This window comes from Phocoena sinus, chromosome 11 (assembly GCF_008692025.1).
Source record: "Phocoena sinus isolate mPhoSin1 chromosome 11, mPhoSin1.pri, whole genome shotgun sequence".
In the NCBI taxonomy this organism is placed as follows: Eukaryota; Metazoa; Chordata; class Mammalia; order Artiodactyla; family Phocoenidae; genus Phocoena; species Phocoena sinus.
Genome location: NC_045773.1, coordinates 15,229,840 through 15,374,018, shown reverse-complemented (window position 1 = coordinate 15,374,018; position 144,179 = coordinate 15,229,840). Strand labels below are relative to the sequence as shown.

At 37.9% G+C, this 144,179-nt stretch overlaps 1 protein-coding gene and 2 long non-coding RNA genes across 5 annotated transcripts; 1 reads left to right on the top strand and 2 right to left on the bottom strand.

Moving 5' to 3' along the window:
- Positions 1 to 28,415: 28,415 nt before the first annotated feature.
- On the top strand, positions 28,416 to 108,502 carry CHL1 (cell adhesion molecule L1 like). Of its 3 annotated transcripts, XM_032648987.1 has the most exons (26): positions 28,416 to 28,506; positions 34,332 to 34,437; positions 37,368 to 37,555; positions 48,539 to 48,661; positions 49,711 to 49,881; positions 50,835 to 50,882; positions 52,692 to 52,812; positions 57,352 to 57,536; positions 64,401 to 64,532; positions 71,079 to 71,219; positions 71,538 to 71,649; positions 73,038 to 73,204; positions 77,582 to 77,747; positions 83,890 to 84,014; positions 87,671 to 87,772; positions 87,956 to 88,153; positions 89,681 to 89,751; positions 94,534 to 94,756; positions 95,992 to 96,107; positions 96,243 to 96,447; positions 96,691 to 96,813; positions 99,422 to 99,601; positions 103,135 to 103,296; positions 103,937 to 104,068; positions 105,707 to 105,779; positions 108,159 to 108,502. In XM_032648987.1, the coding sequence occupies exons 1-26, from the start codon at positions 28,416 to 28,418 to the stop codon at positions 108,373 to 108,375; spliced, it is 3,678 nt and encodes a 1,225-aa protein (XP_032504878.1). In that variant the 3' UTR covers positions 108,376 to 108,502. The 3 variants fall into 3 exon arrangements, with proteins under 3 accessions (XP_032504878.1, XP_032504879.1, XP_032504880.1); XM_032648988.1 differs by lacking the exon at positions 50,835 to 50,882; XM_032648989.1 differs by lacking the exon at positions 103,135 to 103,296.
- LOC116762230 lies at positions 87,533 to 108,168 on the bottom strand. The gene is made up of 4 exons (XR_004352226.1): positions 108,030 to 108,168; positions 106,482 to 106,789; positions 90,529 to 90,747; positions 87,533 to 87,703 (listed from the first exon to the last, which is right to left on the bottom strand). It is a non-coding gene; the product is annotated as an uncharacterized LOC116762230 (long non-coding RNA).
- LOC116762229 lies at positions 108,473 to 112,650 on the bottom strand. The gene is made up of 4 exons (XR_004352225.1): positions 112,480 to 112,650; positions 110,276 to 110,396; positions 108,641 to 108,786; positions 108,473 to 108,534 (listed from the first exon to the last, which is right to left on the bottom strand). It is a non-coding gene; the product is annotated as an uncharacterized LOC116762229 (long non-coding RNA).
- Between the last annotated feature and the right edge of the window lie 31,529 nt (positions 112,651 to 144,179).

The following is a 144,179-nucleotide window of genomic DNA, read 5'->3' as shown; positions in this document are numbered from 1 at the left end:
AAGTGATACACAGTTTAACACATTAATATAGGTCATTTTTGTGATAAAATAGAGATTGCCTGTTTAATATGTATGTTTAAATATAATAATTAACTAGTAGCTCCCTTAATGCAAGGGCAGGAGGAAAGATTGGTTAACAAAAGGTTAATTTTGCAGTTCATAAAGAGGAAGGACTTTCAAATCTTTTGTCCTCTGAAAACACAAATGTAAATTTATAATAGTATCATACATATCAGCCTAACTCTGTTTCACTATTTTTATAAATATATTCTACCTGCATCTTTTTATTATTGAGGTTCCTTGCAAAACAAGTTGAATAAATAAACTATATAATTTTCTTCGTGTTGAATTTGGTTGAATTAAATATTCCAGCAGTGGAAAGATGGCCTAATCACTCTGGCCATCCCCTTGGCTTTCTTATAACAGTGTTTAAGGCCGCTGATAAAAACTTACAAAATAAGTAATTGGTTTACTTAAGCAGTCAAGTATGAAATTTTTTAGAATATTGATATTTTCAATTAACCATTCTTCAAATTAGAGACTTTTTTTTTTTTTTTTTTTGCGGTACGCGGGCCTCTCACTGTTGTGGCCTCTCCCGTTGTGGAGCACAGGCTCCGGATGCGCAGGCTCAGGGGCCACGGCTCACAGACCCAGCCGCTCCGCGGCATGTGGGATCTTCCCGGACTGGGGCACGAACTCGTGTCCGCTTCATCGGCAGGCGGACTCTGAACCACTGTGCCACCAGGGAAGCCCCAAATTAGAGACTTTTAAAGGACACCTTTTGATTCTTTTTTGAAATGATGACTGGCTGCCTTAGAAGTGTTAGACCTATGCCTTTTCAAAATGATTGTCAGCAAACATAATGAGCCTTGGATCAGTCCAGTAGCTTAGGTAACATATGTTTGCGGAAGGATTCTTAACATCCTGCTGACTGTGCTGGTCCTGTAGAGCCTCACAGCAGGGAAATTCTCTTGCAGTTCAGCTTATGAAACCTTTGCATGTTTGGAAATACTCCTGAGGCAGGATTTATACTTACCTTTGAATCCACGTTCTTATTTTGATAGCAGTGTTAAACAGGAGAAAGAAAGGCTCACAATGATTCATCTTGCATTTTTCATAAATGTTAAAACTATTATTTGTGTGTCACTCTTTATTGCATTTTCTGCTATGTACAAGCTCTGGAAATGATAAAGGTGTTTCTTACGAATTCACAATCCAGCAATGCTGACTCCATACGTTAAGTCCTATAAACTTATCTAAATGACAGACGCACCATTTTCATCAAAGATGCTTTAAGTCAGGACTGTAAAAGCTTGTGTTGTTACTGCAAACAGGGAAAATGTTGCTTGAATGAGTCCTAATCCTTTGTGATATGTGCACATATCTAATGACAAAGTTTTGCTTGCCTCTACCGTATACTTATTTATTGCTATTTTACTTACGGAAATAAAGAGTCATCTTTTTAAGTCATTCATTCAGTACATCCTTTTAAAGTAATTCTTTTCTAAGTATAAAATTTTTATATTAGAAACGTTGTCTACAGCACTAGAGTAGAAATTAATACAGCCAACATAATTAGTAAGTTTGATTCACCGCGCCCCAGGAGATAAATCTTGTTGGGGGGAACATTGATATTCTTGCATAAATAAAGTACCAATGCTTTTTAATGATTTTTATCAACCTGACTTATGGTTTATGGGAAGACCCAATAAATGTTTATTGATTGTTTGGATGTAAGTATATAGATACAGCATAATGCTTTAGGTTAGTTTATAAGACATTATCTTTCCTTTAAATAATGAACTGTTGATGCATTATTAAAATTTAGAAATGCTGAGGTAGAAAATGTAAATGGAAACTTTTTAGCTGGAAAAGAAATAGATTGGATATCTAAACTAGCTGGATCTTTCCCAGTTTTCCTGGAAGAAAAAAAAAGCAAATGTAAAACAAACAGAAGCCAATAATATGGAATATTTGTTGAGAAATCAAAGGTCAGGCAGGATATGTTCTAATGTTTGAGATACTGGCTATTCCTCTTCATCTTTCACCTCTGTGCTCCTCTCAAAGGTTCCAAATGATTATTCTCAACCCCTCTGACTTGAAGATATCATTGAATTCAAGTTTGTGTGTTACATTGTGCTTTGTAACATGGATACGAGGAAAGGCTGTACAAGATTTTTAACAATAAATGTTAGAATCAAGGAGGTTATTTTTGAGTCCATTGACTTAAGTAGAAAAAGAGGGAATTCCTTGGCGGTCCAGTGGACTCTGTGCTTCCAGTGCAGGGTGCACAGGTTTGATCCCTGGCCTGGGAAATAAGATCCTGCAAGCCATGCAATGAGGCCAAAACAATAAAATTAATAAAAAAGAAATGATCAGAACTCATATTACCCATGTAATATTATTTAGCTACATATGCTTAGAAAAGCAAAGTAGGATTGTAGTTTGTGAGTGTTACTCTAAAAACAATGACAAAAACCAAATTATACCAAGATTCTTCATGATATATTAGGCATCTAAGAGAAACCCGTCCATTTTCTTTCTTTTTTTTTCACATCACTGTTGTTACTGTATTTTGAAAGGTAGCCATTCATTAAATCCTTAAAAATAATTCTTATTTTAAAATTTTTTCAATTTATTGAAACTTTAAAGAAAACCCAGTTGACCCATTTCTCTATATTCTCCATATCTATATCTATGAGCTTGCTGTTTTTAAGATTCCACATATAAGAGAGATCATACAGTATTTATCTTTCTGTCTGAATTATTTTATTTAGGATTATGCTGTTGAGGTCCATCTATGTCGTCACGGAAGGCAAGATTTCATTCTTTTTTGTGGCTGAATAATACTCCATTGTGTATATATACATACTTCTTTATCCGTTCATCCATTGATAGACGTTTAGGTTGTTTCCATATCTTGGCTATTGTAAATAATGCTGCAGTGAACATGGGGAGGGTGCACATTTTTTTTTTCTGAATATGAAATTAATATGTTAATAACAGTACACCAAGTAGGAACTAATAATTAAATCAACATAGTTAATAAATTCAATTCACCACATTGCAGGACAGAACACATTTTGACCTTTAGAAGTGAAGCTGACCAGAATTCACCTTTCAAACTACTCACTGTGACAATGCATGACAATATATGTCTAAATGGTAGGGAGTCAATGTCATTGATTTATTCTCTTTTATTTATATAATAGACATTTATGGGATGCTTACTGTGTGCCAGACACTGTAATGCTGTTCTAAGATATTTTAGATTGCTATTGTAATCCTACTTACTAAAATGATAATTTATAGATAGATGAAATTTTGACTTTTTTTTCCTTCCTTCCTTTTTAACTTCACAATTCAACTGAGTACATTTTAAAGATCTAATTGGCTTTAATGAAAGATTCATGAATCAGGCAGCATCCCATCTAGTGAGTAGAGAAGAGCTCCATGCTACAGAAAGGGAAAGGATTTTAAAGGCAAGACAAGGAAGTCATAAACAAAAAAGATGATTTCAGGCTTAGGTAACCTACCTATAGGGGAAGCAGTCTGTGTGGCAGATTTTGTCACCTTCCTTTGGGGGTTGGAGATTGTCCTCTGACAGATTACCTCACTGATGCTAACCAGAAAGTTCTTGATTGACCAGTTAGGACTACATTTTTGGGGGAGGTCTCAGCTTCAGTTAGGTTAGGTATTAAGCTCTAGTTAGGTAGCGTGGCCTAGCATAAGTGACTCCATGTTGGGCCTGTGTTTGTTGGTTTTTAACACTTTCTTTTTTGGGTGTTACAGCCATAAATATGATTCCACCAAGTCATTTCTGTTTGTAAGCACACTCTTCCTTCTAATCCACGTCCCAACAGTTTGGAGATCCCAAGGGTTTAGAGAGACAGCTGGATTTCACATTTCTTGAGAGGGCCCATAAGAGTGATAAGGAGCTAAAGGTCCATACAGAATCACCGTCCTTCCATGAATGGTTACCATTTCAAAGAAGCTAGGGAAGAAGTCAAAGAGCACACAGTGTTTGATTGCAAGAGTTATTAGTGCCCCAGAGCCACAAAAGGAACAGCTGCTTGAACATTACTTGCCTTTTGACTAATGGGCAAAAGCATTGCATGGGACTTACATGTGTAAGTCTTAAAACAAAAATAATACCACCAACAAAAAGTATATTAAAAAGTAGCATTAAGTCATGAGAAGAGAGGGGTCATGGATGCAGAGTTATCACGTTTTGTTCTTTGAAAGTGTGTGAGGGGGAAAATGATTTTTCCCTCTAGTTTCTTGGCTGAGACCCCCCTGTAATAAAAAAAAAAAAAGGAGAAAAATCAACATGTGGGAAAAGAAACAGAAGTTTAATAATGTATATATCTCCTGTATATATAGAAGATATCCAGGAAAACTGAGTAACTCTCCAAAATGGCCCAAGTGATAACCTTAAACCGTCTTCAGCAAAGATAAAAGGAAGATATTTAGAGGTAGGAGAGGAAGCCAGTTAAGTGAGTTTATGAGGAAAAAGTACAGTGAACAAGGGTAAGTTTATCGTGTCCATTTAAGTCATTGCTCTCTCCATGAATAGGAGTTTCTAGAGTTTTACAGTCATTCTTCTCTTCCTGGTACAGAGAGGGAGACACCCTAGAAATGAGGAGATTACCTTCATAAGTGGAAATAGTGTAACTATCTCTCAGTTCTAAAAAACTTCTCAGTTTTTAGAACTTATCCTGTGTTTGCTGTTTCTTAAAATAATCAGCCTAAAATGATCCGTATGCCAAAGAGGCATATTTGGGCCTGGTAAGTTCTGTTCCCCTTAAAAAGGAAGGCTTTTTTCTGTTCTGAATCATCCATCTCTACCAGAGTCCTTAAAAACATAAAGGAAAATGTTAGCCCTATTCTAAGAGAATGAAAAAATCAGTTCTCTACCTCTAGGTAATGTAGTTGAATTTGGAAGTATTACCAAGTGAAACGCAATTTGCTAAGCACATGAGAAGGACCCATGAAGCAAAGCAATGGCGGTGGCTTTTCTTTTGCACTTCCTTTACTATTTGCCCTTTACCGAATGGCAGTCTGCTTGTCTAGTGAAGAGGTATGCTCTGTTCCCTTGTTCCAGGCTTAGGTGACCATAAGTAGATTTGTACAATCATCTGCCGACTCTTAACTCTCCCTCATTTGATTTGAGTTTAGAAGATGGAGCCATAGCATGCCTCCTACCTGGGGGAGGATGGGAGTTGGAATCACTGCACAAGTCTCTCTAAAGAAATACTCGTCTAATCTTCATCCAGCTTACCATCTTTTTATGTCTTTGATGTGGTGAGGAGGTTAGGACCCTTCTTGGTGAACGCTATGATTTATCCATCATATTCTTTGGAAGGTATTTCTTGAGCGTCTTGGTGTCTCAGCTGAAATTCTATTTTAGCAACCCATTATACACTGAATTCCTTACTTGATAAATGTTTTGGTTTTTCTCCAAATTGAAAACTACACCTGCCTGTCATCGAGTTCAGATCTGTACTCCAATATATAGATTTTTATATTTTTACAGATAAATTGCAAGTGATGAAAACTGAGCTCACATTAGTTAATGTCAAATATGGAATTTATTATTTCATATAAGAAAACTGTGAAAATATGGATGGATCTGGCCTTACAGATACTGATACGAGGACTCAGATGCTTTCACCTCTCATATCTGTCTCTCCTTCTATTTGTGTGTATGTTTCACTTTCTCTTTAAATTGACTTATCCATGAATTTAGAACCATGATCACTGGCAGTTTTTGATCCATGCTTTCATAAATTCATGACCACAGGGGAGAAGAGGCTTTGGGAATTCTCAGGGTATCGTTTTCATTACTCACACTTGGGCCACACATTCATATATCACAATGACCTGGAGAAGTCAGGGGTTGTGGATGCCCCACCTTAGACCATGAGGCCATACCTGGAACAAAATGCGTGGGAAGTTATTTAAAAAAAAAAAAAAAAGGGATTATAGACACATAATAGCTGTTCATCATATCATGACAAAAGCACTGTAAGGGGGGAAATATAGACTTAAATCAGAGCAGAATAGTTAAAGCAATGTACATATGATTTTTTTAGGTTTGTCGAAGTATATACGCATATAATGACGCCACTTAGAGTGCATAGTGAAGTCGGGGCGACAGGGTGAACGATAGCAAGTGTGGAGGGGAGAATATGTGCATTGGGAAGAACAGAAAGAGGTGTTGGGAATTCTGAAGTTAGTGAGAGGGGCATAGGTGGGAGAGGTACCAAGCAAAAGGACTAGAACGGAGACATGGTTAGAGGATGGGGAGATAAATATGAGGGCGAGAGCCAAAGATAATGAGAGAAAAGGACCAGAGATTGACACAGGGGAAGACAAGAGATCAAAAAAGTGTCCTTTGTTGTAAGAAAATTAAAGTGATATTATTGGTATCTTCATCATCGTCTTTGCATTTGCTCTTCTTTAGCAAATAGAACATTTTGGCATTATTAGGAGGTATAATATACTTCGGGGATTGTGGGTGACATTGATTTCATACTTACAAAATGCCTTTCAATATGGTATGAACCAGTGTAGTAATAGCAGTTCTTAAGTAGTGCTATTTTTAATCAATGGGAGATAGAACGTCATATATTTTAAAACCCTACAATACTTCAGACACTGAAGAGAGAACAAAACTGTATCCAGTCGTGCCTGAATGCTGTGTATTATAGCAGTACCCCTTCTGATAGAACGCTTGAAATATCATTCGGCTGTTACTTCTCCCTGGGTTTGCTTTGTATCCCATGGAGATGATCTGACCTTAAGCTTTTGTTAGCTTCAAAGAGAGCTCCATTCTTGCCTCATCTCTGTGGGACTGAAGAAACAGACCCTCGCTTAACAACAGGAGACCAAATTGATTTTAATATTGTGATTTCTTTACTCTGATGCAGGAAATGTCTCGGCCATCTCAGTGGGCTAGTGATTATAGAGCTGAATTAGACTTCAAAATACAAACTAACTCTGTAGGTCTGTTATAGCTCTGAGGTCCAGAGGTAGCGTGTATTAGGTGGCCCACTTGATAATCATCTGTGATTATGTTAATGGACTCCCAAGTGGACTTGTTACTTCCATCGGAGGGTATACAACCGAACTTCTTCACTGTTTTCAGTGGTTATGAGTCCCAGAAAGAAACAGTGTATCAGCCTGTGAATGTTGGTTGGATATATCCAATGAGATCTCCCTCAGAATTTCCGCCCGGTATGCTAAATAGGCATAAAAATGTGTTCTTTTAGGAAATATTTATTGGAGGTTGAGATAATATAGTGGGTTGAATTGTTAAAAACAGAATCTTGTGAATCACAGATCTGACCCAAATGTATCTTGACTAATAATTTTTTTTAACATTTGTATATATTTACTTCTTGAAAGAGAAAACAGCTTTATTGAGATATAATTCACACACCATGCAATTTACTCTTTGAAGTGTACAATTACGTGGTTTTTAATACGTTTGCAGAGTTGTGCGACTATCAACACTAATTGCAGAACATTTTCAGCTCCACAAAAAGAAACTTTGTACTTGTTAGCATCACTCCCTATCCCCCTCCCCATTCCCGGCCCCGGGCAACCATTAATCTACTTCCTGTCTCTGTGGATTAAAATATTCTGGACATATCATATAAGTGGAATTGTACAATAACCAAACAATATATGGACTTTTGTGTTCCACTGTTTTCAATTAGCATGACTTTTTCAAGGCTTATCCACATTGTAGCATGTTTCAGGACTTCTTTCTTTTAACTAATAATTTTAAGGGTACATGTAAGGTGAAGCCCTGTGTAAAACTGGGCCCCTTGCATGCGCTCATGCAGCAAGAAAGAACGTGGGAACTTCACTGGAGGTTGGGGACTTCTTCCTGCTTCCTGTGCCTTGTGATTACCTGATAGGAGAAGTACTTGACTTCCGGTGAAGTTCCCGCGTCCTTTCTTGCTGCCTCAGAGCATGCATGCTGCCCAGTTTCACACAGGAGGTCTCTAAGTGATGTGTGCCATTCTCATTACTTGTACAAAGGAGCATTTTGATCATAAAAATCTCCATTTTATGTTCAGATAATAACACCACTTTTTTCAATAGACTATGCCCCACTAACCTTAACATCCCGGGTCGTTTACCATAGGCAGTGTTAGACAGTCAACATTTCATAGATAAGGACTCTCTCACTAGTCAGTGCCATTAACTTACTTGCAAGGAAATCTGTCAATATCTCTATTAGCTGGAGATTGGACTGGGCCACCTCATTTATTTCTGAGAGGTGTTCTCTTGGTGAAGGGAGATATTGAATGGCAGACCTGCTGTTTAACCATTTTCTTCCTAAATTTTTTCCTCAGTGATGTGGTTACAGAGATGAATGAAACAGCCCCTGCTCTCAAATATTTTTACAATCTAATGAGGGGAACACAAAACTAACATCACAGATAAGGAATCTAAAACCCCAAACATGGTATGTGGCACAGAACAAGTCTTTCAACAGATAGCGATTTTTTAAAGTAGTATGAACAGTGCAATGGTGAAGTGCTATAACATGGTTAAATACTGTGAGAAGGATAAGGTTTTTAGTGGATAATGCAATTGGTACATGTTTCAAGTTTACTCATTCCGCTGACATTTATTGAATAATTTCCCATGTGCCAGACACTATAGGAGGATAGATGAGACAGAATTCCTGCTTCCCATGAGCTTTCAGTCTTGGAGGGAACATAGCCAGGTAAATAAATAACACATTGTGGCATTACACTAAGTGAAGTACGTCAAAGACAAATACTGTTCTTACTTGATTGTGTATATTCTCACTTATCTTTGGAACCTAAAGAAGTTGAACTCACAGAAATGGAGAGTAGAAGGGGGGCTGAGGTGTGGGTGCTATGGGGAGATGTTGGTCAAAGGGTACAAACTTATAGTTAAAAGGTGAATAAGCTCTGGGGATCTAATGTAAAACAGGGTGATTATAATTAGCAATACTGTATTATATATGTGCAAGTTAAGAGACTAGATCTTAAATGTTAACACCCCACAAAAAATGGGTCATTATGTGAGGTGATGGAAGTGTTTTAAAAAAAAACACATTATGATAAGGGTGCTTTGAAAAATTTATTGGTTATCTTTCAGAAGAGCCGCACAGTTGATCTCCAGAAATGCAGAATCAAGGTACAGGTTAAATCTTGAGGGATGGATCAGCACTTGCTGGGGTAAAGCAGGAAGATAAAATGCCTTCAGCGGGTTGGGGGAGGAGAAGGGGAGTGAGATGGGCAAAGTATAAGGGAACGCAGTGGGCCCAAGGAATTGTAAATATTTACCATTGGTTCCATTTTGGGTGATAAGGAGAGAAAATGGTGGGTAAGTAGATTAGGCCAGGTGATAAATAATGTCGATAGGAATAAATTATAATAAAAATGTCCAATATTGCTACCAATTTTTGAGAACTTGCTGTGTTCCAGCTACAATATTAGGTAGAAATGGTGCAGCACTGAATGCTCATAGCATATTTGGAGGACACAGTATCTTTTTATAAATGACAATCTAGTCCAACAGCTAATTAGAACTGTGTTGCTGAAAGCCCATTCTCTTTCAATGAGTTTGCACATGGTGAGAGAATGGGTTTATATGTTACGCTCCCATAGGCTTGGAGGTTGCACATTGTGCTAACCTGATGGGGAAGCAGTGAAACTACATCAGCAATGAGGGGTGGCTTCAGGACGACAATTAGTCCCTGTCTATAGGTTGCATCTGTGTGCCTCTGCGAACAGCCATGGTAACACAGAAACCTACAAATAGTGAGCTTGCTTGGAAATACGATATTAAAAAAAGTCCACTTCCCTTTGCCTTCCATCCAGGTTGCAGCACCTGGTCCCACTTTAAAATGTTTAACCTCATCTACCTAGAAGATTTCAGTAGGGGAATGACAAGATCACTACTGGGTTTCAGAAAGACAAACTGGTCAAGAATTTGAAGGGAAAAAGTGGGAAACTTAGAGAACATGGAGTTAGAGAAAACTGTTAGAAGCCTGCCATAATGGACAGCAATAAGGTAGTAAGAGTGAGAGTTGCCTCTCTAGAGAGGCAACCATAGATCAACTGACAGAAACGAAAACTAATAAGATCTGTGGAGGACACTGAGGGGACTCAAGCTTTTAGCTCTGATAGTGGCAGGCTTGGTGGGGGGTGATGGTGCTGAGATATAAACTGCCATGAGAGGAAAATAAATGCACCTCTGGATTTGCTGAGTTTGAGGAATCTAAAGGTTGAGGTTTGGGTTTTTCAGGTGGAGATAGCTTATAGCCAGGCAGGAATTTGATCTGAAGCAGAGTCACTGGGGAGAAGACATGGATTTCAGTGACGTGGTTCAGTTGTCTTTGCGGGAGTGAAGGGGAAAGCACATTCAATGAGAAGGACTGAATGATTCTTGCTCTCGTGAGTTTATAGTCTAGTGAGAGATAAATATCATCAGATATCATGCCAGTGAATGTGTAGTTACAAATTTGTGTACATGTTCTGCTTCTAGCGGGGGGAGAAACACCAGTGTAACTGAAGCCTGTGATAGTGAAAGGCCTTCTAAGTAAGTAAAGGCGGGTTGGGAAATGAAAGATAAGGAGTTGTCTCTGCAAAAAGGTGATGGAAGTGAAGAGTGATCCAGACTGAGGCAGAGGCTTGTGGCAAGAGATAGTTTGGAGTGTTTGGGAAGTTAGGAGCGAAAGAGAGAGCAGTGAGAGACGTGTGCAGGATCTAGACCATTCTGAACTTGTGGAACTGTTGCAGGAAGGCGGGGGACCCCTTCCAGGGCCCAAGAGTGGGCTGTTGTCTGACACTCAGAATGAATTGTCCAAAGAGACACACGTGCTGACAAAACAAAAGACTTTATTGGGAAGGGGCTCCCCGGTGGGGAAAGGCAAGCCAGGAGAACTGCTCTGTCACGTGGCTTGCAGTCTCAGGTTTTATGGTAATGGGATTAGTTTCCTGGTTGTCTCTCGCCAGTCATCTTGCTTGGCCCGTATTTGTTCTGTCTCAGCGTCCTTCTTGGTGGTGTGTGCATCTCTCAGCCAAGACGGATTCCAGCGAGAGCGTTTCTGGGAGGTGGCAGGGTGTATTGTCTCCTGTCTCCTCCTTTTGGCCCCTCCTGAACTCTCCCGCTTAGTTTTTGGTGGCAGCACCTTGTTCCTTATTGGGACCTCTTGTTGCAAGACAACTCATGCAATTTGTTACCATTGTGTCTGGCCAAGGCGGGCGGTTTCCGTCAACCGTTTCCTGAGAGAACAAGGTAAGACTTGTATATGTTTCCTAAGAGTGAGATACCAAATTAGGTTTTCCTATCTAAACAACTGTTAACCTTCATCTTCTTTACCTGGATAATACAGCCCAGGTAGGGAGTGCTGTGGAACCAGAGCAAAATAGAAGGAAATCATCATCTCCCCAGAGGGTCTGCATTAGGAGAGGGGGGAGTCTCATAAAGCTTTCGCCACAGCTTTCTCTGCGTGCACGAATAGGCATGGCCGGCTTAGTCCACAGACCACGTTTCTGTGTCACCTAGTGCTTCAAATGGCAAATGACACATCTCTGGAGAAACTAGATTGTTCCAGCTATACATCGCCGCCCCCCAAAAAATAAGGAGAATGCAAAAGAACACTTTTTGCTGCTTCAGAGAATTGATTGCCAGCCTCTAGTGGCAACTGTAACCCAAGAAATAAGCAAAAGTGACTTGTCAGAGTCAGCAGTTATCTTCTGAGTACCATTATCCTCTGTTGAATGATTCAATACATAATGGAGGTGATTTCTGGTTGCTCAGAGAATGGATTTCTTTGCAATTGCCTAGCTCTTTGCAGAGACTCAGCATTGTCTAGTTAAAAGTGTAACCAGCAAAATGCAGAAATCATGCTGTGAAAATCACTTGTAAAAAGATGCATCATTGCCATACAGTAGTTACCCTTGTTGTGTGATTACTATATGGAAATTGCCTCCTTGCCTGGGGATCTTCTTGCACAAACAAGTCCCTCTTCGGGTGGTTGGATGGCAGCTTTATCAGTTACTCTCTGATAAATTACACGGTAGTTATACCTGATCATGGATAAATGTTACTTCCTTTTTGACTCTTTTAGATCTGTTGAATTCAGGTTGTATGACAAACCACAACATTAATGAAAGAAGCATACTTCCAGCGTATCAGTTATTAAGGCTAATGGTATGTTCGTAGCAAAGGATGATAGTTTGAGATCTCTCATTCAAGGGAAAGATCTCTAACAAGGAAGATATTATCATGGCTAAAAGTCACTTTTAGTTCATATCAAGTTTCATCAAAACATTTACGAGACACCTTCTTGGTCACTGTCATCTGAGAGTGACGCAGGATATTCCAATCGTTGACTGAAAAAAATGCACAATGTAAGAGTTGTGAGTTAAGTTTTATTGGAGGCAAAATGAGGACCATAGCCCAGGAGACAGCATTTCAGATATCTCTGAGAAACTGCTTCAAAGAGGAGGGGAGATCAGCGCCTACGCGATTTTGGTGAAGAGGGGATACATGCAGTCAAGCACACATTTTTGCAGAAGGTTATTGCTAGTCACGAGGAGCAGATGTCGACGTTTATGATTTTAGTACCTTTCTAGATAAGAGAGGATGAAGAATTGGGCTCATAAAATCGTCTACCGAAAATATCTAACTATCCAAAGTCCTGTTCTGCCAGTTCTTCCCAAAGCACCGAGTGCCTCGTTCCTGATCTCCACCCTGCAGTCACAAGGAAGCTTGTGATTTAATCCTTGTAGAGGCAGATGGCAAGTGCCAATTTTTAGTTGGCACAATGCATATAGTATTGTCTTTGGAGTCACAAAATGTAATACTAAAGAAAATTTTCTATAGTAGACAGAATGTTCTTTGTACTTAGAGAGAATGTTCTTTGTACTTAGAAATATCCAACGAATGAATTAATGTTGGGAATGTTGATGAACTTAAAAACTTTCATAATACTGGCAGCAACGTATGTCCTCATTATAATTTATAGCCAGAGAAGTTTAAAATGTTTGCTTTTCCTTCAGTCATTCTTTTTCTAAACTGAAATGAGAAGAAATGACTTTCCCAGGAAGAGCCCCATGGTCTTCAGTTGTTTAGTTCTATAAATATCATTCTATAATTTTGTTGACTTAAAGAAAGACACACAACATAAGAGTTGTGGATTTAAGTTTTATTCAGGGACCTTACTGGTGACTATAACCTGGGAGGCAGCCACTCAGCTGTGAGAAAGCTGCTCTGAAGCAGTAGAAGAGAAGCCTCTCTCTCTCTCTCTCTCTCTCTCTCTCTATATATATATATATGTATATGTGTGTATATATATATATACACATGTATATATATGTGTGTGTGTATATATATACACACACATGTATATGTATGTACGTATGTATTTTTTTGGCTAGGAAATAAATGGAGTCAAGAATACATCTTGGTAAATGATTACTGCTAATCACAAAGAACAGATATCTCAAGTTAATGATTTTAGTGCCTTTCTATTTATGGGGAGATGCAAGAATCTGGGGTCATTAAACTTCTTCCTGAGAGATGCATCTAACTATCTAAGGGCCTGTATATCCAAAGCACAGAGAGCCCCATCCTGTTCTTCATCCTGAATTTCTTTCAGGTGACACAGTGGGTGGGCAAAGACAGTGGGTTATGACTTAACCCTTGTGGAACTGAGTGGTAGACCAACATTCTTTTGTTCTTCTTTGTTCACAGCTTGCCTTTTTCACTTAACAGAATATCCTAGATATATGATAGCATTTATGTAACAACAGATAAATTATATCCTTATAGTATATATGTTCCCATAGAAAAATGTCTGGAAGTGGTCATACCTTAATTGTTGGCTGGGTGGGGTGGAGGGAGAAGGGAGGTATGTAATCTTTTAATCTAATTATAATTAAATATTAATCTAATTGTTACTTTAATATTATATATTAATATATTTAATTATTTTCTGTTAGAATTTCACAGGGTTATGTTTTTGTTATAAAATAGGTAAACAACAAAACATTTAAAATGGTATGTGATAATACCGAGTACAATTTTAAAAGTATTATTAGTGTTAGAATCAAAAGACATAAGATTGTTTCATATTGTTAACATATGTATTAAGAAAGCTGTATAACTCTACCACAGAAAGTCATATCTAACTGGTTACTGTACAAATAAAACGAGGTAATCAGTTCAGAACGACATATAAGGTGATATTGCTTTCTTGTTCTTATTGCTTATTCATGGAAAGTGAGTCCAAGATATAAAGGGTTTAGAGATCTAGGTCATGGGCCCAGGATTCTGCATTAATTCTTCTCATAAAAGTACAAAGAATGATGAATGAACTTTGTTAGCTCTAATGCCATCATTGCTTTGTGACCACCTAGAGGGGTGGGATAGGGAGGGTGACAGGGAGACGCAAGAGGGAGGAGATATGGGGACATATGTATATGTATAGCTGATTCACTTTGTTATAAAGCAGAAACTAACACACCATTGGAAAGCAATTATACTCCAATAAAGATGTTAAAAAATTAAAAATAAAATAGCTAACTTTTGGGTGAAGGAAAAAAAAGTAATGATGAGCCAAAGGAAATTATAACCTATTTATAAATTTCTCTTAAGTACCTAGAAATCATCCTTTGAATTGTATGACTTGAATTGAATAGGATTGCTTTTTAGGACTTGTTTGGTGACAAGCTTAAATTTTCTAGCATAACTAGGCATTCACACATCGATCAGACTATTTGCAAAAAAAATACACCTTTTTATAAATATAAATAAAGAAATCCCATTTTGACAACCCACAGACTGAGATAATGCATAAACATTATTTCTTTAATATGCCCCAGATCCCATTAATCACAGTTGATTTGCTTCACTATATTCCACCTAAAAGTTTTGAATTGACAAGAGGGATATTTTTATGAGCTACAAATCTAGAGAGAAAATAAGTCGAAAGTTTTAGTATTACTATATGGCCGTTAGCATTTTTAACCAATAAATTGCCTCGGATGCTTTTGCCTCAGAAAATGGGAAAAGAAATGGGACAAAACAGAAAAAATGAAAAAATTAACAAGTGCTTGTGAGATAGTATAGACAGAAAATCAGAAGCAAGGTACCCCAAATCATGGACCTGTTACCTTCATCATCCAGCCTTGTCCTCCCTGTTCCTGTGCTTAATAGTCACTAGAAGTTGATAACAATGATGACCCTCCCAGTCAGTATAAGATTCTTAAGTGCCTTTCGAAGATTAGAGAAAAATAAGACCACACTCAAGTACCAATTGTTGGAATTTATTCCTTAAAGAGTTTGAAATAGAATAAGGTTAAGGGTAATGGTGTATAACTTCTTCAGATTTATAAGTATCTTTGTTGAAAGTGCCTCCTTATAGAAAGTTTACAGCATATAATAATTTCTTGATGTTAGCATCTTGACCTAATCCAATTCATTTTTTCCATCATTAGTTTTTTTTTTCTAGATACTGCTAGTTTCCAGGACTTAGAGGAAGAAGAGGGTTTTTGTCCTCTCTCGTAACCTGGCTATCAGATGCTATGGGGCAAGGACTGTCTTAGGCTGACGTTCCCCAGGAGAATAAATACTGGGTTGGCCAAAAAGTTTGTTACAGAAAAACCCAGATGAACTTTTTGGCCAACCCAATATTTATTAACCATCAAAGAAATACACGTGCTCATGCCTATGTGTGCTCACACACGTGCACACTACACTCACTCGTACCCTCTGCTCTCTCAGCTCAGTGCAGTCCTGGCCATTAAACCTTTGAGGCATTGTGATAGAACTCTGCAAGAAAGCTTCTGTAGAGGCAGCTGAGTTGCTGTTCTAGCTGCTGGATTCAGCTACCCTTCAAGTTGGAGAGTGAGGAAAACACTCTCAGTGCAGGACTGAGTAGGATCCTTACCCTGGAGTGCAGTGAAATTGTCTGTAGTAGGGCTTGCTTGATTTTTATATCCCATTTATGCTACGGCGCTTGTGTCGGGACAAACGTTTCTAGCAAGGCCACCTGTATCTTGAACACCACTTGTTTTACTATAGAACATTCTTCTAACATCTTTCCTGGTGATTAAAAAGCCATCTGATATTTTAGAAAACAAAGACAGCTGAAGTACTTGTAGTAGGCAATTCTGCTACATTTGATTAGAAATTAAGAGTTATGATTAAAACCTTTCAAATATCTAAATTCACCATGGGATAGGTTAAAATCACATCATATCTATGCAGCTCTAACATAGTTTATGTTGAAGTATTCTATAGTAAATTTTAGAAAGTAAAATATTTCACTTCTGTTGGCAATGGTCAGAACCACTAAAAGCTATGAATATAGTTGGCCTCAAGTTGACACTGATAAAATTGATATTCATTGGAAGTTCTATTTCTGCTAGCTGTTATTATTGGAACAAGCCTAGCAATGTTTAGATCAATGTTTTACATACACAAATCCATATTTACTGTAATAAGTAATTCAGAAAATTTAATTTCTGAGTTGTCTTTGGGTAAACAAGACAAAAGTGTAGAGTTTTATCAACATTGTCCATGTTTATGCAGAATATATTTTGTGAACATGTGTATGAAATTCATTCATTTATTCAGAAAGGTTTATTGAGTGTCTCCTACATTTTATTTTTTGAAGTTGTTTATTTATATTTTATTTTTGGCTGCATTGGGTCTTCGTTGTTGCATGCGGGCTTTCTCTAGTTGCTGCAAGCAGGGGCTATTCTTCTTGCGGTGCGTGGGCTTCTCATTGCAGTGGCTTCTCTTGTTGCAGAGCACAGGCTCTAGGTGCACGGGCTTCAGTAGTTGTGGCACTTGGGGTTAGTAGTTGTGGCTCGCGGGCTCTAGAGCACAGGCTCAGTAGTTGTGGTGCGTGGGCTTAGTTGCTCTGTGGCATGTGGGATCTTCCCGGACCAGGGCTCGAACCCGTGTCCCCTGCATTGGCAGGCGGATTCTTAACCACTGCACCATCTGGGGAGTCCCTCTCCTACATTTTAGACATGCAAAATAAGGGCACATAGCATCTGGTACCTGCCTCGAGGAATGTACAATCTCTTACAAATCCGTGCACGAGGCAGGTGTAAAAACAACTTGAGAACCGTTTTTTAGTTTTATAAGTAGACTGTGCACATGAAAAGCATTTGACTAATACAGAAAAGTGAAAAACCGTATTGAAGCCATCCAAAACTTAGGGATATTTTTAAATCAGTTTTCTTTTTTAAAAATTGTAATAATTAGTTGTAATCAAATATTATATCTATATAATTTATCCTTTTAAAAAATTATAAAATTCTTGCTTATGATTGGTTTTTGGCATTGATTTCCAGACTCAATGAAACCTATTTTCACATGTTTGTGTCATTGGTCTTAAATGATAAGGAAAAGAGTTTTTAACTTACCTGGGGGTAGACCATTTCCTTTTTGAAAATGTCTTTATTGATACTGAGCAAAGTTGAAATATATAAGGAATAAATAAAGAGGGAATAAATAGAGGGGATAGTAGTTAATGAAAGGAGAAAAGTAGGGGAGGATAAAAATTTTTTAAATTGAGCTTTGATCTAATTGACAGCTGGATATCAATAGTTTATTTGTTAAAAGCTCTTAGCAATCTTCCAGAATTTTAGGTATTGTGAAATGGGGCTAGAAGTGAGAGAGAAAAAGGAAATGGAGTTGTAAGGATGCTTTCTTTAATTTATGAACTTATATCCTGAGTTGATCTTTGATTATAGTTCAGAAATCTGTTGTAATTTCTTTCTTTTATGTATTTCGCTTCTCTTATTTTAGAAAAGTGATTTTTTTTTTTAGATGAGACTATAGTCCACAAATGTTTTCACTCAAATTAGAAGTGATGGACTCTTCTTGGTTGAGATAATTTTAGAGTGATATAAAGTTGTAGATTATCTAGTTGGAGATAATTTTTTCTCTGAAGGAAATGCTCTATTAATGTATTTTAGCCAATTTTTCTAGGCGATATTATTCAAGACCTGATGGAATTATTCAGTAACAAACTTTCCATAGTAGCTTTACAAATATTTCTTACTTATTTTGATGTGTTTTCTTCTAGTTTTATTCTGATAGTCAGTAAATGTCTTGAAATCTTGAAGATTATTTCTAAATGGCTGTAGATGTAATAGTTAAGAATAATGGTTCTAGAAACATAATCCACTGGTTTTAACTTCAACTCAACATTTTAGTTGTAAGACTTTGGGCATTCTGTATTTCAGTTTCTTTATATATAAAATAAGATGTCATTGTCATTGTAATATCTACATCATGCAGATATGAGAATTAAACGTAAAAGGAATTATGACATAAAAACTGCTCAGTAAAGTTTACAGGCTGATAGCTATTATTGATCTCATCATTAACAGTTATTCTGATGATGACTCATGAAGCAGCTTCTTCCATGTGTGGATTTTGATGAAAATTTCACAAGCACATAAACAAACAGATTTTCATAGTCAAATAAGTTTGTGAAACCCTGAATTTAGCAAAATAAGGTTCTCAGCCTTTATATACTAATATGCACTGAAAATTTTCACAGGTGCATATAATAGCGCATATAGCATATCCCTAATTTACTGAGCACACAACCTTCTTTTCACCAAGCACACTAAACACGTGTATAGCTTGGGGTGGAGGGGGAGCTTTTCAGCTAAGGCAGTTGTTCATTGGGCAGGACTTCATGGAACATTGCAGGTCATTTAGGATCCATGGTTCCTGCACAGAAAATGCTAACAGCACTCCCCAGTCATTGTGACAACCAAAACTGCCCCCTTCCACGCACACACACATAATCCAGGTGCCACCCGCATTTGGATCCTGTAGGCTAGAGGAACACAAACTGGTTTTGCTTTCTTGTGAACTGGTCATCTGGAATCCTCTAGGAAGGAAGCTAATGTAATGCCTTGTGTCCCTAGAACTCCTTAAAAAGTTTGAAAAGTGGTTACATGAATTTATACATATGTAAAAATTCAGAGAGATGTACACCTGAGTTCTGTGTATTTTAGTACATCTGTGTTATTCCTCAGTTTTTAAAAAATTGACTAGGTGATCATCACTGATATATGAGTTTTGTGAGAAATGACTCAGAACATGACTTACATGTGGAAGCGTAATTTCTCCATCCCTATAGTCAAGTGACCTTGAAATAGGGTGGTATTGTTTTCTTCCATGTTGAAAGAACTTGAATTAGATATCATTTCAGAATACTGCCTGGTAAGAATTTTGGATCTGTAGGTAAATAAAGGAGAAAACAAAAAAAATTAGAGTCAGTTATATTCCTGTCAGAGCTCAAGCACAGTGTTTTGCTATTTAATTAAACAATTGGTATTATTAATGGTGTTAGTTTATTCAACATAATTATTAATGCTGACATTTTTCCAATAACATCAATTTGCTTATAATAAAAATCTACATTTCTCTGATCTTCTGTAGGGAGGATGAATTACCACTCCAAGCAATTCTTTTGTCTTGTCACTTCAGTGACATGAAACAGAATTTGAATGGATCTGGCCATAATGTACAATATTTCCTTTGTTTTCAGAGCGAAAAGCCATTAGCAGTTATTTCAGGATTAACATGTTTCTGCCACTTGTAAATTGATTTATGGTATTAGCCAAGCATGTCAGTGAAAAAAAGCCTTTTCATTTTCTTTGTGTTTATCCTTTCCCAGTTTCAAGGTGTTGAGTGATTCAGATCGCACTTTAGTCTTACCAAAGTACGCTGGACTTCCTCCCCATAAGACCTAATTCTTGAATCAGGGGAATAGTTTGCCGTAGCTTGACAAGCACGTAAAAAGGAGTTTCATAAAGGGATACTTGAGGTCACAGGAAAGTGAGGGTGACATCCACCCCATCATGAAAATGTCAGATCGCCTTATATAAGACGCTTGCTGTTGCAGCTCACTGATTCTGAAGCCCTTATTGTGTGAAAAGAAAATAAAATTTAAATAATTCTGTGTTGTGGCACTGTCGCAGACTATTACACAAATCCAATGAGTTATTTTTAAAACCACAATTTGGACGCCAGTGTCCTAATACATCCCTTCCTGCTGACTATAATAAAGGTTGCTGATCTATTTCAAGCTTCCCGAGTAGGAAAATGTTTAATGATTTAGTGTGCCGAAGTTAATTCTGATCTCTAGAAATCACAGTGGCTACAACAACTCAATGCTGTGTCTTAGTGAAAAGGAATGTCAGCACAGCACATTTTGGGGCCGTTTACCTTCTATGCCTTCTTTAGAAATGGCACGTGGACTGCCGCTGACATGGCTGCTTTGTGTAACTGCTGCAGTAGAAATGAGGCTTTTAGAAGCAGTGATCATAAGAATTGTTTTTTTTTTTTCCCTTTGGAATTGCTTTATAATATTCTCTCTTTAGAAATTTGACCTGCGCATGTTCGTCAATAATTATTGACAGAAAATGCCAAGAATGTGAAAAATACCACCAAGATAAATTTTACTATCCTGAACTAGCTGGCTTCCTAAGCTGCTTTTGATTCATTCACCTCACTGGTCAGATCGTATTCCTTTTAAAATGAGGTAGAAGTGTCTTTATTTTTAAATTCAAGTATATGAATTTGTGTTACATTATTTCCTTCAAGGGAAAAAAAAGTGTTTATAATTCAGCAGGATCTTGGAGAACAATAGTATCAAATGTTTTGAGTAAACATGACACCATTACTGTTAAGTGTAAAAAACAAGTGGTTATTAGGGAACGATTATTATTCAGAATATATTAACAATAGCCTGAGACCTTTCATTTTAAAATAGTTGTGTTTCTGTTTGATTTAGAAAGGTAGCATATAGTAGTCCAATGTGGCAATGTAATCTTCACTTCTTTTATTCCTTTTTGCCTTTCTTATACTTCATTAATGGAATTGAAAGCAGACTCCAACAGAAACAATGCAAAATCAGTGAGGTAAGACTGAAAGCATGAAAGAAATATCAAAAGACATCAAATATATACTAACAGCTACCCAGATATTGGGCTTATATTTTCTTTTGTTGGACATTCCAAACCCATAAAACAATAAGGAACAGACGTTGTGTTACATTATTTACTTGTTGTGCAGGATGTGTGGAACAGATACACTTATGTTAAAGGGACCCAAATTCTTCTGAATCTAGTTCAAACAAAAGAGGTCTGGTTAGCATGGTAGCCTTAAAGGAATCTTTCTGCCTATGATTTTGTTTTTCTTAAAGCAGTATGCCAATGGAAGTTCTCATGAATTTGTTTTGCCTAAAGTAATCTCCTTTTTGCTGTTGGAGTATTTTAGGCTAATCTCCGATTTCCACAAACTGAATAAACATTTAAAAATATCTCTATTATGGAAATATTAAAATATACCCCAAAATAGAATAGTGTAAGGAACTTCCATGTATATCTATTGCATAGCTTCAAGAAGTATCAATATTGTGTCAATTTTTTTTATTCTATGTGCACTATATCAGTTAGCTCTTTCTGCAGTGCAAACCATGCTAAAACAGGTCGATTTCATACAAGAAACATGTATTATTGTTCCTAAGTCTGTCTGTTTGGGTGTGTGGAGGAGGAAATAATATATTTTTCCTTCTACTCTCTTGGCTGGGTCTCTGTAACAAAAGACAGATGAACAGAAAACATGCAACTTTATGTCATGTAAGTTTTATGTGATATGGGAGCCCTCATAAGGAAGTGAAGGAAGACCTGAAGAGGTGGTTTACACCTGAGTTTTTTTCATGCTAGGTTTGGGAAAGAATGGAAAGTCGTGGGGAAATACGGTAGAACAAAAGGGATCTGAGCTAAGTATAGTAAACTGCAAGAAAGTTGGCAAGGTCTGTTTATTTAGATTGTTGACAGCATCCCTCCATCTTTGGAGATAAGGATGCTTCTTTTCCTCTCTGTATAGGGAGAGCAACTCTTAACTGAGGGTTTTATGCATTTGCTTCAGGGGAAGGTCAAAGAGTTTTCCCATTCCTAAAATTCCTTCAGCTTAAAATATTCAGTATGCCAAAGTATCACGTTTTGGCGTAGTGTGTCCTGAAACCTGTCAAGCAGTTCTGCTGATCTCAGCCAGTCTGGGCTGATAGTGGTCAGGCTGGCTCTTGCATATGTGGCCAACTGATGTATCTGGGGCTGGTTCGTCTAGGATAGCTGTCCTTTTACATTGGTGGCCGGCTGGCTGTTGGCCAGGATTTCAGAGGGTGATGGGTGATGTCGTGCATCTTCCAGCAGGTTAGTGGAGTCTACACTGAGCAGTTCCAAGAGAGAATAAAAACATGCAATGCCCTAGCTCAGAGCTCACTTGATTGGTCAAAGGCTGGCCAGATTTAAGAAGTCAGGAAGTACCTGTAAAGTCATCTTGCAATGCATGTGGATGCAGGAGAATTGAAGACTTTTTGATATCTATCACAGTCAAAAAAAAAAAAAAATCTATCACAGTCCCCCCACACTTTAAAAAAATCTTTTTTAGAGTGTTTAAAATCAATTAATATCATTTCACCATTAAATACTTCAGTGAAAAGTATTTTATTTTTTGGTCATTACAATTTCATTAGATAGAAGCCATACAAGTTATCTATACTCTTTGAATCAGAGTATTATTACTAGAGGCTTTATCCCGATTACCACTAACAACAAAGTGACCATCGCTATCACTAGTAATAAATTTCATTTTTTCTCCTATCATGTATGCTAAACATTTATTGCCTCACTTAACACTCATAAGTATGTTTACAGGGCAGCAACTCATATTCATTTATAGAGGTGAATGAGAAAGGTTAAGTGAACTGTCCAAGGCCACATAATTAGTGAGCAATGGCTTTGATGTCATGATAAACTGACTCCGTTTTCCATGTTCTTATTTACTACATACCACGCTCTTCTGTGGCTGGTCAGCAGGCCACAGTCTCTTGACATTTACTTGTGGCGGCCAGGTGGAATGAAAAGGCTAAGCCAACTCTCTTTCATTTCTTAAAGCAGAAAATGGATTTAAGGGAGTCAGTTGTTTCTAGATTTACCAGAGCGGAGCTATTTTAAGAACATGAGAAGGATCTATGATGTCACTTTCTAATGTTGATGATGTCTGTATGTTAGAGGCTGTTGTTTTGGAGAAACGAAGAGCTTCATTTCCTTATAGTTGTATTGGAAGTGTCTCATGTGGTATGCATGCCTGTCCATGTTTCAGTTGCTGTCTCGAAACCCATGTGTTCTTAATCATTGTGACTCTAGTCATCCTGGAGAAGCTGAAGCAATCAGGAAGAGTCAGTTGTTAATGACAAGAAGACATCTATTTCCGTTTGAGTGAGATGTCAGGGATGATTTTCTTCTTTCCGAGGATGAGCTAGCATAGTAGGAAGATGTAACCCAATTGGTCCAGATTCATGAAAATTCATTGATTCTTTTTTGGATCTGAGTTAATGTCATTCAGACATCCGTTTTATGTGACTGTGCCTCAAAAATAGTTTAGTACATTTTTTTCTTGTCTAAGTGTCAGCTCCATCCTGACTTCCAATAGTGGCTTTTATCTTGAGGTCTGGTGTGAGGCATTAAATTCATATTCTTGGAAGAAAGATAAGTGAGGACATAATTTTACTGCTACCATAATTTTATTGCTATATTACTGTTGTAAAACATAATTACTAAATAGTATGTCCTTTATGCATTCTGACAACGAGATTATGACTGACTTTTCCTTTTCAGTAGGAAAGCTATTTTGGGCTGTCATCATCATCACATAATGGACTCTTGCTCATAGGGGGTCACATTTTAACTTCCAATGACTTTTCTATAACAGCCTCTTAACATATAAGTCTCAGGTAAATTGAAGCTACTCCCTGCAGGAGATAAAGTCAGATATCAAACTCACCATTATCCATATTCTGGAAACTGCTGGTGTCATCAGTGTTTGTTATGGCACCTAATTTATAGGCTTATTTTAAGCCAAGGCTTCAATGTGACATACTTTTATGGGAGAGAATTTCTTGCATCGAGACCACGTAGTTAAAAATCATTAAAATTACAAAAGTCATATCATCACTATTGAACAATTCATATCTATAAGCTATTTACTATGGCAATTAGGGACTGTTGCGCTCACTAGCCTAAATCAGTAGGTTAATTGAAATTAAGCCTGTTCTCACATATTTGACTGTCTGGTATTTTTATTCTCTATTTCTGGGTAGGATGATATATTAATCTGGACATATGGTCTCCTAATAGCATTTGAAAGCCTTATTCCTTACAGATAGAGGACAGCTCATTAAACAAATACATGAAATGCCCTTAAATCAGCATTGAATATTAGGGGAACAGAGTATTAAATAATAGATAGCAGGTAAAGAGTGATATATAACTATAAACAATGAATTTAGATTACTATTACCAGAGTGTTTCAGAAGAGAGAAGGAAAAGGAAAATTCAAAGCCCACAGCATTAATATTTCTTTCTGACTTTTCATATTAGAAATAGCTGAATGGTTCAGTATCCCCCAAGTTTATACAAATATGCAGAACTGAGTTTTTGTCCTTAGGCAATGTTCCACTTTTTATAATGAAAGCAATTTTTTTTCACATTTTGTTTTGTTGACTGGAATAATTCTTTAACCAGGAAAATAGGTGTCATTTAACATAATGACACATTTGAAAATACTTTTAATTACCAATGTAAGTTATTTGTTATTTTAGGAATTATTCTGAACCACACAAGGGTAGGTTTTTTGGTTTTTTGTTTTGTTTTTTTTTTGCGGTACGCGGGCCTCTCACTGTTGTGGCCTCTCCCGTTGCGGAGCACAGACTCCGGACGCGCAGGCTCAGCGGCCATGGCTCACGGGCCCAGACGCTCCGCGGCATGAGGTATCTTCCCGGACCAGGGCACAAACCCGTGTCCCCTGCATCGGCAGGCGGACTCTCAACCACTGTGCCAGCAGGGAAGCCCAAGGGTGGGTTTTTGTTTTTGTTTTTTCCAATTCCCATTTTACAAATGGGTCAATTGATGTCAGACAAAGTAGAGTAATGGCATTACTCTAACTTAAGAACATTCACAACGTTTTGTGGGGTGGATGGCAGTATTTTCCTTAGTGCTCGATGTAACTTTCCTTAAATTAAAATATAAATGAGATTATTGTCTCTTCAGACTCTCAAAATTTTCAAACAGCTAAACAGCAGCATTAGTTACTATTTTAAATTTTACCTACTTGCATAAGTATATGAAAAGTACCAGTCCGTAATATCTTGAGGTACCACTTGAGGTGAAATTAAAAATTCAAAATATTTGGAGTTAAATATAAATTTAATGTCTTATCTGACTGTATGGAATTAATTTTTCTACTAGTTGTAAGTGAATAAATTAATTTTATGGAAAAAAATTATGTACCTGAAAAAACTAATTATCACATTTTGAAGCCAATTCATTTTTATGAATACATTATATTATTTGCAAATTTCCTCTCCCATTTAGTACGTTGTCTTTTCATTTTGTCAGTGGTTTCCTTTGCTGTGCAAAAGCTTGCAAGTTTACTTAGGTCCCATTTGTTTAATTTTGCTTTTATCTCCTTTGCTAAAGGAGACAGGTGCAAAAGAATATTGCTACAATTTTTGTCAAAGATTGTTCTGCCTATGTTTTCCTTTAGGAATTGTATAGTGTCTGGTCTTGCATTTACGTCTTTAATCCATTTTGAGGGTTTGTTTTTTTCTTGTATATGGTATTAGAGAATGTTCTAATTTCATTCTTTTACATGTAGCTGTCCAGTTTTCCCAGTACCACTTATTGAAGAGACTGTCTTTTCTCCATTGTATATTCTTGCCTCCTTTGTTGCAGATTACTTGACCATAAGGATGTGGGTTTATTTCTGGGCTTTCTATCCTATTTCAATGATCTATGTATCTGTTTTTGTTCGAGTAGCATACTGTTTTGATTACTGTGGCTTTGCAGTGTACTCTGAAGTCAGGGAGTGTGATTCCTCCAGCTCTGTTCTTCTTTCTCAAGATCGTTTCAGCTATTCAAGGTCTTTTGTGTTTCCATATAAACTTTAAAATCTCTAGTTCTGTGAAAAATGCCCTTGGCATTTTGAGAGGGATTGCATTGAATCTGTAGATTGCCTTACGTACTATGGTCATTTTAACAATATTAATTCTCCCAATTCAGGAACACAGTATATCTTTCCATCTGCTTGTATGATCTTCAGTTTCTTTCATCAGTGTCTTAGGTTTCTGAGTAAGGTCTTTTACCTCCTCAGGTGGGTTTATTCCTAGGTATTTTATTCTATTCGATGCTATGGTAAATGGGGTTGTTTCCTTAATTTCTCATTTTGTTACTTCATTGTTAATGTATAGAAATGTGACAGATTTCTTACATTAATTTTGTATCCTGCAACTCTACTGAATTCAATGCTGAGCTTGCAGTTTTCGGTGGTGTCTTTAGGATTTCCTGTGTATATTTTCATGTCATCTGCAAACAGTGACAGTTTTACCTCTTCGTTTCCAATTTGGATTTCTTTTATTTCTTTTTCTTCTCTTATGGCTGTGGCTACAACTTCTAAAACTATGTTTAATAAAAGTGGTGAGGGTGGATATCCTTGTCTTGTACATGATCTTAGAGGAAATGCTTTCAGCTTTTTACCACTGAGTATGATTTTAGCTGTGGGATGGGCATATATGGCCTTTATTATGTTGAGGTATGTTCCCTCTATGCCCAGTTTCTGGAGAGTTTTACATCCAACACATATAAACAGCTCATACAACTCAACATTAAAAGACCCAAACAACCCTATTAAAAAATGGGCAGAACAACTGAATAGATACTTTTCCAAAGAGGAACTGCAGATGTTCAGCAGGCATGTGAAAAGATGCTCAACATAGTTAATCGTCAGGGAAATGCAAATCAAAACCACAGTGAGATATCACCTCACACCTGTCAGGATGGCTATCACCAAAAAGAGCACAAATAAGAGAGGATGTGGAGAAAAGGGAACCCTTATATACTGTTAGTGGGAATGTAAATTGCTGCAGCCACTGTGGTAAACAGTATGAAGGTTTCTCAAAAAACTAAAAAAAGAACTACCATAGGACCCAGCTTTCCACTCCTGGGTATACATCCAAAAAAACCCCAAAAGACACAATGCACCCCAACTTTCATTGCAGCATCATTTACAATTGCCAGGGTATGGAAGCAACCTGAGTATCCATTAACAGATGAATGGATAAAGAAGATGTGGTATTGTATATACAATGGAATATTTCTCAGCCATAAAAAAAATGACATTATGCCATTTGCAGCAGTATGGATGGACTTGTACGGCATTATGCTAAGTGAAATAATCAGACAGAGAATGACAAATACCGTATGATATCACTGATATGTGGAATCTAAAAAATACAACAAACTAGTGCATAAAGCAAAAAAGAAGCAAATGCACAGATACAGAGATCAAACTAATGGTTATCACTGGGGGAAGGGTAATCTAGGGATAGGGGAATAAAAGGGTTATTAAGGAATTACATGAAATCATGTGTGTGAAACTTTTAAAAATTGTAACTTACTCTAGAGTTTAAAGAATCTTTGATTTAATTTAAAAAATACATTATAAACAACGTTTGGATGTCTATTATCATAATGTTTCAGAAGAAAATCATAAGAGAAAGTAAGGAAAAATTGATATTTTAATCCTTACTCTATTTATGTCAACACTGGAGTGAATAAACATTCTGCCGAAGTGGAAAGTAACTGATGCTTTTATCTTCTGCTTGAGTAAAGCCTAGATTTGGAAATTTTAGTTGACATGGCCAGTCCTTATCCATTTGTTTTTCCTTTATCCCTTCCCTATACGTTGCTATTCACCATCTATTAGTGTGATAATTTTGAACACGAAAAGGTATTTTGCCAGGAAAATTAAAAGTTAAATTTGTGATACTTAATGAATGACTTAGATGGGGGTCGAATGCTTGATATAAAGAATTGATTGAAAGAGTCACCTTTTGAATGAAATGACCTAAATGAGGTTATTCTCATAGCCACCGACATTCATTAGAGTATACTAGAGTACCTTCCAAGTAAAAATTCCTCTGACCAAAAAAATACGATTTATTGGTTTACCATATAGCATTTATCAACTGTCTTTTATTTTAAATACAAAGAGGAAAAAGTAAGATTTGTGTGGAGTTATTTGAGAACACTTTCATAAGGAGGAAATTATTACCAACAGAAAAATGTATTCAATTGCTGTTATGTTGACCTTTTACAGTACATGAACTTAGAATCCCTACAGTACATGAATTTGTTAGTCTTTTGTTTGTTTGTTTCCAGGTTAACCACGTTCTTCTCAGCTTTCAACCAAAAGTAAGAAGAGACATTAGGGTTTTCATTCTTTCTGGGTTGCTTCCTTCCTGAAGAACAATGGGGATGCTGTTAAGTGGAAGAGGATTAATCGCATCTCTAATTTTCTTCTTGTTAAAATTCTCAACAGCTGTTGATATACCACTTTCAGGTAAAGTGACAACATTCAATACCTACTTATAAAAGTCCATATTTGCATTTTGATTTTTAAGTAGAATAATTATATGTTAAGGATGTGATTTTTCTACCATATTTCTACAGATTTTACAGTAATCTATCATCAGAATTCATGTTCACCTTTAAATTTTTCAGAAAACTTACATTTGGCCGCTTGCTATAATTAATTATTTTGCAGCTTTTAGCCTCTTAGGCAAACTTGGCACATAACAAGAAATATAACCTATAGATCAGGTGCTATTTCACCACGTAAGATAATCTGCAATATTAGCAACAGCTATTACTTTTATGTATCAGATTAGTTTATTTTAGGGAGAGGTGTGACTCCAGAAGTTACTGGCATTCAACTAAATCAGGACAAAAAAGGAACTGATTAAACTTTGTATTGTTTTCAAAATGATTATATATTTAAGAATGGTACACTATTTATACTATGTATAAAATAGATAACTAGGGTTTCCCTGGTGGCGCAGTGGTTGAGAGTCCACCTGCCGATGCAGGGGACACAGGTTCGTGCCCCGGTCTGGGAAGATCCCACATGCCGCAGAGAGGCTAGGCCCGTGAGCCATGGCCGCTGAGCCTGAGCGTCTGGAGCTTGTGCTCCGCAACGGGAGAGGCCACAACAGTGAGAGGCCCACGTACCGCAAAGAAAAAAAAAAAAGATAACTAGTGAGAACCTACTATATATAGCACAGGGAACTCTACTCAGTGCTCTGAGGTGACCTAAATGGGAAGGAAATCCAAAAAAGAGGGGATATTTGCATACATATAGCTGTTTCACTTTGCTGTACAGTAGAAACTAACACAACATTGTAAAGCAACTATACTCCAATAAAATTTTTTTAATTATACATTTAAGAATGAAAACAATTAGGACAATATTAAAAAGATGTTTTCATAGTACACAACTAAAAGTGTAAAATGATACCACCTCTGCAAATTTAGAGCATTCTCTAGGGTGAATTCATATCAAAATGTTAGTCGTGATATATCTTAACATATATTGGTAAAATGGATGTAACTCTATCATAAATCAGTTTTAACAAGTTATAGTAATTAGTTCAAAAAACAGTACACGTGCAAACACAATTTGTGTAATAGTGTATTAACTATTTAATGTACAGGTTTGGGGAATTTGTCTTGTTTATAAGCACATAGGATTTAAAAAAAGACCATTGAGAGATTACTTAGGTATTTTTATCCATACAGTTGAAGTATTAATCCCTATTATTTCTTCCATACCTAATTAGGAGAGTTATAATGTAAGAGATAAGAATATTTATTAGAACCTTAGCATTCGAAATGATCTGTGCAGATCATCTAAATTTCAAAGGACTAGTCTTGACCTCAGAATGTTGAATAAATGTTAGAGAGGTGCTAACGCAACTGAAACTTTCCTTCAGAAGTACTTGGACAGTCTGAGTGTGACTAGAAAAGGAAATACTTCTCTGAGTATATAATATGTTCTAAAACCATTTTCTAAGGGCTGCCTTAAATACTTGATGTAGCAGTTTCATGTGACACACTTTGGGTGGCCCTGCATTTGTATTTCATTCCCAAGGTAAGAATCTTTTCTCTACTGTCCTCAAGTCTCTGTGTCAATATTCACCCTTTTAAGGAATTTCACTTACATGTTCTCAGATGTACAGATTTAAACTTCTGCTTTAGTCAAGGTGAAATCTGTTAGCCTACACACCACATGTATTGGCCTATTTGTACAAACATTGGTCAAGAGCCTGAAATAATTCATCTTAAGTACATTCTTTGGGTTTTGAGTATGCAGTGCCAAACTAAGAGCACAGTTCTTGGCAATCCTTGTGGAAAAAGGAGTTAATAATTTTACATTTTCTTCCCAGTAGCACCAAAGATGCACTGGGATGCCTGATTCAGATTCTTGACCATAGAATATACATTCTGACCATAGCATGTACATTTTCCCTCCATCTTTTCTCATTTAGTTCACCAGTGGTAATGGGAAATTTTGTATTAGTACATAAGACACATTTTTATTCTGGTTGTCTCAGTTACTTATGCCTTTTCACACTCTAATGTCGTTAGACAACAATTGTTATAAAATATTAATGACATGTTTTCAGAACGCCTGAATACTACCCATTTATTTCACTACTCTAGAGCTCTCACTAGCAAATGCAAGTAAGGCAGGTATTCAATTTGAATGTCAATGAGTCTGGTGTCTCTGTAATGGGCTTAATTATGGAGGAAAGGATTTATAATGTAGAATACATATTCTTATAAACACCCAAAGGTTATTAGCTCCACTCCCTGAATAATTAGTTATGGCTGAGACTTTACAACCTTAGCAAATTTAAGAAAGAATAATGTTCTAATAAACAAGTTGTTCACAAGTTATTAGCTGATATCTTAGGGACTGTTGCTATTGAGCATCATCCCTCACCATTTATAACTGTAATAACATTTAAATAGTATGTGAATTTGCAGTAAGTTCAAGATCTGCTCTACTGAGAAAGAGTGGTAATCAGAAACAAGGTAAATGTCAACGAGGATATGAATGTTTTTTGCATGTTTTTTAAATGTTTCTGAATATGAAGCCTGCACTTGCATTGTCACTTAACTAGTAAAATGTTACTAGGCAAAACTAAAGTGAAGTTTAAAATGGAAAATGGCTGTTGAGTTATTATTCTAGGCTGGCCGTCGGTGCTCAAAATGTGATTCATGGACCCCTCAGGGTCACGGAGATTTGTTCAGGCAGTCCATGCAATCACATGTTTCATAATAATACTAAAGTGTCATTTTTCCTTTTCCATCCTGTTGACATTTGCACTGATGTCACAAAAGCAGTGGTGCTAAAACTGCAGTTGCCCAGCACACATCAAGGCCTTGACACCGAACTCATGGGTTTCCTCAGGACCGTATACTCACACCAAAACAACAAAACATCTAAAAAACATAAAGCAAAGTTTTGCTTAAGATTGTCCTTGTTGAAACAGTTAAACATTATTGATTTTTAAAAATCTTCATCCTTGAGTACATTTGTCTTAGTATTCCGTGGGATGAACTGCGAAATATACATAAAATAATTCTGCTGTGTAACAAAGTACTATGACAGTCGCTGTTCCTTGATTGTGTCATTATTTGAGTGCCAAGCCAAATACCATTTTTACTTAAAAGTACAACTGACAGACAAACTTTGATTACTTTCGTGGATATTTTCCCCAAAACGAACCAAGGGAGCCTGTCACTTCAAGAGAAACAACTTGATAATATATGTTGTCAATGATCAAATTTGGCTGTTGAAGCGAAAATGAGAATTGTGGAAAACTTGTATCCTACACTGTGAGATTGACAGCTTCCCCACATTTAAGGCTTTTCTTAGATCAGTGATGATATTAACAAATGTGAATTTTTAAAATTGTATAGTGATATGTGTCAGTATTTGGAAGATCTGCATAACTCAGTGAACCAATGTTTTTTTCCAGATGAATATTGTATGATGTTACAAAATCATGCACGAATTAAAAAGCACCCATGGATAAAACACTTTAATGACAGAATATGGAAATTTATCCATATGGTTTCAGATTCCATATTGCAGTAAACCTTTAAGAAACTGCCACTTGGTGAGTTTCGGTGTACTATCCAAAAACAATGCTCACAATAATCAGAAAGGACTATAAAATATGTCACCCTTTTTCAAGTACATATCTGTATAAGGTTGAATTTTCCTCATTTATTTCAACAAAACAACTTACAGCAACATGTGGAATACAGAAGTAGGTATGAGAATACAGCTGCCATCTATTAAAATATTAAAGATTTACAGTAATGTAAAACAAGGCAACTTTTCTCATTATACTTAGTGTTTTTGATAAAATATTTATTTTAACAAATGATAGTATTAAATGAATTAATAAATATTTAGAAGATTTCTCAGTTTTCATTTCTAACATGGTAAATATTATTAAATGTAACCTACGTTTACAAAAGCACTTTGGGATTTCCTATAATTTTTAAGAATGTAAAGGCATTCAGTGACCAAAAAATCTATTTACCTGGCTTGAATCTCTAATTTTACAAATGAGAAAACAGAGTGGTTCAGGGCCTGGCTCAATGTCACAGGGTTTAGGGCCTATTTGTAACTCCACTGTGGAATATTACCCATGTGAATCACACTCAGGGCCTTTCTGCAAATTGCTTTTCTCAAAGTATGTTTGCCAGAATCAGATTCCTGCTACTGAACCATTTATATTTCCTTGTGAATTCAATCCTGTCCCGTGACAGAGGTTGTTAGAACTGTACTAAAATTGTAATGTCTTAATTTGAAAACTGTTGAGTGTTCCATGACAGTAGATCTTAACATATATCATGATCTGAAGATCACTTAATCCAAGTTTGTATCTTCAGCATTAGTACATTTATTTTATAATCATAATTCTCGGCAATGCCATCCAGCTGCTTGAATTGGTGAGAGACAAAGTCACCCCATACTTTGTAAATTTGTCTGGAAGGTACTTAACTTGTCAAACACTAAAAATGTTTATCACAATGAGGGAATATTTGAATATGTGGAATCCTTTTAAAACAAACCATCATTTATTAGCTGTTACTTTTATCCTAATGATTATTAGTGTTAAGTTCTATAAGGGGGGAAGTACCCTCAAGCTTCCAAGTAGGAAAAAGATATTAAAAAATGTGTGTAAATGGGAAGTTACAAATAAACAAGCTCGGAAAAATATAACAAAAGCAATAAATGGAAATAAAAATAAAGAGAAGGGTTTTGTTTTTTTTGCTAATTATTAATGAAGTATCTTATTGTTTTAAAATGCTATTCTTGAGACTTCCCTGGTGGCACAGTGGTTAAGAATCCGCCTGCCTATGCAGGGGACACGGGTTTGAGCCCTGGTCCGGGGAGATCCGACATGCCGCGAAGCAACTAAGCCCGTGAGCCACAACTACTGAGCCTGCGCTGTAGAGCCCGCAAACCACAACTGCTGAGCCCACATGCCACAACTACTGAAGCCTGTGCACCTAGAGCCTATGCTCCGCAACAAGAGAAGCCACCGCAAAGAGAAGCCCACGCACCACAACAACGAATAGCCCCTGCTCACCGTAATTAGAGAAATCCCGCACGCAGCAACGAAGACCCAACGCAGCCAAAAATAAATTTATAAAATGCTATTGTTCGTTGGTGGCAAGGATGTGGGAAACCAATGTATTCATGTTTGTGGTAATTAGCCCCTTGTGAAATATTAACATTTATCCATAGTCATTACCATTTGTGTCCATGCCTGGAAATTTATCATGTCACTAATTCAATAAAGGAAAAATCTGTATGCTTGAGGCTGTCTTATTGAATGAAAAAAATCTAATGTCCAATAATAAAATTATTAAATAAATTATCAAATACCAATGGAAGAAATCATACAGAAGTAGTAAATTAACTATAATGTCTTACAAAACTATAAATAAAAAACAGAATTGTCAATGACCAAACCAAGTAAAACTGTATAAACACATCAACATAGATGAAATGCCAATAATTTAAACATAGATGTTTTAAAGTTGTTACACTGTTACGTTATTCTGGCATTAAATAAGTTATATGGCAACATGAATTGAAGGCAGTGAAGTATATTCCCTACAGCTAAATACATTTTGCAAAGAGGTAGTGAGGTTTGTTCGATAATTTTCATTCTTTTATAATCCTTGTACTTACCAATATAGAAAGTGTGTTTATTTCAAAGTATTTCTGTTGTAGCTAAACTAACTTCACCCAGTTATTGGAGAGCACGTTATTTAAATACATATTTTAATATTTAGTTCAACAGGTTCCAACAATCATAAAACAGTCAAAAGTACAAGTTGCCTTTCCTTTTGATGAGTATTTTCAAATTGAATGTGAAGCTAAGGGAAATCCAGAACCAACGTGAGTATTTCCTTCAAACTAAATAATTGTTTAAATGTATACAATCCTTTATATTAATTTTTAATCTAATCAGTATAAGCTTATTGGACTATAAGTCTACATATGATTGAAAGATTTCCAAATAAATGATAGCCGTGTCTATAAAAATAAAGTTTGGTTATTTTACATATGTTCTTTGCCAGTTAAAATTACTTTTATCATAAAATGTCTTACGTTAAATACTTAGCATAGACTTTGGCATTGTGTAAATATTAAACAATTCTTTACCTTATGTGTGAACAAGACAGCTAGAAAACAGAAGATACTTTATTCTGATGAGTGAAAGGTAGCATTTATTAAGCCAAAGTTAATATTTATAAACGATATTCTATACATAGTTATTATTGCATGTCTTTTAACATAACCATATTGTATTCAGTGAATAGGTTGTTACTTGATATATTTTAAGTTGTCATAGAAATGTCGACTCATCCTAGATGGTAGCATACAAATGACATGGGATATTACTATCTAGTATTTTATTATTAGTGAAACAATTATTACTGTAGGTAATTGTAATCACTGATGAAGTTTTTTCTAAGTACCTCCCAGTTTGGAGAGAAAGAAATGTGCGTGTATTGAGATTGAGGAGGGAGAAGATGTGGGGAGAATTCAAGATTTTAAAGTTCTACGAACGTATGGATACCAGTGGGGGAAGGGGGGGGAGGTGGGATGAATTGGGAGATTGGGATTGACATATATACACTATTGATGCTGTGTATAAAATAGATAACTTATGAGAACCTACTGTGTAGCACAGGGAACTCTACTCAATGCTCTATGGTGACCTAAATGAGAAGGAAATCCAAAAAAGAGGGGATGTATGTATATGTATAGCTGATTCACTTAGCTGTACAGTAGAAACTAATACAACATTGTAAAGCAGCTATACTCCAATAAAAGTTAAAAAAAAAAGATTTTAAAGTTCTAAATGTTTCTGGGAAGCAAACCTACATACCTTTATTGATTTACCTGATCAGGATTATTTAAAATTATAATATGAATAACATTTTTATTGCCTGATAATTGGATATTTTAAAAATTATTAGTGAATCATTAACATGTTAAATTGTCATTTTTCACTGGCAAAAAACAAGATTTTACAAATATGAATTAAGCAGTCAATCATTATTCTTTTTTCAAGGTGTAATTAAATGCCTATACAAAATAGAAAATATTAGAAAACAAGAAAGAAATATCCCATCACAATAGTAAAAGGAGCAAATTCAGCAATTTCAATAGTAACAGCAATATCAACAAAACGTAATATGAACTGTTTAGCATGTACATTGCAGAGTAGGATAAAAGAAAACTTGAATGAATGGAAAGATATAACATGTCACCAATTGGAAATGCTTAATTTTGAATATGTGGAGTTATCCTTGTCAATGTATTGGAATTTTAAAGAACAGATTCTATGTGTTCTTTTGTAAGTAAAAGCAGTAAAAACATATATAGAGAAAAGAAGTAAAAGTTGTTGTCAGGAGAGAGGCATGCTCCGCAGAAAAATATGTGTCTGGTGAAATTTTGTTATTCTTTTTGAAAGAATATTAGATTATGTAAGACTGTGTTGTCCTGAGGCAAATCTAAATTTGCATGGGTAATTCATATATAAAATACTAAATAAAATATAATTGGGAAGTCATTATATATCTGTTGGATTGATAAAGATTTAAAAAAAGGCTTTTTACAGCCTTGTCCATAGAAGTGACTCTGTTACATATGGGGGTAGGAATTTAATTGTGTGTTTTTTCTGGAGTACAATTCTGCAATGTTTATCAAAAGTGATAAAATATTTCTTATGTTATTGGTTTATCAGTTTCATTTTTAAGGAATCAACCTAATGAAATATTTGGATAAGTACCCCCCAAAATAAATACGTAGGGTTTTTAGTAACAAAATTGTTCATAAAAGGGAAAAATGGAAATGGTTAAGTAAGTTAAATAGTAACTGTAAGACAGGAGATAATGTTATAAAATCTGTCTCTAGTAACATTGTAATAATTGGAAAAACTCACATGGAAGAATTATACATCCATTGTGGTCTCAAATATGTTACAGCTATGTCCAAAAATATTGATCATATATGACCAAATTTAATAGCACTTGCTTGTGTGTTTTTGAATTTTGAGTGAGCTCTTCACACACGCGCACACACACGCACACACAGAGACATATTGTATATTTATATTTTTTAGTCTCCAAATATTGCAGTCTCTAAAATAATAGTAAAGATCCTGCATTATCTTTCTAATTGGAAAAGTTTTAAAACATAACTTTAAAAAGAACAGAACAAAACCTATTTTCACCTTTTTTTCCTGTCAATTATCACAGCTTTTCATGGTTTGTTTCTCAGTCAATTCTGGCTGCTGTAATAAGAATATCACAGATTGAGTGGCTTAAACAATAAACATATTTCTCACAGGTCTGGAGGTGAGAATACCAAGATCAAGTCACTGGCAGATATAGTGTGTGGTGATGACCTGCTTCCTGGTCACAGACAGCGGTCTTTCCCCTGTAACCCTCACATGATGGAAGGGAGCAAGAAAGCTCTCTGGGGTCTCTTTTATAAGGACGCCAGTCCCATTTATGAGGATTCCACCCTCATGACCTAATCACCTCTCCAAGGCCCTGCCTTCAAATACTATTACAATGGGAATTAGGCTTCAACATACGAATTTTAGGGGGACATAAACATTCAGTCTATAGGAGTTTGTAAGATTTCTCAGATTCTTCAGAGACCCATTTATGTATTCTATTATATTCAATTAAATATGTAAATATATACATTTTTTTCCTATAAAATATCTCAGTTTCCTTATTTCTGTACATTTGTTTATAAGTAAGAAATACGATTTTTCAGGATTACTAATTTTAGTTTTATCTTAACAGATTTTCGTGGAGTAAGGATGACAAGCCTTTTGATCTCTCTGACCCTCGGATAATTGTATCCAACAACTCGGGAACATTCAGGATCCCGAATGAGGGGCACATATCTCACTTTCAAGGGAAATACCGCTGCTTTGCTTCTAATAAACTGGGAATTGCTATGTCAGAAGAAATGGAATTTATAGTTCCAAGTAAGTATTACAGTGGAGATTTCATTTAATGTTTTAATGAAGTTTAGCAGGCGTTATACTGGGCTGCAGTGAAATAACAGATTATTCCTTTAATCAGCTTATATAGGCCTTATATTTTATTTATAAGGGAAATTGTCTTCCAGATCTTGGTACTTAGAAGTGGATGACCTTGAAAGCAACATAATTTTGCTGTGTTTCAGTAATAATATATGTAACATGGGAAAACAATAGTATTTGTTTTGCCTCATAGGATAAAGTTAAATATATTAGTTAGATTTGGCTAAATTATACTGCAGTCACAAGTAATCCCCAAGCCCTCATGTTAACGCAGGGTTATTCCTTGATGATGCAGTTTGTTGTGGGTCAGGCAGCTCTTCAGGGCAGCTGTTCTCCTTGCAGCCACTGGGCGATCCAAGCTAATGGAGATACCCATCATCCTGTATCAGCACCATGTGAAACTTGTGCCATCTAGGTCAAAGAGTGGAGGACAGAGAACATTGCTTCCAACAAGAAGTTACACAGGCAGCTTCTACTCACAGTTTGTTAGGTGGGGGCAGAGCAAATGGCATGGGCCCACTTAAGTTCAATATTGTGGGTGCCCCCTAGGAGAGGAGAACCAGTGATTAGTATATTGTAGTAATATTTTCCATAAATCATGATCATGGAAAACTGCAAGCTCCTTTACTCTTAAGAGTGTTATTTATCAATAACTATCCCAAAGCGTAAGCAACTTCTTCATTATCAGATCTGACCTCTGCAGCATGGGATCTCTGATGACAGACTTCCAAGTTTGGTCATTTATTTTCCCAGATTTTAAGGTATCCAACACTACTTGATTCTAACCAAAGGGTTTACAGAAAAAAATCTTAGGTATGAAACTGTCAAGAGTTGCTATTTGGAAATTTCTTCTTGCAGAGTTCTAGACACTGAAGAGACTCAAAGTCGTAGACCTTCCAGGATATGGACAGTTTATGCTGGAGGAGCAGAATGTACACAAGCCTTGGAAAAACAAATAATGAAAAACGTGTGTGCGTTATCCTCAAAGTTGGGACAGGGAACTGGGTTTAAATTTCCTTAAGTTTTCTATATTTTTCTAGAGGAGAGAATAGAGTTCAAATTTAGACTCTGACAGGTAAAATATGAATCTTAAAATTTATAGAATAATTACATTAAATGTACAGAGCAAATGTGAATGATTATCAAACTATGTGGTGTGAGGAAGAATAAGGCAAGAAAGGAGAGAAAAAGAAAGAAAAAACTATAGAAATAAATCTCAACATATCACTCATTAAAGGTTAAAGTAGATAGACTAAATGCTCCAAAATGTTTTAAAAGCTATAAGCTATTTACCATATAACACATCTAAATCACAAGAAAATAGAATTGTTGAAACTGAAAGGATGGAAAACATGTCCCATCTTTTGAAAACATAAATAGATATCTTGAATAAATATCTTGACTAGGTAAATACTATTCAAAAAAAAGTAGGTATGGCTATATTAATATCAGTCAAAATAGACTTTATTTTATAAAGGCTTCCTGGAGATTAATGTACTAGGCATATATAATACGAAAATGTTTGAAGCAGGGAAAGGAGCTACAAGGGGAAAGAGAAATATCTACCATGGTAATGAGAAATGCTAACATATCTGTTTCATTATTTGGTAGCTCAAGCAGAGGAAACATTAGAAAACCCATAGAAGATTTAAAGAACCCATTTACGAGCTCTAGCTAATGAACACGTATAGAACTTTATACCTAAAGCTGCAGAATGTTTTTCAACATTTGATGGTATATTAGCTAGGAAGTAAATATGACCAAAATACAATGGAGAAATCAGTATTAAAAAGAAAATTAGAAAAAGTCTTATATCTTTCAAAATTAAAACATGTCTAACTCAAAGGCCAAATAAGAAATGGCAAAGGAAAATAGAATGTATTTTGAAGTGATGATAGTAGAAATTATGCTTAACAAAACAGACTTGAGGCAGCTAAAGTATTATGAGGAGAGAGATTTTTTCATCTTCAAAATACTTTAGAAAAGAAGAAGGGATGGAAATTAATAATCTTAGCTCCTTCATTTTCATCTTAAAATTGTTACCTAATAAGTTATCTTTAGATAACAGGTTAAACTTCAAAAGAGAGCAAAGGGGAATAATAGTATAGAAGCTGAAAATAAATCCCAGAAGGAGGTTTTAAAAGTACACATATTTATTGAAAAACATTTTTAAAAGATCTAGATGTGGAAAAAAATACCATTTTCACTGATCTGAAGATTCAGTAAAGCTAAAAGTTTAATTCTTCATGACTTGATGTATAGAATAATCAAAGTCAAAACTCTCTAGTTTGGTTTTTGTTTGTCTGTTTCTGAAATGTGACCAGTTTGATTTCCAAATGTATTTGAGGAACACAGTGCAAGGTTTGGTAGAAACTTGGAGAATGTCAGGAGGTGTTGGTCTTATCAGATAACCAGACTCAATGTAAAACTCAATGTAAAATATACTGAAGCCTATGGTTTTGCACAGCGTTAGAGAAACGGGCCAGTGGAACAACATGGAGGACCCATAAACCAGCCCTCATATATGTGAGAGTAGTGTGAAAGAGCTGGCATGGGCTTTCTTTCTTCCTTTCTTTCCTCCCTTCCCTTCCCTTCTCTTCTCTCCCCTTCCCTTTCTTTCTTTTCTTTTCTTTTCTTTTTCTTTCCTTCCCTCCTTCCCTCCTTCCCTCCTTCCCTCCTTCCCTCCTTCCCTCCTTCCCTCCTTCCCTCCTTCCCTCCTTCCCTCCTTCCCTCCTTCCCTCCTTCCCTCCTTCCTTCCCTCCCTCCCTCCCTCCCTCCCTCCCTCCCTCCCTCCACCCAAATGGTATGGAACAACTGATTATCCACATAGAGACACACTTTTTTCAAGTCCTAGGTCACATCATATAAAAAATACATCCCAAGTGGATTAAAGGCTTAACTTTGCAAGGAAAAAAGTTTTTTATCTTAGAAAGTGATTCGGACAAAGTATTTATGACATCAGGGTAGAGAAAGATTACTTAAACAAGACAAATTAAATCTCCATTAAGGATAATTTGACTACATTTGATTTTTAGATTCCCTTTTCATCAAAAGACCCTAGGAAGAAAGGGAAAAGGTAAGCCACAACCCAGAAAAAAAAAAATCATGGCCAATGAATATAACTAAAGATAATACTAATGTATTTATAAATAATTTTACCATCCTCTAAGAAAAAAACAAAAAATGAAGTGGCAAAAGACATGAACTTGCACCTCAGACTGGTATGACCAATAAAAATATGAAAATGCTTTTAATATCATTAGTAATCAGAAATAGATTTACTGTAACTCAAATAATAAAAGCATTTGATCCCACAAAATTGGGAAATATAACGAAGTCTGAGAGTAACAATTTTAGGTGGGAATGTGCAGCTACCAAACCACGTATCCACCACTGATGAGAATAGTTTACTGCTTGGACTGTGGAGAATATTTGTCACTGCCTCCTTAATTAAAGATGTTCTCACCTATGACCCAGAAATTCCATTTCTTTGTTCACGTGCACATGCCCGTTACCCACGTGCACCAGCAATAGTTGTGGTAGCATTGTTTGTATTTTAAAAATATACTGGAAGACCTTCTGATAGAATGAAGTAATTGTGGTATATTCATACAAGAATTACTACTCAGCAGTGAAAATTGATGAACCTTAAGAATATGTTGAACAATAAAAGTAAATCTTAGAAAAAAAGGGTGATTTTATTTAAGGTCAGTCAGTATATGTAAAAATTAATAGCATATTGTTCAGGAGTATCATTTCATGTGGTAAAATTATAATGCAAAGCAAGAAAATGATGAAAACAAAATTTAGGATGGTAGTTACCTCTGATGGAATGGGGAAGGGGTAGGATCTGCACCAAACAGAAAGATAATGGTGATTTTATGTTTTTCTTATGATGGGTGCTAGGTAGAGTGTTGTATTTCTGTTTTTTTATTCTTTACATTTATTTTATAAATGACCTTTTAATATATATAAAATAAGTATGTAGCATACTGATTTGTCTTAATTAGATATTCTCGGTTATTAAGTGTGATCTTATAGAATACTAATGGACAGAGCAGTGGCATATGGTGTTGAAAATTGGCCTCTGGAGTTTGGGTTTGAAATGATAGTAGGAAATGTTCATGAATTCTGGGTCAGAAAACTGGTTGAGAATCATAAAATCATATAACTATACAGCTATACTTGCAGTCTATATTATATAACTATACTATAGTCTATAACATAGAACTGTAACTATACAATATATATCTAATTGACTGAAATAAGATGGGAGAGAGGGAGAGAAAGGGAGATGTTAAAAATCTGTTGTAGAAGACAAGGCATGAGGGTGATCCCTAACCTGAATTCTAGTGGTTGCTATGGAAACACAAAGGAAAAAGGCAGTTGCTAGACCTATTGCAGAGAGAGAAATGGCACACTTTAGTATAAGATTCTACAACGAGGATTAAAAAAAAATGTTTTCTCTCATTATCTAAGCAGACCAAGTGAAAACATGAACAATGTAAGGATAATTCTGGCCCGAATCTGCTAGTATTGTAGTTAAGAGATGAAGAGTTGAATCTGAGCTATGTAGTGGGTAATTGCTCCATCTTTTCTGCTGCTATAGAAAAGAGCAAAATAAATTAGGTTTCTTATGCATCATTTCCAGCCCCTCCTGAAATTAGTTCATCATCTAACAGCTTTCTGTAATCATTTACATGTTGAATAGGACTGCCACCCCAATTCCTTGGAGTTTATAAATCAGAGACCATTTAAAGCTTCCTACGACCTTTATCAATTGATTCTTCTCTTTAGCTGTAAAGAATTGATTCTTCTTTTATATTAAACTCTGTAATTTGAGTTTTAGAGTTTGTATCTCTCATTTCTTAAACTTTTCTTTAGACCAACCTTAAAGGCTTGATCCACCTGAGTTTGAACACAAGTACAGTAGCTAAAAATCTGGTTATTACTCCCTACAAACAGACCTTTATACACAATGTTTACTTTTCTGCTTTTAACAAAATTGCAGTTGAGTTTGCTGAAAAAAGAAAGAGTAAAAGAAAACCAACCAACCAAACACAACGTGCTATTTTCAAACATGGGGAAAATCATTTAACTGAATGGATTTTCCAAGATATGGCATGGAGAGTTAGTGAATTATTCAATAGATCTTTATTAAGCTCCCTTCATGTGGCAGACACTCTTCTAGTAATTTGAGATATAGCAGTGAACAAAACAAAGCCTGTACCAAGAAACTTAAATCCTGTGGGTGTGGTGAGTGGGTCTGGGGAGAACGTGAGCTGTTTTCTTGCCTTCATTATGACAGATGTCAGTGGAGTTAAAAGGATGCTATAAATAATTGTTTTGGCTGTTCAGTACTGTCCATCCTTCAGGGCACAGATCAGCCTTCTCCACTTAGCATTCTCAGTCCGTCTTAGCCTATACTAATTTTCCTTACCTTGGATTCTTTAAATAATTTTTGAAGTATTATTTAACATCATAAATTTTATGTGTTTAGGTACACAATCAGGGATTTTTTTCATAAAAAAGTTTAGTATAACTATCATTAAAAGCCTGTATTAGAACATTTCCATCATCCCCAAAAGACTCCTTGTGCCCATTTGTAGGTGTTCTCTCTCCCCACCCCCAGCCCCAGGCAATCACCAGTCTGACTCTTGCCTCTATAAATGTTTTTTCTGAACATTTCATGTAAATGGAGTCATATAATATATGATCTTCTGCATCTGGCTTCTTCCACTTAGCCTGTTCTTTGTGATTTGTTCATGTTGTAGGACAAATCAGTAGTGTGTTCATTTTTATGGCTGAATAATATTCCATGATACAGATATACCACATTTTGTTTATCCATTCACCAGTTGATATCCATTTGGATTATTTCTAACTTTTGACTATTACAAGAAGAAACGTTAGCAATAATTAGTAGTGTTAGGAATATCCACGTGTAAATTCGATGGAATTTTAAAAGCATTATTTACTGTTTGGGGGAGTGTTTTGAGTGTTACATGATTAATCAGGTTGCTTAGAAGTGAGAAAGATAGCATCCTGTCTTATTCTTCCTCCTCTACACTGTCTTGATGCTGCATGAATGCATATTATCGGTGATTGACTTATTAGTTCATAGACTGAAGAATAAGAGAATGAATAAAAGTAATAATGTAATATCTACACACGATTAAAGTAAGGTAAGAAATGGCAGGCTTAGGGATGAAATCATCTGTATACTGTTTTAATGGAAACCGACTTGAATTTTTAATGTGCTGCGTTTCTACATTTGTACAGCTTCCTCAGATTCCTCAAGTCAATCTCCTTAAGACACATCTTGGCTATTTACTGCTCTGATTTGGGAGGGCTAGCAAAAGCAGGGGTCCAGTAGCATACGTTAACTTCTTCTACTAATATATGCAAACCAACCAAAGAAGGTCAATTTGTTCAGTTGAGAGTGCAACTTAGAGTTTTAAAGGTTTAATTAAGGCCCAGGATTTTGCTCTCATCCGTCGGAGTACGTGAATGACTAGAATGAAATGGGCTGCATTCGTTGTCCTTCCTTACTGTGAATTCATAGACTGAAAGGCAATGTTATTTCTCTGTACTTCTAAGTGGGTTAATGGGGTACACCACAGGAAATGGGAATCAATTAAATCTCTTTGCAGACAGAGACTGGAGTTAAGGGTGGTACAGCACGTGAGCTCAGTAGATGCATTCATGATAACGGTGCCAGACTGTAAGCAATTTGCAGAGCACATTCAAGGGAAATGAAACGCACTCAAAAGCTCTCCAGGCCAGTCCTGTAAACAGTGAGAAGTCAAAATAGATAAAGTTCTTTGGCATAGGAAGGACAGTACAGAATAATTCATTAAACAAGTCATAGGTTCTCCATGAAATACATAGTGTTTCTTCCCTCTGGCCCCCTCCCTATTTTCTTTAATAAAGTTAATTCCAAATAGTTGCATAGAATTGCAGAAGTTGTTATGATGTAGGCTACACGAAAAATCAGAAACAGCAGCAAAGGAAAGCTCTTTGTCTCTTTGCCCATCTCATCTCTGTACAATGTGGCTGGGTGTACCATGCAAAGTGAAAACATTTGTATAAGAGCCAACATATACTGAGTGATTTTTAAGTGCCTGGCACTATGTTAATTGATTTATATGAAATTGTTTATTTAAACTTTGACGCAAATCAATGTATCAGGTGTCATGACAGTTTCCATTTTTTGAGTGAGGAAACTGAAGCACATTAAGTAACAGGTTCAGGTCACAGAGTAAGTGATGAAGCCAGGATTCAGCCCTTGGCAGCTGGCTCCAGAGCAGTGTATAACGCAATGCTACACAGTGTTGCCTATGCTTTGATCATTCTGTTGACACATGTTCTAGATGAGTTAGAAAGCGTTATACTTCTTCGTTGAACATACCTTGGCAGTGATTATCAGACTCACAGAGAGGTAGAGAACATAGGGAGGTTTGATTTTATTCTTTGGGTGCCAGAGAAAGATAATCTGTAGTTTACATAACTTGATGGTGGTTAAGTCACCAGTATCTTTTCATTGAAGTGATTAGTTAGAAAGATTTGTATTTAATTAAATTACTCTGATGCCATTTCATTACAGTTCTTTACCGTTAAGTGTGTTGGAATGGTGGGACTCTACAGATTGCTCTTAAGAAATTTCTAACCTAGTGAGACTTTTGAGGACCCCAGAGAGATGAGTTGAAAGGATTCTAGGATGCCAGAGAAAAGTAAAAGGGGGCACAGAAAGGTAAAGATATTGGTCTGAAGCTACATAGCCATTAGTTTTAGTGTCTGGGCTAGAGCCTACTTTATCCTGTAGGCTATCCTATAGATAAAAAAATACTTTCTTCAGAAGCCTTCTGTATTTCAAGTACAGAGATGTTATTTTTTTCAGTATATTAAGTTGAAAGAATTAAGATGATGAGTTTCAAAACCAATTGTCAGCACCTCAAGTTGTAGAGCCCCTAGAGATTTTGTATTTGCAGGTTTGCCATGCGTTGATAGCTCCAATAAGAAGACTAGCATGGAGCTACTTTGTCTCTAGGAAAGGTTTTTCATGCTAGATGGGTTTTCAGGAAATTGTACCCTTGGAGTTGTTACTAGAAATCTGTCTGCTACACTGAATAATAAATGTGGAAAGTTACTGGAGAACAGTAAAGAGATGAGTGCTATGATTTGCTTGATTTTCTGATGCAGGTAGACTGATAGGACAAAATGTTTATAGCTTCATCTAGACTTGATTATTATGGGATTTCCAAACATTTTTAAAGCCCTACTTAGGTAGATGGTGATGTCGAAGTTGGTCCTGATCCCTTTGCAAAGAGACCATTCCATGGTCAAGTCCAGTCTTACTGAAACACAATTAAATTATTTTGTTTTTGGTGATGATGGAGCACTTATTTGAAATGTTTTGGTAAGCTAAAGCAGGGTAGTTGGCTCACGCAAAAGAAAAACAATTGTTTACAATTCATTTTTTAAAGTATTGCATCTGTCCAGACTCAACAATGCTAATGTTTATACCAGAGAAACACAATTAGCAAAAGTCATTGGTTGGAGTTATTTTTAAATAGACTCATTTCTTTATTTGAATTAACTTCATGCCTGCCGTTAAGTTGGAGTAATTAAATTTCACATTTATCTGTGGATGTTAACATGTTCACTTTTTAGCTTTGCATCAGGCTCGCTAAATAGTTTCAGAGTCAAAGAGTAAGACTTAAGAAAACCTGACAAATTTATGTCCTTTACAGTGTTTATTCTTAGACCTTAAATTATTAAATATATAAATATTCTTCCTTGTTTCCAGGTATTAATTTCATCTTTGGTTAAAGCTGTTCCAAAGATTTATGGTATGTGATAAAGGTTTTGTAGACTTCTAAATTTTATTTTATTTTATTTTTTATTATTGATGCCTTGGAAGCCAGTTGAATAACGTAGTTACATTTTTGTAATTAGAATTTTATAATGTAGATTTAATTAATGCAAGGATGGTAGTGCTTCACTGGCGATACTATCTGTTTGAATTATTAAATTTTTACTGAAGAGGAGGCTTTCCAATTAGGGCTTTGTGCAACTTCATTAGCTACTTTACAATAGATAGCACCCAGAAAACTGTATATTCATATTCGGCACTGTAAAGTTTGCTGGTTATAGAAAAGGATTACATGCTCCTTCCAGTTCCTAATCTATGTTTCCCTTCCTCTTTTGCTGCTCGTATCTGTATATAAACAGATTCAGTAACTGCCATGCAACACAGCTAACTTCAATACCAGCAAACACTGGGCTTCAGTTATAGCAAGTTTCAGTAAAAGGTGATTTGAATTTGGAGCTTAGGGTACATACTAGTTTTGTAAGTTACTCTACTTTACTTGCATAAGGTATACTTTCTGCAAAATGACTTGCAAAGCATTTGTCAGTCAAAGCTAAGTCTTTACCAAATAGGTGGTATTGATACTTTATCTACAAGGTAAAGGTAGGGAACGTACTCAGCATTCTTTCCCATCTTTTGATGGAAATTTCATGCTACCTAGAGCAAAAGGATGATTCCAATATAGTTACCATCTCAGATGTATTTCCAGACTCACCAGGAGAAATGTGTTACAATGAGTTGACCATGAGGGAGTCCACTGAGAACTGTCACATGGCTGATGCCTGCCTTTTGAACTGGCAAAGGCAGTGTAATAACCACACTGCGCCCTGCAGTGTTAAGCCTTGAAAGGTCCTTGAATTTAGACAAAAAGCAATTCAGTGTAACCAGCTAGTGCATCGATAAGAAATGTCAGCAAATTCCCTCAATCACTAAAGAGTTAGGTTAGGGGGTGAGGCTCAAGGGAACAAATATACAGGCACTGCACAAAGCTTCTCAAGAAGAAATTTTACAATAAATGAGTATATCTTTAGACTCACAAGAATAATGATAATCTTTTGTGAACCATAATTTAAGAATGAAATACAGAGACGGAAAACCTGCTAATAAATTCCATCAGGTCAGGAAGGTTATAAATACCTTCTTAAGGTCCTTCTCGTCCATCAGAGTCTGAGTAATTCTATAACGCAAATTCCCATAACAAAGTGGAAAGGTACAAGTAATGTTGAGGAAGAATATATCTTGAATATTCCTAAAACTATTTTATAAATCACTTCATAAGAACATCAAGCATTGGTGTCGGATTTCAACTTCTACCCAGTTGTGACTTATAGTCCCAATGCATTGATTTTTAGGAAATTGATTCCAGCATGGGAAAGAAACAATATGCTGAAATACTGCAAACTCTCCTTTCCTACATCAATTCCATTTCACTTAATATTTCATTTACTGGGAGTGATTTCAATGTGAATGACTCTCTCTGCAACATATAGTGATCATGTTTGGCTTTTCATTGCATTCGTACCGTTTTCCCCACGTGGGCTTTGAGTTGTTTATTTAGTTTGATTATGCTCTGAATGGAATACTTGCCAGTCACATTCAAGGGCTTCACAATAAAGCAAAAGACAGAAAATAAGTATCTCCCTAAAAATAAATCACAGGGTTTGGAGAAAAAAGATTCCTTATCTATCAAAACTTAAAACGAGCGACTCCTGTGACTCACAGCTTACATCTCTGCACAGAGAAATAGGCACAAGCATACTGTTGCCTTATTGATGTCAGAGCAAAAACGTTTGTTGTCTACAGTTACAGAATGCAGAAATATTTTTAAGGTTGTCTAAGGATGCACCACATATTTTTAACAGTATTTTCCTCTGCAGGAGAGATACGAGAACCAAGATTTGGGGTGTTGAATTTATTAAAAATGCTCTAATTTTTAAAAAGAAGAAGGCTTTAAGATATTACTTGTAACGTTAAAACATTACTTGTAAAAAAAAAAAAAAAATTACTTGTAACATAAATTTTAAATAATGTCTTTAAATGATTTTTTATACCAGATGTTCCAAAATTCCCAAAAGAAAAAATTGACCCTCTTGAAGTGGAGGAGGGCGATCCAATTGTCCTCCCGTGCAACCCTCCCAAAGGCCTCCCACCTTTACACATTTATTGGATGAATATTGGTAAGTAATGTTCTGTTGTATCCATGAGGGGACATTTTAATTTCATGCATCATGTAAACTAACATACTGGAATTAAAGATAAAAAATTAATATATGGTTGTCAATGTGAAATCAAGTAGATTTTAAAAACTATTTCTATCTGTTGTCTTCTCTAAGTTCTAAACACACATGAAAGCACTAGAAAACCACTAAATATGTTTCTTGATTTTGTCATATCTGGAAAGAGTAGAGGATTTATTTTATTGATGTGATAAAGTATGTCTATGAAGGAAATACTTTTGGTATTCCAAACAATTTACTTACCTTTGGGATATTATCCATGTCAAAACTGAGGATGGCTTGTATCTGTGTTGTTAGCTTTAAATTTCTCTTTTAATAATGTTGTACCCACTTCGTACAGTGACACACATAGAAATTAGTATTAACTTTTGTGTTTAATTTGTCAAAAACTTTTACCAATTCTTGAGTTGGAATTCCAGTTTCTTGTAAAGCCTACTTCTGGCATGTGCCTTAGCAGCGCTCTGTAAATGTTTTCCCATTGTGTCCCACAGAGAAAAATAATAATCGTACAGCGTTTGAAAGAAAGCAAAAGAAGCTACTTTTGGCTGCAGCCCAAGTTGCAGATTCCGTTCATCTTAGAACTTTCCAGGCTGCGTCCATGGAAGAGAGATTAATATCTCAGACACACTTTTGTGGAAATTTGTTTTAAAGATATATGATCCTAATAAAATAAGAGTAATAATTAGGCCATTATCTGAATTGGACCAGTTTTCAAATAAGCCAGTGTGGACCCATAAAGCACAAGTAGAGTCCTGGATGGTGAGGGGAGGTAGAATGCCCAGACTGATAAGTGCACTCCCAAGGGTTTTGTTATTTTTTGTATTTTACTCCTTACTATTGCTTTTATCGTAAAACCAGACTTGAGAGGAATAGGAAGAGCCGACATGAAAAATAATATACAATTAATATAAAGGAAGGGATAATGAAAAAAGGAGATGAGACGTGATAAAGGACAGTTGCCCCTTTTAATGACGATATTTCGTTTCCAGAATTAGAACACATCGAACAAGATGAAAGAGTATACATGAGCCAAAAGGGAGATCTGTACTTCGCAAATGTGGAAGAAAAAGACAGTCGGAATGATTACTGTTGCTTTGCTGCATTCCCAAGATTAAGGACTATTGTGCAGAAGATGCCTATGAAACTAACAGTTAACAGTTGTAAGTCCAAATAATTTCTCGTGCCAGCATGAATGGGGGATACAAATGTGTCTATAATTTTATTCCGGTTGAAGCCAGTTAGAGCTGGGTTGATATTTTCCACCAGTGTTTAGTTCAACTCTAGAGATGTCATCCCAATGAGAGAGACATCTGCAGCTGTACCTCGGCGGTAGCTCTGTCTCCTGCATCCAGAAAATCAAATCTCAATTCACAGTACAAATGTATTTCACTTGACGTCTGGAAGGTCTAGTCATTTCCCCTGGGCGAAATACACGAGGAAATTCCAGGGACTTTCTAAGCAAGTCTCAGGCTCTGGATCTCTGTGATTTTGGATAAACCGGCAGGCTGACAATGTGGAAGAAAAGAACAGAGTCAAAACTAAAAAGAAGCAGTATTACGATTTTTATCACATCAAGCTTTTTTGTCCTTCCCAAATTGGCAAACTTATTTGAATTGCTCCTCTTCCCTAGTTAATTCTGCAGATGCCAGTCTGGGTTCCTACATTTGAAAACAGTCCTTATTAGTGGGAGAAAGAACCATAGATTCAAAGGGCGGGGATAATCTCCAGCAGTTCACTGACTGAGTAATTGGCTCTGGTGGAGTCAAAAGTTGGCATGACCATTCCATTGTCTAATTTGGTTCATAATTGTTTCATCATTGTGTGTAGATTCACTATGCCAGGGCTTCACTATAGCATCCTTTTGGCAACCTCAGTTCTCTTTAATGGAGCTATAATTTGTATCTTTTCCACCTGGATTTCATCTGTAGTAGTTCAAGATTAAGCTCGTTATAAATATTTTTCAGCTATATCCCCAAAGGTGCTTTTCTAGTGAAGCATGGTTATATCTCATTTTGTAATTTTTCTAAGAGAAAACTATGGCTTTTCATTCTGTTTTGATATCTGCATCTACCATTATGTTTGTGAGTTTTTTTCTTCCATTTTTTTATTTCAGTAAAGCATGCTAATGACTCGAGTTCATCCACAGAAATTGGTTCCAAGGGTAAGTCGATGACGTGCAGAATGTTGACATTTATTTTTACCTACGGTAGCTCATTGTCATCTTAGAATTTGAATTTTTCCTTTAATACCGTCGTGAGTTTATTAAAATACTAATATTCTTAGTAAGGAAAACTCCTTAGCGTAGAGGGTTCTATTTCCTCCCATCCCCATTAAAATATATGTAAAAAGGAGTGATATTTATAAATGCATAACTATATAAATACACCTATATACTTATAGATGATATAATTAACATAAGTAAATACACATATATAGCACATTTTTAATGGAGTAATTATTATAGGTCTCTCAAAATGTCTCTCCTGGTTGATCAGCAGTTTGGTTCAGAGCTGTTACATGAAGAAAAGGAAAAAGGACTGGTCGAGTGTAACAGACATAGGGAAAGCGTTGGGTGTAAGAAAGTTAGATGGTTATTTTCCATGCAAGACCTCTTGGAGTACTTAATACACAACTGTCCAGTGTGACTCACTGAGAAAGAATATAGGTTGCAGCATTTTCCAAACTCATTTGTCTATGAAAAGGTTTTAATTTTTTTGTGTTTCCCATAGAGCACTTACCACAGTCGTGTTCTGTGGAAGATGGCTGAGTAAACCTGAATTATATAGTAGGCTGTTGTTCTGTAAAGAAAAGAATCATTTGTTTGAATGTGACAAATATTCCTTTTAAAATTGGCACCAGCATTGAACCCTCCATGCTAACTTAGATATCTAATATACCAGTAACATCGGCAGGGCTGGATGAGGGCTCCTCTTGGTACACCCTCAGTTTGAAAATGGACTGAATAGGTATATATGGCCAACATCATTTCCTTTGAGGTCAATAAAACAAACATATATTGTCATATCTTTCCAGCAGTCAGTAAAAATCATTGCACATACTACATGTGCAAAATTATTTTTCAAGAAATAAACACTTGGAAGGAAGCTATAGCAAGATACACAGAGCTGCCAGTAATTTTCATTCTTCTACTCTGACAACAGCACGTCACCTGTTTACTCTTTGCATATCGCGTCAAATTACATTGATACTGGATGTGAAACATAATTTGTGTGAACACTTGGAAATGAAATCAAAGTTTGCATTGAAAATGGAAGTTTCCTCATTTTCCATTGTATTTGAAAGTATTCTTAGGAAAATAAGAAATGGAACATTTCCTTACCTAGTTACTGAGAATGCTTCTGAGTCTGTCCTACAACAGTGTTTGTCTTTGAGGGCCTGAGACTGCAAGTAGAGTCACCTAAAGAGCTTGATAAATTCATAGATGCCTGGTGTGCACCACAGGCTTCCTGAATCAGAATTTCTGGGTGCAGGGCCCAGGAAGCTAGTCAAATATTTAGGCACATTTAAATTCAAGAAAAATACACATGGCCATCAAACATGAACAGGTATGATTAAAATGTAGAATATAAAACCATTGACTGTCAATTAACTTAAGGGCTTTCATCAAGAAACTAATTATCTTGAACAGTGTTTGAACTCCTGAATTTGAAGGTGTGGGTTAAATCATAACCTTCGTAAAACTTGATGCAACACTTACTTAATGCATCTGAAGGGCAACCCATGCTTCGTGGTATGAGTGGAATCTATTTAAATGGGAGTATATTAAAATGTGTGAAAAACATGTGAAGTAAATGTGTGAAAATAAATTAAAATGTGTGTGTAAATATACATACACACACATAGGTCCATATGGTTAAATATTTTTTAAGAAAGATTGAGTGCCAAAGGAGTTTACTTTTCTTAGTTTGAAAAAAAAAAAAATCTGAGCCTTTTCTGTTCTGCTTTGTAGCGAATTCAATCAAGCAGAGGAAACCCAGACTACTGTTGCCTTCTCCGGAGAGTGGCAGTGAGTCATCCGTTACCATCCTCAAAGGGGACACCCTGCTGCTCGAGTGTTTTGCTGAAGGCCTGTGAGTAACTTGACCCCATTCCTGATTTTTTCCGTTCTGTTCTGTAAAGAATAAGGTAGCAGTGAAGGGTGTGCCTGCATGCATCTTTAAAAATGATTTCTTTAAAAAAAAAAATCCTGTTACTACATCCCTGGAGAAAGTAACCTGCACTTCACTCTACAGATTTCAGGCTGTGACTGAGATTGATTTATAATTAGATCTCTCTGTCAGTTGGTGAAAGTGTGAATGGAGGTGTCAGTGACAGCATTCTCCTTGGCTCAATCAGCAGTGGGATGCCATCCTTAGAGCATGAGGTTGATAGGAGTCAGCTCATCACTATTAGTGCAAGGTTTGTGTCTCTCTGCTGTATTTGTCCTGCCCCTGCTTGTTAATGTCCTTTCAGGTTCCACGGAGCCCTATTTATCTATTATTTCACCCACCTGCCCTTTGCACAAAGCAGGTCCAGATCATGCAATTTAAGAGAGTTTCACATCAGAACTCATGAACCATACTTTTTTCACGCCTGAAGAAGTACGCTTTTCCAAATCCTCCAAGTAAAGGCTAAGGAGTCTTCGCTTGGTCACGTCTTGAAATTGTGACTTTATTGAGTAACTACCGTAAGTCAATGTAAACAAGGACCGTCTTAGTTAATCCTTGGTCATGCGAGGTCACCTGTTTCCTATCGTCATCCTTCTACGCTTCGGCCACATACCCATCCCTGCCATTGGGAATACCCTGAGAAAATACATTCCACCTTCCTAGCACCCAAGTTTACATAATCAGTGTGTAAACTAAGGGCTTTGCATAGCTGGGCATCTGGTTCATGGACTAGAGTTTGAAGTTCATACTCATTCATAATCCAGTGTATATTCTGAATGGGTGATTTTAAATTGGATTATGAAGAAAAGGAGCAGATTTTAATGGTTTTACAACCCCTAAGCTTTCTAAATTTCTCTTTCCATCCAACAGAAATATTCAGGTTGCTTATCTGTCTTAAATTGCCAAAGTGTATGATCGTAAATTAATTAGACGTGCAGGGACATGGCCTCTGTTCGGGAATTTGGTCTCTGTATTATGTGAGGAGATGAAAGACTCAGGTTCAGTTTGAATCATGTTGGTAACTGCCTACTCTTTTGTTCTTATTCATTTGCGTTTATAGTGGTAGAAATTAAATTCTTTCAGGGTTCATCACTATTCTTGGTTGACTCTTTGGGCAGGGAGAATATGTCAGTAATCATTTTTTCCTATTTCTCACAAATGCTATAACTTACCTCTTGAGTGTGCCGGCAACTACATGGATTGTCTTCAATATAATAGAAAGGCTCTCACGTGCTTTTTGGAAAATGCAATGTCGTGAAGCAATATAGAAGAAGAAAGCGAACGTCAATATGTGTTGTCTTTGGGAACTTGAGGATGCCTGATGCCTTGTCAGAAGAGTTTCACCTGAAGTGGTTTCTTCTTACTCATCGTGGGTTTGGGTTGGGAATCCTGGCTGATCTGGTTGCCTTTCAGGTGAAGGTGATACATTGTAAAACTTTTAGAGTACCTGAAAAATTTTCTCCTTAGAGGTTTTAAACTGCCGTAACAAATATAATTATAACGAGGACATTGTCCTCTTTATTATGTGTCAGGCGGTACGTTTTGCCCTTTACATACATTAGCTCATTTTTTTAACATCTTTATTGGAGTATAATTGCTTTACATTGTTGTGTTAGTTTCTGCTGTATAACAAAGTGAATCAGCTATACGTATACTTATATCCCCATATCCCCTCCCTCTTGCGTCTCCCTCCCACCCTCCCTATCCCACCCCTCTAGGCGTTGGCATATGTACACTAGCTCATTTTATCCTCACTGTTTCTCATGACAGTTATTCCCATTTGCAGGTTAGGCAAATGTAGGCCGGAGAGTTGAATTCACCTCTCTACACTTAGTATGAAGTGGAGGCTGGGATTTGATCCTATTTGTCTCCTGAACTCTCTCTAAATTGAACTTCTTTGGCATATTTCAAGCAAATGAACTGTTCTGTTCAGTTAAAGCCAGGGTGAACAAAGGATGGCATTACCCCTGAATCTAAAGAAGTGGGTTATAGCAGATGTTTCAGAAAATGTCTATTAATAATGAAAATATTGGTACTATTAAGTAAAATGGGAAGGCTTTCACAGGGAAAGGTTGAAGGGTTCAGACTCTACAGATTCTGTAAGGTGGAAACTGAGAATAGTTAAAATGACATTGTGAATTTCATTCAGAAGAGAAAAGCGTTCCCTCCCCAGAAGAAGTGCAGACAGTGAGTCCCTCAGTGGAGAAGACCATATTCATGGGCCGGTGCACCCTGAGTCACACCCTGTGAAAGCTTCAGTAGGATTAAAGGCAAATTCCCTCTGCTGACTGTTGGGCTCAAATTTTCTCTCTTTTCTCTCTGTTTTGTAAATTCACGAGTTTTACGATTCTTTTGCAAACAAAGGAAGCATAAGAATTAAAGTTGGCTGGGCAAAGACCTGAACAAAAGCTTGAGATGATGACATGGTGTATATTTATGTATAAAAATGGATTAAGCAATATATTTTCCTTCAAAAATTTATTCTAGTGCTGTTAGTAAATGCTTATTAAATTTTTAAAAAAAAGAAAAAAATATTAGCAAGAATATCGCTGGACGTTCTTGCAATGGTATAGGTGTGTCCTTAGATGAATTATGTCTCATAGTCATATGCTACTTACAGATAATCATTTTATCCTGTTCTTTCAAAGAACAGGTATTAGAGGATCAGACTGGTTTCCAAGGACTAACCAAAAAAAAAAAAAAAAAAAAAAGATTTTAAGTGAGATGCTTGTACTATTAAAGCACGGACTCACGAAAAACTCCTGATTTGGAGCAACTGAGGTCCAGAGCACCCTGTAATTTGGCAAATTGCCATTTTGACAGATGGAGTGCAAAGCAAGCAGTTAGGAGGCGTGGGTTATGCATCCTTTCGGGTGGTGTGCTCAGGAAGCCAACGGCTAACACACTCTCACAACTGCCTCTCTGAGCATCATTACTGTTTCTTGCAGAAGTGTGCCATGTACTGTAAGCCTGGTAAAATAAAAGGTAGTGGTTCCAGATCTGTAAGGCTGGTAAGTACTTGAGCCTCGAGGGAAGGGGAAGAGACTAGATGTGTGTAAAAGACCTTCATCTTTACCGCTAATATTTTTTGCATAATAACTGAATTAGTTTAACCACCGCCTAACAATACAATTTAAGATAACTGACACAAACAATATGAATTGTTCAATTATCAACTAGTAACTAAGTTCCCTACAAGCCTATATTCCAAGAATACGTGGTTAGAAAGGAAAAAAAAAAGTTGGAAAAACACAAATAAAATAGAGCACGTTGATCGAAAGAACAAGTTTATCAGGCAAATTCAAGTTCTAATGTGTCATTTATTACCCCAGTGACTTTAAACAAATTAACTTCTTGAACTTGAGAATCCTCACTGGTAAAATGATGATAATAATGACCACATTTAGAACATACTCAATAACTTTCAGGTATTAATGATAAAAAGAAATATAGTGAGAAGGAAAAAGAATCATCAATAAAAGCAACAAAAGTGTCTTCCACTCAGTCATATAGCCCAAGTGAATAGGAGAAAAAAAAAAAAAATCCATCAGTTAAAATCAGGCATCGGTGTTTTCCACATCATTTTTAAATCACAAAAGTCTAGAGGGTCCCACTTCTCCCAATTGTCTGGTTTTCATGAGATGGGATTTTTCTGTTTTAAACGCAGCTGGCTTGATTCCTCCTTCTTGTTTTCTACCCAGATAAGGTGGAAAAATGTTACTGTGTTTGTGTGTGACAAGTTATCAGTCTGGTTATTGCTTTGTTCTTTTATCACGTGTTTGTTTTGATTGGGTGATCTAATCTTTCTAAGCAAGGAAGATTTGGTTCATTCCTCTATTGGTGTATTCCCCATCAGGGTAGAAAGCTACCTGGGTGGCCAGGTCTGTGCTGCAGAGCCTACCTTACCCTATAATGAGCTATTCCTTGTTCCAGACAGCACGTTGGGCCCCTACATCTGAGTCTTATTGTCCAATGTCAGCTTCATAAGGATTAAAGGGGGTACCACAGTTTCCCGCTGCTCGCTGTTGGGCCTTACTTTATCGTGTTTTTCAAACTCTTCTAGGGAAGAGGGTCGTTATTTCTGGCCCTTTCAAACCACCCACAGGGAGATAGCACACTTGAAAAAAACCTTGTAATATTTCTACAGGTCCAGTAATCTGTCATTCGTCTAACCGTATCTATTCAGCACTTACATGGAGTTAGCCCTCTCAGTAGAGGAAATAGAGGATTTCTGAGGAAGCAGCTTAGTGAAGGAGCTTGCAATGAAAGAGACTTGATCCAACCCTGATGTTCACCATGGATGGTGGTGGGCAGGTCTGTGCACTGGGAAGCCTGATGTTTTTCAGTGGAACTCTGAGTGCAGACCTGAAAGCACCACAGTGAGGGATGTGTCCTGTGGATTTCTTTACTTTTTATTTTTCACTTAAAATAAATGTTTATCATTTACGTATTGTTTCACAGACCAACTCCACAGGTTGATTGGAACAAAATGGGAGGTGATTTACCAAAGGGAAGAGAAACAAAAGAAAATTATGGCAAAACTTTGAAGATAGAGAATGTCTCCTATCGGGACAAAGGAAACTATCGCTGCACAGCTAACAATTTCTTGGGATCAGCCATTCATGATTTTCATGTTACAGTAGAAGGTACGTTTCCCACGTTGATTTATTTTTCTTCTATTTAAAAAAAAAAAAAAGGAATCCATATGTAGTCGACCTCTAATGCATATATGTTAAAACAGGTAAGCTGTTTCAACTTTTAATTCTAGAGAAAGCAATGGAATATATTACACTTCAATTAATCAGGTTTGTCATTTACCCCACAAAACCACATAGAAGGGACAAATGACAAGAAAAGATCTCTCGTTAGGGACTGAACACAGATGACTTCCACTATTTATTTGAATAGTCACTAAACCTAATCTCCTATATCATCATATTATGAGAAGAAAAATTTATTTTATTATACATGTGACACTGCATAATATGAAATCTTAAGTAAGCCTTACCATGGGAGAAAGTATGATGATGGGCCTGGAAGAGACCTTGGACTTTTCCCAGTCCTGTCATTAACGTCTTGTGTCCTTGAGCAATTTACTTCACCTTTCTGAACCTCCATTTCTTCACCAATGAATTGAGGGAGTCAGACAAATTATTGTCTTAGTTCTTTCTTATTTTGGGGTCCGTATCTTGGGTTCAGATGATGTTTAATATGTTACTAATGGGGAAAGAAACATAGAGAGTATGGTGTAAGTGTTATTTCTCTGTCAAAAGGTCCAGAGAAACACGTTATATTCAAGTCATCTTTCTGTAAACAAGCCTTCTGAGCAATAGAAGTTGGGCTCTTGTTCATTGTACTCATAGAAATAAGTAGGTGATGATGTCACCATTTAAAAAGATGGTAAGCCACAATATGTGGATAGCAGGGTTCTGCCTGCTGGACAGATATAAAGGTTACCTAGTCATCCTGTGAATTTGATTGATGCAGACTATTTTCTGTGCTTCTGATCATATTGAGGTTTCTGTGTATGGTTTGGTTGACTGTATTGATCAAATTAATTGGGATGATGACTGCATTTGTACTTATGTAGGGCTGTGTAGGCTTAACTATTGAAAGGAATGGTCTCCCTCAGGTTTCCATTTAGTGAACTGGTGCTCTAAGGCTTCCATTTTTATTCCAATAAAGTTCACCTCTTAAAGCTTCATTTTGCACAAGGAATGCCTAAGTAAAGGCCCACAGTTTTAATTAGTGGAGAAAAACTACTCAGACACAAATGATATTCACAAGTAAATGTTAAGATAACTTGTAATCATGCTGCTGTTTGGAAGAGCAGCGCATTTCCAAGACCTCTCACAACGTGTGTGATTGGTTAAGTTAGGAAGAATGAAGAACCAAAGATGAGAATATCGTTTCCCTTAGGTCAACACAAGCAAAACCTGTATAGGAGAAAGCCTAGTATTATGGATAAATAGCAACATTTGCCAACAGTGACATATTCCTCTGACATTAAATTATTCATTAAGAAATTCAGAGAGGAAGAGTTTGAGAGATTTTTTTTTTTTTCTCTAATTTTAGTCATCGTTTGATGCCTCTACATAATATGGCTATACCATGCAACAGGGGTGTGTTTCTGTAACCCCTGACCCCGCCCCCGCCAGCACATACCCAGGAACCAGACAGGTCTCACTGTTAGCTGCTCGTACTCCAAATTGCTGACTTTAGAAATCCTTCCAGACGGCTGGAACATTGCTACAGTAGCTGAATATTTTAACAACCTGGCCGTGGTTTTCTTGACTAGAAGACTGAAGCTTTCAAAAGCACTGCAAAGGTTGCAAAAGGAAAAAATAGATCAAGGATGTAAAATTAATTACACGATTTAAAAGGTTGACTATAGGACCCCAAAGGAATATAGGTTTCCGGAACAAATTGTCCTCACTATTCATAAAATAGCTATTAGCACTATTGAGATGTAAATAATGTTTTTATGAGGAACATTTAATCCTTTATCCTTAATGAGAAACTACTAAATGAGCCCTCAGTTGTATGTTTTAGGAGTTTTTCTTCACCCATGCGAGTGAAAAGCAAACTGAGCTCAAGAAGTCTTTTTTCTGTTAAGTGTGAAAGCAGTAAATATATCCTTCATTAATCATATGGACAGATGACTTCACTTTCATTCAATTTTCTTCTGCCTCCCTGCACCTTCTTCTTTCCCTTTCTTTGTCTCTTGCTTGGAAACTCAAATAACAAGGATTAGCCATATAGGAAAAGAGCAATGTTACTGTGAACTTTGAAAATCTAGTCCATTCTGAAAACACTCATTGTGCTTAAGTAAAAGCATGTATTTTACTGTATTCTCTCTATCTGTGATGCTTCTTCTTTATTACTAAACACAATCAAACTCTAATTTAGTTTACAACATTCTAAATAGGAAAACAAACTGCATTTTCAAATCCTATAATATGTGTAAACAACAACAGCCGGGATGTCTTGCTGAGGCACGTCTATCCTTTCTAGGAATCCATGGTCTAAATATAATATTACACATTCAATGAAAAGAGATCTATTAAAATGGCATCTAAAACTTTCCAAATCCAGAAATCAAAGTATGACCACAGTCGCATTTCCACTGATTAAAGTCACGGTACAAAAGTTTACAGCACAAACATTGTTATCATGGAAGGCTTTTGAAACTTAGTAAGTATAATAGGAAAGTATTTATACATAATTATATACCCATAATTTTACTGCATTTTAAAAAGATGTTATGAACTCAAATGCAATTCAGTCACTGATCTATTTAAGAAAGCCTCATTTTCAGATAAATTTATTTCTAGAAAGCTGCAATGAAACTCAAGTTTGCTGAACCTAATAATTTTTGATTTGTTAGGATATAGATATTTTATAGAAATCTGTTATAAGAAAATAACCTGTGTTGTATGTTTCATAGGTACCAAATTTCCTGTTTTATTTTGCTTTCCGTCTAGTGAAAAACATCTCTAATTAGCTCGCTTATCACATTCTACATGTTCAGACATTTGCATCTCAGTTTTGAGCAGTGTGAGAGAAATTTATCATCTTATTTTTTAATTTACAATTATGACTAAATGAGTAAACTTTCAACATAAGTTGTTTTCATCAGTTACCATAGCTAACATTTTTTTTGTTTTGTTTTTTTGGTTTTTTTTTTTTTTGCGGTACACGGGCCTCTCACTGTTGTGGCCTCTCCCGTTGCGGAGCACAGGCTCCGGACGCGCAGGCTCAGCGGCCATGGCTCACGGGCCCAGCCGCTCTGCGGCATGTGGGAATCTTCCCGGACCGGGGCACGAACCCGTGTCCCCTGCATCGGCAGGTGGACTCTCAACCACTGCGCCACCAGGGAAGCCCTCATCAGCTACCATAGATTTTAGGATAATAGATAAAAGACTGGGGTTCAGTGATGTTTTCTCTCAGAGTTTTCCATTTTAATCATTCTTCTCTCTTGAGCCCTTTTTTCATCCTTTCAAATAGATCTTACCTGTCAGGAATAGGGTTGCATGTTCCAACCTCTGGAAAAATCTGTTCTCTGTCCCTGCATGCCCTTAGCCTCACTTCAGCCACCAGACATTTCCTGTCCTGTACCCGTGTCCTCAGGCTCACCATGCATCCTATTGTCAGCAAAGTAGCAACGAGGTAAATATGTTCAATCAAGGTATGAAATTATGAGATTGTGAATGACCAGGAGTCAGCGATTCCCTCCTATCCAAGGCCCCTTCCTTTTTCTCTATGCCTTTTTCTCTGGAGTCTTTGGGGATCAGTCATTTCAGTTCAACTGAAAATTACCCCACGAGCATCTGTTCTCATTGTGCCAGTGTCAGGGAGAAAGAAATTTTCCTCTTTCCTTCTATTTTGTTGTGGCTTATCTAAGAATTAAATTGACACGAGACAGATTAACAGGAGAAAATAAAAGTGTAATAATATGTATACATGGGAGAGAGCCAGAAAAACCGAGTAACTCACCCAAATGGCCCAAGCCTCATCTTAAATACCGTCTTCAGCTAAAGACAAAAGAGGATGTTTGGGACTTCAGAGGGGGACAGGACAGCATCTCCAAGGAAGACTGGAGGTGGTAGAGCAAATGTGTGGTACGCAGATGTTTGCTGGGACACGGAGTGGACTCTAATCTCTAGGCCCTGCAGAGCCCCCCCTACCACAACTGGCCCATGTTCTTGGCAGATATTTCTGTAGTAGCTCTCTTCCAGAAACAGGCCTTCTATCTAAACTATCTTAGGCGGTTAGGGGGGAGGTCAGAGTTTCTTCCTGAGTCTTTTGGGCCTTGATTGTTTTCAGCTCAAAGTAGTCTGCATGCCAAAGAAATATTTTGGGGTGGCAGATTTTGTTCCCCTATACAAAGCAGAGGAGTCATCAGAAAGAGAACAATTCTGCCCTGGTTCTTCAGAGATCACTAATCTGGTGATCTAGTCTAGGTGCTCTCACTACGGATCCCAATTGTGAGATTCTCAGTCTGGGCTGGAATTGAGAGCAGTGGCGTGACAGGCCCAAGAAGAAGATGCTCCGAAGAAGACAGGCTTGAAGTCCCTTCTTTCACATTGCGTGGCCAATTCTACCTTTGCTCAGGAACAGATTAATTCTTCAGAAGAAACAGGGATGAGAAGCATAAAAACAAATTTCCAAACATTTATGAACAAAGCTTATGAGAAGGGGTTCAGGTGCAGTTTAACGGTGATTTCTAGTGGATACGCAAAACCTCTTGAGTCAGTTGATAGCTGTTGTGGAAGCGTGGATTTTGAAGCACAGAGTGAAAGTTGGTAAAGCTATTTAGCCTTGGTTCCGACCTGTGATCCAAATTAGTGAAATGGTAATGAGTTAGAAATAACACCACGTTTACTTCAGAGTTTCGGTGCTGATCATCCAGTAGCTCTGCAGGTGCATGGAATGGCAAGAACAGAAAGTGGGGCTTGTTTTCCTGGTGACCCTGGGCAAGTTAGGTGATTTCTCCAAAGCTCAGTACTCCATCTGTAAGGTGAAATGGTTGGATAAGATGGTCATTTAAGGGCTTCCCTGGTGGCGCAGTGGTTGAGAGTCCGCCTGCCGATGCAGGGGACACGGGTTCGTGCCCCGGTCCGGGAAGATCCCCCATGCCGCGGAGCGGCTGGGCCCATGCGCCATGGCCTCTGAGCCTGCGCGTCCGGAGCCTGTGCTCCACAACGGGAGAGGCCACAACAGTGAGAGGCCCGCGTACCGAAGGATTAATGAAATTTGTAGGATGAGAATAGAAATGGAAATCTTGATTTTATTATTCATAAAGATTTAGGGAAAGGTCATAATTACATGGTATCCTTTATTATTTTTATTGAATTATTTTTATTGAAATATAATTGACATATTACATCATTTGTTTCAGGTATACAACATAATGATTTGATATTTGTATGTATTGCAAAATGATCAGCACAATAAGTGTCATTTTCATCCATTACCACATAGTTACAATTTTTTTCTTGTGATGAGAACTTTTCAGATCTAATGTCTTAGCAACTTTCACTTAAACAGTACAGTATTATTTATCCGTTATAGTCACCATGCTATATATTATATCCCCATGATCTCCTGTATTTTTACATGTTCTGAAAGCAATAGTCTTAGTTTTCTACTGTGAATAGGAAAAATTTCATGTTTTTTCTCTAACTCAAATGTTTAATTTCACTGTGGTTATATGAAAAGACCACAAGAAAGTAACACATAAAAAATGCAGACAAACACACAAAAGCTAAAACCCTTCGCCTCGGAGGGTCACGTGCAGTTTATAATTTGGACTACTGCATTTTAAACTTAATGACTAAATATTTACAAATTGTAGATTATGAAGACACATAGATAACTTGGAATTTAACAAGTCCACGCCCTGTTGAATAATTACAAAGCCATGTCTCTTGCTCGGACTTAAACTTGCCAGGGATATTTGTATATTTTTGTTTTCCCTGGTGAATTTATAGACCTTTTCCCCCCCCACATAATCCCTCTTTTCCTTAAAAAATTGTTTAAATGACATTTTTCATGTTATACATATATGTATCTTAAAGACTTTCCTTTTTGACTAAAAATGGAAATCCAGAAATGTCTTGGGGAAAATAAGCAACACTTGATGGGAATTACTACCTACTGGTATTGTGCAGTTTTCTCTGAAATCAAATTATCCAAACCATCCACGCTCTAATATGAATCTTTTCTTCACTCCTGACATAGTAATATACTTAAGGTGACAAAACATGACAGTAATATTTGCACTAAAGAATGTCTGCTTCTATACTGAAACACACCACTTAGAATTATAAGATTGGAGCGTTAGGGCATAGAAAGATACAAGTGTATGATTTAAATCTATCTTTTCCTCCATTGTTTTGAAGGCAAAAAGGTAAATATTGGTTTTAGGATTCCTTCTTCCACCCCCTTGCAAAAAAAAAATTCTAGGAAGTAATGTCTCCTGAATTCTTAAGATAGATAATTACATATGGACAGATAAATGCTATAGAGTCATTAAGAAATATTTTAAATAACGGCTGAACATTTTAATTTCATTAAAAATTTTTCAAAATATATTTCTTGAATATCAGCCATTTTAGATGCCTTGCACTCAATAAACTTCACATGTTTACCCCTCCTTCATTTTCTGTAATGAGATAGATACTCGTGTAGCTAAATACAGTGGCTGTAGGTAACTACTTTTAGTGTGTTGATTTTATTACACATGCTAAGATTCCAGATTGCAACACACACACACACACACACACACACACACACACACACACATAAAAGCACATAACCACACACAAACCCTATTCCAGGCAAAAACAATGCCCATCTTGCCTTAGAGAACATTTATGAAAAACAGCTAGTGTGAAACACTTTGGTGTGTCTGCCATCTGCTGGTGCATACTAGAAGTACAGCCCTTAACATTTTTGGACCTTCTGTGATCGAGAAAATGTTGATGAGCTCTTCAGTTTATTTCCAGAGCCCCCTCGCTGGACCAAGAAACCTCAGAGTGGCGTGTATAGCACTGGGAGCAGTGGTATCCTGTTGTGTGAGTCTGAAGGAGAACCTGAGCCCGCAATCAAGTGGAGAGTCAATGGTTTCCCAATTGAGAGTAAGTGAAAACACCAACTGTGAGGCAATGCTGAAGGCAGTGGTTTGCTGGGACAGTGTTTAGACACCCTCGTTATGGTTAAAGTGGAGTTGGTAAGTGGCTGGACTGACAAGACAGATCTAACCAGGAGATCCAAAATTGCATCTTTCCAAGCAATTTGATTTATGCTTAGATTTATGGAAAAGCCATAAATAATATTTGTTGGGCTATTACGTTAATTATATAAAAATAAGGTTTAAAAAATAAGACAACTGAGTGATATAGAGGATGCAGCCAAGGAGGAAGGTTCCTCTCCCTGAGAAGAAACAGCTACAGGGACCTAGTGGTAGAGAGCACAGGCTGGAATTTAGGACTTCCCTTGGATCCAGGCAACAGGGACTCCTCACTGGGTTCTGCTCTTTACAAGGACCTGCTGTGGCATGCCTATCTCCATGATTTGAGAAGTCCGCAGGGCCAAAGTGACATGCAAAGCCTGAACCTGGCTCACTACAGGTTCTCGACCAAGCTTCAGTAACCCAAGACCAGAAAAATCCCCTGCGCAGTCAGCTCTGAGCCCTTCCCAGATGGGCTGGGCGTGGAAAAGAAGGGATGGACCAGGGCTGAATGCCTAATCTCCCTGCTCCACTGTGTTGCAGCATAGAGCTCCAAGAAGTCCCAAATCCTCAGTTTGAACCTAGAGCCCTGGTCTTTTTTCTTTAAGATTTTTTTGATGTGGGCCATTTTTAAAGTCTTCATTGAATTTGTTCCAGTATTGCTCCTGTTTTCTGTTTTGGTTTTTTGGCCGCAAGGCATGTGGGATCTTAGCTTCCCGACCAGGGATGTACCTGCATCCCCTGAACTGGAGGGTGAAGTCTTAACCACTTGACCGCCAGGGAAGTCCCATCCCTGGTCATTTTGAATGTCTTTGTTAAAGTAGGATAATAGAACACATCTTATTGGTCAGTTGATCAGCTTGATTTAGAGCATTTACAATATGGGGACATATGGGTGTTGATTCTATTAGTTCCTTTGCCCTAGACCCACTCGTATCAGCGTAGGCATCCTGGTGACATATAGACCTGGAGTCCCAACTAGGCTGTGCACCTAAGCTTGGGGAGATTCACTAAACAGCTCAAGATCATACAGCTGGGAATCTCCTGAAGCTTAGGTTTTCAACTGCAAAATGGAACTAATGGTAGCTGGTTGTAATTGAAAGAGACCGATGGAGTCTTCCAAGTAGGATATTACTTATCTGTAGAACATTGTGAAAGTGTATAAACTCTGGATCCAGAGGGTCTTTGTTTGCATTCAGGCTCTACCATTTAGTAGCTGTGTGATTTGGTGTATTACTGACCCTCTTAAAACCCGTTTCCTCATCAGTAAAGTGGGGATGAAAATAGCACCAACCATTGGGGATTTTTATGTAGATTAAATGACACACACAGAGAATGTTTAGCACAGTGACTGCCATGCAGAAAGCACTTCCAAAGTATTGTTTACTATTGCTTTCACATAGCAAATACTCAGGAAGCCTTAGTGCTCGTTGTTATTTTTGAGAAACGCATCTGTTTCATTTTTCTTCGTATGACGATAGGTACAGTGTCAATGATAAGCAAATACTAACTGAACGTATTCGATGATGAGATTGAAAATTAAAATGATAGTTATTTTAAAATATCTATTACTCACACAAGCTTATGACTATTAATCTAGAAATTGTCAAATAACAGTATGACCATATCTACTTTCTCCGCAGATAACAACACAAAATCGCTTTCAGTTCTGTCTTGTTATAGCTTTCAGAAGAAAGAATGTGCCTACTCATTTAAAATACAAATACTTTGGCAAAACAATGAACAGTTCTGAAAATTTTTTTTTCTTTTCTTTGATTGATACATAACCAACATGCATTATATTAGATTCAGGTGTACAACATAATTGTTTGTCATTTGTGTATATTGCAAAATGATCACGTCAGTAAGTCTAGTTAATGTCTGTCACCTTACAGAGTTACTGAATTTTTCTGCTTGTGATGGGAACTTTTAAGATCTACTCTCTTAGCAACTTTCAAATATGCAATACAGTATTAATAACTATTACTGCCAGGCTGTACATTATATCTCCATGACATTTGTTTTATAACTGGAAGTTTATACCTTTTTACCAGCTTCATCCATTTGGCCCATCCTCTGGCAACCACTAACTGTTCTCTGTATCTATGAGCTTGTTTTGTTTTGTTTTCTATATTTCACATATAAGTGAGATCATACAGTATTTGTCTTTTTCTTTCTGACTTATGTCACTTACAATAATGCCCTCAAGGTTGATCCAGGCTGTTACAAATGACAGGATTTTTTCATTTTTATGGCTGAATAATACTCCATTGTGTGCATATGTGTGTGTATGAGATAGATATATATATATATATATATATATATATGTATCTCACATTTTCTACTTTTTTTTTGCTTTTGTGAATCTGTCTTGTGTTTATTTTTTTTTTAACTTTTCATTGTATATTGGAGTATAACCAATTAACAATGTTCTGATAGTTTCAGGTGCACAGCAAAGGGCCTCAGCCATACATACACATGGATCCATTCTCCCCCAGAGTGCCCTCCCATCCAGGCTGCCACGTAACGTTGAGCAGAGTTCCCTGTGCTCTACAGTAGGTCCTTGTGGGTTATCCGTTTTAAATACAGCAGTTATCTCACATTTTCTTTATTCATTCATCTGTTGATGACACTTCAGCCCTCATTAGTTTCCTCAATTTGAGACCTTTTTCCTCATCTCTTTAGAGAACAGACTAAGAAATGAAAAATAAGACTTCAGGTAAATCAGAAATGAAAACAACTTTTGTTGATAAAGAATGTTAAGGATGCTAAAACAAAAAATGCAGATTTTCTGGAACATAAAATCATAAAATTTTATATTTGAATTGCACTTGGCTGTTTATGAAGAACTTTCACGTACTGCTTTGTCCCCACATGAGCCTTTTTAAGGGAGTACGGTTACTCATATTTAACAGATTGATTATTTCCTTCAGTAATATTTATTGAATGCCTTCTTTGTGCCAGGCACTGGCCTTGTTGCTTGGGAGATAGCAGTGAATAAAACGGACAGTCTCTGCTCTCATGAATCGGACATTCTAGTGGGGAGAGATAAGCAATAGAAGAATAAACACATAAATGTGGTAAAGTGAAAACTAGCTGGGGAAGGGGTGGGTGTGAGAGAAGTCCAGGACCTAGAGCTGCTCTCCGATTTTAGGATAAGACTCGTAAGATCCTTGTGGTTATTTACCTTTCAGTAGAGATCTGAAAGAGGTGAGTGATGCAGCTATGCAACTACCAATGAAAGAGCTTTCAGGGTGGAGAGCTCAGTGAGTGAAAAGACCCCAGGTATGTTTGGAGTGTCGAGGAAAAGCAGGGACTGCAGTATGGCTGAAGCCGAGTGAGTGAGGAGGGGGCAGTGCTGGGAGAGATTAGTCCGGAGGTGCAGGGACCACATCATATGTAAAGGGGAAGGTGCAAAAGGGCGCTTGGGATACTATTGTGAGTAAGGTGGGCAGCTCTTGGACGATTCAGAGCAGAAGAGTGACAGGCTCTAATTTATTAACAAAGAACTTTTCTGGCCTCTGAATGGAGAAGCAATTGTATGACTCCAATTAGGAGCTGCCTAAAAGATACTGGGCCCTTGGGCTAGACTGGTAGTAGTAACAGGTAGGTTATGGATTTATATACAAAATAGAGCCAACACGTTTGTTGATGGGTGAGCACATCAAGGCTGAAGACAAACTAATGCAAGATAGCACAGCTGAGTAATGGCAGACCTAGAACCAAAGCCACATTTTTGGAACCCATGTTCTGTGTTCTTTCCACGGCTCTCCTTGCTTCCCTGCCAACAGGTCATAACCATTTATAATTGGGATGTTTGATGACAGTGGATCACTAAAGGGTTTGAAATCTCTTTAAGCTTATATTTTAACAATTACATATCCTTTATAAAGAATATTTGAAAATTAAATCAAAATGATTACTATTATTGATTACAAGCCTAACCTTTTTCAAATACTTTGCATCCAATATTTCTGAGCCTCCTAGTGGGCCCTGCAAAGGAGATATTTTTATTCTTCAGGTTGTAGATGTGGCAAATGCGGCTCAGAGATTACATTACTTACTTGATTGAGGACACAACCCAAGTGAATTTAGAGCCATAAATGGAACTGAAATGATTAATTCCAGAGCTGAAGTTTCTCCCCCTATATTGCATGTTTGCCCTTTGAGCTGATCAAAGACAACTTATGTCAGGACTAGTGGTTTTTGTTTGATAAAGAATTTTAGAATTTTTCTAGAATTCCGGAAGCTCCTGGAAGTCTGTATGCCACAATACTCTGCAGTTTCCATACCTATCCCAGAAGGCATCTTGGAGCAATGTTTAATTACTTGTCACCCAAACAGGAGGCCATAGTTTCATCAGCTCGGTGCTTTGTGACCACCTCGACGGGTGGGATAGGGAGGGTGGGAGGGAGGGAGATGCAAGAGGGGAGGGATATGGGGATATATGTATACATATAGCTGATTCACTTTGTTATACAGCAGCAGCTAACATACCATCGTAAAGCAATTATACTCCAATAAAGATGTTAAAAACATCTTCTATTTTATTATGTAATATTCAATGTTTTCTATGACCTAAAACTTAGCATCGTCACTTTTTCTTTTTTTTTTTTTGGCTGTATTGGGTCTTCGTTGTTGCACACTTCATTGCGGTGCGTGGGCTTCTCATTGCGGTGGCTTCTCTTGTCGCATAGCATGGGCTCTAGGCGCGTGGGCTTCAGTAGCTGTGGTGTGTGGGCTCAGTAGTTGTGGCGCACGGGCTTAGTTGGTCCGCGGCATGTGGGATCTTCCTGGGCCAGGGATCGAACTCCTGTCCCCTGCATTGGCAGGTGGCTTCTTAACGACTGCACCACCAGGGAAGCCCATAAATGAAATATTGTAACATTTGTGCCCCTTATTCAACATTCCTAGCTAATATGTTTCTCTTCCCACTTTTTGTTTGTAGTTTCAGAGCAGGGCACGTGCTTTGACACATGGCCAAATGCTGTGGGAATGGGGCTTCCCTGGTGGCACAGTGGATAAGAATCCGCCTGCCAATGCAGGGGACATGGGTTCGAGCCCTGGTCTGGGAAGATCTGCACATGCTGTGGGGCAACTAAGCCCATGCGCCACAGCTACTAAGCACGTGTGCCACAACTACTGAAGCCCGTGCACCTAGAGCCCATGCTCCACAACAAAGAGAAGCCACCACACTGAGAAGCCCTCACACCACAACAAATAAATAAATAAATTTATTATTTTTTTTAATGCTGTGGGATGTGGTATTGACTGAAATACGGTCCCCCCGACCTGCTCACTGGCCATACTGGTGCTGATATTGCAGGTTCTGAGCAGAGTTAATGAGATAACACATGTGCTGTATCCAACAGAGTTCACTGGCCCTTAATTAAAGCACCATAGGGACTTCCCTAGTGGTGCAGTGGTTAAGAATCCACCTGCCAAAGCAGGGGACAGGAGTTCGAGCCCTGGTCCAGAAAGATCCCACAGGCAATGGAGCAACTAAGCCTGTGTGCCACAACTACTGAGCCTGTGCTCTAGAGCCCGCGAACCACAACTACTGAGCCCTCATGCCACAACTACTGAAGCCCATGCGCCTAGAGCCCCTGCTCCGCAACAGGAGAAACCACCGCAATGAGGAGCCTGTGCAGCGCAACGAAGAGTAGCCCCCGCTCGCCACAAGTAGAGAAAGCCCGAGTGCAGCAACGTCGACCCAACTCAGCCAAGATAAATAAATGAATAAATAAATCTTAAAATAATATAAAGTACCATAAATAGATTTTCTCACTTCCAAAAGATACTTCCAGAATTACACATGGATAAGCAGTGGGGTAAGATTTATTGCCGAAAAGGTAGAAAACCTGGTCTGTGCTCTCAAGAAGAGTTTAGTCCTCCTGGGAAAATTAAGTATATGAGCTATTTATCTGAAGTGGTTAAATAGCAAAACAGGGCAATTGAAATGAATGGTGTAGACGGGAAAATTGCAGAAGGGCAGAGAAGTGAAACAGAGGAACAACATGTCAAGGGGGAAGATAGCAGTCAATATTTGTGGATTGTGGGGATCCAGCTGTGTTGATCATGTGGTTTACGCTGGGCAGTATCAGGACTTCAATTACAAGAGTAAGTGAGATTCAGTTCATAGTGGGACTTGAGTGCTAAACAGAAAATGTGGAATCTTTGTTGTGGATGTGGGTATGGAGAGGCAGACAGCTAGAGATCCACACATATTTTGGTAAAAAAAATACTCATTTGAAGGACGATTGAAATTGCAGAAGGGTCTGGAAAGAAAAATCATGGTTGATGTTAAGAAATTCTAAAGAATTGGCTTCAGTGAACTCGTATTCACCCTAAACTGGTCTTAAAATATAAATACTGTGTGACACGTTTAATGAATAGTGTATAAATATTTGAGGTTCTATTTTTTATCACACTGACAGTCTTTAATCTCTTGTAGGAAATCCATTTTCTGGTGATGTCATCTCCCCCAGGGAAATCAGTTTTACCAATGTGCAACCAAATCACACTGCTGTGTACCAGTGTGAAGCCTCGAATGTCCACGGCACTATCCTTGCCAATGCCAACGTCGACGTTGTAGGTAAGCATACTTGGGAGCAGGCTATTTGTCTGCTCTTTTCTACAGGAAAATGTTCACGGTCCTACTCACAAGTAGATTGAATTCTTGGCACATAAAACGTGGGGAGAAATCAAAGTACCTTTCACTTTACATTTGAGCATGAGACCTCGTGCTACAAGTTATACTTCCAAAAATATATTGCATTGGGATACTTTCCAATTCAAGAATACGAACTGTGATATTCAACTGTTTTCCCTTATTAATATGGCTGGGGTATAGAAAAAAATTTGCTTGTATTATATGAACATTTAAAACTGCATTTATATTGTTTTCCAATAGATGTCCGTCCATTGATACAAACTGCTGATGAAGAAAATTATGCCACAGTGGTGGGGTACAGTGCTTTCTTACACTGTGAGTTCTTTGCTTCACCCGAGGCAATTGTGTCCTGGTAAGCTGTTACACAGTTTTCTTAAGAGAATGTCAGTTGTAGATTGTGCCTTGTTTCTTCATCCATCACTTGACAGGCTGCACTGTGTCAAGTCAGTTATTACATGTAGCGAGTGCCTCTGACAACTAAGGTAGCAAACTTACTCACCTACCTTTCCTGGCACTGTTGACTAGATTTGTGGTATTCGCTCACGTGGGGAAATATGGAGAGCCGTCTTTGCTCACAAAGGAAAGCAAAAAATTGAAGTGATTGCTAAGACAATTTTATAGGTAGTTTAGGTCTCCATTACAGATATATCTAAGGTCATACATTACTGTTGTTGTTTTGGGTATTATCTAAATAATTGTTAAGTCTGCATTTCATTCCAAGTGCCTATGTTTAAAACTTTGTCAACATGTGTTTTGAATTTAACTTCGAAATATTAGTTGGTATAGTAACTTCAAACACACCATTGTATGAATCTACCATATTTGTTCCTTCACTGGAAAAACTTGGTTAAACTAGTCTTAAGTAATTTTCCCCAGGGCTCTGCAGGGCTGAGATTAGAATGAGGAGAGCAAGGCAAGGTCATCCAAGTTTAGGGTCAGATTCTGTCTTTATTTAAAATTTGGATATTTTGTTCATTGTGGATTCTTTTGTATTATTTTTGATTTTTAGAAATACCTCATTAAAATATTTATCTTGATTATACTGAGATTTTTTTTGGCAACCCTTAAATTTTGTCTCTGAGGCAAGCGCCTCACTTGCCTTACCCTAGTGCCCGCCCTGTAAAATCTCGTGTGAACAGCAGCCAGACTTTGTCCTTTGCATCTTTTCTCTCCGGTAGCCTCTTACTGTGAAACGCATAGGGAGAATCAAGCTGTGGCAGCAAATGCTTGGAAAATGGATGAATGTAGGAGAAAATGACTCTGGGTGATGAGGGTCAATGTTACCCGTGTCCACAGGACAGGAAAGACTTTCTGGCCTATAATATTTCTGAGCGACCAACGTTCCTCTAGGACAGCAGGAGGTTCAGAATGTTCATTATCTCGTTCAATTACCAGCTTTCCCATTTAGTACCCTGAAGCAATGACTAACTAGAGGGTTCACCATCAATAAGGCAGAAACTATTGATTAAACTCGGAGGACAGATGTAAAGTGGTACTGAGTGCTGTTATAAATACAGCAGAAGCATAGAGCTCAGACACAGGTTTCCTCCAGTCACAGTCTATTTGGGCAGGTAAGATGTATACCTATCGCCTATTGTGGAAAAATTGTGAACTCTAATGGAACATTTCATAAGGTCTGCTAAGCTCCTGAAGAAGGGATAAGACTGAATGACATCAGCAGCCAGTTTGCCAAAGAGTATAGGATTCTATCAAACCCACATTGATTTATACTTTCTATAGGCAGAAGGTGGAAGAAGCAAAACCCCTTGAAGGCAGACGGTATCATTTCCATGAGAATGGCACGTTACAGATTAGCGAGACCACAGAAGAAGATGCTGGCTCCTACTCTTGTTGGGTAGAAAATGCTAAAGGAAAAACAGCAGTCACAGCCAATTTGGATATTAGAAGTAATTTTATTTTGTTTTTACTTTGCATGAATTGTCACATGGCTTCAGTTTTTCATTTTCCCAAGTGAAACAATATGATTTAAGTTTGGGCATCTGTTAAATTTCTTTAGACTGTTTCAAAACTCCTAGATTGGGTTTCATCTAAACAACCCTCACAAGAATTATCGGATATGTCGATGATGTGTCCATGGCTTTATACAATTGTAAGAGAGAACTAGGTGTTCTTGGTGATGGATGACCAGCAGTATTTAAAAGTCCTCTATTTTGGTGTATTCCTGTAACTCTATTTTATTTCAATAACCAACTCAATGTAATGTCACCAGTATTCAACTCTTTGAACTAAAAATTTCCCAAATAAACTCATAAAGGATCAGTTTCGTAAAGACTCCGGCATGACAAAATGAGCGGAGTTTTGTCCTCTTTTTGAGTCATAAACAGCTCTGTATTTTTTCTCTTGTTCAAGCAGCCTGTTTCATTTGTAATTGCTCCCAATAGTTAAGTATGTGCCAAGATACGTCAGTGTCCCAAAGAGGGGCATCTCAGCACCTAGATTCAGGCTTACTTGGAACCCAGATGCACAGGCATCAGCAGTATTTTGATTTTAAAATCGCTCAGACAACCCTTTTCAGGGAAACACAAAGAATAGAAAGATTCTATAGTAAATGGAGGGAGGGTTTTTATTTCCTGTGACAGGTCACTCTCATGGCCTGCTACTACCTCTGCCTAGATAACAGGTACATATTTGTTTAATCATCGGTTTTCGCTGCTACCTTAACATTTGTCTCTCTCTCTGCACACACACGCACACCCTTCTTTCCTTCTTTTATTCTTCCATCGTATTTTTTTCTATACCCTAAGTTACCCAACATGCCAGCCCCATGGACTATATTTTTAAGGCACACTAGTATTCATTGATGTCTACTTGTAGTGGATGTCTCTCTGCATTTTCAAGTGGTATGTGCAATTTTTAAAGTGCTCTTATAACATCAATGGAGATGATTCTTTTTCTACTTTGTAAAACCAACCTAGATCAAAGATAAGCAACTCCGCCAGGGGAAAGATAATGAGAGTGAAGTCTGGAATCCAAAGGAACCTTCACATTTCTGTTGCCCAACACGGTGCTTGGCCCAAAGTGGACCTCAGAACTGCTAGTGGCCAGAGAGAAGGCCACGTTCATAAACTTTTGGTCTGCTCTCATGTCCATTGTATATGTAAGGGTTATATAGGAATCGTATCCATGAGAATTAAGGGCATACTTTTCACATATGAAAAAGGAATGTCAAGAATGGAATTGAATAAGAGGCTATGCAGCATGAGCTTTGGTGTCTTCCAGCCTTGAGTTCAAATCACAGCTCAGTCCCTTACTAGTTAGAAAATATTAGTATCCTTACTTAATTTCATTTTAGCCTTAAGTTATCTTCTCGGTAAGGTAGAGATATTAATATTCGTAGAAGTGTTGTAAAATGTCACAATGAATGTAAACTTCTTCACAGAGTCTAGTTAAATGAAATAAGTGCTTATTAAATGGTATCAATTATTATTCAATGGATTCCTTTAAATTTAGAATTAGGATGTTTAGTAATTCACTTGAAATTAATTCAATTTGATAACCTCTTCAGATTTCATGCTTGGAATATCAAAAACTCAATTTTACTAACACTTCAATTTTTAATCAGTTTCTTGAGTAACATATAGATAGCAAATATTAGAACATGATTGTGGAGTTGGAGGTCAGCTCATGAGATTTAGCTTCTGAGAGGATTACCAAGTGCCACATTGGGGTAAAGTATATCTGACTTTAATATGGTCCTTAAGAGTAAGGATTGTATGTTTTGAAACAATTATAAAGAAACAGACATTTTCCAAGACAGCCACGGTACCAATGTTTGAGCTTTATATTGTTTTGTTTTGTTTTCTAACATCTTTATTGGAGTATAATTGCTTTACAATGTTGTGTTAGTTTCTGCTGTATAACAAAGTGAATCAGCTATATGTATACATATATCCCCATATCCCTTCCCTCTTGCATCTCCCTCCCATCCCTCTAGGTGGTCGCAAAGCACCGAGCTGAACTCCCTGTGCTTTGCACCTGCTTCCCACTAGCTAGCTATTTTACATTTGGTAGTGTATATATGGCAGTGCTACTCTCTCACTTTGTCCCAGATTACCCTTCCCCCTCCACGGGTCCTCAAGTCCATTCTCTATGTCTGCATCTTTATTCCTGTCCTGCCCCTACGTTCATGAGATCCGTTTTTTTTCTTTCAATTCTGTATATATGTGTTAGCATACAGTATTTGTCTTTCTCTTTCTGACTTACTTCACTCTGTATGACCGTCCCTAGGTCCGTCCACCTCACTACAAATAACTCAATTTCGTTTCTTTTTATGGCTGAGTAATATTCCATTGTATATATGTGCCACGTCTTCTTTATCCATTCATCTGTAGATGGACACATAGGTTGCTTCCATGTCTTGACTATTGTAAATAGAGCTGCAATGAAGATCGTGGTACATGAATCTTCTTGAACTATGGTTTCTGTGGTGTATATGCCTAGTAGTGAGATTGCTGGGTCGTATGGTAGTTCTATTTTTAGCTTTTTGAGTAACCTCCATACTGTCCTACATAGTGGCTGTATCAATTTAGATTCCCACCAACAGTGCAAGAGGGTTCCCTTTTCTCCACACCCTCTCCAGCATTTATTGTTTGTAGATATTTTGATGATGGCCATTCTGAGTGGTGTGAGGTGATACCTCTTCGTAGTTTTGATTTGCATTTCCCTAATGATTAGTGATGTTGAGCATCCTTTCATGTGTTTGTTGACAATCTGTATATCTTCTTTGGAGAAACGTCTGTGTAGGTCTTCTGCCCATTTTTGGATTGGGTTGTTTATTTTTTTGATATTGAGCTGCTTGTATATTTTGGAGATTAATCCTTTGTCAGTTGCTTCATTGGCAAATATTTTCTCCCATTCTGAGGGTTCTCTTTTCGTCTTGTTGATGGTTTTCTTTGCTGTGCAAAAGCTTTTAAACTTCATTAGGTCCCATTTGTTTATTTTTGTTTTTATTTCCATTTCTCTCGGAGGTGGGTCATAACGGATTTTGCTGTGATTTATGTCATGGAGTGTTCTGCCTATGTTTTCCTCTAAGAGTTTGATAGTGTCTGGCCTTACATTTAGGTCTTTAATACATTTTGAGTTTATTTTGTGTTCGGTGTTGGGAAGTGTTCTAGTTTCATTCTTTTACATGTAGCTGTCCAGTTTTCCCAGCACCACTTATTGAAGAGGCTGTCTTTTCTCCATTGCATATTCTTGCCTCCTTTGTCAAAGATAAGGTGACCATGTGTGCGTAGGTTTATCTCTGGGCTTTCTATCCTGTTCCATTGATCTATATTTCTGTTTTTTTGCCAGTACCATATGGTCTTGATTACTGTAGCTTTGTAGTATAGTTTGAAGTTGGAGAACTTGATTCCTCCAGCTCCGTTTTTCTTTCTCAAGGTTGCTTTGGCTATTCGGGGTCTTTCGTGTTTCCATACAAATTGTAAAATTTTTTGTCCTAGTTCTGTGAAAAATGCCATTGGTAGTTTGATAGGGATTGCATTAAATCTGTATTTTGCTTTGGGCAGTGTGGTCATTTTCACAATGTTGATTCTTCCAATCCAAGAACATGGTATATCTCTCCATCTGTTTGTATCGTCTTTAATTTCTTTCATCTGTGTCTTATAGTTTTCTGCATACAAGTCTTTTGTCTCCTTAGGTATGTTTATTCCTAGGTATTTTATTTTTATTCCTAGGTATTTTATTCATATTATTGATATTACTAATTTACTTTCCAAATATGACTCACTGTAACTCATTCAACAAATACGTATTGAGTACCTACTGTACACAGGCTCCCTTCTGGGCTCTGGAGTTACTTGAATGAAACAAAACAAGCAAAGCCTCCACGTTCATGGTGCTTATGTTCGCGTTCCACACCTTCATGTTGTTAGTTCATCTATGCATGGGCTTCACCATTTAACCTCAGATTTGAGTCAATAGTAAACAAGGTAATAGAAAATTAATTGATTTCCCCTTTATGGTATTTTGATCACATGTCCAGAAGCACCAGACAATTTATATTATTTTCAATATCCAGAGGCATTTGCTTGCTTACACTCTTGGGAAATTGCTATTAATATAATACTTCTACCCAGGTGCCCTGGCTTGGAAGGAATGAAAATAGTAATGACGTATGATGTTAGGAAATAACAGTGTGACAAACATTGCATGAGGATTTGACTATCAGTATTGACCAATTTGGTTGATTAAATTGCAGGCACTTGAGACAAAGTAAGCTGTGTTCTATAGCTCTAACTAGTATCTTTATTTTGTAAAAACAGATGCTACAAAACTTAGAGTTTCTCCTAAGAATCCTCGTGTCCCCAGATCACACACACTTGAATTACATTGTGAGAGCAAATGTGACTCACATTTGAAATACAGTTTAAAATTATCCTGGAGTAAAGATGGAGAAGCCTTTGAAATTAATGGCACAGAGGATGGCAGGTATGTAAACTATTTTTTTTAATCTTGATTGGAGTATAATTGCTTTACAGTGTTGTGTTAGTTTCTGCTGTACAACAAAGTGAATCAGCTAAATGTATACATTTATCCCCATATCCCCTCCCTCTTGAGCCTACCTCTCACCCCCCAATCCCACCCCTCTAGGTCATTACAAAACCTTGAGTTGATCTCCCTGTGCTATGCAGCAGCTTCCCACTAGATATCTATTTTACATTTGGTACTATATATATGTCATTGCTACTCTCTCACTTCGTCCCAGCTTCCGCTTCTCCCCCTGTGTCCTCAAGTCCATTCTTTATGACTTTATCTTTACTCCTGCCCTACCACTAAGTTCATCAGTACCATTTTTTTAGACTCCATATATATGCCTTAGCATACGGTATTTGTTTTTCTCTTTCTGACTTACTTCACTCTGTGTGACAGACTCTAGGTCCATCCACCTCACTTCAAATAACTCAATTTCATTGCTTTTTATGGCTGAGTAATATTCCATTGTATATATGTGCAACATCTTCTTTATCCATTCATCTGTCGATGGACACGTAGGCTGCTTCCATGTCCTGGCTATTGTATATAGTGCCACAGTGAACATTGTGGTACATGTCTCTTTGAATTACGGTTTTCTCAGGGTATATGCCCAGTAGTGGGATTGCTGGGTCATATGGTAGTTCTACTTTTAGTTTTTTAAGGAACCTCCATACTGTTCTCCATAGTGGCTGTATCCATTTATTTACATTCCCACCAGCAGTGCAAGAGGGTTCCCTTTTCTCCACACCCTCTCCAGCATTTATTGTTTGTAGATTCTTTGATGATGGCCATTCTGACCGATGTGAGGTGATACCTCATTGTGTTTTTAATTTGCATTTCTCTAATGATTAGTGATGTTGAGCATCCTTTCATGTGTTTGTTGGAAATTGGTATGTCTTTAAAGAAAATTACAGGCCAGTATCACTGATGAACATAGATGCAAAACTCCTCAACAAAATACTAGCAAACAGAATCCAACAACACATTAAAAGGATCATACACCGTGATCAGGTGGGGTTTATCCCAGGAATGCAAGGATTCTTCAGTATACACAAAGCAATCAATGTGATACACCATATTAACAGATTGAAGGATAAATACTATATGATAATCTCAATAGATGCAGAAAAAGAATTTAACAAAACACAACACCTATTTATGGTAAACTATTATAGTATCTCATAATATTTGCTTGGGATTAAACCTTGCATTTGAAAGAAAAGTAGTTGTAAAAGTATACAGACTGAATTAAAATACAAAAACTGCTTATGACATTTCAGTCTTTAAGGCAGTGTTTAAAAGGTCAAACAGTGTACTTGTTTCACTTTACTTCCACACGTTTCTCTCCTCATTTTTGCTACCGATTTTTCATGTAACGTGTACCATCCTGTGAGTGTAGGCAACAGAAACAGTTCCTGTTATTTGAGGAATATTTATTGCATGGGCTTGGGTGTTCACAAAACCATTGGAAAGAGTGGAGGAGATAGGTCTGTGGGTGCTGCTTACTAAGCTTTTGGGTTCTCGGTGATGTGGCATTGTGGCTGCAATTCACATGTCTGGAAATTGCTGCTGTCTTCGCTGCCCCCCCTCACCCCACTGGTTCTCCTGGTGAGTCCAGCACTGCCAGCTCTTATATTTGCCAGAGTCGCTGTCAGCTCACAAGGCCCCAGAGGAGATGGTGCCCATTTCTCTTCTACCTCCCAATCTCATAGGAATTTATCTCACGGGTAGAAGCTAAATCATATCTCAGATCCTTTCCATTGGTAAGTATTGGCAAGTATATTTTTGAGCCTTCCGGCTTCTTTGTAAAGAATATGTAAAAGTGTAGAAGGGAGAATGTAGAGTAAGGGTGACTAGACGCTGACTAGTACTATATTTAAACATCAAAGGAAGAGAAAAGGAAGTATCAAAGGAGGAGAAAACAGTCAATATTTAATGAATGTGTGTGCTGTCTTTTGGAAGCAGAGGACATTCCCCTTCCTTTTGCATTGTTGCTGAGTTAGGGGTTAAAACTGGACCATCCTTGTTCCAAATCTCACCTGCCGTCTTGTTATTCATCATTCTGAAAAACTAAATCTGAAGCTCTTTAGACAGGACTTGCATTCCTTAGGCGAGATGGTGGCAGTGTCATTACGAGCATGGCCTCTGGAACCCAGGGGCTTGGGATTGAATCCCAACTTTGTCACTTATTGGGTCTGTGACCTTAGACTAGCTGCCTAACTTTTCTGTGCCTTAGTTTTATATTCTATAACATAGTTTAGTTCAAAAAAATTGTTTAAGGTCACTTCATCATAGGGTTATTATGAGTTAACACCAAGCACTTAGAATATACTCAGTACTCAGTCCAGTTTAGCTGTGCTGATTCATTCTCCTCATTTCTCTGGTAGTCTTGTCTCATTTCTGTTACCTGCTTGGTCTGTTTTGGTATTTGTGGGTGTGTGTGCCGCTTCTATATAAAGGCATTGATTGGTTTCACCCTGGGTACTTAATTTATTCCATCTCATCCCTCCTCTGTATTTCATGTTTGTGGAAAGGCAGCATATGTACTGCAACCAGTTGTCAGCGACACAAAAGGAGAGTAATTGTTGATACTTAATAGACTACACGTTGCAACAGAGATCTTCAGCCTTTGGTTAGGTGTGAGTTGATTTGTCAACTGCTCAGATCCCCCCGCCCCAAATTTTCCCTGTTTTGTCAACCGTGTAGTTATTTGGGGTCTTCCGTATAACCTCTGGGTTATAGCCAAGAAGGGAATCAGACTCATGTCTCGTTGGTAATGTGACGTGCATATTTAGGCCCTGAATCCAGACTCTCCAACCAGCCTCTTTGTGTGACTCAGTTTTATAGCTTCTGCAGGATGCTGGGGCTGAACTCCATTGAGCCTCTGGCTCTCTGAGTCACCTAAGTAATGCAGACATTCTTCTAGTTTTTCCTTAACACTGAAGTGATATTTGGGGTGGGCTGGGCTGGGAATGACTGTTGCAGGCTTGTCTTGACTGGAGCCAGGAGCAGGCAGGGAATTGTAGCAGGGAGTTGAGATCACACGTATGTACTAAACTTCTGTAGAACCATTAGTAAGCTCCCATTTCTCACCTTCTGCCGGGACACCTTCTCCTCATTACTAGGCTGGGAACCAGAAGCTTTTACCTAGAAAGTGCTTAAATTTCTGACCCAAAGGCACATAGAGGAAAATGAGAAGTAAAATACCTCCTTCTCTCCCCTTTTGTCCCCTGTTATGTACAGGGGTATGATGAGTGTTGGAAACTGCTACCCTGGACCATTATACCTGCTGGGTGCCTCATGTTATGTTAGTGCCTCCCATACATGCTTTCCCTCTATTGTGCTCACAGTAAACCTATTAGGAAGGCTGAAATGACCTCAAGGAATTTTCTGTGGATTTCTAACCTGCAGGTGGCTCTAGACAATACAATATTGTTATGAAAAATGAAATGGAGTGTGGATATGCTATCAAACCACGTTTAAAATTTAGACTGTCCTCAACAAGTGTAATGGGGACTGTTCATGACCATAGACAGAGTGAACGACCCAGTCCTGAAGGAGGAGGGATGGCAGAGGGATATGGGATGTGTCCACGTGTCCATGAATAGGAGGTGAGAGGGAAAAGTGTCAAAAGCACAAGTGTGAGGGCTTTATCTTGGCATCAAGGAAGGGCTTCTTTTTCCCCTCGGAAATGGCAGCAGATGAATGGGGTAGGACTCAGGGGTGGGGGATAAGGATGCAGAGGTTATAAGGCATTAGATTAGGCAGAGATTATAAGGATAGAGAAGGGTCTCTTCCTAAGAAAAGAGGAACTAAGGTAATTTGTTCAAGCAGAAAGGCAGGAGGAATGGGAGTTGGGGGCATTAAGAAATGTGATTAGTTACAAGCCCACAATGAATTAAATCAATTTGATTAATATTATTAGTAACACTCTTTGAGCACATAGTAAGCCAGGCTGTATACACAAATCACTTTATGTGTTTTCCCTCATTTACTTCTCCTGAAAAGAAAGTATTGTTATCCCCATTTCTTAAATAAGGTGAATTAGGCTCCAAGTTTTGTGCAAGATTATACAAGTCATAGTTGGTGAAACCGAGCCTCAAACACAGGTCTCCAAAGAAAGCAACATTTTTAATATTGCCTGGAGCGAAATTTGTTACAAGATGGAATGGAGCAAGAAAACACTGGAGGTGGTTAACATGGTTCGGGGACTAGGGATCTGGGTATTTCAGATGAAGGGGGTGAGAGGTTGTAGAATGATGACAAAGGGAGGTAGTTAAGCAGGTAAAAACAGGGGAAAACACTGAGAGGAACAGAGATGAAGATGAAGCCAGAGAACAGGTTCTATGTAGAGTAGAAACCATTTTTTAAATGTGTAATGTTCTTAACAAGGATTTCTTCAAGCAGAATACAGTTGACCTATGATGGAAACATAGTGTAAGACAGAAATAAAGAGTTGTGGTCTTAGGCACTGAGAATTTGGAGCTGTTTGTTACTTCAGCACAGCAGAGTGTATCCTTGCTAACACAAATAGTTGTCAGATTTTGATGTGAGCCAGAATTACCTAGGTATCATGTGCAAATGCAGTGGCCCTTGTCCTATTCCCAAAAGTTCTGATTTGGAAACTGGACTGAGCCCAACAAAAGAAATTTTTAATAACCTCCCGGGGTACATCATGCCTACCAGATTTCAAGGACCAGGGGGGTCATTCTACCTTGATTAAAATGAGGTACATTTGTGAGTTTTAAAGGACAGTGTGTTACAGAAAAGTTGCCCTAAAGTTGCCCTTTCTTTCTGGCGTGAAGCAGCCCCACACCAGGGTACAAATCTTGGCAAGAAGATTGTAGGCTAGATTTCAGCTCCCCTGGGCCCTCGTGGATGTGCAGGGCACAAACAGCCCTCTTGAAGAGGTTATTAAATTGTATTTCTTCATCTAAGAAGGTAAACTTTGCAAAATTGTCAGTGTATGTAATATTCTGATATTTGTACCAAATGGACACTTAACTAACCTGAACTGAGAAACTATGTCAAAGCTTTATCATTAGAATCATAGTGAGTAGTATTGATTAGCAAGTAGTATTGATTAGCAAATCATTCAGTGATTGGTGGAGGGGTGAGGGGCCGACTTTGTCTATAATCAAAGGGCAGAACCGTGTTTGACTTTACTACAGTTTTAATTGGTTTTCTATAACTCGAACTTTTCAGCAGCCTATATGAGTTTTATGTTAAGAAACTAAATTACTTAAGATTTTCCCTCCCTCCCCACAAGGAAGACATTGTTGATTTCAATTAAATAGCTCCCTGCTGTGAATATATCTCAGAGTTAATGGAACTTTATTTTTTAAAAAAAATACTTGAATAGTTATGCTAACAATACATAGGCATAGGGTAAAGGTGTAATTCATTTTTAAAAAATTCATATAGTAAACTCAATTACAAATCGGCAAAAAGAGAACAAATAATAAAAAGCCAAATGATTTGCAAAAAGAAGCACTAGTCTGCCATCTACTGTTCAGATAAGTCACAGAGTTCACTTTTTATCCCATCTTAAAGTGCATCCAGTGTGGGAGGTGGAAGGATGGAGAAAAGAGAAAGTTGTCAAAAATAGAGATTGCCAGACTTCACCTCAGATGTTGTGGTTCTGTAGAACTGGGGTGCGATTCAGGCATCTGCCTTTGTAAGAAGCACCCAAGTTGATCCTATGTAGGTGGTTCCCTAAACATACCTTAAGAATGACTCAAATTTATCTTAGCTATTGTGAGGTATATGGTACACTCTTCAGACACACCAGGCAAGATGTTTCCATCACTGACCCATGAATCACAGATGGTTGGATTTGGTAATTTAAAAACCAACCAGCCAACCAACCTGATCCCTTTCATGGCTTGTAGACATTTGTGTGTGCTTGAATAACACTTTCCAGTTTTCAAGTATGGCATTCTCTAATAAAATTTGCATTATGGGACAAGTTTTTTTTTTTTTTTTTTAATTCTTCCTTAAATTGCTTTCTATGGGGAATATTTAGTTTTGAAAGGATTACATTTCTATTGTTTCTGTTTGTTTCATCCTCACCATAGACTCACTTTTTCCCTGGTAGGATAATTATTGATGGAGCTAATTTGACTATATCTAATGTCACGGTAGAAGACCAAGGTGTATACTCGTGTTCAGCTCACACGGCTCTAGATAGCACTGCTGCTGTGACTCAAGTAGCTGTCCTTGGTAAGTGCACTAACGAATAAAGAAATCTTTGTTCCTTTCTCTTCCATTGCTGATTAAATTCCACTGTTTTTAGGCAATTAAACCAATGATTATTTAAGCCCGTGCACATTTATTGTGAGTTTGAAATTTTCAGTTAAAGAGTGACCCTGCTTTTGAATGCTTTCGCCTCTTCTGGTTCTAAAGAAGTTAATTGACGCTTAACTTCTTTTTTCTACTTGGGTAATGTTGCCAGAAGCGGTGGGAGGTAGGTGATGCTATCAGCAGAAAGAAAACTGAAGCATGCTTGAGTTCCCAGGACCCTTGAGCTACACTTTGCTAGTGCACAGAGAAATGTGGCTAAGGAATGGAGACGGGCTAGCATGGAGGGGTCAGGGTAGGGGCCCAGTGGTGATTAAACACTGGCCCTGCCCTAAACCAGTGGCCTCGACCGAGCTCAGCTCCCAGGGTCCCAGGAAGGGGGGGAGGGAGGGACTTCAAGGGTTCTTCTGCAAAGAAAGGCCTCTGGTTTTTTTAAATAATAATGCTAATTAGAAAACAATGTACACAACTCACTGGTGTAATCAATGCAGTTACCCCTGCAGTTACCCATGTTGATAGCTCTTAGACCGTCTGTTGGGTAGCTCTCCTAGTTTCCCTTCCAGATTCACCGTCCACCAGCTTTCTGAATCCAGAAACGTGACCTGTGTGGACACCAACAAACCACCTACCCTCAAGCTTTCATTCGGTTCAGCCAACGGGGAGCCCTGGCAGCAGAGGCAGTGGGGGGGGAGAGTATGTTTTTTCTGGATAATCCCTCCCTGCAGGCTGGCTGTGTGTGTACCTCTGCCAAAGTCACTGATTCTCTCAGAGGCTTTGTCCACACAGCTCTCTGATGGGATTCCAGTAACTGCCCTGCCCACCCCTCACCCCCCCACCCTGGATATCCCGCTCACATCTTTTGAAAGAGTCTTGATTAGAATCTCTTTGAAGTACCCTAACTTGTGTGAACTGTTGCCTCTCTGCTGTGCTGGGACCCTGACTGATAAAGACATTTTTACAGTTTTCTCTCATAGTTCTGTTTCACTGGGCACCATTTAGTTTTCCTTGAGTTGGCTGATAGCTCTTAGAAGAGGTTTGATTTGGCCTAAACACCTTTACCATATGTCTAGATTAATCCTGATTATTAACAGGTATTTCTATCTTTAGCGCTTTGGTTGCTGGGATTCACAGGTAGGTTGCCTACCATGGGTACAGACTGAGAGGAAAGAATGCAGTCTCTTTTGAGGTAGGCTGGTGAAAAATGAGTAAACAGGCAGGTTCTCTCCTAGTGAAGCAAATGGCCACTATATTTTAAGTGAGATAAATGACCACCATCTTTCAAGCGAAGCAAATGGCCACGATGTTGGGTTTTCAAAAAAAAAAAAAAAAAAAGTAGTTCCCAGGTGGTAGGTGGTATGGACTTGGTTCAAAAGAATGAAACCTTTAGGTGATACGTTTCAGCTACCTCAGGGGCAGAAAGGTTCAATCCTTAGTAATCATTCCAGTGGTAATTCTCCAGACAAAACAGTTGAACCTAAGGTAAACTGGAGTTTATCCCAGGCGTGACAATTTTAAGTGTAAATGTCAGGATCCATGGCCTTTGCCCCCGAGTATTTTGACCAATGGCAAGGAGACTGGGGCCCCTACCACTTGGTACATGCCATCTAAATTTTCTTGTGAAACTTAATACATCTGTCTTGTAATGAGGCTGCCGTCTTCTAGAACTGTTCAATTTTGATCATTTTAAATAAATAGTGGCTAGGATTACATGTACTATTTACTTATGAGGTAATTACCAAATGTTTTCAGAATGAAAAGAAAATAATAAAAAATAATCTATGAGATATGCTGCATTTTCTTAACCACTTCTTGGCATTTACATTCTAATTTTCAGGTCAGCCTCCGATTTTAAGAGGCATAGCCCCATAAGTGACAGTAACAAATGACAAATCCACGTATAATTTCTCAAAGACTCTTTTTCCCGGAAAATAGTGTTTTAAAGTATATGCTTGACCCATTTTAAACAGAAGTTACTTTCAGAAGCCTTGCCAGAAACATCCTTTAAGAGCATCATTCATTTAGATCTCAATTGCAGTCCATCAATCGTAGCTCCATGTGATTCTCGGAAAGAGCAGATTTTAATGTCAGACGCAAAAGGCTGCACTGGTTGGTTCAGAAAATGTCAGAAATGAGTGGCCTTAGTAAGTGCTGAAGAGGAGCCTAAGTTCTCCGAGCTCAGAGATCCTCAAGCCTGTTGAGGAAATAAATTCTTATTTAAGGCTCTACAGTGTGGACGCAGTCACTGACCACATTTTTAAAGTAAACACATTCTCCTCTGAATTGAAAACAATTTTTTTGTCAGTATAAATTTCCAACAATTGTCAAATACTCAGCAGGAGCAATGGATGTTGCTTCCCACTTGGAGAAGGAAGAGCCCATAAGAAGGCCCCATTAGATGCTACTTTCATCGTCTCCTCTGAGAAAAGATGAATGTCCTTGAATACATGGGAGAATTGAAACCAAAGTTTGGAAGTGAGGATTATTAGGGATCACATTTTTTTTTTTACTGTTCCTTTTATTTTTAAAGTACCAGAAATTTCCATGTACTTTAACACTTAAAATTTGTCATCGCCTACTCAATTTTCTAGTCTCTGTCACAACATTCAGTGCCATATCTTCCTCTTCCAGTATAAACGCCCTTCCTATTCTTCAGAACTCCAGGCCAACAGAGTATAAAAGTTGCTATAAGATACTGATAACTCACTGTTACAAATTAAAATAAAAATCCAAACCACGTAGAGAAGAAAGCCTGAGTTCATGTTCTCTTATTTTCCTGTAGTCATAGGGCCTAAATTTATTGCTCTAATATGATAATTAGATGCATGGTTGAAGTGATAATATATTTTTCACTTAATTATTTAGTCACAAAACATTTATGTGCAAGGCACTGTGGGTGGTGCAAAAATTAATAAACTGTGGTTCCTACTCTGGAAGATCCATTTAGTCGCATACAGGAGATGAACCAGGCATATAAAGAAGCATATGAGCTGGAAGATACTGGTCTCCTTGATCAAGTTCATGTTTCTCGAAATTCATTGTTCATGATATCTTACCAGGACATTTTAGAAATGCAGACTCCTGGGCCCAGCTCTTTCAGTAAGCCAGAGAAATAGGGCCCAGAAATCTTCATCATTAATAACTACTCCTAAAAAAAAAAATTCTGATGCCGATGGTCAAAGATGGCCCCTTGAGAACTGGGAATCACCAGAGAGTGAGGTAATACAGTAGGGAAGGAATGTACAGATGTGAAGGAAGCTGCATTTGTTTTTTGGGTTTTTTTTTTTTAACATCTTTATTGGAGTATAATTGCTTTACAATGGTGTGTTATTTTCTGCTTTACAACAAAGCAAGTCAGCTATACATATACATATATCCCCATATCTCCTCTCTCTTGCATCTCCCTCCCACCCTCCCTTCCATTTGAAATAGAACCAGAAGGATTGGTGAGATTTGGCAGTTCAGAGTGGAGACAGGGGCCCCGAGGGGAAGGGGGCTTGCAGTGTGCCTGAGTGAGGAAGTGGGATCAACAAAGGCAATGATCTGCCTTCTCCTCACCGTCATTTTTCATTATTAATCAGATGTTCCGGAGCCGCCAGAAAACCTTCACTTGTCTGAAAGACAGAACAGAAGTGTTCGGCTGACATGGGAGGCTGGAGATGATCACAACAGCAATATTAGCGGTAGGGAAGACTTGGGATAACTGTAGTTTCCAGAGTTAAAATGAATATTAAAGCCATTAATACCACCAAGGGGGGATTATCCTTAGAACATCCTTTAAAATGTTTAATATTGTATATAAATCTTAGTATAACTTGAACATTCTCAATCCATTCTGATGTGTTTTTCTCTGTTCCTACTGCCAGAGTATATTATAGAATTTGAAGGAAACAGAGAGGAACCTGGAAGGTGGGAAGAACTGACTAGAGTCCAAGGAGAGGAAACAACAGTCATGTTATCTTTGGCTCCGTATGTGAGATACCAGTTCAGGGTCATAGCCGTGAATGAAGTAGGGAGAAGCCAGCCTAGCCAGCCATCAGACCATCATGAAACACCCCCAGCAGGTATGTAAGTTCACACCTCAACTTCCTAACAAGTTTTAGTCTGTCGCATCTTTGAACAAATGTGGTGGGGGAGGGAAAGGATTGATAACCTGGTGTAGGATTTTAGATTTCTCCCAGTAGAGAGCTTGAATAGTTCTGTAAACTTAACAGCACACAAACTATTTAAAAGTCGTATGTAAATGTTTGATAGATAGCAGGATATTACAAGGAGGTACACGAACAAGCATTACTCTGAGTAACTTCTGATAGCTACGTATTGTGTTAAAACCAGGTACCATAAAGTAAGTTCTAAATTGAAGTTCAGTATATAGGGAGAAAGTCAACTTTCTCTCTTTATTTTTGTCCTCATTTCAACTTCCTGAAATAAAACATTTGACATGTTATAGGCAGCTTGTTAAATTTTCATTGCATCTAGTGTCATTAATTTTATCCATTTAGTGTATTTTTGTATCTCAATAGCTAAACGAATATCTAATACCTATCTAAATTCCCAAGATGCTTTTTAAAAAAATTCTCAAGAATGACCATGCTGTAGTAGTGTATACAGAATTCTAACTATAACATTGTAAGAATGAGACTTACATAATGTTACAAACCAAAAAAATAATGACAGTGCTGACATTTGTATTACTGAATTGGCATTGGTTATCAATGTGGTCATAGCCTGGTTTTTTTTTCCTCTGGCTGAAATAAATATGCTAGGATAGAATTCCCTTTTAGGATTGAAAAAAATCAAGGGGAGATAATAACTGAATCAGATACTTGTATGATTTTAGTATAAATTCATCTTGGCACTAAACTCCATACTTAGCCCTTTTTTATAAAATGGATCCATCTGAATATATTTCATGGGCACGTTAACTGCTGTTTCCTATTTGATGCCCCTAAAACTTGGCTGTTGATATTAATACATGATCTTTAATTTTATTCACTTAGAGGCAAATATCCACAGCAAAATTTCTAACAATAATTCTAATAGAAAAAGTAAAGCAGATTTAAAACTAAAAATGTATATTTAAATAGTGGGTTTAGATTTTTAAAAGCAGGTTTAAAATTTAAAGAGCAGGGTTAAAATGAAGACAGGGAAAGAAAACCTTCCACTCTCCATTGAATAATAATTATATCACTCCATGAACACGATTTTACTCCCTGAAGTAAAATATATATTTAAAAGCTGCCTTATGTGAGGTGACAGATGTGTTAACTAACATTATTGTGGTGATCAGTTCACAATATACACATATAAATATTATCTATGTGTGATATATATACATTCTGAAATCATTATGCTGTACACCTTAACATAGTGTTAACTTACACAATGTTATGTGCCAATTATATCTCAGTACAGCTGGGGGAAGAAAGAAAACTGCCGTAAGTCTTTTTTCAAACTGGGCCAGATAGAAATAAACAAATATAATCAAAGTTTTTAAAAATCTTTTTTTTTGTGGGAGGAGGGATGATACGATGATTTATCTATGGACCACACAGTGGGAAAAAGTAGTTTTAATACTTGTAATTTTTCAGCTCCAGACAAGAATCCACAAAACATAAGGGTTCAAGCTTCTCAACCCAAGGAAATGATTATCAAATGGGAGGTGAGGATTCTTTCTGTGTTATTTATTACCTTTGTGTGTTTTTCCTTTTTTTAGGTCCGCATGCTAAGTATGATGATAGAATAATATCTTTTAAGAACAAAGGGCTAAGATGTGTATATTTTATTTGTATATTTTAAAGATCATCACGATTAGAATGTTGTGAAATAGAGTTTAACAGTGGTAGATAATTTAAGAAAGGTTACACAGGTTGATTTCGTTATAATCCATCCCCCAAAGTTTACAATTCCTAATATTTTTATTACCAATATTCTAAATCCTCTCCCATTCAAAGAAATACTGAAAGTCTTTCGGGAACTTTTGGTACATGGGCTAATAAAGATTATTCGTATCAAAAGGATGACTCGCAAGGAATAGTCACCGCTTACTAAGCACTGTTAGGCATTTTGCAAACTCATTTCAAATTCTGAGAACAGTGTTGTCAAGAGAGCATCATTAATACCGTGTTCTAGATACAGAAACTGAGGTCCAGGCTGATAGATAGACTGGCCCGTCACCGCACAACTAGAAATCAACAGAGCTAGGATTTCAACATGAATATCTTTGGATTTCAAACCCTACTCATTTTCTCTTTATATACATCTCTGTTAAAAGTTATTAAAATAGACTTTCCTCCTTGAATTTGGCATAAAATCTTATATCTGCTCAGATGACTTTAATTTTTTTGAATGTCATTTCTAAATTTCTTCCGTAACGGTGGAAAGCTGTTTTCCCCTTCTATTATTTTGACATGTTTGATGAACAAGTATTTTAACTTACTTGAAAGTAGATTGCCATCCAAAGATTCTGATTAATAATAGTTTTCTGACATTGAGTTCATTGAATTTTAGAAACATTTTTGAATGTATGCTGGAATATATTAATTTATTTCCACACCTCGTTTCAGATGTGATTTTCTGAAGAATTTTAGAACGTACAAAGTTTGATTTCCTTTTTTCTTCATCATATATTGGTCTTATATGACAACATTGCCCATACCTGCAAAATATGTAGTCAATAATTTTATGTCAAAACTAACCCTTTATTCCCATTTCAGTGAAATTGAGTTTTACACATTTGAAACAAAAATTGGTAATATACAGAAACTAAATATATTCAAGAATATTATTTTCTTGAATATGTGGCCATAAATAGCTGCTACCACATTGTCCTGATGATTATTTAATTTAGAATTTTAAATTATATTAGTATCTTATTCTTTTAGAGTATCTCTTCTTCTTTTAAATTCCATGGAAATTTCTGTAAGAGAGATGATATAACTGATGCATGAGATGACAGTAATAGTGTATCATTACCAGGTCAGATCCTCAAAGAAGTATACCATTTTCCACTAACATTAGCTCCTTAATCCTCACCACTCCTCTGGGAGGGCTACAGTAGCTCCATGGTATCAGCATTACATTCTGTCCAGAGAAGCTGGGACTGTCAGTTTAGTGACCTTATCCAGATGCCATGCCCTGAGTCAGTAATGAAAAGGGGGCAGGCATCTGCAGTCCTTCTTACTGATGATCTTATTCATAAATCACTCTTCTCCCCCACCCCAAAGATATATAAGACTGATTACTAATGCTCTCTTCTTGGAAGAATGGGATTATACCATGAAAGTGTTTACAATTTGTCTTTGAAGAGTAAATGACATGTAATTTAGTAATTAATTGACCAGAGGAAGAAAGTACTCAGATTTGGAACTATGTTGACAATTATATTCATAATATATTCCATTGTGTTTCATATCATTTTGAAATGTCAGAGATCTAACAACTATAAGCACAAACAGTGAAGTTTAAGTACATTTACTCATCAGTTACTGTTTTGCCATGGATTATCGTGTAAAAAGGAGTTAAATGCCAGATAATTCCCCAAGTTGACAAGCGCATACTGTGAACGTGTTACCAGATCCCATCCAAAGACTGACGCACGAAATAATTCCTGTCTACAAGATAATGACCAGAGAGAAGCAATTTGTTTAAAAAAAAAAAAAATCTTTCACAAAAGGGTTAAATAGGAACAGACTAGTTGTCCCTAATTTTTGTTTGTTTTATGTTTTCTTTTTAGCATTAAATGTGAATAAAAGTAATGTATTATGAGGTCCTTGGTTTATTTATGGCAATTAAAAAAAAGTCTTTGTTCTCCTGGAATGTATAATAATCTAGTTGGAGAGACAGACGATAAGCAAATACATGAGAAATAAAACAATACCATTTTGAAAAATTCAGTGGAGGAAAATAATATACAGACTTTTGTATGTAGCTTGTTAATGAATATGCATTTACTCATTGAACGGGTGAACCTTATATTACAGTCAAAAATGAATTTCAGTTTATTTAGCTCATGTTCTATTATATATGAATTATCTTTATAAATGTGTCACATTAAATATTAAGGATACAAAAATTTTTTTAATGTATTAAATTTGAACTTATGGATAGAACTAGTCTTTTTAGTTAGCATTATCTTCTAAGATTCACTTCTCTTGTATTAGGTAGGTCATGACTCACTCACATGTTTTAAGTGTTAAAAATGATAATATCCTATCCCTCAAAACAGAGAAAAAGAGCCCACTGCACCCTGATTGGTTAAATAATTATACCATGATGAGTTTTGCTTGACTTTTCCCTTTGTTCTTAGATGTAAATTTATTTATGTTAAATTTGAACTTCTATAAAATAGCAAATTTCTAATCTCAAAGACTCCAGAAAACAGATGAACAAAAACAAAACAAAAACCCAATTCACTAATGTTCGGGAAAGAGGAACTGCTTCAGTTACCTGATTATATGATCACAGCCAAGTTGTTTCACTCCTAAAGGACCTAGGGTTTATTATTTCTACTGCAAGTATAATAAGAAAGTCCACCACCTTTAAAATGAATTTAGGCAGTACAGAAAATGCGTCCGGTTTCTAGATGAGTCATTATAACCTTTGCTTTGTTCATAGATCTCTTTGAAAATACGATAGAAGTAGAGTTTTGCTCTAGAAAGTTATACATAGAAAGTTTTCCTAACAGTTTCACGGCTTTTCAGATCCTTTGAAGGGCACTCATGGACCCCATCTAGAGATGCCTAGCCATCAAGTTAAGAACCTCTTTTATAGAGGTTCCTTCCTTCCGAGCAGCTTCATGAGCAGAGGGGAGGCTGGTGGTCTTTCCCCACCACTCACCTCCCTGGCTCCGTATTGCTCCTCTGGTCTGTTATCTTTAGTGGGGGCCTATCTGAGAATTTGCTGAGGTTTTGTTGTCCACTGTCTGAAAGCCAAATACAAAGTATTCCTGCAGTTTCTTTGAGAGCCTAGGCACCAAGGAGGCTGGCGGTTGAGGTAAGATTTTTCTTAAAAATGTTGCCTCTGGTGGCACAGTTAGTTTTAAATTTTTCCAGAGAGCTTTATCAAATGTAACTATTTTTCTTGAAGCAAAACATGTGTAAATTGAATAATAGTATTTGTACACATTTATTGTCAGCTGGGACTGAAGGAAGCTGTAATTGCAGATTGTAGCATGGAACTAAAAGCTTGTGGCCTGATTTATCCGGGCAATGCTAAAGCCTCCGGTGAATTTCTACCTATATGAGAGTAGAAAATATCTTGGGGCAAAACTTGGAAAGCAAAACATAAACAATGACTATGAAAATCTCAGAAAGTTTTTGTTTTGATATTTTTTCCTCCTAGCTAATTTAAAGTATTCACCCTGGAATAAGCATAGACTTGAAATTATTTTGCTGATTTAGTGTATACTTTCAACTTAATTCCATCCGATCCGTCTAACAAGTATTTTAGTAAAGTAGACTGAGTCCAGAACCACTGTAAATTCTGTAAGAACACTATGATATATGATACATATTATTATATGTGATATGATATTATGATATGATATATGATATTATTGAGTCACTTGCATATACAGACAAAACTACTATTTATATAAGTGACCCTTATAAATCTATGACTAAAATCACATTTTTATGTATTCTATATAACTGATTCACTTAAATGCACATTCCCATTTTTATGATATTAAACAGATGGTTTAAATCACATTGATGTTTTTTGAATTAAACTACTGTTCGATTAAAAACTGGAACGGAAATAACCAATTTTCCTATATGAGAAATTCCTCCACTATCTATTTCTATACAGCAAAATAAAGTGGAGGGTGGGAAGCGCTTTCTCGTAAAAGAAAGAGAATGGGCAAGGAGCTGGGGAAATATTTTATTGTAGAGAGGAGTACACCTTCTGGGTACTAATGTATAAAAATGCATATTATCCAAAAATATTTACTTGCTCTCTCTCTTCTCTTGGAAGGAAGCTGGAGGAGGATGGATGGAGTCAGGTAGAAAGAATTCTGACTGAAAAGCCATGGAAATATCCCATTTACATCCCTGGAATTCATGGCCATGTCCTTTTTATTTCTGCAACTTCTTTGCGAGTGAAAAAAAACACCAAAACAGAATATAGAACAAAGTGTAAAGAAAAGCTAAAACCCTCTGTGGAATCTCTTAGTAAATTCTTTCATATGTGAACTGTTAGGCATAATCCAGGCATCTACATTGTGAGAGTCTCTACTTGGGGAGGTAAGGGAGTAACTTTCAAGGTTAAATTTACAGAATGACCACATTTTTCACAAGTATTTCCAAACCAAAGAGGGGGATTGAAGATCTCCCAAGAAATGATACCTGTATTGCAGCGTTTCTTGGGCCACTTAGGGTGGCTTCTGTGTCTCTGACTCGGCATATCTGTGATCACACGGGATGAGTGTGGCCTTCTGTTTTAGCCTCTGAAACCCATGGAGCAGAATGGACCTGGACTGGAGTACAGAGTGACCTGGAAACCACAGGGAGCCCCGGTGGAGTGGGAGGAAGAAACAGTCACAAACCACACCCTGCGGGTGATGACGTCTGCTGTCTATGCTCCATATGATGTCCAGGTCCAAGCCATCAATCACCTGGGCTCTGGCCCTGAGCCTCAGTCAGTGATTCTGTATTCTGGAGAAGACTGTAAGTGGTGCACCTGAAACCCCAAGTACTTAAGAATAGTTGCTCTCAAGTATATTACACTCTGTCGATGAATATTTTTGAGCGACTACTGCGTGCAAAGTGGATGTACTAGCTGTAGGAGATAGAAAGACATCTAACACACGGTTTTTACTCCAGGGTTGACTGCAGGAGAGTTGATCAGTATAGGGTGATAAGGAAGAATGTTGAAAGGTTTAATTGTATTCAGTTTCCCAAAAAAGCTATTTCTATCATGAAAATCAAAGACTTGGAATCAGCAGTGCCCACAGTTAAGCAGCATAACTGCCATAAGGTTTCCAATCACATCTGCCCTTACTTGTCAAGGACTTCCTAACAGCTGTCTGCTGTCGCACCCTGGCCTCAGAGCTGGAGCCTTCCTAACGAAGATGAGGTGCACACCCAGATTTGCATATGGAATCTCACGTGTGCGCACACACACACACGCAGTTTTGAGGTACTGGTGATATGATCTTATTATTAAATATTTACACCATAATAACAGCTGCAAATTATTGGAAAAAGGAAATGCTGTACAGCATTCCAAATCCGTACACGGTAGGAGTTATTCTCATTGTTCTTGCAGTATCCAAAGTCATATTTCGATCCAAGAATAGAAGAAGGTCTAGTTCACCTGCTACCTAAATTCTCACTACACAGGACTTCTCACTGTGAACTAATATATTAGTTTTGGCTGCGGTGGGTTTGGTTTATTCGCGTGTAGTTAGCTCTCCTGTAGAATGGGGATAATAATACCACTTTATAGGGTTGTTCTAACAATGACGTGAGCCAATCCAGTATAGGCCCTCAGCACAGTGTCTGACACACAGAATATGCTCAATTAATGTCAGCTCTTCTTATGAATATTAGATTCATCGAACTCCCAAGTAATTTTAGTTATATTATTAGTCTAGCTCACATGTTTCCAGAGGCAGATGCTCACAGAAGATTTTACTGGCCACTGTTTCCAGTTACATTGCCCACACTGTATCCATCTGAAAGGGGTCTTTTCTCAGTGTGGTCCAGGCTCTCCTCTTCTCTAGAAACCTATTTGGACCCTGAAACTCTCCTGTAATGAGAAACTCTTGGTTCCATTTGCAATTGATTTGAGACAAGTGTTTTCCTCAGATTAAAAAACATGAAAGATCACCTTTTGGGAATGATCTTAACGATCGTGCTTGGAGATTACTGAAAGCTAATCCTTCTTACGTGCTTAACAGATCCTGATGCAGCTCCAGTGATCCACGGGGTGGATGTGATAAACAGCACATTAGTTAAAGTTACCTGGTCAACAATTCCAAAGGAAAGAGTACATGGACATCTGAAAGGATATCAGGTTTTTATCATAGATTTTCTTCTTCTCACTGTGGAATTAATAGATTTCCTGTAAATAAGAACTGATTCCAGAAGAAGCCAGAAGAGAATGTACCACCACGGCTGATGTGTTAAAGCATTCCTGTTTTCATTGCAGGTAAATTGGTGGAAAACAAAAAGTCTGTTGGATGGAAGAACATATCCCAAAGAAGTAAACATTCTGAGATTTTCAGGACAAAGAAACTATGGAATGGTTCCTTCCCTAGATGCCTTTAGTGAATTTCACTTAACGGTCTTAGCCTATAATTCCAAAGGAGCTGGTCCAGAGAGTGAGCCTTATATATTTCACACACCAGAAGGAGGTGAGAGAATAACAATGTAGAATAACGATATATTTAATAAATTAAATATCCAACTTTTAAATAAATAACAATTTAAAATAAATAACAAAGTAAATATCCCAATGGCCAAGACATTTCCTCCCTTATTAGTTAGTTAATCTGTACTTACGTCATATGAGTTAGCTTCTCAATTTAATAAACTGGAATTTTTTAAAAGAAATTTACCAATTTTGGGGTGTCTGTTGTTGACCTTGTGTTTTCCAGTACCTGAAAAGCCAACTTTTCTCAAGGTCATCAAAGTTGATAAAGACACTGCCACTTTATCCTGGGGACTACCTAAGAAATTAAATGGAAACTTAACTGGCTATCTGTTACAGTACCAGATAAGTAAGTACATATTTGAACTGGATCTGCCTAGTGATGTTTCATTTTTCCTGGTTGTGTACTTGGTTTACCATGCTGAGAATCCAATTCATGCTTTGTAAGCTGGCATACTTCCTTTACAGCACAGGGGTTTGTAAACCGGCTGGCAGACCAAATCCAGCCTGCTGCCTGTTTGTATAAAGAACGTTTTATTGCAACACGGCCATGTCCACTCACTCAAATTTGTCTATAGCTGCTTTCTCACTAAAGTGGCAAAGCTGAGTAGTTGCCGCAAAGATTGCATAGCCCACAAAGGCTAAAATATTTACAATCTAGTCCTTTTCGGAAAGGTTTGCCAATTCCTGTTGTAGAAGAAAAGCAGTATGTTAAGAAAACATGCATTTAATACGTATATATAAGAGGCCTTGAGCATTAGGAAATACACAAAGAAAAACTTAATGATGTAGTGGAGATTCAAAGCGCACTAACCTCCACACTACACTGCCTGTTCTGTCTTTGTGCATGTTTCCAATCTCAACCCTGCATCTGTTTGTATTTGAGAATCCTCTATTGGTAGCCCAGTGGTACAGTCATGTAATATTGAGAGAACCAAGGAGCTGTCTTTGGACCATTATCCTAGGCTCTCCCCCTATGCTGCTGTGCCGTTAGGTTAAAAAAAATCAAACAAACATGTTTGGATGAAATCAGCTCATTTTAATCATAACGCCTCCCATCTTAAGTAGTTTTCAAATCTAGGCATCACCTCAAAATGGAAATTAGGGGACTGAGCTCATAGAAAAAATTTAACCTTTGAAGACATGAATTCCTAAACAACAAAAACACCAGGACTATAGAAACCCAGTCTGCACTGCTTGCAAAAGTCAGCTTGATCATAGCCCTGAACTGCCATCAGTCAGTTCAAGGCTTGCAGCAATTCAGGTCAGGTACCAGCTTTAGCTTCTGATGGCCTATTCTCTTTTAGGTACCTATGATTAAATGGATACAGCCATAACCCTAATAGAGGCAGCATTTTAGCGTCTTTGAGTGTTTGGTATATAGCAGGATGAGTAAGTACTAAGAATTCTCCCTGCATTTTTTTTTCATTGAAAGAGGAAATCTATGAGGTATGTACCATCACTACTTGATGGATGAGAAGCATATAGAGCTCACTTACAGAGAGCTGTGCAGTAAAATAAGTGTTACACAAGGATTCAGACCCAGCTCAGGCATTCTAGATGCTGAACTGTAAAGCCTACACTGTTCCATGAACTGGATTTCAAGCATGTAGAAAGCACTGAAGAAATATTTGAAGACTTTCCAAATGTCACTTTGCTTGATAAAGATATGCCTTACCTTTATCCTCATAATGAAGAAACTCAACATTAAATTCCAACCTTCATGCTGATCTGTATATCATATATAAATTTATTTTTAAAACAAGTTCTTAGAATGTATAGAGAAAAGGCTGAAATAGTAACAATTGCAGTGGTTACTATACTACTTGATATGTGGATTTTTTAATGAAATGATATATACTTATTCTCTCAATATTAAGTGATTGAGATATTTTTAGGTGGCTTATATATTTTTGTGGCTCTTATATGTTGTAAATAGTTGTCGAGTGTGTATATGAGAGCTCTCTCTGTACTTTCCTGAATTCTTACGTTGATTGTGGTAGTTTTTCAATTGATTGGTGGTATTTTACAGGAATGCTCTCCAATAATCTACAAATGGTGATTATTTTACTTTCTTCTTTCCTGTGTTTGGATTATTAGTTTCTTTCTCATTTCCATTCATATCGTTGCATTATATAGACCGATGGAGGCATTTTTATGTTAAAGAGTAAATGTATTTTTTTATGGTCTCTTGGACCGAGAGTCAGGAGTGTTTATTCTAGTCGTTTTCTTACCACTAACGGCTGCACAGTTTTGGAAATACCATTTCATCTCCTGGATTATTCTTACGGCAATCTTACAGTGCTTTGGGCCCTTGCACAACTATCATGATCTTGCTATGTGGCAGATTCTTTGAAAGGCACTGTCTAAATCATCTTTTTCCATATATCACTGTACATAGTGCTTAGAATACAGCAGATATTTAAAAATGTGTAATTTATCGGTTTCTTGAGTCTGCATATGTGAGCGCTTATTTGGTGCCCCATATTAAACCAGAAACTATAGAAGACTTACGTAGATCATTGTCCAAATTATCACACCAGAAGATTAAAAACTACTTAAGGACACAATGGAAATATAATAATGGGGGAAAGTTCATCATTTTAAATAGGTGTGGTAAAGCTGGAGTGATTTTCCAGTATGCCATAGTGATTAAGAACATGGGCTCTGGAGTTACAAGGCTGTAGTTTGGATTCAAATCCCAGTTTGCCAGTTAGCGGCTCTAGGTCTAGGCAAGGTGTTTCTTGTTGCTAGACCTTAATTTTCTCATGTATAATACATCATAATAATTACATCTACCTCAGAGAATTAAGTAAGTTGATAGCTCTGAATAATTAAGATAATATCTTGGCAGACCACAAGCATACCTAGAAGCAAAAATAAGAGACAACATAACTTGAATGGTCAAGTGAAATTTGTGAAATTTGAGCCGTTGATATGCCTGTTTATTTCTTTAGTAAATGACACCTATGAGATTGGAGAACTAAATGATATCAACATTACAACTCCATCAAAGCCCAGCTGGCGTCTCTCAAACCTCAGTGCAACTACCAAGTACAAATTCTACTTGAGGGCTTGCACTTCAAAGGGCTGTGGAAAACCCATCACTGAGGAAAGCTCCACCTTAGGAGAAGGGAGTAAGTACAGGAGGTTTATGCGTGCTATGTTTTAAACTGCTCTGAAAGGGCTGCATCGTGCTCGTCACTGTAAATTAGAAATGATTGTGATCTCAATCTGTCTGACCTTCTGTTTTCCACTGACGTAGAGAATTTATTTATCTTGTTTCTAAAGTTCACATTGACTCAATGTATGAACTTCTACACATCAGTAATCAAACTATAGCCTTAGTGTATATAAGGTCAGGAACTATAATTTTGCTTAATTAAAATGGGGGATATAAGGTCAAAAAGTTACTCGTAAGATTAGTAGAGGGATATTTTTCTGGTGGAAATGTTTCCACACGGGAAAATTTTTGCCTCTTGCACTGGTAGACGTTTTGCAATGCTGATCAGCAACGCTGATCTAAGACATTTCACCTCCGTGTCATGACTCATATATACATCGATTCATATTTCAATTTTAGTTTACTCTCTACTGGTTGATGCCAAGTAACTAGCTTGAAAATGGCTCATAAATCTCTGGTTTCATTTGTACAATTCTCCTAATGCAATTGCACTTCTTTTTTTTTCCCAACTCAGGCCATTTCCCTTCCCAAATTATTTCTCCAATTATGATTTTAGCGGTATTTTTACTAAGCTTTCTATGTTATCAACAGGGCATCAGGAGAGAAAATAAGAAGGTAGAACAAGAAAGGGAAATGGATTGGAGGAATGGATATACACACTAATAAGTTTAAAAAGAGGGCCTTGTGTAGAATTCAAGCCCATCAGACTTAGAGGGATATCTGAGGCAGGCAAAAGGAAATGGGAGATGGTAGGAAGGGAAATAGAAATAAGTCATTTATGGGTCAGCGGAGTACGTGTCCGCTGTTCTGGATGCGTTCCCAATTTTTAGACTATGGAAAAAGAAAATGAAAATTGAATTGTCTATCATTTATAAAAGATACATATGGAAATGTATTGAAGTTTGTGAATCAGTATAAAATCAATGGGTTTGTGTGAATGGTTATATGCTGTGACCTTTATTGTCAGTTTGTTTCTTCCTCTCATTTTGTTCCTACTTTAGCTAAATAATGAAGAGTTTATGTTTTCCTCAGACTCCCTATACTCCAAACTCCCTTTTATGGGGAAAAAATATATATGTATATATTCAAAATGGTTTCTCCCCCAAAACCCACAAGTTATTCCCAAGGATGAATTAGACACCAAGTGAAATGAAGAACTCATTTACTTACTCCTAAGAGGTAGATTTAAAGATGGTGATTGAAAACTTTCTAGTAACTAAAAGGTTCTTATTTCTCAAGAGTTCAAACGGATATCAAGTGTTCAACACAAAGAAAATAAGTCAGAATAGTGGTAATGTAAACATGCAACTTTCGTATTTTCTAAAACAGAATTTAGGGCATGGAGAGGGTTTTTTGTTTGTTGTTTCTTAGGACCAAGACCCTGGTATGTGTCAGAAATGCTAATCCCATTCCTGCCAATTTGAAGCATGTAAGAAAAGAAATTCACAAAATTGCCTTACAATAGTTAGGCGTTCCAGTATCTATGGAGATACTTGGAGAATTTGGGCTAGGTTGTGTTTATGTTTGACAAACTCTTTTCAGAGGGTAGAAAATGCTGTTGATGTGGTTTTATAAATGACGCTACATCTTTTCTGCAAATTAAAGATATAACTAGGGCTTCCCTGGTGGCGCAGTGGTTGAGAGTCCGCCTGCCGATGCAGGGACACGGGTTCGTGCCCCAGTCCGGGAAGATCCCACATGCCGCGGAGCGGCTAGGCCCGTGAGCCATGGGCGCTGAGCCTGCGCGTCCGGAGCCTGCGCTCAGCCGCAGCAGGCAGAGGCCCGCGTACCGCAAAAAAAAAAAAAGATATAACTAATGTGCTTGAGTGTTTTACAGCAGATTTCTTCACTCATGTATTGTAATTTGAAAATGTTTCTTATTAGTATGTTTGTGCTCTTTTGCAGGATCCTGCATTTTCAGCTACTGTCCCCTTCCCTAGTTGACACTGATTTTTCTTCTATAGGCCTATCTTGCCATATTTACAGGAAAGAAACTGTAATCTCCTTCTGCCACTCAATTTCGGCATGATCTTTGAGAAAAAGAGAGAGAAAAAATATATATATATATGTATATATATACTTCTATTGAGGAAATCCATCTTGCTATCACTAAATACTCTAAAAATGATAACTTCTGTGCAAATTGGAATGCATTTCTGTGTATCTTTCTTCTCTTTGCATAGATGGCACATTTGAAGGTCATCTGGCATTAAGTCAGAGAATGGGATTTGATACACGAGCATTTTTTTCCCCCATCATTTTCTGGTTGTCATTCTGAGTTTCAGGTGGCTCACATTCCATAATCTAACTGGGGGAAAAAAATGGAGTTAATCAGAAATATTCTTTTTTGTGTCACTACTGGTTTGAATGAAACACTTGCTTTGCTCTATTTTTCAAAAGCTTGCGCTACTTAATGTAACACTAAATTTCTGTTTTTCAAGGGCAAAATTAATTGTGTTTTGTTTCAATGGTGCTCAATCTTGAAGGCTTTCTTCAGCTAATATAACTGGTCTTATTTTTCCCATGGTGCCATTCATTTAACGCTCCTTGTGTTATCAGTAACTATTTAATCAATTTTTACTCCGTGGTGAAAAGTTGTAACTAAATTTTAACGTGTGACACATTCTCACTTAAAACAGTGTAATGACTCCTAATATTCTCAACATGGAATATATTTCATTTTCAATATAACGTGTTAACATTTCTTGGTTTACATTTATTTAATTGAGTTAATTCTTAGCAAAAGTATGGCTCCAAAGGAAAAAATATTTTAGGTATTTTGTTACAGTATTAGACATTAAATGTATATTTTGATGACACTTGAGTCATATTTTTATCTGCTGATATTTTACAATTAATATATTGACATATTCACGTGTCTTTTGAAACGTGTAAATTTCTCACTTTGAAAATCTCAATGCATTTCATTTAAATGTACCTGTAAACCTGCACTTTTATGTAGCTTAAGTTCCTACAATTTTCAAATATTTGATATACGAGCATACTGTGATGCTCTTCCACCAATATTTATGAAGACAACCAAAGCAAAAAGAAGTAATAACACAGAGTTAAGACTTTAATGCCGTACGCTTTCACTGATAAGCCAAAATTGCCATATTCCGGCCCTGCTATAGGTTTGTGAAAGTCCAAATTGCAACGATGACATTGTATAGCTTTTTGAAGTCTGCGTTTGGTTTTAAACCATTCATATGACCAGGTGGATTTATAGTTATCACTTCATTAATAAGTAAGTGCATCGTCTTAAAAGGACATGAATTCAGTTCATTTCATTTACTCCGTATCAGTATATTAAAAATGAAAATCTTGAAACGTTGCTTTTCTGGATCTCCTGATAATTCAGAAACTGAGGGAAAAAATGCTACAAAGGGCTCTCTTATTCGTCTCAAATAACAATACTTTTTTACTTTTCATGTCCTACTTTTCAGTGATGACAATTCGTATGATTTAACTGTGTACGTTTCTTAGGTAAACGTGTCGGGAAGATATCAGAAGGAGTAAATCTTACTCAAAAGATTCACCCAGTAGAGACATTTGAGCCGGGAGCTGAACATATAGTTCGCCTATTGACTAAGAATTGGGTTGATAACAATAGCATTTTTGAAGATGTAATTGAGACAAGAGGGAGAGGTGAGAAATGAGACTCTGTTTGGAGCCATCTTAGACAATACATCTGTGTTCCGTAGATTATTTAATGTTACATACTTCCTATATTAAAGATAAAAATACGAAGTATGTTAGCTATAACAACAGTAGTTTCCATTTGTTCTGGCATAGCATTTTAAAATTGTCAAAACAAAAAATGCTTCACCAAGGTCCGAGTTACCCCTTACTGTTTTTACCAGAGTAGTTGCCTAAGAATGTCTGCTGCTAATTAACGTGTGTTAATAACATAAACCCAAAAGAAAACCACAACCAAAACCCCAGCGTCTCCATAGCAACCTGCATGTAACCGAGGCAGCCTGTGCTTTTGCTTGCTTGCTGTTGCTGCTGTATTTAACTGCATCTGTCTCTACTGTCTCTCTTTGGTTTTCATCCACAGAATCAAACGCAATTTGAGAGGGCCCTTTCTAAAAAATGATTAAATGATTTATCAGTATTCTCCCAATGAAATGTCCTTCGAATCACATTCCCTCTAGGGTCACTCCAAGGAAAAAGTAAAATTGATGCTATTTTGTACATTTAAAAATGGTGTTTAATTTTCCCCAGAAGGGCATAATTCCAAAGACCGTTTCTAGCGCTCAGCGTGTGACTTCTCTTTGTACAACAGAATATGCTGGTTTATATGATGACATCTCCACACAAGGCTGGTTTATTGGATTGATGTGTGCGATTGCTCTTCTCACGCTAATGTTGTTGACTGTTTGCTTTGTGAAGAGGAACAAAGGTGGAAAGTACTCAGGTAAAGTTGTTTCTTAATATGACTTTGAATTTTATTAAATTGTCTTTAATTTCTCGGGGGCCATCTTCAGAGACATCTTTAATTTTTTTTAATTACACATTTAAGTCAAATTGATATTAGAACATTAGGTGTACAGTATACTGAGAGGGGGGAAAAATTCCTATATTAACTAACCGAAGGGAATACGTGGGGTCTAGAATGTTATCTCTAGTTGGTTGCTTTCTTGTTCCTAGTATATAAAATAGGCTCTAGGGAGACATATACTACTTCCAAGCTTCTATTTTCTATCTGTAAAGTATCACAGATGTTGGTAAGACCTGTTACTAAGTCACACACATATATTTTAATGTCTAAAGAAGGACCCGTTTATAGTACGCCTCTCTACACATTCATGACCCAGAGATGTTTTGCATTAGTCCATTCTATAGTACTGGCTCTGCTAGTCAACTGTGTTAAACTTAACCAGTGCCGGGAACGCACTTCTTATTACCATGACATATATCGGATACACTGCCTCTTGAATTAATTAATTATTAATTAATATCTGGCTTGGCTTAATTTCATTCAATTTCCAAATTTCGTTTGCCTTTTTCAGATATACATGTTCTGTTGTTACTGTTACTTTAGCATTCGTGATGCTTTTACATAGGGGGAAGGATTTAGATCCCAGTGCTATTCGTTTGTTGATGTTCAGATCAGTGTGAAATTCTTTACTGGCTTACGATTCATCCAGCAAAATATTTTGGGGAGCCCCTGATGTATACTGCACCATCAAACAAGAGAATAATTTCTAAATTGTAAAGTTACACAGAATTTATGCCATTATACATGTTTTTTCTTGTTTAGACTGAATTTGTTAAGAATTAGATTTTTAATGAGTCATGAACGCTCTAGGTAATTAACTGGAAACTTTAAAGAGAGAGAGCATTTCCTTTTGAGTGTGCCAACGAATTGTCATTTGTGAAATGTTGCCCTATCCAAATTCTGAAGAAGCTTCTTCAAATCGTACCCAGAAAAGAAAAACAAAACAAGTCAGCATTTCATTTTCAGGACAACTAAGAGAGACTCTCAGGTCTCGGCAAGTAGTAGTAAAAAGTGCCACGAAGAAGGATTCTAGTTTGAGTTTTTTCCTGGTAAAGTGAAGCAAGAGCCTCCTTGGCCTGTATCCCACGATGCAGAATAAATCTACTTTATTCTGTCATTATAGACTGGAATATTCTGCTTACTGAGGCAGTTTGGAGTGAGAGAGAGAGAACCACCGAATGACTGACTTTTTCTTAATTCCCTGTACTTTATAGAGCTGCTATCAGCCAATGACATCTTCAAAAAGTTTAGGATAGTAAAATGTATATAATTTGGTCTTCATTAAGAGACCATAACCAAGTTATGGACTCTTCCAGTACGACGTGTTGCCCACATAACACTACATTACTTGTGTGCATATCTGCAGCAGCCTGCAACTCTGATGGCAAATGACGACAAGCCAGAGACTCCTTTTTCTGTTTTTATTTGAACGCAGAGATAACTCTGAGGGGTGATAGGTACGACCACAACAAACCTGACTTTCACTGTCAACAGCCCTGTTAAATATGTCTCTAAAAATTACTTGCATTACTCCCCTCCCCCTTTTTTTTTCAGTAAAAGAAAAGGAAGATCTGCATCCAGACCCAGAAGTTCAGTCAGTGAAAGACGAAACCTTTGGTGAATACAGGTAAACATTACGTTCCATTGAAAAATGCAGCAGAGCACGTATTCATCGTCAGCTTACAACCAGAAAAAAGTGTTTCCTCTTAACGATTACAGGACCATATTTTAATACTCCTATAAAGAATAGTTTGTTTAAAAAGAAAAGAAAACAAAGGGCCTTGAGTGGCCCAATCAAATTTCTCTGTGCTGAGGGGGGGATGTATCCGCTATCTAGGTAGCGTGTGTGCTAGGACACTTTTCTTGAAAGGTGTTATGCAGAGGACACTATTGTTAGTTAGATTGAGTAGCTCTAGATGGAGTAGCCAAAACAGCTTGTAGTCTCTCCTCACCGTGGCCATTGTGAACCCAGGTTGTATGGAGTTTACACCCATAAACATGTATCCTGTGTGCACCTACGGTGTGTACCTAAAAGGTGATTGAGTCACAGAGCATGTCCTCAAGATGCACCTAGTCTTCAGCGGAAAAAAGTATCAATGCAAATAAGTAACTGTAATTAATGAAAGAGAATAAGAGAGCAGAAAAGGGAGCAACCATTTCTGCCTAAGAGAAGTTGTGGGAAGGGTCCATTCCAAAGGAGGAAAGGATGAAAAAGGCTGCGTTACTCTTCTTAACTACCAGAGCAAACTTATGAAGGTATAAAAGTGTGTCACACGTAGGAGAAATTGCAAGAAATCTGGAATGAGGTAGGTACCTCTTCTTTTCTTACCTGTTCTTTCCTAGGATGCCACTGTTTTCAGTCAGGTCCTCTGTATACTGCAGCCAAAGGAGCTGTTACAGTTTCCAGGCGTATATGGCCGCTGGCACACGAGACCAGCATCCATATCAAATAATGGACTTGATTGGCTCTGAGTGGCCTCACCCTGGACCACTATAATCGGGGATGTGGAGTATTCTGATTAGCCATCCTGCATTAACTGATGTACATCTGAGCCTCATTCTAGGGTCTACTTTGCGCTATACTTATTTTTCTTCCCTCCATCTGAGGTAGTTTCCACGGAGAAGGAGCATTAAAGGCTGAAGGGAGAGAAAGAGAAAAAGCTTGGAATTATACAAATTTAGGAAATTGTGACTCAAATCCCACAAGGCAGGGATCACTGAGAGCCTATGGCAACTGTTGAAAATACTTTTGAAAGATAGATTTTTACGAGGAAAAACCGAAGACATGCCTTATTTAAAACCCATTCCCTCATATTTTGCTGCTGCTGTAAAAAGACGGGTACAATCATCCCCTGCAAGCTTTCACCTGGCATCCTGTTAGTTAATACAGTTTCCATCATCTTTCCCCAAAACTACATGTTTACCTGGAAAATTATGCAAGGAGACAGTTACATAACGTGAATTCTCGTCTTTCCAGCTTCTGGTAAGAGTTGCTTCGCTATTTGTGGCCTGGTCCTTAAGGTAATGCCACATTTTGTCTTTTTGTTCTCTTCGTATTTGCTTTTATAACTGTAGCAGCCCAGTTCGGAAGCCAATTACTCTATGAGTCAGGACAGTCTGGGTCACGCTGCTGTTGAAAACAACACCGTATATTTTTCTTTCTCAAGTTGCGTGTGCAACACAGATGGCTTGAGCCATCTTGGTCACTTGGGAGCACAGCAGAGGAAATGGAACATGGCAAACAGAGTACTGTCCGGAAAGTGACACATGTCACCTCTGCTCACTTTGGCCAAAGAAAGTCCCATGGCAATGCCTAACTCAGAGGGCAGTGAAGTATGATCCTGCCACGCTTCCGGCAGGCTGAGATATGGACCTAGTGGATGACCAGCACCAGTGACTACCACACACTGTCAAATGCTAATAGCACAGTAATTATATTTTTCTCCCAAATTTTCCTTTAGAATTTTATAAAATCTTCTAATTTGGTGTACAGCTTTCTAGTGTGATGGAAGTTGATATTAAAAAAACCCCATCATCTGGAAATTAAGAAAACTATATCATTTTATAGACCTTGTACTAACTCAGACTTGCTTTTGTTGAAGAACAGAAGGCAAAGCGTAAATGAATGTAGGATACTTGTAGTATTTCTGTTCTAAAAAATGCCAGTTTTTTTTTTTTTTTCCCTCATTTAACAAACGTGAGTTTAGAAACTAAAGAAAGTTCTTTGGTTACAAGAAACAGAATTTGATTGAACAAGAGAGACATTTCTGGAGGGATTTGGAGGAACATGCAGGATCAAGGGTAAAGAAAGAAGACCGAGACTTGAGTTCGAGACTAGGGTTCCAGAACTTCATGAAAGGGGTCATTCAGGATTTACCTGTCTTGTCTTCAGTGCTAATATGAATATCCGGAAAACTTAAAAACCTATTAGCACTCGTGCATGAGTCTCGCTTTACGTGAATACCTCACATCAGATTTTGTCGAACTCTTCTTTTTTATTTTCTAGTGACAGCGATGAAAAACCTCTCAAAGGAAGCCTTCGCTCCCTTAACAGGGATATGCAGGCCACAGAAAGTGCCGACAGCTTAGTCGATTACGGAGAAGGTGACCACGGTCTATTCAGTGAGGATGGGTCATTTATTGGCGCCTATGCTGGATCTAAGGAGAAAGGATCGGTGGAAAGCAATGGAAGTTCTACAGCACCATTTCCACTCCGAGCGTAAACGCAGAGCACAGAAACCCATCAGCGGTGCACACCAACCTTCCATATTTATCTGCTTCAAGGGAGCAAGAACTTTTCCTCCAGGAAGAGAAACATTGTGGCAACAGACTTTATCCAGAATTCGAACTTCCTGCAGTTGTGTTGAGAACAATAGCACTGCCTTGAAAAAGTAAAATACCTAGCACTACACGCCTGTGTTTTTTTTTTTTTTTCAGGTGCTCAAAATGTAGAACACAAAACAAATCCTGTATTTAGATTCACCTCACCTGAATCCAAAGTATCCATCCAGTGAACTCCATATTTGCCTGGTTTTACTCTTCACTGTGTTTGCAGAGATGTTGCTATCTTGTGGGTTTTCTGTGTATGCACATGTGTATTCCGTCTCGGAGAACTGTCTTAGTGACTTCGCTTCCTGACAGGTTAAAAGATGGTAAGCAAACTGGTTATTTAAAATGTAAAGAGAATGAATGTCTTACTTAAACAGTTCGTGGAATATATACAGTCTAAATTTATTATTTAAAATTTGAGTAGTAGAAGTCTTAGGTGAACGATCAACTAGTATTTATTGAGCGCCTAACTCTTTGCCCAGAGACGCTCATGCTTAAACAGAATTCTACCTTTTTCAGTTTCAACGTGAATTTGTAATTTCTGTCACTCATCACATCTACAAAAAACACCTTTGTTTTGTGTTTTTGTTTTGGACTCAATTCAGCTGCAAAAGGAGCAGTGGTCAGGTTACCTTATGAAAGAACAGGCAGGAGGTGTCCGTGATGCTGTGGTCTAATAACTGGTATCTATTTAATAGCTCCATTTCTAAACTGACTGCCTGTACCTCTTCTCTACGTTTGTATAATGTTGTGTTCCATATATTTCATGAATGCATTGTAAATATGATGTTAATATTTACACAAAAGAGAGATTGTTTTATTTTGGAGTGAGAAAAAGAACATTACCAGGCATGTCTGTGCAGCTGGAGTATAGTAACGCACCCTGTTTCATCATTCCAAAGCTCCAACCAATCACATGAGGTTCCCAAACTGAAGACTTTGTACAAAGCGTTTGGATTTTGTTCTTATGTGCTTTTCCCCACCGTCTCAAAATAAAATATCATCATATAAATATTGAGGGGAATGATTCCATATTTTTCAAGGTAAATTTTTGTTGTTGAGTGTGCTCCTACCCCAGCCCCCCAAAAGGAAAACTGTTTACAGTAGAAATTCCTATACATAGGTTTTGCCTGTATCACACTTTAAAACTTCTTCAGGGGGGGATAGTTTTCTATGTTCGCCTTCTGTCCAAGCCAGTACAAAGTCAGGGAATTTATTTCCTGGCACGTGAGCTACTAGTCCTTCTAAAATTATACATGGAAACGGTTTAGAAATACTATGAAGGACGCTGCATGCATGTCTTCAGTAAAATCCAGTGTGGAGCTTCTCATTTTATGGGAAACATTTTTAACCTTACCTCAACATTCTTAAGTGTATTTCTTAATTATGTTTAAGTGAAATGGACTCACAGATTCTACTTTATTTTTTGAACTGTACCCATCGGTGTATACTGTGAAACCCTTGACTTGGATGGATGTAGCCCGCTCTTTCTTGTGCACTAAAATGAGGGAGTGTGTATAATGGTCAACGCAATAATCCACATGGAATAGCTAATGATCGTTTTAAACCTTGTCTGTCCTCCAAAAGGGATAGGCGGCAAAAGGAGGTCTTACTTAAAACAAAACCATTCTCTGTGGGCTCAGGACTTGACCACACCCCTGAAGTAAGAATTCCCGAAGGGGGAAGGCACTACTGTGGGGCCTCACCCTCACTCTGAGGGTGCACGCACCCACCCATCCGGCCAATTTTAAGGCACAACTTTTCTCAAGGAAGAATCATCACGTTTTGACTTACCTGGGAGGAATTTCGGGTACTCAGCTATCGATGAGGCCAAGGTTAGGACTTCTGAGTTTAGTCCCACTAGCATTCCACTTGCTCTTCTTTGTCATCAGCTAAACAAGGTTTTCACGGAATCCTGCAGGATGGACATAATCTCAGAAGTGCATTAGGATTAGATTTATTATCAATTTACTTACCCTTAAGTTAGAAGGAAACACAAATCATGAAACGTTCGCTTTTCCTAGATCGTAGAGTTCTCCGTTAACTGTGTGAGTAAGAAGGATGTTCCTGCTCTTATTTTCTGAACGGCCGAAACTTAGGGACTTGAAAAATGAGATTGCTTTCACACTGCCTTTTGCTATCACTCTCTATTACCTTTTCTCAAGCTTCACAGAAGGAATAGGTCCATGACTAACTCTCTCTAGTCTCCTGTCAATAGGATTTCAATGTAATAGGTTGTATATAATCTCAAGGCCTGTTGGTGGGGATCAGTTCCTAGACAGCTGTCCAAGGGCTGGGAAAAATCCAAGTTCTCTTCCTGGTTCCAGCGCTGATTTTGTACATAAACCGTAGACGAGTTGCTTGACCTGTTTGCTTCAAACTGTCTCTCTAAAGTGCTAATGATTCTCTCAGTTACCTTCTCTCCATCACAGGGTGTTCTTTTTTATGAAAAAAATGTGAACATGATAAAAGCTAAGATGCCTTCTAACTTCATAAACCTATAATCTAATGATATGTCGAAAATCACCCCCCACATACCAACTCAACTCTTTTCCTGTGAACATAAATATATTTTTATAGAAAACCAAATCTGCAGGAACGCACTCTACTGTCCCATGAGCAGTATGATTTGCACATGCCATCAAAAATTATTAATCCGAAGATAATTAAGCAGGGTCTTTGCTATACAAGAGGGTTTTTCACGAATTTTGCATGTGTATTTTATAAGAAAATGTGAATTGGGGGGAGTTATTCTGCTGGCGTAAAGGCATCTGATATTTTAGATGTATCCATGTTTATAAAAGTGTAAAGCACAATGAAATTATGCTGGAATTCTCAAATAATATTTTTCCTACTTTATATTCATGGAAGAGGTGAGCTCAAGAGAGAACAAAAATGAGAAATGTTGGTGTGATTTTCTAAGCATTTAAAGCATAATTGCCAATTGAAACCCTAAAAATGTTTACATGTCATTAAGATATGATTCTTGTAAGAATTTTACATTGATTGCAAAGGGATTGGGTTTGTAATCTGTGGTCGTATATATCCCAGTGTGCCCATAGTGAAATAAGTAGGGTTGAGCCAAAGCTTTCTTTATCTCTTAAATTGTTTGATTACAACACCAAACAGGTACAAAGGTATGTAGAAACTGGTTTCCCTGATTTTCTGTTGGCTTAGATTAATATTCATAGTAGAACTTGCTTAAAACGTGTTTTGTATCGTAGGTGGTGTCTGTATTACACTTATGAATATGTTTGGTTTAAAAAAATATTTTCAGTATACAAGAAATTCAACTTTCCAAATAAACATTCGCCTTCGTGTACTCTAAAAACGTTTGTATGCTTTTCTACCCAGATACGAAGAATCAGAATTTACATATCAACCTTGACTACAGTTGCCTCTGATCCTGGGATATCTATAAATGAAGTAGAAATTAGTAGAGCGTAAATGAGGGGTGAATAAAGGGTTTTGATTTGAATGACTATATTTACAAATAGACCATCTAACATGCACATCTACAAACAAATATGCCAATAAACTCTGTTTATGATAATGTAAAATTAAGATGAATGTATATTCATCTGATTGCTTTTAGAACAATGTAGAGGTTTTGCTTCGCAAGAAAACATCCAATATGCTATACTTTCAAATAAGGCCAGTGGGTAATTGGGGCACTGCCTGTGGCTCAGCAGACAATCTATGGACAACTGTGAGTTTTAAAAGTGTTGTCTGTGTACTAAGAAGTTTACATACAGTATATGTTTTTTATTCCCTCACTCCTCTTAGGAATGCTTTAGAAAGGTGAGGTTGAGTTTAAAGCTGACTTATTGATCATGTTTAGAAACTGCTTGGTTTTAAGATAACGTGGTCAGAACATATAATGGGGGAAAAACAAGCCAAACTGTATCTAGAAAACAGCTCACTGTATGCAAACTAAAAAGCGGCAACATTTACTACATTGCAATTCTCCAGGAAGAAAACAGGACATCCAAACTTACCGGATCCTGAAGTTCTTGGTAGACTCAATTCCAAGTCTGTTTCCCACTCTATTGTCTCCCTGAAGTGTCACATCCATCCAAGGCTTTGATTGTCACATGCAGGCCAGAGACTTCGAGGTATTTTTATCCCAGAATTCTTCTTCTATCTGAAGTTTTGATGTCTGCTCTCTGATGACTGGGGGAGAAATGTTTCAAAAGCGAAGGCCAGTTGCCCCCTTCCAAGCTGTTCAGCTCTCATCCGCCTCCCCCCGCCCCCTCCCCCCGCCCTGCAACTGTACAGTTCAGTGATTTGAAGCAACAGCATCCATCCAAGACCTCAAGCCACAAACCTAGGCATCATCCTTCCTACCCAGCTTTCTTCTGTCCCCCACACTCAAACCTACACTAAATTCTCTCGAGATTATTGCCTGTGTTTCTCCTGGATCAGCCCCCTGCTCTGCCCTGTGAACACATTAGCTGGACCACTTTCATCCCTATTCTGATCCCCCAAAATGACTTTCCAGTGCCCTTAAGAGAGGGACAAAAATCTTTAATTGTTCTTCAATACCCAGCATGGTCAGACTCCTCCTAAGCTCCCATCATATACCATTCTTCCCTTCCTCCCCCCAATCCTGTTACAGTGATTGTATCAAATGCCTCTTATGCCCTGCTTCGGATACTATGGGTGCTGTCTGCCTTGTAGCAGCCGCTGCTGGAGTGAGCGGCTCTGCATGGACTACAGCTGATTAAAACCAGGTGGAGATTAAGGGCGGGGTGGTGGGGTGCTCATGACAAAACTCTGCCGGCAGGCTTTTTCCCTTCCTACTATGGCATGAGATGCCACGGAACCCTGCTCATGGAGGAAGTAACACCCCATGGAGAAAAGGTTTACACAGTAAGACAGGGAAACTGGTGGATAGATTCCAACCTTTTCTCTTTTCCCATGTCCCTTCCCCACGTCCCTTTTACAGGATGGTCCCATGGATTACAGCAGTCGTTTGCATTTAACAGTGACCAGTGGAATAGTGCATCCTCTATTAATAGTTTCTCACTTTTTCCCTGCCTCATTCTCCCTTTCCCTTAATGCCTAATACTAATTTATGAGGACTCTACTCCCTACTAAATTAGCAGCCCATATCCTGACTGCTGCAGGCTCTGCTGTTATTCAGGCTAAGACTCATATTTTATCAGCTCCAAGTATCTGGTCAATTTCTTCCTGTCATGAGCCCCTTACAGTTATTTCCTCTTCACAAGATCACTGATCTGTTTTAAAGTTTACTGTCATTTCTTAAGAGAGACCTCCCAAGACTTCCATAACTAGGTCAAATCACGCTATTTTAGCGTATCACAACATTACTTACCTCTCATTTTCTGCACTAATCCCTGTTGCAGTTTTATAGTATGCCTATTTAATTACCATGTCTATTTCTCTGATTAGTTTAGCAGTTCTGTAAGGGTAGGGGGCTGCATCTTTGTTTTTACTGGAAACATCAACTGTCTAGTATAGTGTATGACATCTGATGGACATTTGTTAAATATCTGTTAAATAAATAAAAGAATGAGAGTCACAAGGAGATATCCCAGCTAATGAATGCATTTGAGAAAAATGCGAGTCCACAAACATGAAATAATCTCCATGAGCACCCCTAAACTGTTCTTTCCCCGGGTTTTCTGTCTTCAAAAATGACCCCAGTATCCACTGAATGACTCAGGCCAAAAGCCTGAAAGTCATTCCTGGATCCGCTCTTTCTCTCACTGTTTCACATCACCTCCTATCAGTACTAACTCCAAAATATATTTTAAACCCTTTCATAGTTCTTCACCACCATTACTACCATGCTAAACCAAGCAAAAGACATCTTTTCCCTAGGGCTGGTTTCCTTGCTTCATTTTTGTCCTCCTCTGCAATCCCTAAACAATCCCAGGGAGCTTTACAAAGTATAAATCAGACGATATTAATGGTTTCTCAGTGAACTTAGCCAAAATTCCTAACCACATGACCATATGAGCTGAGTGACCTGCCTACCATACTGGCTATATCTCATACTCTCTTTCTGTAGAGAGCTATGCTTTGGCCACTCTGACCTTCTCTGTGTTTCTAGAGCCCAGGAAAACTCATTTCTACCTAACGACGTTTGCAATTGCTGTTTTTCTGTCTGAAATGTTCTCCCAAATCTTATATAAACTGGCTCATAGGCCATTTAAAGGTCACTCCTTCACACAAGATATTTCTGACTATCAACTCTAAAATAGTCACGGGCTGCTACTTTATTCCTTTTTCTCTCTTCAAAGCAGTCATTACTGTATTAATTTATATCCTTATGCCATTTTTTTTTTGTCTCTGCTCCTACTACAATGTAAGCTCCATGAGAAAAGCAACTTTGCCTATCTTGTTCCCTGCTCTGACACCCAGAATTGGCCCCAGCCTGTAATAGATCTCAAAAAGATAATTGTTGGGTAAATGAATGAGCTAAACACCAAATGGGAAACAACAAATAACGGTAAGGGAAAAACCAAATTAGTCTGCTTATTAAAACCTACTGACCTGGGAGAGATCAAACAAGATGGCAGAGTAGTAAGACCCTCCCAAGGGCACATCAAAATCACAAATATTCGCAGAATTGCCCTTGATGCAAGACTGGAACCTACCAGAAAAGACTTTCTACTGAAGTACAAACCTCAAGGAGACAGGTAGGAGGGGTAGACTGGTGATATACACTCAAGTGCCATATCCCTGAGTGGGCGATCCACAAACCTCAAGGAGACAGGTAGGAGGGGTAGACTGGTGATACACTCAAGTGCCATATCCCTGAGTGGGCGATCCACAAACTGGAGAATAATTACATTGTACAGGTTCTCCCAAAGGAGTGAATGATTTGAACCCCATGTCAGGCTTCCCAGCCTAAGGGTCCTGGACCAGGAAGCAAAGCTTCCGGAGCATTTTGCTTCGAAGCCCGGTGGGGCTTGCTTCTGGAAGAACGAGAGGGCTGGGGGAATAGAGACTTCATTCTTAAAGGGTGCGCACAAATTCTCCTGTACTCCGGAACCCAGGGCAGAAGCAGTAAGTGGATAGGAGCCTGGATCAGACCTACCTGGTGATCCTGGAGAGTCTCGGGGAGAGATGCGGCTCACCCTGGCGACAGAGACCCTGTGGGAACCGTTCTTGGGAGCTCCTCCTACCATGTGGATACTGGTGTTGGCAAGCACCGTCGTGGAACCCTTGCTGTAGCATTTTAGCCCCAGGATCCAGCCCTACCTTGGCCCAATAGCCTATAGGCCACCAGTGCTGGGATACATCAGGCCAAGCAAATAACTGGGCAGGAACACAGCCCCACCCATAAGCAGAGAGGCTGCCTTCAGACTCACTGAGATGCCTCTGGACACCCAGGAGCCCAGGAATCAGCTCTACCCACCAGGGGGCAGGCACCAGCCCCAGAACCCCTGGGCCCTCACCCTGCCCTCCAGGAAGCCTGCTTTAGCCTCTGGACCGGCTTCAACCACCAGGGGGCAGACAGCAGACATAAGAAAACCACAATCCTGCAGCAAGTGGCACAGCGTGCCCACCAGCAGGCCAGACCCTGCCCTGGGACCAGCTGGGCCCTGACCCTCACTACTAGTGGGCCAGCACAAGCTTTGAGACACCCCAGGCCCCATACCAACTGTGTCAGGAACTGACCCCCCTCCCAGCAATTAGACACCAGCTCTGGGACCCCTGCGCCCTGCAACCAGACTCCAGGACACAGCTCTGCCCACTAGTAGGCCAGCGCTAACCCCAGGACCTGGCTTCACATACCGTTGGGCTGGCAACTGCACCGGAGTCTTCTGGGCCCTGACTCTGTCCACCAAGAGTGAGCCAGCACTAGCCTTGGGGCTCCTTGGGGTTCTGCAGTCAGCTACCTTGGACCATCTGAAAACATAGGACCACCTAAATACATAAGGTAAATATTAATGGGCATAAAGGGAAAAACACCAGTAACACAGTAATGGTAGAGAATTTTTAACATCTCACTTCTATCAATGGACAGATCATCCAGACAGAAAATCAATAACACTGGCCTTAAATGACTCATTATGTCAAGTGGACTTAATAGATACATATAGGACCTTCCATCCAAAAGCAGCAGAATACACATTCTTTTCCAGTGAATGTGGAATATTCTCAAGGACAGATCACATGCTAGGCCACAAAACAAGCCTCTACAAATTTAAGAACACTGAAATCATAGCAAGCCTCTTTTCCAGCCACAACACTATGAGACTCGAAATCAACTACAAGGAAGAAAACTGCAAAAAACACAGACATGGAGGCTAAACAACCAATGGACCACTGAAGAAATCACAGAGGAAATTTAAAAAAACCTGAAGACAAATGAAAACACAACAACCCAAAATCTTACACAAAAGCAGTTCTAAGACGGAACTTCATACCAATGCAAGCTTATCTGAAAAACAAGAAAAATTTCAAATACACACCATAACCTTACACCTAAAGGAACTAGAGCAAGGGGAACAAACAAAACCCAAAGTTAGTAGAAGACACCATAAAGACCAGAGCAAAATTAATGGAATAGAGACAGAAAACAACAACGACAGAAAAGATCAATGAAACTGAGAGCTGATTCTTTAAAAAGATAAACAAAATTGATAAATCTGGGACTTCGCTGGTGGCGCGGTGGTTAAGAATCTGCCTGCCAATGCAGGGGACACCGGTTTGAGCCCTGGTACACGAAGATCCTACATGCCGTGGAGCAACTAAGCCCGTGCGCCACAACTACTGAAGCCCGTGCGCCTACAGCCTGTGCTCTGCAACAAGAGAAGCCACTGCAATGAGAAGCCTGCGCACCACAACGAAGAGTAGCCCCTGCTCACCGCAACTAGAGAAAGCCTGCATGCAGCAACGAAGACACAATGCCTCCAATCAATCAATCAAACAATCAATAAAGGAAACCTGTAAAAAAAAAAATGATAAATCTTTAGCCAGACTCATCACACACACAAAAAAAGAGAAGGCCCAAATCAATAAAGTCAGAAATGGAAAAGAACTCACAACTGACACCACAGAAATACAAAAGATAATAAGAGACTACTACAAACAACTATATGCCAATAAAATAGATGACCTAGAAGAAATGGACAAATTCTTAGAAAGGTAAAATCTCCCAAGACTAAGCCAGGAAGAAATGGAAAATATGAACAGACCAATTACCAGTACAGAAATTGAATCAGTAATTTAAAAGCTCCCAACAAACAAGTCCAGGACCAGGTGGCTTCACAGGTGAATTCTACCAAAGTCATAGAGAAGACCTAACACCTATCCTCCTCAAACTATTCCAGAAAGTTGCAGAGGAAGGAACACTTACAAATTCATTCTATGAGGGCACCATCATCCTAATACCAAAACCAGACAAAAGAATAACACACAAAAATTATAGGCCAATATCAATGATGAACATAGATGCAAAAATTCTCAACAAAACATTAGCAAACTGAATCCAACAACACATTAAAAGGATCATACACTCTGATCGAATGGGGTTTATCCCAGGGCTGCAAGGATTTTTCCATATCTACAAATCAAGTGACGAGATACACACCATGTTAACAAAATGAAAAATAAAACCCATATGATCATCTCAATAGATGCAGAAAAGCTTTTGATAAAATTGGCCATCCACTGATGATAAAAACTCTCCAGAAGGCGGGCACACAGGGAACACATCTGACCATAATAAAGGCCACATATGACAAACTCACATCTAACACCATACTCAACAGTGAAAAGCTGAAAGCATTTCCTCTAACATCAGGAACAAGACAAGGATGTTCTTTCTCACCAGTTTTATTCAACATAGTACTGGAAGTTCTAGCCACAGATATCAGACAGGAAAAAGAAATAAAAGGAATCCAAACTGAAAAGGAAGAAGTAAAACTCACTGTTTGCAGATGACATGATACTGCACATATAAAATCCTAAAGATACCAGCAGAAAACTACTAGAGTTCCTAAGTGATTTTGCTACAGTTGCAGGATACAAAATTAATATACAGAAGTCTGTTGTATTTCTATACAGTAACAATGAAATATCAGAAAGAGAAATTAAGGAAACAATCTCATTTAACATCACATCCAATAGAATAAAATACCTAGGAATAAACCTACCTAAGTAGGCAAAAGACCTGTACTCCAAAAACTGTAAGACACTGATGAAACAAACTGAAGATGACACAAAGAGATGGAAAGACATACCGTGTTTATAGATTGGAAGAATTAATACTGTTAAAATGATGATACCACCCAAGGCATTTTACAGATTCAAAGCAATCCCTATCAAAATAACAATGGCATTTTTCACAGAGCTAGAACAAATCATTTAAAAATTTGTATGGACACACAAAAGACTCTGAATAGAAAACAATACCAGGAAAGAACAGAGCTGGAGGAATCACACCCCCTGACTTCAGAGTATACTCCACAAAGTTGACACAAAAACAGACACACAGATCAATGGAACAGGATAGAGGGCCCAGTACTAAACCCACGCACTTATAGTCAATTATCTATGACAAAGGAGGCAAGAATATACAATGGAGAAAAGACAGTCTCTTCAATATGTAGTGCTGAGAAAACTAGACAACTACACGTAAAAAATTAAACTAGAACATTTGACCACACCGTATACAAAAATAAACTCAAAATGGATTAAAGACCTAAAGTACGACTGGAAATCATACAGCACCTAGAGGAAAACATAGGCAGGACGCTCTTAAACATAAATCTCAGTGATCTTTCTCTGGATCTGTCTCCTAAAGCACAGGAAATAAAAGCAAAAAGAAACAAATGGGACCCAATTAAACTTAAAAGCTTTTGCACAGAAAAGGAAACCACTGACAAAACAAAAAGACACCTACCGAGTAGAGAAAAGATTTCCTAATTATATCATCGATAAGGGGTTAATATCCAAAATATATAAACAGGTCATACAAGTCAAGATAAAAGAAAAAAAAAAACAATTAAAAAATGGGCAGAAGAACTAAATAGACATTTTTCCAAAGAGGAAATACTCTGGCCAACAGGCATATGAAAAGATGTTTAACATCGCTAATCGTCAGGGAGATGCAAATCTAAACCACCTCAAACCTGTCAGAATGGCTATCATCAAAAAGAACACAAATAATAAACATTGGAGAGGATGTAGAGAAAACCCTAACTCTTCTTGGGAATGTAAATTGGTGCAACCACTGTGGAAAATAGTATGGAGGTTTCTCAAAGAAAACAAAAGTAGAACTACCATATGACCCAGCAATTCCACTCCTGGGTACATAGCTGAGAAAAACAAAAACACTAAATCGAAAGGATACATACAATGTTTGTAGCTGCATTATTTACAACTGCTAAGATAGGGAAGCAACCTAAGTGTTCATCAAGAAATGAATGGATAAAGAAGATGTGGTATACATATACAATGGAATACTACTCAGCCAAAAAAAACCAACCATAAAACCACACAAGAAAAAACAAGAACAAAATTTTGCCATTTGCAGCAACATGGATGGACTTGGAGGGCATTATGCTAAGTGAAATGAGTCAGGCAGAGAAGGACAAATCCTGTATGATATTACCTATATGTGGAATCTATAAAATAAAACAAATCAGTAAATATACCAAAAAAGAAGCAGACTCACAGCTATAGAAAACATACTAGTGGTTACCTTGTGGAAAGGGAAGTGAGGAGGGGCAAGATAGGAGTAGGGGATTCAGAGGTACAAACTATTATGTACAAAATAAATAAGCTTCGAGGATATATTATACAACACAGCGAATATAACCAATGTTTTATAATAACTATAAATGGTGTTTAACCTTTAAACATTGTGAACAACTATGTTGTGCACCTGTAACTTACCTAAGTATACTTCAAAAAAAACTATACTTCAGAAAAAGCCTGTTGACCTGAATTTTGCATTTTATAAGTATTCATATATTTAGACTATATTACACTTATTTTGGTGATCATTTCAAAATATATATAAAGATCAAGTCAGATGTTGTATATCTGAAAATAATATAATGTCATATGTCAATTATATCTCAGTGTTAAAAAAGAATATACAGGTGCCTCAGGAAAACTACAAAACTACATACAGCAGGCCTGATCATGGAAAAACAATTTTTTTTCAAAGCTGATGCCAAGCCCTGTCTTCTGCTTTCAGGAGAAGTTGTTTTTAATGTTTTGTAAAACCACTATGTAACTCAGTAATTAAATCAGTTAAAGCACTTATGAGATTCAATACACATTTTTTTGGGGGGGAGGTAAATTTCAGCAAGTTACATACAAAGAAGTTAACTGTAGCACAATGTATATTAGAATGATTTTGATAATTACATATTTATAATATATGTTTATAATTTCACAGGGAAAATACTTCTACGATAATACATTTCATCACAGAATATAAAAATTTGCTATGCTTTACAATTAATTTTTAAAATACCAACACATGCCTCTTTGATGAAGTTAAGGAGTAGAAGAAGTATCTTATAATTTTGCTATTTTAATAAAAATGTAATTAAAAGAGTCAACCACCAGGTGGGAGTGTTTCACAATATTATACCCTGTAGAAAGCATTCTACAGTCAAGATGTTTTTTTCCTTGAAGGCAGTTTTCGAGATTGAAGCATGTATTGTGTATATATTACTTAGAGATTTTTACTCTTACTCTTTCACTTCTAGGTTGTGTCATTATTGAACTTCATTAATTCAAGTTTTGTCAGTTATACAGGTCTTTTCTAAGGGATCAGGATTTTTCAACTCAATATATGATGAAATTGTGCTGTAATACTTAGGACATGAAAAAAATCTGTTCTTTTTCATCCTTTCCTTTCTGGTAGAAACAGAAGTGACCTCCAATTTGTTTATATTATTATCTATTTCTAAACAAATTGATAATTCTTCCTTTTATCTGTAATTTATAAATACGAGAGGTACAAAGATACAATATTTTCTGCTGAACATCTGCCTAGCTAAATTAATAGTAACGTGTATCATCAGCCTGTTGTAAAGATGAAAATGAGTTCAAATATGTGAATAACTCAGCCATATGCAAAGTGCTAATCACACATTATGACATTATTAATGAAACACTTTTTAAAAAGTGTTAACTGGGGGCTTCCCAGGTGGCACAGTGGTTGGGAGTCTGCCTGCCGATGCAGGGGACATGGGTTCGTGCCCCGGTCCGGGAGGATCCCACATGCTGAGGAGCGGCTGGGCCCGTAAGCCATGGCCGCTGAGCCTGCGCGTCCGGAGCCTGTGCTCCGCAACGGGAGAGGCCACAACAGTGAGAGGCCCGCATACCGCAAAAAAACCCACAAAAAAACCTGTTAACAGAAAAAATGTAGTTATGATCATGTTGATCATTCTGCAGTCAAAGAGTGCCATTTGAAGCAAACTATTTTGTTAAGAAAAGTGAGGAGGTGAAATCTGAGCTGACATCTAATACAAATAAAACATTAACTTCAAACTCAAGTTGAACTTTCACTTCAGTACATAAAAGTTAACTTTGGCACCCTCAGCAACTACTGAAGGGCTTGTTAGCACAAGAATGCTGGATTCCATCCCGAATTTCTGGTTCTGTAGATCTGGGGTTGCACCCAAGAATCTGCGTGTTTTAAAGTTCCCAGATGTTGCTGCTTCCCCTGCTGGTCAGGTGATGGCACCTAGAGAACAACTGACCTACAACAATGCCGATATTGGAAAACAATCCATTAAAATAAAGAAAAATTTAGAAAGAACAAAATTACATTCCATCAGTTCTCTGAATATTCTTTTCACACAAGTAGTAAATTAACTTCCAGAATGAGAAGTAACAGCATATCCCCTTGATGATTTACGGACTAAAATCCACAACAAAGTAATATTAATCTTCAACGTTTTGGGATAGCTGACAGATGTTTTCTTTTTTACCCCAAGAAATGCTGGTCTAGGATAAATTGCAAAACTTCCAATTATACGTACATACATATATATATCTATTTTTTTCTTAATTAATTTGTTTTATTTATTTTTTGGCTGTGTTGGATCTTTGTTGCTACACACAGGCTTTCTCCAGTTGCGGCAAGCGGGGGCTACTCTTCGTTGCGGTGAGTGGGCTTCTCATCGCAGTGGCTTCTCTTGTTGCAGAGCACAGGCTCTAGGCATGTGAGCTTAGCTGCTCCACAGCATGTGGGATCTTCCCAGACCAGGGCTTGAACCCATGTCCCCTGCATTGGCATGTGGATTCTTAACCACTGTGCCACCAGGGAAGTCCCTATATATATATATATATATATATATATATATATATATATTTTTTTTTTTTAATTAAGCAGATGAAACAGCTACGCTTGAGGGACTCTGAGAAGTTATGAAATGGTTGGAAAATTGCTTCAGCATGTTCTGGTTCTGTGGCACAGCAATCTCACAGTTCTTGGCTCTCTCCAAGTCCGAGCAGAAAGTCTCTTTGCACTGGAATAAGCAACACTTCTTAAATCCTTCAAAACCTTTAATCAGTTTCTACCCCCCTCTCTCGGCCATTTCTTTATCTTCCCAGCGGCTGCAGAAGTAAATGCCTACAGCAGATTACTGTAAGCCATTTTGAAATTATCCTACTTCCCAGGATCCTCCAAGCCTCTGCTTCACAGATCTTTAGAAAGTTTTTTAGTTAATGGGGATGCCTAGTGTACATGGTAAAATAAACATGCATATTATACCAACACCGAACTTTCCTAGAGTTACACAAGAGCCCACTACTCCAGAGAGAAAGCATCTATGTTCGTACTTCTTCCTGAAACTATAACTGTTCAGAGGGTAACATTTTTCATTCTCAGATTTTGCCGTGATGTTAGAGATATTTACAACCAAGGCTGTGGCTGTGGCATATTCAAATCTGAGACACGCAAACAGGGTGCAAAAAATGTAACAGTAAAATTTAAATTTAAAGAAAGAGCACAATTAGTCTCCACAGGATAGGTAAAGAGGAAGAATGATCATAGTATTTAGGGTTAGCAAGGGAGATAGATGGTCAACTGTTGATAACTCCTGGTAACACTAACTGGTAAAACATTTTAAAAGAGCAATTTGGCAGTATGTATCAAAATGTAGAAGAAGTCCCAAAATATACTCTAGAAATATAATTAAGAACACTGTATTTCCTACAATTTCTATTCAACTGTAAGGGAAAAAATAGCAATACAACTCAAATTTTAAAAGCAGTCATTTTCAAGTAAGCCTGTTATGAAGAGAGCACTTTATAGTGATAGAATGTCACAATGAAAACTTTTGGAGTTCATAGTCCGGGAGTTACTATTCTGACATATATATAAGCCTGGAATCTATTTGCACATGTCTATCTTCTGGGAAAAATCTGTAATAGCTGTCATCAGATGCCCAAAGCTGCTCAGATGCACAATTTTCCATTTAAGCAGGGGTTTAGAGAATTCGCTGAAGCCCAATTTATTCACCTTTCTTAGGAACTCCTGATCTAGTCAACCCCATGTTTAATTTAAGAAGAAACTGAGGTCTAATAAAAATGTTTGAGGAGGAGCGGGGAATGGCATCCAGGAGGGAGTGGGAGAGCCTGGATGGAGGCCGGGTTGAAGGTCAGGGCCTTTTTCTGGCCACCGTGGCACGGATCCCTCCCTGAACACTGTAAGTGACTTTTACCCTGGGATTCAGAAATGTCTACAGGACTGAGAATAGACCCGCTAAAGCTTACACCAGCACACAGATAAAATATCCTTCAACTGAACTTCATGTGCCCAGTCACTCAACATAAATCTAAACCCGTGCGGTTGACAGGCTCTTGGTGCTCCAGCCAGGCATCAGGGCTGTGCCTCTGAGGTGGGAGAGTCAAGTTCAGGACACTGGTCCACAAGAGACCTCCCAGGTCCACGTAATATCAAACGGTGGAAATCTCCCAGAGATCTCCATCTCAACACCAACACCCAGCTTCACTCAATGACCAGCAAGCTACACTGCTGGACACCCTCTGACAAACAATAGCAAGACAGGAACACAACCCCATCCGTTAGCACAGAGGCTGCCTAAAATCATAATAAGCTCACAGACACCCCAAAACACACCACCAGACGTGGACCTGCCCACCAAAAAGACAAGACCCAGCCTCATCCACCAGAACACAGGTACTAGTCCCCTCCACCAGGAAGCCTACACAACCCACTGAACCAAACTTAGCCACTGGGGACAGACACCAAAAACAACAGAAACTATGAACCGGCAGCCTGCGAAAAGGAGACCCCAAACACAGTAAGTTAAGCAAAATGAGAAGATAGAGAAACACACAGCAGATGAAGGAGCAAGGTAAAAACCCACCAGACCTAACAAATGAAGAGGAAATAGGCAGTCTACCTGAAAAAGAATTCAGAATAATGATAGTAAAGATGATCCAAAATCTTGGAAATAGAATAGAGGAAATACAAGAAACGCTAAACAAGGACCCAGAAGAACTTAAGAGCAAACAAACAATGATGACAACACAGTAGATGAAATTAAAACTTCTCTAGAAGGAATCAATAGCAGAATAACTGAGGCAGAAGAACACATAAGTGACCTGGAAGATAAAATAGTGGAAATAACTATTGCAGAGCAGAAAAAAGAAAAAAGAATGAAAAGAATTGAGGACAGTCTCAGAGACCTCTGGGAAAACATTAAACACACCAAAATTCGAATTATAGGGGTCCCAGAAGGAGAAGAAGGGAAAAAGAAAGGGACTGAGAAAATATTTGAAGAGATTATACTAGAAAACTTACTTAATACGGGAAAGGAAAGAGTTAATCAAGTCCAGGAAGTGCAGAGAGACCCATACAGGATAAATCCAGGGAGAAACATGCCAAGACACATATTAATCAAACTATCAAAAATTAAATACAAAGAAAAAATATTAAAAGCAGGCAAGGAAAAACAACAAATATCACACAAGGGAATCCCCATAAGGTTAAGAGCTGATCTTTCAGCGGAAACTCTGCAAGGCAGAAGGAAGTGGCAGGACACATTTAAAGTGATGAAGGAGAAAAACCTACAACCAAGATTACTCGACCCAGCAAGGATCTCATTCAGATTTGATGGACAAATTAAAACTGTTACAGACAAGCAAGAGCTAAGAGAATTCAGCACCACCAAACCAGCTTTACAACAAATGCTAAAGGAACTTCTCTAGGCAGGAAACACAAGAGAAGGAAAAGACCTACAATAACAAACCCAAAACAATTAAGAAAATGGTAATAGGAACATACATATCGATAATTACCCTAAATGTAGACAGCTTCAATGCTCCAACCAAAAGACATAGACTGACTGAATGGATACAAAAACAGGACGCATATATACGCTGTCTACAAGAGACCCACTTCAGACCTAGGGACACATACAGACTGAAAGTGACGGGATGGAAAAAGATATTCCATGCAAAAGGAAATCAAAAAAAGCGGGAGTAGCAATTCCCATATCAGACAAAATAGACTTTAAAACAAAGATTATTACAAGAGACAAAGAAGGACACTACATAATGATCAAGGGATCAATCCAAGAAGCAGATATAACAATTGTAAATATTTATGCACCTACATGGGAGCACCTCAATACATAAGGCAACAGCTAACAGCCATAAAAGGGGAAATCAACAGTAACACAATCATAGTAGGGGACTTTAACACCCCACTTTCACCAAAGGACAGATCATCCAAAATGAAAATAAATACGGAAACACAAGCTTTAAATGATACATTAAAAAAGATGGACTTAATTGATATTTATAGGACATTCTATCCAAAACCAACTGAATACACATTCTTCTCAAGTGCTCATGGAACATTCTCCAGGATAGATCATATCTTGGGTCACATATCAAGCCTTGGTAAATTTAAGAAAATTGAAATCATATCAAGTATCTTTTCCGACCACAACACTATAAGACTAGATATCAATTACAGGAAAAATTCTGTAAAAAATACAAACACATTTAAGGCTAAATAATACACTACTTAATAACCAAGAGATCACTGAAAAAATCAAAGAGGAAATCAAAAAATACCTAGAAACAAATGACAATGAAAACACGACGACCCAAAACCTATGGGATGCAGCAAAAGGAGTTCTAAGAGGGAAGTTCATAGCAATACAATCCTACCTTAAGAAACAAGAAACATCTCAAATAAACAACCTAACCTTACACCTAAAGCAATTAGAGAAAAAAGAACAAAAAACACGCAAATTTAGCAGAAGGAAAGAAATCATAAAATTCAGATCAGAAATAAATGAAAAAGAAATGAAGCAAACGATAGCAAAGATCAATAAAAGTAAAAGCTGGTTCTTTGAGAAGATAAACAAAATTGATAAACCATTAGGCAGGCTCATCAAGAAAAAAAGGGAGAAGACTCAAATCAATAGAAGTAGAAATGAAAAAGGAGAAGTAACACCTGACACTGCAGAAATACAAAGGATCATGAGAGATTCCTACAAGCCACACTATGCCAATAAAATGGACAACCTGGAAGAAATGGACAAATTCTTAGAAATGCACAACCTTACAAGACTGAAGCAGGAAGAAATAGAAAATATGAACAGACCAATCACAAGCACTGAAATTGAAACTGTGATTAAAAATCTTCCAACAGGGCTTCCCTGGTGGGGCAGTGGTTGAGAGTCCGCCGGCCGATGCAGGGGACACGGGTTCATGCCCCGGTCTGGGAAGATCCCACATGCCGCGGAGTGGCTGGGCCTGTGAGCCATGGCCACTGAGCCTGCACGTCCGGAGCCTGTGCTCCGCAACGGGAGAGGCCACAACAGTGAGAAGCCCGCTTACTGCAAAATGAAGAAAAAAAACAAAAACAAAACTCTTCCAACAAACAAAAGCCCAGGACTAGATGGCTTCACAGGCGAATTCTATAAAACATTTAGAGAAGTGCTAACACCTATCCTTCTCAAACTCTTCCAAAATATAGCAGAGGGAGGAACACTCCCAAACTCATTCTACGAGGCCACCATCACCCAAAAGCAGACAAAGATGTCACAAAGAAAGAAAACTACAGGCCAATATCACTGATGAACATAGATGCAAAAATCCTCAACAAAATACTAGCAAACAGAATCCAACAGCACATTAAAAGGATCATACACCATGATCAAGTGGGGTTTATCCCAGGAATTCAAGGATTCTTCAATATACACAGATCAATCAATGTGATAAACCATATTAACAGATTGAAGAAGAAAAACCATACGATCATCTCAATAGATGCAGAAAAAGCTTTCGACAAAATTCAACACCCATATATGATAAAAACCCTCCAGAAAGTAGGCATAGAGGGAACTTTCCCCAACATAATAAAGGCCATATATGACAAACCCACAGTCAACATTGTCCTCAATGGTGAAAAAGTGAAACCATTTCCACTAAGATCAGGAAGAAGACAAGGTTGCCCACTCTCACCACTAGTATTCAACATAGTTTTGGAAGTTTTAGCCAAAGCAATCAGAGAAAAAAAAGAAATAAAAGGAATCCAAATTGGAAAAGAAGGAGTAAAGCTGTCATTGTTTGCAGATGACAGGATACTATGCATAGAGAATCCTAAAGATGCTACCGGAAAACTACTAGAGCTAATCAATGAATTTAGTAAAGTAGTAGGATACAAAATTAATGCACAGACATCTCTTGCATCCCTATACACTAACGATGAAAAATCTGAATGTGAAATTAAGAAAACACTCCCATTTACCATTGCAACAAAAAGAATAAAATATCTAGGAATAAACCTACCTAAGGAGACAGAAGACCAGAAATGCAGAAAATTATAAGACACTGATGAAAGAAATTAAAGATGATACAAATAGATGGAGAGATACACCATGTTCTTGGATTGGAAGAATCAACATTGTGAAAATGACTCTACTACCCAAAGCAATCTACAGATTCAATGCAATCCCTATCAAAGTACCACTGGCATTTTTCACAGAACTAGAACAAAAAAAATTCACAATTTGTTTGGAAACACAAAAGACCCCGAATAGCCAAAGCAGTCTTGAGAAAGAAAAATGGAGCTGGAGTAATCAGGCTCCCTGACTTGAGACTATACTACAAGGCTACAGTAATCAAGACGGTATGGTACTGGCACAAAAACAGAAATATAGGTCAATGGAACAGGATAGAAAGCCCAGAGATAAGGTGACAATATGTGCATGGGTTTATCTTTGATAAAGGAGGCAAGAATATATAGTGGAGAAAAGACAGCCTCTTCAACAAGTGGTGCTGCGAAAACTGGACAGCTACATGTAAAAGAATGAAATTAGAACACTCCCCAACACCATACACAAAAATAGACTCAAAATGGATCAGAGACCTAAATATAAGGCCAGACACTATCAAACTCTTAGAGGAAAACATAGGCAGAACACTCCATGACATAAATCACAGCAAGATCCTTTTTGACCCACCTCCTAGAAAAATGGAAATAAAAACATAAATAAACAAATGGGACCTAATAAAACTTCAAAGCTTTTGCACAGCAAAGGAAACCATAAACAAGACGAAAAGACAACCCTCAGAATGGGAGAAAACATTTGCAAATGAAGCAACTGACAAAGGATTAATCTCCAAAATTTGCAAGCAGCTCATGCAGCTCAATTTCATAAAAACAAACAACCCAATTCAAAAATGGGCAGAAGACCTAAACAGACGTTTCTCCAAAGGAGAATACAGATTACCAACAAACATATGAAAGAATGCTGAACATCATTAATGGTTAGGGAAATGCAAATCCAAACTACAATGAGATATCATGTCACACCGGTCAGAATGGCCATCATCAAAAAATCTACAAACAATAAATACTGGAGAGGGTGTGGAGAAAAGGGAACCCTCTTGCACTGTTGGTGGGAATGTAAACTGATACAGCCACTATGGAGAACAGTATGGAGGTTCCTTAAAAAAGTAAAAATAGAACTACCATACGACCCAGCAATCCCACTACTGGGCATATACCCTGAGAAAACCATAATGCAAAAAGAGTCATACCAAAAGTACCAAAATGTTCATTGCAGCTCTATTTACAATAGTCAGGACATGGAAGCAACCTAAGTGTCCATCAACAGAAGACTGGATAAAGAAGATGTGGCAGATATATATAATGGAATATTACTCAGCCATAAAAAGAACTGAACTGAGTTATTTGTAGTGAGGTGGATGGACCTAGAGTCTGTCATACAGAGTGAAGTAAGTCAGAAAGAGAAAAACCAATACTGCATGTTAACACATATATATGGAATCTAAAAAAAAAAAAAAAACATCATGAAGAACCTAGGGCAAGACAGGAATAAAGACGCAGACCTACTAGAGAATGGACTTGAGGATATGGGGAAGGGGAAGGGGAAGGGGAAGCTGGGACAAAGTAAGAGAGTTGCATGGACATATATACACTACCAAACATAAAATAGATAGCTAGTGGGAAGCAGGTGCATAGCACAGGGAGATCAGCTCGGTGCTTTGTGACCACCTAGAGGGGTGGGATAGGGAGGGTGGGACAGAGGGAGATGCAAGAGGGAAGAGATTTGTGGACATATGAATATGTATAGCTGGATTCACTTTGTTATAAAGCAGAAACTAACACACCATTATAAAGCAATTATACTCCAATAAAGATGTTTAAAAAAAAGTTTGACGAAGTCACTGTGCTCGTTATAGCATGTGGTTAAAGTATATAGATATAGAGACCTCCGTGGACGTCCAGCAGTTAAGACTCCACGCTTCCACTTCAGAGGGCATGGGTTTCATCCCTGGTCAGGGAACTAAGATCCCACATGCTGCGTGTTGTAGCCAAAATGTTAAAAAAAAAAAAAAAAAAAAAAAAAGGAAGAAAGAAAAAAAGTATATAGATAGAGCATAGTTTCTTATCTATATTTTTATCCATCTATCTATATACATATATCTGTATTTATATATGTATTTAATAAGCATATATGCAAATATGGATATAATGTGTGTGTATATGTATAACCTCTATCATGTGCTTTGATGTGTGTGCTTTTACATTTGTCATTGTTCTGGATTAGAATCCCTTGGTAGAAAAAAGTAGGATATCTAGTTTAACATCATTATTTCGTATGATGAATTCAGAAAAAGGGACTTGCCTAAGGTCACATCACTTATCTGTAGTGATGAAATCCAAAAGGTAACCTTCAATATTTTAGATTTCAAAGCCTGGCTCCCCCACTTTCCAGCTGTATGACCTAGCAAGCCCCTCAAAATTCAGTTTTGTCATCTGTGATGATACCTTTCAGGTTTGCGGGTAGGAATGAGTAAGAAAATGTTAACTAAAATAACAAGGAGCAAAATAGGTTCTTGCCAAATAGTTGCTGGACACTTTAAGCCAAATATAAGTATTTGTAAGATAGAATGATTTTCATGTGTGAAAGCAAGTACGATAATAACTATGATCGTCAATATGGAAATACCCATAACTGCTTACATAAAATATAAAATCCCTTATAATTTATGTTATGGATTTTTATAAACTATCTTAATGTCTTAACTACTATCTGTACCACAAGTTATAGGAAAAGAGCTTTTCAGTAGGAACTATTGAGTTTTTCATCTCACCAGAGGTCTTGCATCTTTCTACTCTGCTAGACGTAAAGCTTCTGTAACAGCCATCATGGACTTCTCCATCCTCTCACTGAAATCATCACATCAAAACTGATCATTGTCTGCAGCCTTTCTCAGAAAAATGTATGGGACTTGTTATAATTGAAACAAGTGGTGAAAAATTCTATGGACGCACTTCTTTTTTTTGTTGCTGTTGTTGTTGTTTTTTTGCGGTACGTGGGCCTCTCACTGCTGTGGCCTCTCCTGTTGTAGAGCACAGGCTCCGGATGCGCAGGCTCAGCGGCCATGGCTCATGGGCCCAGCCGCTCCACGGCATGTGGGATCCTCCCGGACCCGGGCACGAACCCGCGTCCCCTGCATCGGCAGGCAGACTCTCAACCACTGCGCCACCAGGGAAGCCCTGGATGCACTTCTAATTGAAGCCCACTGCTGGGCTTCCCTTGAGTGGGTAGTTCTCCATTTTTTTATAGTCTGAGGATTTTCAGGAAACTACTGTAACACAGAAGACCTTAACCTGCTTTTAAGGATTTCAGGAGCCTTATACTTTCTTTGGGACTATGCACAAATGGCCATAGCATTCATGACCCCCCACCCATTAAAAGTCTTTATTTGTTTTTATTCTTTTTCCTTACAAAATTCTTCCTTTCTCTGCCAGCCTTGGTGAAATCAGAGGACAAAGAGAAAGCAACTAATTGCTTGCACAGCTCCCAATTGTATAGTTAAGTTCATTAGAACACACATTATACTGGAATCCTGCAGATGGTTGGACACATGGTCTCTAAAGTGTTATTTATACTTTGGAACTAGTAACGAGTCACTTGCCTAAATAATTAAAAATGCATATTCCATATCAAACAAAGTCTGTGATCATCACTCTTTGGCTGCATGCACTGCAGTCTAAATTAACAATCCTTCACTTCTTTTCCGACCTGTCACCAACTAAAATACATATATAACCATGCCTATGTGATATTAGCACTGACAGCGTGATAATAATTGATGATAAGATGAGTTAGCTACTTTTTTCCTCAAAGTATATCTTAGTGATTGAGAGTATGACTTTTTAAGTCAGTATAGTTGATGAAAGAACGGCAACTCATGTTACATGCCAGCTCCAATCACATAGTAGTGGCTGTTGGAAGAGCTCTGTGGGGAAGGAAGGCACACTGAGGCAGTTCAACAGAAAGTGCCAGAATCGATTAATAATGTCTGCCATGGACTTAGGAATAGGGACTGGCAGCACATACACAGGGTATTGGCCTTTCCTGGGTTTGTGGTTATGAACCCTAGGTTTTAAGAGTCAGACATTCCTGGATTTACTGTCTGGCATCACCACTTACCAGCTAGGTAACCAGCTAAGTAAATGGCTTCCAGGGAGTTATTTAATCTCTCAGAGTCTGTATCACTCAGTTTCATCAACTGTAATTGAGGAAACTAATATTCTCTCTCTTCCCACCTCAGTCTCTGTCTTGATAGTTATGATTTTTAAATGCTTGTAAAGTGGTACCAGGCATACAGCTATGTAGTCAATAAAATTAGGCAGTACTATTACTGCTTCTACTAATGATATTTTAAAGAAAGAATATTTTCTCAGGTTCCTCACACACTGAAAAAGTAACTAGACAGCAGAGGTATTAAGAATTCACAGAGGACCTGTGCGGAAGGGGAGAGGCAGCACATCCAAAGCAGGGCCTCCAGAGTGTGGAGTGCTGGAGTTTTTTAGAACCTTATCCACCAGAGGGTAGACAGCAGAAGCAAGAAGAACTACAATCCTGCAGCCTGTGGAACGAAAACCACATTCACAGAAAGATAGACAAAATGAAAAGGCAGAGGGCTATGTACCAGATGAAGGAACAAGATAAAAACCCAGAAAAACAACTAAATGAAGTGGAGATAGGCAACCTACCAGAAAAAGAATTCAGAATAATGATAGTGAAGATGACCCAGGACCTCAGAAAAAGAATGGAGGCAAAAAGCAAGAACATGCAAGAAATGTTTAACAAAGACCTAGAAGAATTAAAGAACAGACATCTAGAAGAATTAAAGAACAAACAAATAGAGATGAGCAATACAATAACTGAAATGAAAAATACACTAGAAGGAATCAATAGCAGAAAAACTGAGGAAGAAGAACAGATAAGTGACCTGGAAAACAGAATGGTGGAATTGACTGCCACAGAACAGAATAAAGAAAAAAGAACGAAAAGAAATGAAGACAGCCTAACAGACCTCTGGGACAACATCAAACACAACAACATTCACATCATAGAGGTCCTGGCAGGAGAAGAGAGAGAGAAAGGACCCAAGAAAATGTTTGAAGAGATTATAGTCGAAAACTTCCCTAACATAGGAAAGGAAATACCACCCAAGTCTAGGAAGCACAGAGAGTCCCAGGCAGGATAAAGCCAAGCAGAAACATGCTGAGGTACAATCAAATTGGCAAAACTTAAAGACAAAGAAAAATTACTGAAAGCAACAAGGGAAAAATGACAAATAACATACAAGGGAACTCCCATAAGGTTAATAGCTGATTTCTCAGCAGAAACTCTACAAGCCAGAAGGGAGTGGCACAATATATTTAAAATGATGAAAGGGAAGAACCTACAACAACATTACTCTACCTGGAAAGGATCTCATTCAGATTCGATGGAGAAATCAAACGCTTTACAGACAAACAAAAGCTAAGAGAATTCAGCACCACCAAATCAGCTCTACAACAAATGCTAAAGGAACTTCTCTAAGTGGGAAACACAAGAGTAAAAAAGGATCTACAAAAACAAACCCAAAACAATTAAGAAAATGCTAATAGGAACCTACATATTGATAACTACCTTAGAGGTGAATGGATTAAATGCTCCAACTGAAAGACACAGACTGGCTGAATGGATACAAAAACAAGACCCATATATATGCTGTCTACAAGAGACCCACTTCAGACCTAGGGACACATACAGACTGAAAGTGAGGGGATGCAAAAAGTTATTCCATGCAAATTGAAATCAAAAGCAAGCTGGAACAGCGATTCTCATATCATACAAGATTGACTTTAAAATAAAGACTATTACAAGAGACAAGGAAGGACACTACATCACGATCAAGGGATCAATCCAAGAAGAAGATATAACAATTATAAATATATATGCACCCAACATAGGAGTACCTCAACACACAAGGCAACTGCTAACAGCTATAAAAGAGGAAATCGACAGTAACACAATAACACCTCACTTACACCAATGGACAGATCATCCAGACAGAAATTAATAAGGAAACACAAACTTTAAACGACACAATAGACCAGACAGGTTTAACTGTTATTTATAGGACACTCCATCTGAAAACAGCAGATTACATTTTCTTCTCAAGTACACACAGAAGATTCTCCAGGATAGATCACATTTTGGGTCACAAAGCAAGCCTTGGTTAATTTCAGAAAATTGAAATCATATCAAGCATCTTTTCCAACCACAGCGCTATGAGGTTAGAAGTAAATTACAGGGAAGACAACGTAAAAAATACAAACACACAGAGGCTAAACACTATGTTACTAAATAACCAAGAGATCACTGAAGAAATCAAAGAGGAAATCAAAAAATACCTAGAGACAAATGACAACAAAAACACGACGATCCAAAACCTATGGGATGCAGCAAAAGCAGTTCTGAGGTGGAAGTTTATAGCAATACAACCGTACCTGAAGAAAGAAGAAAAATCTCAAATAAACAATCTAACCTTACAACTAAAGGAACTAGAGAAAGAAGAACAAACAAAACCCAAACTTAGTAGAAGGAAAGAAATCATAAAGATCAGAACAGAAATAAATAAAATAGAAACAAAGAAAACAATAGCAAAGATCAATGAAACAAAAAGCTGGTTCTTTGAGAAGATAAAATTGATAAACCTTTAGCCAGACTCATCAAGAAAAAAGGGAAAAGGCTCAAATCAATAAAATTAGAAATGAAAAAGGAGAAGTTACAATGGACACCACAGAAATACAAAGCATCATAAGAGACTACTACAAGCAACTCTATGTCAACAAAATGGACAACCTGGAAGAAACAGACAAATTCTTAGAAAGGTATAACCTTCCAAGACTAAACCAGGAAAAAGTACAAAATATGAACATACCAATCACAAGTAATGAAATTGAAACTGTGAATAAAAATCTTCCAAAAAACAGAAGTCGAGGACCAGATGGCTTCACAGGTGAATTCTATCAAACATTTAGAGAAGAGCTAACACCCATCCTTCTCAAACTCTTCCAGAAAATTGCAGGGGAAGAAACACTTCCAAACTCATTCTACAAGGCCACCATCCCCCCTGATACCAAAACCAGACAAAGATGTCACAAAGAAAGAAATCTACAGACCAATATCATGGATGAATATCAATGCAAAAATCCTCAACACAATACTAGCAAACAGAATCCACCAACACATTAAAAGGATCATACACCATGAGCAAGTGGGAGTTATCCCAGGGATGAAAGGATTCTTCAGTATACGCAAATCACTTAATGCAATACACCATATTAACAAATTGAAGACTAAAAAAAATAAGATCACCTCAATAGATGCAGAGAAAGCTTTTGGCAAAATTCAACACCCAGTTATGATAAAAACTCTCCAGAAAGTGGGCATAGAGGGAACCTACCTCCACATAATGGAGGCCATATACAACAAACCCACAGCAAACACCATTCTCAATGGTGAAAAACTGAAAGGATTTCCTCAACTTCAGGAACAAGACAAGGATGTCCACTCTTGCCACTATTATTCAACACAGTTTTGGAAGTCCTAGCCACGGCAATCAGAGAAGAAAAAGAAATAAAAGGAATACAAATTGGAAAAGAAGAAGTAAAATTGTCACTGTTTGCAGATCACATGATACTATACATACAAAATCCTAAAGACACCACAAGAAAACAACTAGAGCTAATCAATGAAACCAGTAAAGTAGCAGGATACAAAATTAATGCACAGAAATCTCTTGCATTCCTATACACTAACAATGAAAGATTAGAAAGAGAAATTAAGGAAACAATCCCATCCACCATTGCAACAAAAAGAATAAAAAACCTAGGAATAAACCTACCTAAGGAGATAAAAGACCTCTACTCAGAAAACTATAAGACACTGATGAAAGAAATCAAAAATGACACAAACAGATGGAGAGATATACCATGTTTTTGGATGGGAAGAATCAATATTGTGAAAATGACTATAGTACCCAAAGCAATCTACAGATTCAGTGCAATCCCTATCAAATTACCAATGGCATTTTTTACAGAATGAGAACAAAGAAATCTTAAACTTTGTATGGAGACACAAAAGACCCTGAATAGCCAAAGCAATCTTGAGGGGAAAAAATGGAGCTGGAGGAATCAGACTCCCTGAGTTCAGACTATACTACAAAGCTACAGTAAATAAGACAATACGGTACTGGCACCAAAACAGAAATGTAGATCAATGGAACAGGATAGAAAGCCCAGAGATAAACCCACGCACCTATGGTCAACTAATCTATGCCAAAGGAGGCAAGGATATACAATGGAAAAAAGACAGTCTCTTCAATAAGTGGTGCTGGGAAAACTGGACAGCTCCATGTAAAAGAATGAAATTAGAACACTCTGTAACACCAGACACAAAAATAAACTCAGAATGGATTAAAGACCCAAATGTAAGACTGGACACTATAAAACTCTTAGAGGAAAACATAGGCAGAACACTCTTTGACATAAATCACAGCAAGATCTATTTTGACCCACTTACCAAAGTAATAGAAATAAAACCAAAAATAAACAAATGGGACCTAATGAAACTTAAAAGCTTTTGCACAGCAAAACTTTTGCACAGGAAACTATAAATAAGACGAAAAGAGAACCCTCAGAATGGGAGACAATATTTGCAAATGAATCAACAGACAAAGGATTAATCTCCAAAATACATAAACAGCTCATACAGCTCAAGATTAAAAAAGCTAATGACCCCATCAGAAAATGGACAGAAGACCTAAATAGACATTTCTCCAAAGAAGACATACAGATGGGCAAGAAGCACATGACAAGCTGCTCAACATCACTAATTATTAGAGAAATGCAAATCAAAACTACAATGAGGTATCACCTCACACCAGTTAGAATGGGCATCATCAGAAAATCTACAAACAACAAATGCTGGAGAGGGTGTGGAGAAAAGGGAACCCTCTTGCACTGTTGGTGGGAATGTAAACTGACACAGCCACTAGGGAGAACAGTACAGAGATTCCTTAAAAAAACTAAAAATAGAATTACCATATGACCCAGCAATCCCACTCCTGGGCATATACCCAGAGAAAACCATAATTCAGCAAGACACATGCACCCCTATATCCATTGCAGCACTATTTACAATAGCCAGGTCATGGAAGCAACCTAAATGCCCATAGACAGACAAATGGATAAAGAAGATGTGGTACATATATACAATGGAATATTACTCGGTCATAAAAAGGAACGAAAGTGGGTCATTTGTAGACACGTGGATGGACCTAGAGACTGTCCTACAGAGTGAAGTAAGTCAGAAAGAGAAAAACAAAGATCATATATTAATGCATATATGTGGAATCTAGAAAAACGGTACAGATGAACTGGTTTGCAGGGCAGAAATAGAGACACAGAAGTAGAGAACAAACCAATGGACACCAAGCCGGGAGAGCGGCAGGGGGGATGGGGTGAGATGAATTGGGAGATTGGGATTGACATGTATACACTAATTTGTATAAAATAGATAACTAATAAGAACTGCTGTATTAAAAAAAAAGAATACACAGCAATCCCTTATCTGTCCTCCTAACCAACCCCCCCCCCCCCACCAAATTCATGCCTTTCAAACAAGTTCAAAACTAAACGTATCAAAACATAATCTTTGCAGGAGACACCATGCATAGAGGGGGGTGAGCTGACCTTTGAAACATCATGGCATCAAGGGGGACCCATTTTCGCCAGTGCTCCTGGGCCAATCACGCGGCTGGGCTTCAAATTCTTACTCCATCTTCCTCACCAACTTGTCATAAGATTTATCTGTGATACCGCAAGCAAAGGTAATTTCTAAATTAAAAAGTTCTATATGTATGTAAAAATATGGACTTTTAATGTCATTAAAAAATTCAGAAAGGACAAGGAATACCACACACCCATTTACCCAATATCTGAGATTACCAGAGTTCTTATCTTCTCACTTATTTCAGACTATATAATTACTAATTTAAACATAACCTCATAATTCCTTTGCTTGGAATCTCTTAGATTCAGGGGTGAAGAATTTATGCTTTCAAGAAATCCCAGCAACCACTTTCATATAGAATTAAGAAGAGATTTGAAAGCTAATGGTTGCAGGGTTTGGTAAAATAGTGGGGTTCTGCAAGAAGATGGGGAATGGCCAAGCGACTTCAGAGCTAGCTTATAAGGGTCACAGCAAAAGGCTGTTCAGTCTCTGAGCCGTCAACATGAATCCTTGATGGATGACAATTTTGCTGGGCTCAGCCACGTGGAAAGAGGGTCTAGTAGCAAAGAAAGGCTTGGAATCCAATAAAGTCAGTTTCTGTGAATGATACCTTCATTACACTGTTTTCCAAAGTAGCATGGATAACTTCCTTCTACCAGAAGAGCTTATTTGCTATTCCTCTAATGAAAAGTGAGGTTAATATGACTCCTTTAACACTGTGTGATGTAAAATAGTAAGTAAATGAGAAAGCCCTGTAACATTGCCCTTACTAACATCTGGTTTTTACTAAAAGAAGCTGCATATTGTAGCCTCGGTGCCCTCCTACTGTTTATGTTCCATTTGCAGATAGCAGAAGGAAGTTTATCTGTAGTGTACAGTCTGTGCACATCATTATGATGAATTATTTCAGCAGGGAAATCAGTCTCTAAAAAAGACCGTGACATTTGGTGCCCAATATAAGCATTTATCACTTAAAATCTTCAAAGAGAAGCCTAAGTCTTGCCATCCGTGTCAGGGAACGTGCAGCAGATGGTGGCGTTGAATGTGCAGCCTCATCATGCTGTGTTCCCATTGGTGACACTTCCCTTCTCACCACAAAACCATTCTGACTTTGTTTCTTTAGGAGAAAAGACCCCTGCAATTCTGATTCTATTTCTCTTCCAATAATCACACTTGATTAGAGCAGTGAAGCTTCCTTCCTGTGACCACCAAGACCATCCTTTCTCAAAGAAACGTCCCTGGAGCACTGACACTTTGTAATATTTGTTTCTTCTAAGAGGTGGGTGGATGGAGGGAACAAAGGCTTCTATGATCAAAGGAGTGTGAAATCATGGTAAACTGTGTCCCCTTCTTAGAGAGCTGAAATACATATTAAAGACTGAGAAAATGTAGGATGGAAGCCTGTTTAAGATGTTTCACAAACGTGCATCTTCTTAGAACTCTATCACAGAATCTGCATTAACATCGTGAGGGACATTGTGAAAAACAGAGTTCAGGAGCTAATGATCTCAGTCATTTCCTCTCCAACTCTCTCTCTCTCTCTCCTCCCCCCCCCACCCCTCCCGTTCTCTTTTCCTTCCTTCCTTCCTTCATCCCTCCCTTCCTCCCTCTTTCTTTTTCTTTCTATAAACAGATGTATGTACATTCACTGCATAATCTCTACCCCTCTAGCTAACATTAGGCTGTCTGGTATTTCCCAAAGAAGAAATAAGACGTCATTTTCTATTGTTTATGTGTACAAAATGCACCTTTTGAATCCATTATTATTGATTTTGATTGTATCACTGGTGGACCATCTGGAAACTTAAAGAAAACACAGCTCTCTAAACTGATACGTGGCAGGATACTTCTCCAGACAAACTCAAGGAAACATATTGAATAAACTCTCAGAACATGTTTTCCTCCTCACAGAATGAGCCTGCCCAGGGCATGATTGTAACACAAGACATTGGACAAATTTTCTGCAAAACTTAGGAAAGGGTCTGGAATAATATCAACCAGGGCAGTGTCTAAGAGCTCAAATTATGGATCCAGACAGAGCTGGTATGAAGTTTATACCTCTGTGTTTGTTAATCATGTGATCTTGGACACATTATTAAATTCTTCTGGCATTCTGAATGACATTGAGGATTAAATGACATAAAAAATATAGAAAAGTGTTTAGCACAATGCCTGCTAATAAAGCCCACTGATATAGTAGCTACTGGGCTTCCCTGGTGGCGCAGTGGTTGAGGGTCCGCCTGCCGATGCAGGGGACACGGGTTCGTGCCCCGGTCCGGGAAGATCCCACATGCCACGGAGCGGCTAGGCCTGTGAGCCATGGCCGCTGAGCCTGCGCATCCAGAGCCTATGCTCCGCAACGGGAGAGGCCACAACAGTGAGAGGCCCGTGTACTGCAAAAAAAAAAAAAAAAAAAAAAAAAGAAAAGAAATAGTAGCTACTGTTTTTATTCTATCAGGGAGGATATGAATTGAGAAGGAAGCTAAAATGTCCACTAAAGCTGGTACCACATACTTCACTAACACCCATGCTGCTGCTGTTGGTATGAAATTTGGGCTGAATATTAAAACTCATCCTTTTGTTTTCTTTTCGTTTATTTACTTTCCCTCCTGAGCCTTTTGGAAGTTTCTCAGATCACCTGCCCAAGGTTTCTGTACTTGGAGAGGGAGTGAATCATTTCTAGTGCTAAGCTCATGTGAATTACACATATAACCTATGGATATGAGCTGAAGAGCCTTAATAAACCAATAATAATAATGGAAGAGGGTGTTAAAATGGACTCAAATCTATAAGATATCAGATAGCAGATATCTAAGAGTGCTGTAAAAGAGCCTACCTGGTGGAACTTGCAAGCTTTAGATGGCCAAGAACCAGTTACGTGTCTCTGCACAGACCACCAACATTGAGGGAGGGGCTTCTCCCTTTGCTTTAGAGAAAATAACTTCAACAGAATCACACAGAGACCTTGAAATGGGTCACCTGAGGTTGAAAGGACACAGGAGACGAGACTAGTGTTTGACTTCTGTCTGAAATCTGAACAGCAAAAGATGGATAATTTACGGCATAGAGGCTGGAAAAGAGAAAGCCGCTTGGGGATCACCTTGTATTACAAGTGTCTGTTGGGGCAAGGATGGGCAGGTCTTTCCTGTGAGGGCCATGAGGGAGTGAGATCCAGCGTGGGGTGGAGGGTCAGCGGTTAGTGGTCAAATCTTGTCCAAGAACATTTTCCTGGAGGAGGAATAACGTCAGCAGAGAAAAGCTAGCAGTAGACTTCTGGTTTCTAAAGGAACTGCTACAGAAGGAAGTGACCAGCAGAAATGCAAATCCATTTGCCCCAGTCAATGGAGCTGGAGGAAAGAGTTCCCCAACAATAGGATGGGGTTGGTCCCCAAAGAACCAATAAAATCCTCCAGGAGAGGAAGAATCTTCAACAAACACCTGCCAGGATTAGAGGTGGAGCAAAAGAGACACAAATCAGATATTCCACGTACATACATATCCTTTATTCAGATCCCATACGCTGGCTTACTGTACAATCAGGATTTTCTGGATCTAGACATTCTCGTTTCCAAACCGAGGATGTGTCTTGCAACTTAAACTAACAAAGGACTTTGAAGATATTAAAGTGGACCAGAAGAGTCATAGAACTGCCTAACGTTTCAGCCAGAGACAGGAAGAGAACTTCCTCCACTGAGCAAAGGAGGACGAGAAAAACGTACCTTATTCATAATAATACTATTTCTTTATTTAACTGGTCCCAGGTACTGTGCTAAGCACGTTGCCCACAATGAATCATCCCAGCAACCATGTGAGCTTTTTTTTTTTCTTCTGATTTTCAGAGGAAACAGTTGAGATCCTAAGTCAGTCAGCTGCTGCAAAACAGCAGACTGAACTTGGGGCCAAATTCTGCATGATTCTAAACCACAGCTCTTCTCAGGACATCGCAAATCCAAGCCCAGCTTACTTCCAAGCAGAACATATCGCTCCTAGAGAGAACCCCAATCATTTCAATAGGCAAAACTTTTGATCAGAACATTATAGGACTATTAATCATATCCATCGCTCTCTAGAGTAAAGGTGGTTTAAATTTTCTAATGTATCTTATAAAAATCCCCTAAAACTTACTTGGTACAATAGCTCAGTTTTCAGGTCTACAAAAGGTGCTGAACAACAAGAATCTTTATTCCAGTATGTAGAACTGGATGAGACAGGAAATATTCCAGACGAGATCTTCCCAAAAGGAAGGCGAACCCCCCCAGTTTGATCACGTATTACCTTATTTTACCCATCAATGTTCAATCATAGGAGCAGAAACGAAAACAGTGGTACTCACTGGGAAAGGAGAGAGAACAGTCTGAGGACCTGGATAATCTAAGATTCCCAGAGCCTTCTGACAAAATTTTATTTCCTTCAGGTTTCCTTCGTGAAAGGCAAGATCAATCTGGATGTAAAGAGAGATTGTTCTAAAGGATTATTACAAGAGGGGTGAATGGGACTCTTGCAATGGGGGAGGTACTGGCACCACAAGATCAGCCAGTGTCTCAGAGGTCACGCAAAAGCAGCTTTGCTCAGGATAAGTAAACAAGACTAGGAAGTACCAGTGTAAGCTCGGGGGTGGGGTTGTCTCTGGAGAAGGAGAATCAGGCACGGCTTTCTTGACATAAGAGAAGCCATTTTTGGCCTAAGTCATTTTGTGATCTAAACCGGCCCACAGGGCTTAAAAACAGGTCTCAGTACTAACAAAAGCTCAAGAGAACAAAAGGACAAACTTATCAGGCAAGAAAAATAACAACGGCAAAAATAACAAAGCAGTTGTAAAGACTCTCCCTCCTGTTTCAATGGCAAAGATAAGCCTAAAGCACTGTCTTAAGCTTGTGGTGCTTCAAGGACAAAGGACGACCCTGCCTGAAAAATGTTCAGCGTTACACCCCCTACCGGAGTCTTAATAGCCCTCCCTACCACATTGAGATGGTTATGAAATTCCTGAGCCCACCTGGGCAAGGAGACCTCTCCCAAATAAGGAAAGGCATCTGGCCCGTCCCACTCCCACCCTATAGAAGGGAGGTATATGTGCCTCGACCAGTCAGTAAATGAAATTTTCACCTAGGACCATTCCTTTGCTTTCTGGCTATAAAAACTGACCAATAGCACATGTTCAGGATCGACTCCCTCAGACTACTAGAAAGCTGTCCCGCTGTTCTGGCAGTGACCCTTCTCTCTAATAAATTCTATCTTCTTTACATTCTTGGGTCTGGAAATTCTTTTCCAACCCGCGTTTTGGACCACGACAAAGCTGTTTTACAGAATTTAAATCCCCCCTCAGGCGCTTAACCACCAGATCAACTGGAACCCAAGGGATGATGTTGACCTTTTCTGACCCTCATGACTTCAATCAACTAAAGCTTGGACTCTGCCTACCCGCCCCAAGCTCCTTCATGAATATGCATGTACCCTTAGCTTAAAACTTACCCAGTTTTGTTGTAGGGGAGACACAGCTTTGGGAAAGATCCCTGGTGGTCTCCTGACTTGCTGCAATTAATAAATTCTTCCTTCCCCCCTTTTGGCTTGGTTGTGTCTTTTGGCGAAGGCAGTTTTCAGGCAACACCAGGCTTGGGGAAGTAGGATGACTGAGAAGAATATTTTGTCCTAATATCACCTCCTGCCTATTCCCTGGAAGGGCCTTTAAGGAGGGCCTGTATGCTGGCACTGGCTGAGCGCGGGTCAACACTGAGTCCTGGGGGATGGAGAGAAGTTTCTATCTAATCCAGTTCTATGTATTTTAATAAAGCTTCTTGCTGTTCAGCACCTTCTGTAGACCTGAAAACTGAGCTATACTGTACCGAGTTCTAACAAGTATTTTGTTATCGTGGTCAGTGGGAACAAAAAATGATTCAGCCAATCATTTAAAAGGCAAACAATGGGAATTTGCGGCGTCTCGTCTGTCTCTAGCCTTGTCATATGTAAATTGGGGGGTGGGTATCTTGATTCTTACCTAAGTCACTTGGGGAAAGGTGCTTTTTGCAGTAGCCATTTTCCAGAACACAAAGTGGTGGGAGGATTTCTGAGTCCTGGCTTTTTCCAGGAGCACA

What these genes read in the sequence shown, in the direction of transcription:
- CHL1 (XM_032648987.1), top strand. Translation starts at nt 28,416, where the DNA reads ATGGGGATGCTGTTAAGTGGAAGAGGATTAATCGCATCTCTAATTTTC. An exon ending in GAGTGTTTTGCTGAAGGCCT is followed by an intron (nt 52,813 to 57,351) that starts GTGAGTAACTTG and finishes ATTGTTTCACAG; the next exon opens with ACCAACTCCACAGGTTGATT. An exon ending in CAAAGGTGGAAAGTACTCAG is followed by an intron (nt 104,069 to 105,706) that starts GTAAAGTTGTTT and finishes TTTTTTTTTCAG; the next exon opens with TAAAAGAAAAGGAAGATCTG.